The sequence below is a fragment of the Passer domesticus genome, chromosome Z, assembly GCF_036417665.1.
Source record: "Passer domesticus isolate bPasDom1 chromosome Z, bPasDom1.hap1, whole genome shotgun sequence".
Taxonomy (NCBI): domain Eukaryota; kingdom Metazoa; phylum Chordata; class Aves; order Passeriformes; family Passeridae; genus Passer; species Passer domesticus.
This window is the reverse complement of record NC_087512.1, coordinates 39,897,369-40,041,547: the sequence shown is the minus strand read 5'-3', so window position 1 is coordinate 40,041,547 and position 144,179 is coordinate 39,897,369. Positions and strand designations below refer to the sequence as shown.

Here is a 144,179-nt window from a genome sequence, read left to right as displayed (position 1 = left end):
AAAAGAAAAATATTGTGACTTTCATTTTCATATAATTTCAAACTGTTGATTCATGGTAATTTCACAAACTTACAAGGTGCAATCCGTTATAATTTGATTTTTGGAACTGGCAAAACCCATAATTTGTTTCTCACACTGCTGTTGTCTAGTCCTCAGAAATATTAGTCCTAAGTACCCCCTAACTAATAATTTTTAAAAAAATCACATAGAGTCTTTTTTGCTGATATTAAGCATTTGTTCTCAAGGCAGCTTTCAAGCTGGGTACTGAATGCCACCTCCTACCTGTGTCAAGCGAGCAATAGAAGCTATAGGTGAAAAAGTGGTGTATTGGTGTGTTAATACATGTGCAACGCTGAATTAACCAGTGTTAACCAATGTAGTGAGTGCTTGCAAAAGGAAAAAAACCAACAAAACAACCAAAACCCCAAACAAACAAAAACCCAACCCCCTTAAACAAACAACAACAACAAAACCTAACCCAAAACAAAACTCCAAACAAAACCCCCAGTATCTTGCATTAGCCAGCCATTTCATGCTGAAGTGCTGTAAAGGAGAAATGTTATAATGACACTCCAAGTGCCACTATCTTTCAAGGTCATACATGGAATACAAAGTTTAAGAGTGAATGGTGACAGGTTACAGATCGACTAATTTGGGTTTATTAAACCAACCACAGATAATCCAGACAGGATATTCAAGGGACAACAGAATCTAGTAACTAATTACAGCATGGATGTCCTGCTTGCACAGCAGAAATTGGCCAATTCAGAATATATATTTATTTATCAGCCATGCATCATGGCCATGTGATTTTCTCAGTAACAGGAAACAGATTAATAGATTGTTATGTTCTCATCTCCCTTATAAAAATTCACCAGAGAAGTAGATGTAGAATGACAATGCGTCTTTATGGTTCAGCCAGTAATAGGTTACATATGTGGAAAGACAAACTGCTTTTATTTTCATGACTATGATTAAAATAATGTGATGCTCAAAAAAGACATTTAATAAACAAACATTCTAGTGTATGGCTGTGACAGTGAGACTTAAAGCCTACCTGTCTTTCCAGAAGGCTCAGCACATTTTTGCCTCTATCTCCATGGCTGCTGGAAAGGGTCCTGTTCAACCTGCCCTGCAGGATGTCACCTACAGAAGAAGATGATCTGTCTACAGGTGTGCTTCCAGCATCAGTGCAGGAGTGAGCTGAGCTCCCAGTGTCCAACCTCAGCTACCTCGCCAGTTGGCCCAGAGAACCTTGCATGAACACATTCCAGTGTTGAAAGGGATCTTTCTTTTTCATAATGATGTGACATGTAACCTCAATGTCCATCCTCATCGCAGGACTGCACTTAGGACAGTGTCACAGAGGCAAAAGCAGCAGGAAACTGTCAGTGAGCACATTAACTCCGGTCTGTGAGACATCACACACTGTCATAGCAGGCAACTCAAGATTCTCTGGAGCAAGGCAGTCTAACCTTTCCATGCTCTCAAACCAGTTAGGAAGATTTCAGAGCAATGGGTATAAAATGCACATAGAACAGAGGAAGGGGGCAAGAGACCTGAGAACAAGAGATTAACTGATTAGAAAAATATCAGAAGAAGAGACTCACATGCGAATTGCCAAAGGAATTGAATATTAAAAAAAAAAAAAAGATGTTAAGGGATTGGTTTTTAAAAATGGAAAATGTTTCAATTTCAAACCATGCTGGAAAGCACGATCATATGGGATGAGAGAGCAACAGTGGCACTCAAATATTTTCTTAAGAAATGGACATTCATACTCACTCTGTGCTATATCAAAATAACATTTCTGTATATCAGCTTAGTTCACAAGTGCTTTTGAAAGGGGATCATTGTTTGTCCTTTCCAAAGCCATTTTTAGCTGAAGCCATCATTGCTGACTCTCCCTAGTGACACATAGTACACTGGATGCTCATAAGCAGAGTATAATATCCCTTTTCTGGCAATGAAGGGGGCATTGGCCCCTCAATATTGCCCAAAGACGGAGAAAGTAAGGACTACGTCCTGACCACATAACTTCAATATTTATCCATCCTTGAATTAAACATTCAAGTATAACATGTTAAAAATAAAATGTTCAAGATCTTGCTCATAAATACTTTATTTATGGCTTTGAAAATATAAGTTGGAATGTCAAACTGAAATATGTCCTGCATTTACAATCATAAATCATACAGTACCATAAATTTACTGGGCATTTTACAAATGCAGATATTTTCCCTGTCCCAAAAAATTTAGGCCTAAATCAGGCATGACAAACAGAAGGCATGGCAGAGGACAATTGTTCAGAGACAGATATGGTGAGAAAAGGGTAAACATTGTCTGAAGAGATGGGTAAAAAGAGACCAGAGAGTGAATGTGAAGTAAAGGTCTCCTTTCAGGTGCAGGAGGGTTTTGATTCCCAGTGAAGAGGAAAATACTTCTCTGGAGGTCTTCATTTACATGTTACTGATAAGTTCTCTCTCAGAGTTTTGAAAGTTTGATTGAAACTTTTTTATGGTTTTTTGATGGTTAATAGATTATTCTTCTAAGTAGACTTCCAGAAGGACACTGAATTTACAAGTGACAGCTTTTGGTATAGTAACAAAGTTAAAAAGCTCAGACAGGGGTGGCAAAGGGCTTTGCTTTGCTTTCTCAACTGGGAGAGCCTGTGCCAAGCACTGAGAGGAGTCCTGACCATGGTGCAGAGCTGATTTCACAGGAGGTACGGAGAGAGTCAACAGCATGTGTACAAATCTGGCTACACAGGAACCTGGATGGTGGCAGCCTTCCAAATCTGATTCATGGCAATTTCTGGCTAGCAGAAGATGAGGGCTGATAGCACTGGGCAGTGTGGGTGTGCTGTAGGCTGGGACCTAGCCCTGTAGACCTCAATGGACCTGCAGAGGGCTGCACTTCTGTGGGCCCCTTCTCCACCACGGAGTAGAGGGGCCTTTCAGTGAGGCAGCAGATAAAGTTGGCAGTGGGAATAAGCACTCTGACCTCAGAAATGTGAACAATAAGTACTTTAGAGCTCAAGGCTGAACAAACTTTATGTGAAATGTTTTGAAGTAATTTCTTCCCAAATATCAGCTAAAAGCACAAGGAACTATATGCCTTGTCTTTGTTGGTCTTTTCACCCTGTGCAATTACACATCAATTCCCTTTTCTTGGTAGGCTGGAGCTGGTAAAAAGTCAGAGCTATTACTCCATAACACAGCAGCCATGTTATAACTAAGGTAGCTCATGCGAGACATCGACCGACTGCAGCACCAACTGCAGTTGCATCGAGGCAGGAGGCTGCTGTGGACTCCTGAAACCCTCATGCAGCGCCTGTGGGAGCTCTGCAGCCCTCAAAGATCACAGCTGATGGTGAGGCATGGTTCACCATAGGACATGAAATTACTCTAGACACCCATATTTAAGCAGCTGAATTTCTCATACGTTGTCAAACACCAAAGCAAAAAGAGGGTTTAAACAAAAAAACGCTATAACCCAAGGAACTGGAATGATACTTTACTTCAGCCATTGTTCCTGACTACAATGAAGCACTGACAAATCTAGATGAATTCTCAAGCTACAAAATGTCCTGTGTATCTTCTAGCAGCTAAAGTTGCTGAACCTTTTGAACCTTGTGCCAGTTATCCCTACCTCAGCTTTAACCTCATTGTGTTGGTCATTGGCAATATATTGAGTAGTTGAGTGATGAGAGAAAGTCTGACCCTTGGTGGTCTGATGTGTCTCAGAGGTGCTGGGCAGACATGGAACAGGACACATGATAAGACGTGTAAAGCACTCTGGCAATTGATAAGTTTTGTCAATAGAGAAATCTTTGCCTCTTCTGTTGGACCGCATGTCATAGGCTGCCAGCTAGGTCCAAGCTCCCCAGCATGGCTTCTTCCCTGGAGGACAGCTGTTCACTGCTGTCAGTGTGTACTTGCTTGCAGCACTTGACCCTCCTGATGGTAAGGCACAGCCATTGTTCCTGCTGGGCTGATAAAATGTCCCAGATTGAAATATGCATGTAAAGGGTTCTATGCTTGTTGGTGGATACATACAAATGCAAACAGTTTACTTCTATGGAGAAAGACACATCGGACAATTTGTTCAGATGCACAGATTTCAGTGATACCTTTTGACCTTTTGTGTGAGATCACAGCCACTTTTAGCAAATACCCCTTTAAAAAAAACCATCAAGTTTGCAATTAGCAGCACAAACATGAGCTTCAATTGCAGATCCAGGCTACTTTCCCTTTTCTTCATCAACATGCAGTTGATAAGATCACTGTTATCCTGATTTACTATCTTAATCTGTTACAGAGACTCAGCTAAAAGCTATTTCAATTGTTTATCCCCATCTTCACCCTTTCTGTTTAGTTCTAACCAAAGGTTAGGACAGATGCATTGATCTTTCACTACTCTCTGCTAGGAGCGCAAAATATCTGATTTGCTAAAAGTCAGGAAGCCAAAGCATTATGGCCCCACAAATATGAGTTTGCATAGTTTTCTAATTGCTGGATCCAGGTGCTGGTTCCCAAAGAGATGCACCAAGGTGCTCCTGAGCTAATCAAGAAAGAACTATGCTTTACAGGAAATTCTCATAATGAATTGTACAACAAAATTTGCTGTTCCAGAGATTTTTCAAAATGTAACAGCTACAAAAGCTTTGTTTTACCTGTGGCAATGTTGGTGCTACCTACAACAAGTCTAATACTGGTTGTATGGAGGAACAGGCAGAATAGAAAAGACCCCTGCTCCCTTGATAAAATGAAGGGCTGAAGCAGATGTCTGATCAGCCAGCAGTACCACAGAAACTGCCTAGAAATCATTAGTTTGGTTTTGCAAACTGAAGAAATAAATTAATACAAAACCTGATAATATTCTAAATCCTGATTATAGATTTGAATATATGGACTTAGCACAAGAGTGGTGGATGAGGCTGTCAGAACAGCTCTTGACCTCCTACAGATGGGAGCAAAGACACTGCTTCCATTAGGTCACAGCTGCAGCATAACTGCCCACTTAGATAAGTTAAAAATATCCAGTTTGTCAGTAAGAGAAAACTTTACAGGAATAAGTTGGCTTCCACAAATTCATCAGGAAGTGTTTGAAATACACAGCTTCTTTTCTCCACTTTGGTTAACCTTCAGTTGCTCAGACTGTGACAAAGTTTATGTAACACTGTAATCTACGTGGAGAAAATGTTAAATAGTTATATAATATGAACATTATGCATAATATACACTAATTTAATTTTCAAAGTTCCACAAAACTATAACATGAATATTGAAACATTTTTAAAAATATTACCACAGTAATCAAACCCCGTCAGACTTTTGTTTAATGGGAACATGTTAGCATTTTATTCTGTTTTGGAATAAGCTTTGTCTGAAACCATTGGAATTTCCTTTAGAACAGAAATCCTAGTTACCAACCATTTTTGTTCCCATTGTTCCTGCATCCCAGATCCCAGCACCCAGAGGCTAAACTTCTTTTCCAGTGTATGTCCTTGTTCCACCTCCCCATGCTCACAAGTCCTGCTATGTAGGGTCTCACAGGCTCTCATTTTGAGAAAGAGCCTCTGCAGACAGCATGGGCCCACAGCCCACTCTTTGGAGAGCAATTGTATTGTGTTAGGTTCCTGTGCCTTTTTTTTTTTTAATGGTCTCTTGCAGCACAAACATTAACCATCTAGAACCATTTATCCCAAGGAGAGTCCCTGTGGACCACATTAGAATGTCCAGAATACTGGACAGGGGAGTTGATGAGTTGGTTAATGAGGGAAAAATAAATCATGCTCAGTCCTTGTGTTCCTCAGGATCTTTTTCTTGCATAAAAACTACTGGCCAGGTGGACACAATGGGTGATAGCAACACTAGATAGAAATCAGAAATAGTTGCACTTAAATTAAGCTCAATAACAAATGAAAAATTCAGACCCAGTCTTTCTGTTCTCATCCATATCCCCAGGCACAATGTGAAAAAGCTTATTTTTGCCCTGATACAAATACCAAAAAACCACAAACAAACAAACAAACAAACAAACAAACAGAACCCCCAATAATTGTAAAATTTGAGTAAAATTAAATCAGGTTCTATAAACAAAACACCCAAGGAGATTAATCAAAGTTAGCCCTGCTAAGATAATGGGGGTCAGTGGTTAAAGACAGATGGTTCTACAGATGCTGTAGCAAGACACCCATATTGATTCCATTACAAGCACAGGTGGAAAGATGCCAACTTCCCAACTGCAGCTGGAGCAAATGATGGTAAATCTATCTGATTCTTCCCTAGGCAGCCACAGCACTGACCAGCAGCTTGGCATTTACACCTTCTGCTACCAGCTTTCTCAGATCAGAGTGCTACTGCTTTCACTGCTGACAGCAGTCCTCCAGTTTCAGAGAGGGATCACTACAATTTAAAAAAGTTTCCTTAAAGCTTACAATGGCGGAGACATCACAAAACATTTGGCTTTTGATGTGAAGCAGTGTAAATGCTGTAATCATATTTACAGGACATGATTGATAACATGCTGCACATGAACTCCTTCCTTTAAACTTTCCCATAAAACACATTCATCTGCCACTTCCCAATCTCAACTACCAAGGTATTGAAGTGAAAGAAGAAAAATGAATAGGTTCAAGCGGGACACACAGGCCCTAAATGACTGTTTAGGGACAGAAGATGAAAGTTCAGCTCCAAATTTCAGTTTGATGAATTATTATATTCTTTTTGGAAAAGTCTCTGTAAAATTGAGGTTTTGGAGGGTTTTTTTCTTTGTAAGTCTCACTGAACAAACTAGACTCACACCCATATAAGATTAATATGAGATCCTAATGAATACAAAGCCCAAGAGCAAGTGTTCACTTGATTACCAGTTAAACTAATTCTTTTTTTTAGCAGTGTGATTTCATTGATACAGAAGGCTACTCCTGAGCTCCACTGCTGTGCAGGGATCTATGGGAGATGCTGTGGAGAATGCTGTGGAGAAGGCTACAGAGTTCTTGAACTGCTTTGCTTCCTGACAATACTGTCCTATTAGCTGCAAATCACAGAAAATCACCTGAAGTCACTGCTAGGTTATAGACAGCTCTGTTGGCAGGGAATCGAGGAGAACTCTGTTACTATTCTGTCTCTGGGGCTGGGAGGTGATAATCACAGGCTAATCACAATGCAGCCGGGAGTAGCCCTGTTAGATACTAAACATTTCCACCACAGATGTAGGCACCAAAGCCTTGGTCCAGGGAGGGACCATTTTACAACAAAGTCAATCACTTATCTTGATTGAAACTCCCCTTCAACACCACACAGGCAAAGTCTGACTCTTGCAGAAGATACGAATTTGACCAACAGGAAACACATAAAATTTTTGTAACTGGAGTGTGATGGAAAAATTAAAACAACAGTAAAAATGCAATTTTGTCATAGTGAAGGAAGAACATGATAAATAAAGTCAGATGGAATGCAACATTTGTATTGCATTAGAATTTCACAGGATTCTGAGATTAAAGCAACCAAGTAGCACATACTAGAAAACTCCAGATGCAAAAGAAACAAATTCACTTTTCATTTGAGAGATGTATTATTTTACTATAGCATGTTTGAATGTGCAGCCAATAATGTCTAAAATACGCTGTAAACCTTTAGGCAAATGATAGAGAACGTTAAATCATCCCCCCAAAATCTGGCATGTGGTAAAGTTGTGCTGCACTCATTTAAGATTACTTTGTGTAGCACATGGACATCCCATCCTGCAGATGTTCAGATAACAAATGTTTTCAAAACACTTTGAAGATGAGACACATAAATACAAGGCTTCATTATTAGATATTAGGAAGAGAAATAAAAATAAATACAGTTTGTACTAAAGAACATCTGAAGGTTTTTTTACAAGACACAACACAGATCTTTTCAAAGCAGTGATTTATTTTTTCACATTACTTCTTTTCATTAGCAGTGTTCACAAATTAATTTGAAAATTTCTGTTTCATTCAATCTAGCAAGTGTCAAATATTTTTGCCAAAAAAAGACCCAACTACTCAGAGAGTGTAAAAAAGCTTATAAAAAACTAGTAGATGGAAAAGTCCCTTCAGTGACTAGCAGCACTGATTAGATCCAGAGCCCCAATAAAAATGGATTGCCAGTATACACCCTTACCTTAAACCATCTCAAATACCACACAAAGGAAGGGAGACAAAGGAGCAATGAAAGTCATACATTCAACATTTCAGTTTCAAACAGTTGTGTAAAAATATGTGGAAGATGCAAATCCTGAAAAGCCCAGCCATGCCCTGGTCTAATGTTTCACCCAAGGACACCATATTTGGTTTCTACTAACTAGATAAAGAACAGGTACAAAAACAACCATAACAACAAAAAACAATGTATAGAATCTCAAATATAGCACATGCATGAGCTGGATATTTGTTAGCTTCATTACAAATTAATCTATTTTCTATGTAATCAATGAGAAATGTCCTAGTGACTTTGCTTTGGCTGTGAGAGCAGCACACTGCAAAATTCCTTTGTTTTATGGAGAGACATTTGGAAGAGGGTCTCACACCCTAAGGCTTATATGGCCAAGTGTGATCTTTCAGCCATGTCTCTACAGTATACATAAATGTATACTGTATCTAGACAGCCTCTTATTTTTTGCCATGATGATTATATGTAATGAAAATTTTGATAGATATAACTTCAAGAAGGGAAATTCCAATAAGGTCATAATGGTGTTTTTGAAGTAAGAAATATACTGAAAGGTAGTAATTAAAATTTTATGAGGTTTCCTTTACTGGTAGAAGACAAAAACCTGTAGTATTTGATAGACCTAAAGTGAGACACAAGGTAAATTTAAATACCACCAACATGAAAAAAAGGAGAATGCAAGTCACACTGGACTGGGAAAAGAATGTACTGTCCTGTGCTTTGTATGAGGCAATTTTTGTGAATACTAATATTATCAGAGAAATCTCTTCACTGAAACACCGGACAGGACATCCTCAGAAAGAAGGATAGTGCAGGGAGTAAGGAAGTGGAACCAAAACAGATGCCAAATAATTGTCAGCTGGATCACAGGATCACAGAATAAGCTGTGTTGGAAGGGACCCACAAGGATCATTGAGCCCAGCTCCTGGCCCTGCACAGCACCATCCCCAAGGGTCACACCATGTGCGCAACAGTATTGTCCGAACTCTTCTTGAGCTCTGTCAGGCTGATGACCTCACTTCTCTGGGAGCCTGTTCCAGTGCCCAACCACCTCTGGATGAAAAACCTTTTTCCATAAAAGACCACTCACAGAAGTGAGAACCAGAGCAGGTAAGGACAGGACAATACTATGGGATGCAAAGACCTGGATTTTCTTTTTAATTCTGGAGGGAGGGTGGGTATGTTGTGGGCAAACAAATACTTTTTCCTCTGATTCAGACATAAAAGATATCATGATGTAAAAAACCACAAGCAGTTTTCTAATAAAAGAAAAGTATAGAAATATAAGGAATATTTTAGAAAACTCAGATTAGAGTTAGGATAACAAGGAAGATGAAAAGAAAAGCTATTAGGGATGCATTATTTCATACGTGTGGTGCACACATATAGGGCAAAAAATCCACAATGAAGTCACAGATTCAATTCTTTAAAATTAAGAATACCAGAATTTGGGGTCACTTGTTTATGTACCTTAGGGTACAGCTTGGACTACTAGTCACCACTGTGTCCCATTTCCAGTGTTCAGCATGTCTCCTGCATAATTCATACACAACTTTGAAGACATAAGCGCTGAGTTTCTTGCATGTGTCTCTGTTTTCCTTGCATTATGATACTTGAGTGCTTCACAGACTGCATTTGTACCAAACCTATGAAGTGAGGGACTACTATAATAACATGGAAATTGAAGCACAGCAGATTAATGTCCAAGAGGATCAGAGTCTAAAGTGGATGTCTAAAGTGAGGTCCTAGATTTTTTTTTTCTCCACTTTTTGGAATTAGCAGGAAGTCTACATTTTCCAGATGACCCTTCCATTGACTTTCACAGCTCTTGCGAGTGCCCCACGCTTCTGCAGAAAGCAATAAGCTGCTAAATTCTTGACAGTATGATGCACAAAAATGGTGTTAAGAGAGAGAGAATTCAGTTGACAGAATTTTATCATCTGACTCTCCCTGAGTCAGAAAACATCTTCCAATTTCCTCAAAGGGCTAAAACAAAGTCTTCCATTAATAACTCCAGCCCCTTGTGTATTGCATTCAGTGTGCTGAACTAGCCCACTCAGATGATTGCCAGAAAAAGTCTCCAAGAAAAACTGAAAGTAGCAGTTTTCTCCTAATACTCCAACAAGCTTCTTGCCTTTCTTGAAAAATTTCTAAAATCTCAATGAGGAAAAAGTATCCAGTCATGAAAGATGTACTCCATGATAGACTTCCCATTGGAAATGCTATTTGGCAATTTCAAACACAAGCAAGGCAGTGGTACAGAGTCTGGAAAATACAAAGCCATTATGGATTCCTGTACTTCTGTTTTCCAAAAACAAAACAACCAAAAGTTTACTGGTTTACTGGAAGAGTCACTTCTTTTGGTTTTGACACTGATGAATAAAAACAACTGATGGGATGGCTCTACACATACCTTGTGTTCTAGATTCAGCAAAATAACATGGAAATATTGGTTGGCTTTCAAATACTAAGATTTGCTGATTATAATGAACATCTGAAGGCTATTTATGCACATATTGTTCTGGCTGACCTTCGTATAGACTATACATTTGTACGCTGTATAAAGCACAGTGAAGGTTGTTTAACATACTGTAGTATGCTTAATGACCAAATTAAGAACAAATAAATTCAATGGTTGTGAAAGAAGTTAATGGTCCCTTCTGGTTTTAAACTCTTATGAATCTATAAGAAGATACTAAAAAAGTTACAGGGGTATTTTCCCTCCTAGTTTTATATGAGTATTTGGTTATATCTTTCAGAGAGTTCTGATTCAGCAGCTTCCCATGAACTTGATGTTGCTTGAAGCATAGAAGACCCACAACTCATGGCAACACCCACCTGAAAAAACATTAACTACTCTAACTTGCTTTCAGCTAAAGAATGCTATGAGTAATTGTTCCAGTATATGAGTCAATCCTTTTGCCATAACTGTTTAGACTGTGTGGGACTGTATTAGATCTCACTCCATCATATCAGACTATGACACAAAATAATTGTTGCCAGTTCCTTGTCACCACTGCTACTTCCTTCTTTCACTGGCAAACAACCAACTCTTGTAACTTGACTGATAGCTTGAAATTATTATCCTAATAGCTGGTACCATAGATGACCACATTTTTCTGTCATTCTCATAAGACCTTCACACATACTCCTGGAGCAAGGTTTAGAAATTAGTTATTTGCAATACAAGAAAATAATTTCCTACCCAGCAGCCATTAATAACCGCTAAGTTCCTCTGTCAAGCACTGTGACATTTTGCTGATGTGGAAGACTGAAATGAAAGGAGTGGAAGGACCTTCCTGCACATGGCATGAATTGAATCCATGTGGATAAACCTACAATGGGTTTTTCAGACTTCCCAGAAGTTTTGATCTAACACTGACACAAATGAAACTGAAGCTCCATTTGTATTTAGGCAGGAATATTTTCACCCTCCTTCTTTCTGTGTCCTTAGGCACTTTGGCCATATTCACTAACACTACACGGCTGCTAGAGCCTCCATATTCAAGAGCATAATGAGTCATTCAGACCAAAGCTTGAGTGAGGCAAGGTGGTAAGATTCAGCACATAATACAAATTTCATTGTAAGCTGCCTGGATATTCTGCACTTCTGCAGATCAAATGAATATTCTTTTTCTGCGCTCTGCCAAAGAACTCAACACTCCTGTACTTCACAAGACAGACTTTTAGTCAGACCATTAGACAGACTTTAGTCAGCTTTTTACAACTACATGAGAACTTCACCGTAATAACATCCAAGAGAAAGTGAGGGATTTCTTCTGTTTAAGTTGCTCATAGCATCTAGATCTTTTGCATATTCACCCCTCTAGGTCATCCTTCACAGTCTTGCCGTGAAGCTAGAGGAAGCATGGAGGTTATAGTAAGCTCTGTTTTAACTCTCATTTAACATGTTGATTACTGTTATGTCACACAGCAACTGCAGAATCGCAACATTTTCAACCTGTTCTGTGTTGTTTTCTGTAATCTCATGAATCCAGAAGACCCTGGCATTTTATGTCTGAAAGGCTAACACAGACCTGTGTATTTTTCAAATATGTTTAAATTTCCAGCATTTTCTTCAAGGTTTGTTCAAACCAATAAACATTTACATTTGAGGCTGTTTCCCACAGCAAAAGGACAGAGTTCTGAATGTGATCTTTGTGCTTTCTCTTTGACTCCAGTAATTTGCTGCATAGATGATATGCCACTGTTGCAGTTCCTCACCTGTAGTTATCATCACCATTAATCCAGTAATTTCTAGTACACATTTTAGGGCCACATCAGCCAATCACTGTTTTATGGTCGTCTCCTTTCTTATACCACACACTAACCAAGGCTACAAAACATTGAAACTCTGCAGCTCTACATAGCTCTTGACATACTTAATTGGATCAAACAGCCAGAATTTCCTTTGTTTCTTTTGTTCTCCATTTGGAAACACATTTTTACTAATAGCACATGTGAACTACACAGATTCACCCTAGACTTTGACAGTAGTTCTTACTTAATACAAAGCCATATGAAGATCAGATTTATAACGACTAACTAGTCTCAACTAGCTTCTCAAGTGACATAGAGCAACCATCAGTACTTATTCAGATAATTTTACAACTTTCCACCAAACATTTATCTGTCACTCCAGTACACTGCACTCTTTTGACATATTAGCTTCCTGTATACATTGAAGAGTATATGTAAATTTTGATAACTAACTCAGTGTTGAACTTTGATGACAGAGCTGCAGACCAACAACTCTGAGAAGGAATTAGAAGAAATCTTCCTAGAAAAGAGAGGTACACTGGTGTAGAATATTTTGGTTTTCCACACAAGGCTGCAAGGCAAAATTAGTTGTAGATTACAGCTGTAAATCTTGATTATTACAGAATTTTGCTTCCTTCAGTATTTTATTAGAATATGGCAAGAAGTAAATCCCATGACAGGTACATATCCTACCAGAGTAAGGCCACAAAGGCCTTACTCAACATTTTTCTGCTAGTAATATTTGCCATACATGTTTTAATGGTGCAAAGGACTTTTTGAGGGAAACTGGTCAACACCTATGTTAGCCTAAGCATTAAAATAGCTTTTGACATCAGGATAATCTGTAGACAATGTTCTACACGGAAAGTTTCCGATAGTCACCTCAAAGAGAAAAGAAGTTAACAGAAATATATCCTTCAATTATAATATCACTAGACACAGATGAGTTAAAAACTACTTTGCATTGGGGTCCAGAAAGCCAACCTCACTCCAAGTGGACAACTGCCAATAAGCTCATAATGGCAACATCCCGAGGAGACAAGAAACACTTCAGGTGGGGAGAGTGGCCATAGTGACTGGAGGCAAAGGGCTAGGACAGAGCTGAGGACCTGAAGGATGTATGCTGTTGGATAAAGGGTATAAATTACTTTGAAACAGTAACTCAGGTCTTCACATAGATGCACAAAGATGCCTATTATCCTCTCTAGTTACAGAGAGGTACACTTTAAGCATTAAGAACATATGAACTTAATGTTAACAACATTTTCTGAAAGTAGTTATTGCTTACAGACCATTATCTGCTCTCTGCAGTAAATTTTCACCTTTTCTGTTTAATGGGCTTTTTCCAGATTTAATACACATCCTGCAAACCATGAAAATATAGTCTGGGGATGAGTTGGAGAATACAGAAAATCCTTACACACTGTAAAGAAACATAAAAAGCCAGGGAAGACCTACTGGCTTTTGGGAATTTCAAAGTCATGATCTCATTTTTTTTACAATGCAGTCATTATTTCAGTAAATGTGACAGGATTAATGAGAAAATTCTTAGCATTTAAGAGATTTAAAATTATGGATAAATCTTATGCACAAAATGCTGTCTTGACTTTTCTGCATTTTTCTCTCTCACTTGCCTTTGGCACATTTTCCTCAGAGCTTCTCACTTCAGTGGCTGAGCGGTGTTTATTACCAGGATCTTCTACCCTTATTTATTCAAGCAGAAGAAACATACCTTACATGTATTGCCCAGAGAGAAGGAAAATCATGGAGGTTAAAAGAGAAAGTGTTTCCAAAGAGCTACAAAGTCTCATTACTTAAAGGCTTTGCCAAATGGGAAAGAACTACCTGGCAAGAAGATTGAAGAGCAGGCAGTATTGCTTAAAATCCCGTGGTTACTGCTTCAGCCTGTATAAATTACCCCTCTAGGGGCCAGCAGAGTATCAAAAACCAATTACCATGAACTAGACCATAATACTACTGTAGACCCAAATCTTGCCCAAACTATTAACATTTAAAACTTCTTCCAGCTGTCCAAGGACTGCCTTTTGCAATGAGACTGAACTGTCCTGCAATTACAGTAGCCATGTAAAAAAGCATTACATAGCATTACAGATCTAGATTCCTTAATATTAGAGAGTGCTCATGAAAACAGATCTATTGCCTTCATTCATATAGGGAAGATCTCATTTACGCAGTGTGTTTGAGATGAGAGGATACTTAGAAGAATCAGTGCTTATTGTGGTCAGAGACAGGAATGGGACTCTAACATACTCCAGCACTGATTTGCTGTCTCTGAACTTTCTGTCTTAGTTTCACCATCTGAGAAACAGATATTATAACACTTTAAATGCAAAGCTGACCTGGGAGAAACACCTTCTGTCTCACAGAAGTAAGCAACAGGAACATTAATTACTGCAATCAATTACATGGAAAAGCCTCAATGAAAAGCGTAGCGGGAACAAAAAAGAGAGAGAGATTTGCCAAATGAAACAGGTATATGCATGCCTTAGTACTTTGTTCTAATGAGTGCACTGATCTAATGCTTTCACTTAAAGTGGGTTTTACTCTAAGACCTGTTCCTGCAGCCCTCACACAGTCACATTCCCACAGAAGTCTGCTTGAGGAAAGCCTCAAGATTTGACTTTGTGTGCTTTCTCTTGTGCCAGGAAATACTATCCTTTTAATTAGCAGGTCCATTTCTTTGATAACTGTTTAAGTGGCTTCACTGCAATTTCATCTCTTTAGTTGTCATCCAGCACCTGGGAGGTAAGGAAAAAGGAAACAAGCACTGAATTTTTCCATAATTTCTGCTGAGGGATATTTCTGAGACACTGTACTTTTGTGGGTGGGCGGATGGATGAATAGACAGACGGAAAAGGGAGTTTCCTTTATGGGATTCCAATAATTGGTATGTGGTTTACATTCCATTCATCTGAAGGACTCTTATTTTAATCAGAAACAGGCTCAGGCTACTAAACTACCTCCAGTGTTCAAAACATATCCATGCTTTCAGCTGGCGACTTTTCTCACATGCATCTTTTCTTTGACACCCACAGGCCCCAAAGAGTAATGTGGTCATTTACCACCAAGAACTCAGCGTCAGGTCCTGTAATAGGGGTTGGTTCAGAGTCTTTTTCCAGACAGAGAGAGGTTTTCTGATTGCTAACTTCACAAGCAGAAGCTCTTTAAAGTATGGTATTTGAAACTGGCATAGATTCCTCTAAGCTGGTTTTGGGTTTGGTGGGTTTATTTCCTAGGCTCATCCAGCTCTGGGAAAGCCTTGTCTGGACAGTGTTGTTGAAGTCTGGCAGCACAGCTTGGTCTTAGTACCAGATGCTAATGCAGACAACTGCTGAGAAAAGCCCAATATTCAGCAGCTGGACACACTGGTGTGCTTTAAGCACAAAGGAATGAAGGACTAACACCTCGTCCAGAACAAGTCAGACTAAATAAACAACAATACAACAATTTTCAGCTTTGGGGCTGGTGAAAATGTGAAAATATTCAGCATAAATTTCTGTCATTCAAGGGCAGGGAAAACATAAAATTACTTGCATTAAATTAGTATTTTATTATTCAAATCTCTCTGAACTTTTTGTTATAGATCCCTGGTACACCCTAAACATTTCTTCAAATGCCACCTTCCCCCATCAGCTAACTTGTTTCACTGTCCAGATTTATTTACCCTTAATCTTCATTATGGATGCCCTAACAAATTTCTTTGTAGGGTCTATATTGTCTAACCTGTCCAGAGAGTAACTGCACATGCTTTAGGGATTTTCATGCCATTCATCCTTGAATGTGGTCCATGCCACAACTCCCTCCAGTGCCTACTGTTCATCAGATCTGTCAAAAAGCACAGCAGGAAATCTCCTGCAGGCAGATCACACATTGCACAATCTAAGAAAGGAAGAACAGTTTCACAGCTAAGGTCTATGTCAACCTGGGTCCATCACACAGTTTTTCCACAAGCACTTTGCATTTCTTGTGCTTCACTTTCCCTGTGGGGAGAAGAAAATGAGGCACACAGGCAAATACGCCATCAAAGGGAAGGGTAAGCCTGTCCTCTCTTTCCCACACTGAAGATGTGATGGAAATGACCTGTGGCAGTAGCCTGTGAGTACAGACATGAGCTACACAGTCACCAGTTCTTTCTGGATCCATGCATCCAGAAAAGACAACACGCAATATGGTTTGGCAATTCATTTGTCTTTGGCCCACACTAGTCAAGTAAGGGTTGCTAATGTCACAAAGGAAACAAAACCTTCAAATACCTCTTGCCTATGATTCAACAGTCTCTTGGCAACATTCATTTCTCTACTGTTTATACAGAGCATGAGACCCTTGACCCCTAATTTAACATTGGTACTGGGAGTGAGACGTATTTGAAGTTGCATTCTGGGCTGCAATGGTTTCTGCAAAACCCCCTATCCACAACCCGATGATTTCCTCTCATGCCACAAGGAAGCAGGAACCTCACTCCTTGGGCCAAGGCCTCTAGCCATGCACTCTGCTAGACCTCTGAGAGGTGTGGACCCAGGCCATGCTACTCAGGGCAAGGAGACCATTGTTGCATATCTGTCACAGGATGCTTTCATCAAATAATGTTACCACATTTTGCCCTGCCTAGGCTTCACAGATCCTGATCTCTCAGGATACAATATTTCTATCTGAGAGTCACTTTAAAAGAGATTATTTTCTTTTGATTTAGTTCAGAGCTATAATGAAATTAATCTTTAAATACATGGATCTGGCAATTGCAGAGCTAGCTACACTACTTGTTTGGAGCCAATATATCAAGATTAGAGATATTCTGATCACTGAATACTGGATTGAAAACAGGATTTGGAGTACTCAACCACATTCTAGCCAAACAATTTCAAATTGAATGAATAGTAATATTTTGTTTGTTTGTTGTAATTTCTTTCTGCCATGAAACGAACCATCATTTATTTTGGATACTGAGATTTATTACAGAGCTAAAATTTGCTACAATAATGCTTTGTTGCTAGACATTTGCAGTATTCCAGGGTAGAGCCATTTATGTACTTTGGACAGCAAACCAGCTTGATACAAGGACTCTTTAGATTAATTTTTCTGGGGCTTACAATAATAATTTTACACCAGTTTTGATTAAAGGAAGGTGAAATGCTGAATAAACTGTGACCAGCAGACCACAGGGGACTGTTAGAGACACAGGCAGTTCATTTAATCATTCCCTAGTGTTCTTCCTGGACTGATCAGACAGTACCTTCACACACCAGGAACTATAATGCTGCCTTTAAAGTTAATTAATGTATGACTCCTTAAACTTATATGGTTTTTTCCCTTCCTTCTCTTCCCTTGGCTGGCCACAACTGTTCAAGTGTTGCTATCGGTTATTCTGCTTAAGAATTAAAAAATGCTTAACTAAATAGGCTAGCTTATTTGCTTTTGCTGATAGTAGCAGTCCGCCCACAGAGCCCTTTCAAATCTCTTCAGTGTTTTGGAAACTGGATAAGGGACTTATTCAGTGACGTGCAAGTTTGTCTGAGCCAGGAATGAAGCGTGCATTTCATGAAATGAGAAATAACCTCAGACCACACACACAGTGTAATTTCTGAACTCCAGCTTGGGCTCTCTTCCCCTCGTCCCTGTGCACACATACACACATCCCTGCTAAAAAACCAATGATGACTGACATCCCTAAATCCTTTAAGCATTCTTTTACAGCTAAGAGCAGAGGGAGGTTTTCAGAGCTTAGGTGGCTCATTATTAGTAACACACTGATGAAAAAAATGGATTACTACAGTATGTGCACACCATGCCAAAGAGAAATAGCAAAAAGCCTGTGCCATCTAAATACTTTCAAGAGGAGAAACTGCTGATGCAAACATATTAAAGCTATTTTTATGGCATAGGAAGATGAGAAGTCCTTCCCACAATTTTCCTAGAGACTAATGTTGGTTCTGTCACTACTTGTTTAGTTAAGCTAAAATCACTGAGTGTTTCAAATATTATTTCACATTATAATTATAAAAAGAAGTAAACCAGGAAGATATGTTTATTGCATATTAAAAACTCACACTCTTTCCTCTCCTAGGCAGAGGAACTACACTGTATGCCTGTTGGGAACAAAATACACACAGAAGAGGCAAAGGGCAAACTTTTCCACAGCTGTTACTCCACAGCTTCAATATCCTCTCCTAAACTTAATTCTTCACAGCCTTACACCAAATGAACACACTTAAACAATGAGACAGCAGGCTGCTCCTGCCCAGTTCTCCTTAAATATTTCCTTTATGCTGGACTAAAAGAAGTACCTTTATTGTCTTCAGCAGGTAAGGAGCTCTTCTGCATAACAACTGTAGCACAACCACTGTTGAAATGCCCCTGCAAAGTTTAAATAGGACAAGCAAAGGTGTTTACAGACTGACTCCTGTGCCTTTTCTATTGCCTTGTACCTGATCAGTAATACCATCAGACAACGGGAGCCACTGATACTATCTGCTTATGCATATAAATGTGCATCTATACTCATACCATACACACTGGTGATACTTCCACCAATGAAGTTTGTATAACACTTTCTGTTACAGGACCCTAATTCTGTTGTTCATGACTTTGTCAAACTAAGTGCTCAAGCTGAAATTCTTTCTGCTGCATGTCTCCATCAGGCTAAATTTTTTCTCATAAGTTTCAACTAAAACAGCTGTTCTGAAGAGGGGACTAAAGGGGGTCAATCTCACTTTCCCTCATGTTTTTTCTATAGCCATTTCACTGAGAATCTGTTTTGTTTGTCTATTTGGGGAGAGATAGTGTGGGTGGCAAGAGGGGTTACCTTACTGCAAGCAATCATGCCCAGTAATAGTCTTCTAAAAACATGCCAAATTTTGGCCAGGTCCTAAACAATGTGGTTTACCCATGCTTCATACAAATCTTCTAGAGAGAAGCAACATTTTTTGTGAACACTCTACTAAAACAGATTACTACCTTGCCTCATACTCTTCCTCCATCACCAGACTAAATGCATGTCCTTCCCACAGATGAACTGAGTAACTCTACAATTACAAAAGGATTTATGGAGCATTTCACGTCTTTTCATACAATTTATGGTACTGGCCCCCAGAAGCTGCTGTGGCACCAGAACTGAGAGCTGAGAAATCCTACCTGTTGTTCCATCAATACTCATTGATGGTGCCCATGCAGGACACTGAGGAAGCTCATTAGCTTGGAAACAAGACAAAGAGCTTGGGCTAACAAAAAAACAAACAGAAAGCAGAGCAGACTTCAAGAGACAGATGCAACACAGGCAGGGCATAGTGATCCATTGTGTTAAATACACAAACACTCTCTCCAGACTGTAGAATAGAACAAGATTTCACAGATGCCTGCACTCTTTTGTTTTCAACCAGTTTCTGTGACATCCACATCCTTTCTTCCCGTAACTGGCTAGTGCCGGGGTTGGCTGTTACTTGTCTCTGCCCCAGCACGGGAAAAGGTGGTTCTGGGCAGGCCGCGCTTTCAAAGAAGGAGTCTGGACTCTTGCTTTTTGGTCTTCAGTTGTGTTTATTGTTTCTTATCTACAGAGTTTTTCTGTCTGTCCAGCTGAGGTCTGATCAGCAAGACAGCCAAGGGCACTCTCTCCTGCCCACGGGGCGGTTGTCTCTTTTATAGTGAAAACTACGTATTAGATATTTACCTTCAATTTCCAATACTTTTTGCCCTTGTTGGCAAGTGCACCTTCACTATGAACCAATCCACACATGCCAACATCATCCTGAACATGGATGCCAAGGAGAAGAAAGAAGAAGGACAGGGCACGCCCAAATCCCTCCATCTTGGGACTCCCGACCCCCATGTACAGAATTCCAAACCTCCCTGTACAACATATAAAACCTCCCTGTACAGTGCATTATAATTTAAGTTTTACCTAGTGAATATCATCCCCTCACCATTCAAACCTGAAATTCTCTCATTTCCTCACATTCAGGTGTCATTTCTTTAGAAGGATCAAAGTCAAGCCACCAGGCACTTTTGGCAACATTCCAGGACCTCTGAGCCCCCCAAGGGTTGTCTCGGTAGCTCTGGACATCCGGAGTGATGTACTGAGTTCCCACAGCTACTCTACAAAAGAGACTGTAATCTAGTGTTATCAGCAACTCCAATTGGTCAAGTAATTGGAACTGTGATTCCAAATTTTCATAATGATCCATGCTGGAATAAATCATTTTTGAGTGAAGGATTACCCTTCTATTCACAGTTTTGTTTGAAAGTTTTCAAAAATCACCTTTTCAGAACGGTGCAAGAAATAATAAAGTTACAAAAACACTCAGAAGCTAGAAAACAACAGCATTACAACTCCTCATGCATCCTGTTGGAGTCTTCTACTGTACACTTAGCAATACTAACTTTTCACAGAGACATCACCCCCCCCTCTCTGCAGATCACATTTGCAAAGAGATCCCTTTAGGACTTACAGTTTTTCCCCTCTTTCTCAGCACAAAGCCAAGGATGAAGAAATCCCAGGATGCATGACAGATCAGCTGCAGCCTCTGCAGCTGTGAAGCACAGCTGCACTGTGGGTACCATCTCAGTGCATCCAAACCAAGCTACTGGGTAGTTATAATCTCTTCTAGTTAGTTCCCAGTTCACTCCTTAAAAACCAAAAGATAAAGCCAGGCACAGATCAGAGACTTCCAATCTGTTATGCTATAATCTCACAAGGTTAAAAATGAAAGTCCTCTGCTGCCAGGAAGAACAGATTCACTGAGGCTTCCCAGAGGTTTTGAATACCTGCTTCTCATTCCTGAAGGAATAAAACAACAAAACATAAGTTTTGCTTCAGAAGTAAAAAGTGACATGGCTTAAAGCACAGCAACTCAATTACAGAGGGTTTTATTGCTCACTCTGGGCCTTAAACACAATAACTTCTAAAATGTTGAGATTTTGATGGTGAGGCAAGTTTTCAGAGACATCATCCTACTACCAGACGACAAGGTTACAAATGTCTCCTCTCAAGACAGAAGCAAAGACTTGAGATGAAAAACTGTAACCACGCTCAACCTACCATCACAGACTAAACACCTAACCATGCAGAGTAAGCTCTGAAAAAAGGGCCTAAACCTTTCTTTTTCTAGGGTAGGGGTCGCAGTTTTGACACTGGACATCAGGGTCTCCAGATGCAAACAAGTTCCGTGTCTTTGGCTTTTTTCAGTCACTGGCATTCATGAACATCAATGCATAGAATGCTTAAGCCAAAAGATAAATGAAAACCTTTAAAAAACTCCTACCACTTTAAACAGCTTTTCTCATTACTAAAGAGGATGATTAAATTATTAAATATTAAATTCTTATTTTAACTTTTTCATTACGTAAGCAATAGTAAGTCAAACTTTACACTTTTAAGTGACATCCTACCACTTCTATTTCTTTTAGTGAAGTGAAATTTACAAAGATAATTCCTTAATATATTCAGAAATGTTTCAAGATAAATACTACAGTTTAGACCAAGCTAAAAATAGACTGCACAGTCTAAGAATGAAGTAAGAGACTGCACATTCTCTTCTGTGCAGTTTACAAAGAATCAGAGAGATGAATGGCACTGAATTCAGGTATTTCTGATGTTATAAATTTTCACTGGTTTCTCATCTGCCTAAGGTTTGACATAGAAGACTATCAAATAGCAAATTACCCAGTTACAATTTGAAAGAACCATGCAATTCTAAACCACTAAATTATTCTATGTTCCCAAGGTTCAAACAGCAGTATGCCAAATATTAAGATAAAATACCTAATATTTCTTTAGCCTCAGGCATAAAATACTTATTTCATAATCTTAGTTTCTTGAACTCTATGCTAGAATTTTATTATATTGTATAATTCTAATTTATATATACATAGGTATGTATACTAAATAATATACAGTACATAAGTAAGTACATATATATTAAATATATATCATCTACCTCTAATGATTAGGGCACATAGTAATGTACAGAAAATATCCATTACAAAGAACACAGGTTCTTTTTTTTTCTAAATAGTGCAGAGTGACTGCATCAGAAGCAGAACAGGACGTCAGTATTTTACTAATGAGGAGATATTCCTCAATACTCCCTCCAAGTGTGAGACTCTTAAATTAGAATTAGCATATTGTAATTACAGCAATATATATAACCACAACTACAAAACAGTGAGGGCAGAGAGGTAAGATAAGCATAAATGCCTCTAGTTATGATATTACAGTATACATATATTGAGGGACCAAGCCAAGCTAATCTTTGAGTCTGCTGTGGAGGGGAAGAGACAAAAGCACAAAAGAGATGTTTTAAGAGAACAGCCTCCTCAGGGGTAATTAAATTTCATTTCCAATCAGACCACAGTATGAATGTTTTTTTTGCTGCAGAATTATGTATCCGAACAAGCAGAAACTGTCACAGAAGTTCCATCATAGTCTGAATCATGGAGAGGCAAGTGCTGATGACAGTTGTGAGCAATTACCTCAAGCAATATAAACAAACATATGGTATTTGCTTTTAAAGTACGTAGCATAGAATGATTTTCAGGATGATACAGTAGATCATGCTTACTTGAGCATTCACATGATGGAAACAATTCAATACAAAGGGGAATAAAACCTCTCTAGTATAAACAGCTCTGTTGAACAAAAAACAGATTCACTCTGAGGTTAGCTGATATTTGTTTAGCATCCCAGATATCCCCACTGATAAGTCACTGTCTTCACCGGGTACAGTGTTAAGGACTGAGAATGCTGCTATTAAATATACAAATAATATTCAGCCATAGTGACATGCTCCAATGTAGCGAATTGTAACATAATTAAACTGTCTCTGCATATTTTCAGAAAACAATGCTTTACTGCAACTGGGCCTGCTTATGCTCCAGCTTGTGCAAGTTGTGTGTGCAGTCTCAATTCAGTCATACTGTGTGTTGACACAGACAGTAGATCAGGTTCTGACCACTCAATTCCATGCTCTCAGCTCTCGAAAACCTCAGAGAACTAGAACAATCTGTCCTCAAGTATCATGCATATACGTCATGCTTACATTCAATTACATCTTTTGTTTCAAAGCACAGTCTTCACTTGGTCATTGAAAAGGAAATTCAGCTTTTGATGCCAACAAGACAAAGGCTGGTATGCCACGCAAACAAATCTGAAGTCCTCCTAAATCATCTGTTTAGATACATTTTCTTCCTCTTTCAGAATTAGCTGCCAGAATTACACACTTGTCCTTGTGAGATACAGACTCACAAGGACACTGCTATGATCCACATATGATCTACAGGACAAGAGGTATGTCTCTTAAATGCTCTGAATCACTGCCTACCTCTCTCATCTGCAATCCAGACATCCAGTTTCAACAGCAGAATTTGCATCTCCTTAGCCACCCCTGGCCAATTATCTACTTTTCAGGTACCCTCATAAGGAGGGTAGATTCTGACATGTTATCTACCTAAGTGGTCATTACCCTTTTTTTATAGAACGGACCAAGTCAAGATGTACTGAATCGGGGAATGCACAAACACAAGGAGAGAATATTTGTAACAGTATTACATCATTTGCTGCATAAGCTGGAAGGTATGCAGTGAGATACGCAGGACACTGCAGGAATAGAAAAATACATAACAGCAAAGGCAGTTAAATGCTTCCTTGGAAGAACAAAATCTGCAGTTAAGATATCTAAGGAAGTAACTTAAGTAATTTTTTCTTACATAGTAACTGTATTATCACCCTTGAATTACCCTGTGATACTCTGATTATGTTATTACTATTCACCCTTTCCTCTTTGTAATGCTGTTTTTTACCCCCTGTACTGAAGCCATGGCACTGGCATCAGTCTGCCTTCTGGTGCTCAGTCATGACCTGCTAAAGCTAAGCAAATGTATCCTTTCAAACTGTCTGAATATGTTGACAAATGTTTGCATCCACAGCCTGACCTTCTCAAACATATTACCTGAAATTTTCCAGTCTCCCTCCCCAGATCAAATACGGAACCACAGTACCACACAGCTACTGTCAAATACAGCTCTAAGTATAGCCTCAGTTGCAAAACAACTTACGATCCAAACTACACTGCAAATCAGACTCAGAACACACAGCGTCTTTAACTGGGTCTAGTAAGGTTGTTGTTGGGACAGCTGCATTTGTTAGTATAGTCAGGGCCAATTTTTTTACTATTTCACTGGCAACCTAGTTTTCTTTCCAGTCAAAGAATTCCTAATTGAAGGCAATACTGGAAGTACTGGTACCAAATGCAAGGTCAGGGACCCACAGCCAAACCAAAATATTTTACTGACAGATCCCTAGGGCACTAAGTTGGAATATTTTTGGCTTAGGTGATATTTCCTTGTAAAATACATCAGATTTGCAGAGTGACATAAATCTTACCTCAAGACATGTTCCCATAGCTCAATTCAATTGCATATAACAAATAGATTTCCACAAATATACTGTCAGTATTTGGCATACACGTGAATGAAACATGCACATTTATGGAAGTTTTGATTTATGCATATCATCACCTTGTAAGAGAAACATAATCTCCTGATTACTTCAGGAAAATCACAACAGCTTTGTACTTGGTCATCAATAGAAATTTTACCTACCCCAATCAGATTTTGCTCTATCTAGCATCTACTGATTCACACCATGACCAACAAACATGGTGCTATGGTGAAGCCTTCCTTCAGTACACCAGTATCAGCTGAAATGAAACAAGGTTATCTAGCCCCTTCTGGCCCTTAGGTGGAGATTATCAATCCCTCCTTCTGGCCTAAAACAAGGACAGTTTTATCCATGCAATTTTAGCATATACTTTTCTCTCCTACTTCTGATTATGTCAAATACTGGCTCTACACAACCTATTAACTCCCTACAGGGGCTCTTTCTCTATTATCTGTTGGTGCAATTTAAGCCACTTACCTCCTCTTTTTGCTGTAGACACAATGGGGTTATTCCCTTCCTGTTCTTTAACGTATTTGATGACGACAGTTTTTATTCCACCAAACTTTCTAACCTAAGAAGCAGTTTGCCTCTCTAAGCATAAGAACACTACCTGTAAAGAAAATCAATACTGATGCCATGAACAAAAGGCCTTAATTTATCTCATATTTATTAACATCAATGAGGGTGTAGATATTACCTAGCTGAGGCTGACTTTCTTTAGCTGTACATTATTCCAATGTACCAATGTGTAAGAGCGTACAGCTTCTCCTTTTACTTTCTTAGTTCATACTTCTTGAAAAGCTATTCCAACTGACCATTATACCGTTTGGTATAATAAAGTGGTAACAGCATAGACTCAGAGTAAGAAAAGTTAGGGAACACATTAATCTTACTTATGTTAGCTACCTGTAAAACCCAAAGCTTTTATTACTTAACATTTATATTAAATACACAGCTCCCGGTTTCAGGTAGTTAAGTCAGATTTCACAATCAGGATTTCAGATGGTTTCCACTTATAATATGTGCACAATGGTTACCACAAAGACAGAGTATAGTCTACAACACCTTCCCATGATCTAAAGTAGAAGCTGCCCCAGATCAAATTTAAGCTTATTTTCCAGTGGACAGTCTTCCAGACCACAAAAACTACCACAATTGACAGACTGCTGCTGTGCAGGTTCAGTGTCCAGGGTTTCAAAATTTTGTAACATTTACCCTTCACATAAAACAATTTATACAGTATATTGAATGTAAACCTGTACACTAATGCTTACAAAAATCAAAAATTAGGGTTAAGGTTTCCAGAGCAACATGAAACTCTGGTATCTTCTAGTTATGTGTTACAAGGTACTCTTCACATGGTCCCGTAGCACTGAAAAATATGACATACTACTTGGCAAATGAGATATGACACTGAGTATCTTACATCCTTCCAATCTGTGCAGTATAGTTTTCATCTGAAGTTCTATTACTTCCAGTATTCTACATGTAAGATGATAACCTGTCAAAATGTTGAAATTCCTTACCACGTATACACTGTACTGCGCATTTCCAACACATATACTGTGCTGCATATTCCCTGACAAAGACATGACAGAAGTCTACAGGAAAAGGGAAATGAAAGTGTAATGAGATGAAATTTGACACCTAACATGACTTAATGAGAAAGATCAAATAAAAAAACTTGGTGGTTCTTTACATCAACCAAGCTGAGAAACTCACTTATATAGGATACTGTGAAGATTTCAAAGGTCCACAGCTTCAGAGACTGAGCAAAATCACAGAGGATGGGAATCCATCAAAAGCTACTAGACATTAAGACATCATCCCTTTCTCAGGAAGTCCTCCAGTCTCCAGCACTTCAGAAAATATATGCAGTATCATTGTCAAATCCTGTTATCTCTAAATTGTGTTGAGATGACTGCTGATGTCCAAATTTTACTAAAGGGAAAAAATTACTTAGTACTTCTGTTGAGCCTAGGAATATAATCAGAATTAAAGAAAGTATAGTGCACTCAAAAATTCTAAAAAATTTTAATATAAAATCATTATATACCACAGGTTACAACATACAGTACATATGCATGACTATGCACATATGTACTATACACTGCATATGAAATTGCATACATATTCACTTGTAAATAACTACAAGTAAATAATTACTTGTATAATGTAATACTGTATCACTATAAATATAAAATCATCATTTTACCTTTAATTTCATGGAATTACCATATTTTGTGGCAAAACGCTGTCAAAGTTCAAATAAAACAGTTATAGTGCAAGTTGCATAGAAAACTTTCATCTTACTACACTACAATATTTAGCAGTGATGGTTCATCTCAATCATCTGCACTGTATTTTTTCCACAAAAAAGTTTCATTTCTTTTCCAAAGAGAACTTTCACACACTTCTCTCTCTTCTGTCACCGTGGAATGAGGGGCTCTTTCACAAAGCTTCTCTATGACTGCTATATCTGTGAGCTTTCTGAGGCTGTCCTCATTCTGTTCATTCAGCATATCCCAGAAATCTTTTGGTCTCCCCTTTGATTTTTCTGCTTGTCCTAAAGAGAATCTCCTTGGTGATCCTGCAGACCCAGTTCCATCATTTCTGAAGATTTCATTGAGAATAGAGGTATCTCCAAGTAAGTCCACAAAAGAATTTTTTTTGCAAATCTGAGCTTTTCTGTCTCCATTTTCTGACTGAGACATGGATCTTTGCTTTGGCATCTGCGTTTCTTCTGAATCTTGCTGTCCTTCACAAGCTTTGACAGGCAGCACCTCAATTATTTCTGATTTACTGCTTAATGAACCAGATGCCATAAAATCCTTGAATGCCAGACTGTTTCTTTTTTGGATATGTTGAGCAGCAATAGCGGGTGCTTGTTTATATTTTGCATCAACAAACATATCTTGCAAGTAGGAGTCCTTGTGAAGCTGTTCTGCTTCTCCTTTATGGCCCTCCTGAGTCTGTGTTTCTGTAGCTCCACTCAGAAGTAGTCCTTTAGCTGATGATGGTCTAGACTCAGATCTTCCAAAATTAACAATGGATTTTCTTTTTCTGGAGCGTGTTGTACCTAGCTGACTTTCCTCACAGTTATGTGAAGCTTCTGCTGGTATTTCAAGTGAGAAGAAAGACTCCATCTCTGGATGCTTGGAAACATAGAATTCCTTCAACATTTTCTGCCTGGTTTCTGATGTAGCTTTTACAATGTGTTCTGCAAGGTCCTTCACTGATCCCATATTAAAGTGAGATACCATTTGCTCAAATTGTCTCCTGTAATTATCAAGAAGGAAATATGTGTTATGCTGACACCCTTAACACGGGGGTGGGGAAAATGGGGAGAAATAGTTGTTCCAAGTCCTTTAAAAGAAGACTTGCTAAACAAAAACTGGATAAATGCATGCGCAGGAGACACTGTCCACATCATCCTACCCAGTGAATTATGGAATATTTGTTTCTGCTAAAAAGCCAAGTTCTAATTGAAATCGATCACTCTACTTGAGTGATCAACAATCCCAAGTTGGAGAAAAGATACGAAACATGTCGCCTTTCCTGTTATGAGGGCTCTGAAAGGCAGTAAGATTTAACCCTGTTTGCCTCAAATACCACTTGACTGGATAGCTCCAATCACTTGAGTGTGGTGACTGCAGGCACCTTCCCACTCTGCCCTACAACTACAACAAACTGAGGCATGTAATCATCCTCATTCACTTTGTGGCACATCCACATGTACTACAAAGTCTAACTGCATGCCAGGTGCTAACAAACAACCTGCTCAATGCTCAGGAGTGAATTGTTTCAGCTTTTTGCTGGATATGGCTTTAGGATCTTGGAATAACAGCCTTAGTCACTTCACTGCCTTTGAAAATTTTACCTCAATAGGTTTTTCATAACTAATTACAATTTTGAACATTTTTAGAATGAAAGATTCTCCTTTACCTGCATAATAAATATTTATAATTTTCAGTGTCTATAATAGTAAAAAAACCTGACAATTATTGGCACTTTGACAGTAACAGTACGGATAACTGAAGCCAGCTAGCAGATATGACAGCTTCTGAATGCTTACAGGTATTACCTAGATACCAACTTTCATATAGTAATTTACTTGTCTCAAGGCAAATTGAAAATATATACCAAACACCTGTTCTCTGTAGGTTTGCTTAGCTAGCTACAGCTTTCCACTTTCTATTTCCACAAACCACCGGGCTATTTTTATGGAATTTCTATCTACATAACAATGGAAATTAATATTCATATTAATAACAGCAATCATTTGGGAAAACAGAAAACAAGGAAACAAAAAATTATTATCCCTCCAAAAACAACGGGGGGGTGGGGGGGGGAAGCATTAAAAGAGATACTGAAAAATACTGAGCCCCATGCTAAAAAAGAAATATGAAGCCCATTTTTTTAAACAGCCATTCAATGCAAGTGATGAGATCTGGGCAAAATCAGTAGGCAGTCAGAAGCTAACGTTATAAAATGCCTCCCTTCTATACAGTTCAAACAGTGTTTTGCAGTAGCCCATGATGCACGTAATATGAACACTCATAGTGATGACATCTACAGAGTTATGTAATATATGACCACTGAATCAACACATTCAAGTAATTTGTGGATTCAATTAATTTTATTAATCAATTACAGTACTCATGGAGTAGTGTGAGTCAAAGTTTCCCATTAATTCCACTCTTGCCATAGAAAATAACAATACTGCCTGAGCAGGGTTGAAACAAAGACAAATGCAACTATTCAAAAAGTTTGTTTCAACCTTAGAATTTTACTTCCAACTCACCAAAACAGTCTCACCTGCGTATTCCTTTGGGTGTCCTTCCAATCAAGAATGTGGCTGAACCTACTCTGTGTACTTTTTTGCTTCTCTGGGTCACAGGATGTGTAACATACAGATGATGCTTACTGTTCTTCAACATTTCTTGCCTTTCCTTAACAAATTTCTTCTCTGAAGTATTGTCTTCTGGAACTTCATAATTTTTCTAATAAAAGGAGACATTGAAGTCATTAGAACAGCCATGCCTCTGATGTAACAATGCACCCAACAGAACCCAATTCTGCCCCTTGTAACTAGCATTACTAGACTGAACACTAGGATTGGGATTTAGAGCTGAAATGCAGATTCCCTGCTCAGTCACAAAATTCCAGGGACATTGAAGGGAAGTCTTGGTTCTCTGATATCTTGCAAAAATATGATCCTATTTAAACCTGAGTTATGTTTCTGAAATTCTCAAAAATTCTCACCAAAATTTCCCCTTTGCCAAAACACAGCTGCTTAGTGATATCCTCAGTCTCCCTACAAGCACTGCTTTAGAGATTAAATCACAAATTGCATTCACACCTTGTTATCTGCTGTTCAAAGTCTGGTTTCAGATCTACACTGTTTCTTCTCAATGTTTTTCTATGCGATCCATGTCCATTTCTTTTATTTTCATGGGCTGTTCACAATGTTCTTGAGCTTTAGGATCTTACATGTGTTCTCACTCCACTACTTTGGTAACTAAACTCAAACTAGCATATAGAGAGAGATGTTAATATTACAGAACCTACAGGCATACATTTTCACTGTAAGACAAATGTACAGCTCCAAAGACCAAAATTTTACTTCACATTATGTTACTCCACACAACACTGAAATCCCACCTCAATTAAGATAAAAACCCTATTCTCCCAACAATAGTATAACTAGTAACAAAACTAAAAATTAGTAGATGTTATCTACAGCATAACTATTCTACAGTTCTCTTGCTGGTTCTGTATACATTTGTTAACTTTTTTACTTGGAAAATGTACTGTCAGAGAAGAAAGCAACCATAGTTTAAAAAAAATTATTTTGATGGATTTTTTGCATGAAAAATACTTACAGTATTCTGACCTCACTATGATAAGACAGCCCATTTTTCACTCTGTTAGGAAACCAGGGCTGTATAATTTAATTCAAGAAAGTATAACTTGAATTGAATACAAGACAAACCATGTAAATGCCTGTCTTTAAGTTATGTTAAATCCCCATAAATGTGCATCAATCTACCTCTCACTAAACAAGACTGAAGTATATAAGGCAGTAATACTTTGGTTAACACATCTGTTCAAACACAGAAGATTTTTAATATCTTTGGGAAAAAAGCCAAATGTTGTAAACACACTGAAAGTCGTAAAATTGCTTGTCTTTGCAAAGAACCACATTTAGTGTTAGAAGTATTACTAATTGCATATAAATGCACAAAAGGCAATATTTAGTTCTGGAAGCATAAAATTTTAGGAACATTGCACCACCCAAAATAACATAATCAAAATACCACCAAATACATACAACGAGCATGTCTTCTTCTACTTAAATAAGTTGTTTAAAGGTGGGGTTTTTTTTAACTCATGGCAGAAAAAGTTACTCTAAAAAAAAAGTTATTGCAAGAACTGCAGGAGCGAATTCCAGTGAAAGTCTGCAGCCATTGTGAGTTACTCCCGAAAAACTTGCCAGCTCCCTAGAGCAAAGGCAATTGGTTACATGATACCCAGTAAGGCTGAAACACAACAACTTACTGCTGAACAGGCAAACGTTTCAGAAAGCCTAACACCGAGCTCCTAAATCCAGGAACTTCTTTAAAAAAAAAATAAACATTTTTAAAATAAACCTAAAACACATAGGTTTTTTTACTTGTCTCCATGTTTGTTAATGGTGAAATCTGATGTTTATTACTCTGAATGACACAATGTGTGACAGGGTCTATGTATAAGCAAGATTTGAAAAATGAGATGAAAATATTCTATCCTTCTATTAGCATTACTATCAAAAAGTGAAAGCTTCAGTCAATATTGCAGTACTGTCAATATTCTACACTATTTTGCTTTCTTTTGAATTTGACTTCCTGTATTGCCCTCCTAAATTCGTTCATCTCATGGCCAGTATCTTTTCAATTATCTTTCAATATTTGCCCTCTGAATCACTGACCTCATAATGAACATTTCAACAGCTTTCTGTATTTTTCTGTTCCTCAAGCCCTTTCATTGACAAATTACTGTGTCTACACTCCTCGCTTTTACATGAAAGGTCATGTATAGTGCTGGTCATGTTCACACAAATTATCAAGCTTATCACATGTGTAAGACAATCTCACAAAGCAAGACCGAAATCAAGACAACTTGATTCAACTAGAAGCCTCTGACTCTTGCTCTTCTACAGACACTAGCACATTTAATCTGTTTCTACTATTGAATGTAGAAACTCTGTATGACATTCAATATGTCATATTTGGATACTGTATGATGGAATAATAAAGGAAACAAAAATCCTTCTCCACGCTGAATGTTAAAAGAATACTGACAGAGAAAATGACAGCAATCAGGGAAGTACTTACTAAATATTTAAATACATTAAACACAATATGCCTTTGCAGTGTATGTTATAAAATTTCTATGGATCAAAGTGGAAAATTTCACCTAAACTTGACCAATACTTGTTTGTCATCTGACAAATTATGTTTGCCTATATTGAATTATCTGTAACACCATTATATATTTCTGTTTTCACAAACGTGAGGGGGAGGGACACGAGATGCAGCAAAATAATTACACGGACATCAATGATAAAATATTTTGATTGAATTACTGAATGCACTATTTTTACTACTTTATTAAACTTTGTGCACTTCCATTATGTCAGGAAAACCTTCACAGAAAGTTCAAAAGAAATGCACACTTTATTTACTTTCAAAGGCATATATATGAGACAAAGACCACGCAAGTGGTTTAGTAGAAGGCAGTGGTTTTTAATTGAAAAAACAAAATGAGAAAAAGATAAACTCCAGAAATATCCAACTAAACGCAATGACGTTAATGAAAGTACAATAAAATGAAATTATGAAGTGCTACTGTGAACTACAGAAAAACCTACAAATCTGTAGTCAGTCCTTCCTGTCTTATCCTTGTTTTCTTCTCCTATTCCCCCTTGATCTACTGCACTTAAGACACTTTTTATATATTGCAATGGGAAAGAAGATTAAGTAGTTGTTCAGAAAATGGTTTCTAAAGTATTCAAAAAACCCAGGGATTCTTACTACAACGGTAAAATACTTTGAAGAAAGCATATATTGACCCTTTTCATGTTCCATTAGTCTATCATTGTTTTGATCCCTTCTTCTTCTTAGTTATGTAATTCTCTTATTCTTGAAATTATATATCAAGTTTTGGATACCAATAATAAGTTTTTGATTCCCTTAAATTATATACTACCTAATGCAGCAAACAAGAGTGTAGCAAAAATGCTAGACTATCTGCACATTAAGTGTCACACAACCCAGTTAAGGGTAACACTCTTCAAGAAGCATGAACACAGGCATCAAACAAAAAATTTAAGTGCTACAATGCAGCAGTAATACCTATTTCAAGTTTCCATCTTGAATCTACAGCTCTTGGACCTGTTAGCTCTGTATGGCAATCTGTCTCCCGCTGCCTAATTACAGCAGTTATTTAAAAACAGTATGCACCTACCAAATCAAGTTCTGGTAAAAAATTTCAGTATCTGTCCTTCTGTCCTTCTTGTAACATGAATAAAGAGGCAGCTCTATACTCTGGAGCAATGAATGCTAGTCCATGTATAAGCATCATCTGACAGGACTGAGATAATTGGCACCTTAAGTAAATTCCTTTTCTTTAGTCCCTTCAAGCAAGGCAAAGGACAACAATGTTTCACTTTTTAAAATACAGCAAGATGAAAAGGCATGGTAGAGTAAGTGGGCAGAAGCCGGGAGTAAAATCAAGTACAGAAAAAAAGAGAAACAGAGATACTTGTTTTTTAAACTGTCTCATGTCTGTGGAAATTTGTTAAGAAATCTGACTTGGAGGACAATGAACATCCTTCAGAAGCCTGAAGCTGAAAATGTTTGCATCATTATTCTTTAGCCACAGTTGTACCATGTTCAAGTACCTTCCCCTCTTTTAGTGCCTTACTACCCAAAGTATCCCTGCAGTAACTATTTTGCCAGATACTGACTTCCAGTAATCAATAAACCCTCTGACTTGCCCCCAGTGTTATAAGACTTTTCTCCTTAGGTGTGCATGAAACCACTGCTGCCAGATATCTGGGATACTTATCACTGCAGCTTCATTATTTACATTTCTATAATAAACAAGAATAGCCTTCTAAAATGTCTAGTTGCAGTCACCAAAAAACAGAAAAGAAACAGTACATTCAGTATGACCAACCTCTTCAAATACATCTTATGACAAATAACAAACCATTATGCCATATCTTAATTTACATTTTCCCACTTCCCTTAAAACTTGGGAAAACACATGACTTTCCCAATACATTGTGAGTTTAAGTTGGTTTTGGATAATTGCTATTAATTTGATGATTTGATACTGCATTCCAGTGACTCTATCTACACAAACTACAATTCTAAATTATTTCAACTAATCTGCTTTCCCTCTGCAGTTCTTCTTTCTGGTTTTTTGGTCTGGTTTGGAGGTTTTTGTTGGTTTGGGGTTTTTTCCCCCTGGCAGTTTTTCTGATTATATGTATATATATATGTATGTGTGTGTGTGTATATATACACACACACACACACACACATATATAATATATTAATAATTAATACAGATCATTTTATATGCTTTTATTGAACATATGCTATTGCTACATATTATTTTTATTTCACCAAGGTCTCTCTGCTGTCAGGACATACACAAAGTACCAAGAAATGTTTGATACCTGACTGTCCATTCTTGGTCTTTTTTCTTTCTCTCTTCTACACAGGCTGATAGATTAGTCTGATTTGGAAGGGACCTTTTAAAGCCAATCTAGTACATGTACATGTCATACAAGAATTTCTTCCTAAATTATTCTGTATGTCAAGGAAGATAAATTATAATAGTGTCTACACAAAATTTCATGCAGTTTCTTTAAAAACTGATGTCCACATGGTGAAGACAAAAAATACAATTACCAAAAAAAATAGGATCTACTTTCACATGATTGTTAAATAAACTAGAATTACTTTTCTAATTGCCAAGGACACACTACTAAACCAACTGTACTTCAGAGATTTACAGTGAGTTATAAATTCCAATTTGAAATGAGCCTGAATCTTACAATATTTCAGAATTATTTTTGATGTGGGCATAAGTTTTTCCTTTGAATTTAGCTTTATTAATAGAAAAGCAGTCTCTGAATGAATGCATCTGCTGTTCTAACAAAATAAGGTTGTAGAATGAGAATTACAAGTAATGTATAGTCAACAGTCAATACCTTAATTGTCTTAGAAAATGAAGCTAACCTACCTTGAAATTTCAGAACACTTTAGGATAACTATATTTATATCAAGCTTTCTGAGTTAAACAAAGTATGCTGGCTATGATTACAAGTGTATCTAATATTTGAATGTATCCCAGCAGACCAACAGCAGAAATATTTTTCAAGTTCTAAAAATTGTTAAGATTTATTAAAGATCCAAATTACTCCTCCAAAATATTTTGCCAGCACCAACACATCAGAAGAATTAAAGCGGATAAAATTACACAAATTTTAGAGTAATACTCGGTGATTTCCCCACGTATGTCACATGTAGATTTAGTGCATAAACAAACGGAGACAAGGACATTCCATAAACTCTAATCTTTTACTTGGTACCAGAGAATTGACTACTCTATCAATTGAGAACAGATTGCGTCCTCTCTATTGCACATTTACTTGAGTCTGTTTCTTCTACAAACAGGTAACAGAGCAAGAATTTCTCATTAGGACCAATCTTAGTTAAGTTTTTGAAACTTTACCTAAAGTAACTCATATAAGACATATTACTGTCTTTCTTCAAAAAGGTGACCTTGAATCAATATAGTTATTACTGTTGAGAACGGGAGTACATGCTCAGCCAGTCTCAGAATTCAAAGCCTAAGGTAATTGCTTATTCCAGCAGAAGCTGTGGACTTGTACCCATCTTCCTTCACCCTCTTATCCTTCCATCAAAGAGGAGCAAAACCAAAGGCCATGCACATACATCATAATGAAAACTCCACTACAAGCTTCAAAGAATGCCACCTATTAACTCACTACATTATAAAAACACAACCAAAAGAAGAATAGTGGAATGGTTAATTCCACTGCAAACTGAACCAGTAAACTCAATAAAGCAGCATTACAGGCCAATCATTTGGGAACCATTACTTTAAAGCTGAATATTTCCCATCCTAGAAGAGCAAGGACAAAGCTATGTTATCTCTCAAAAGCCTACTTTTTGTAAACAACTATCTAAACTTGTTGAATCTGAAAGCTGTGCAAACACACTGCAATCAGAGTTCCTACAACTGATAGAAAGTCTTTGTTTAAATAATCTACAAAATGTCAGTGTAATACAAATAAGATAAAGTAGAGTTCTTAATGACACAACTTTTGTATTTACAGTATTCTCAAGAGTACTTAAATCTGCATTGGAGATACAAAGGGCATGTTTTTTCCTAGGCTGACAGCATGCTTAGTTTTCTCATTTACACCACATTGCAATAACATAAAGAGGGGTTTACCATTAATCCAGGTTTTACTACAAAGCATCTCGTTATTTCTCTGTCAAACACCAGCAATAGTGCCAAATGTCTGTCATCCAATTCAGGGGATTAAGTCTTCCTTTATAGTGCAATTCTTGTACAAATTTATAAAAATACAGATAAAGTTTCTTAGAGCTGGTCACAGTCTATATTTTGGCCTGAATTCATGCTGCAGAGGTTGAATATGACAGCTGGCAGGAAGCTGAGGGGAGAATACATCCTCCCCCTTTTCAGTCACCACATTTCTGTTGCCATAGTGATTAATCCTCAATTGAATGGCTGTCTTTGTACACTTCTTTTCAGTAAAACTTTAAGTAAACTTAAGTTGAAAACATGCAGTTGACAGAAAAAAAGACTTTACATATTTAACAGGTATAGTACAAGTTCTTGTGACTAATACTTTTCCATATATTAATAAGTGCAAACTCACTCTAACATGGGGTATCATCAGTTTTTCAAATTAGTTAGTATGTCCTGTTCCCATCTTCTGTCTTTATTGTCCAAAGACTTCCCCATGCTCACACAGCCCCCCTCTCCACACCCTGGGTTGCTACTGAAGAAATACTACACAAATTCAGCTGTATAACAACTAGAGAAAGCTATACCAGACTTCCATACTGTGCAAAACATTTAACATAAGCTGGTTTTGCCCAATTAACACAAAAATTAATTAGGAAATTCATTATGAAATGCAGTCATTTAATTAAAAAAAGACTAGAAACATTAGAAGAAGATATTTAAATCTTGCCCCTGGGAGGTTTCTCTTTCTTATGGTAGTTTCACAAACAAGAAGTTTCAGTGCAAGTTACCACAAACACAAGGACATAAAAAGCTCCTGCACTGAAATTAGGTTGCTTTGGAACCCGGAGACCACTAAGAAAATAAAACCTCTAAAAATACTTAGTAGATGACTAGGGCCTTACAGAGTTTGTTAATACTTCCTTTCTTTCCTCAAAATTAATGTCAGCATAATTTTGAGCAAAGTATCACATTAATTACTCAAGACTTTTCTTTCTCTCTGAAAGGCTGAAATAAATGTAGATCTGTTCTGAAAATTACAGTCTGCCTTTGCAAGTACACCATGTACAATCTACAAGTTCGTTTCACACGTTTGCTTTAAGAAGCTTTTGTTTTCCATTATTCTTTCTGTGGTTACACAAGATAGTTATTTTTGGTTTTCATCTATGTTCTTAACATATAGTGATGTGATAATAGAAAGCAATCTTCAATTTGTTTAATGAAAACACAATGTTTAAGAAGCCTATTTGCAAGACCTGAATTTCAAGACTTGAAGTTCAACTCAAGTGCAGAACAGAGTGCTCAATGCCATCAAATCAGGCTAAACCGAACAAAATAATCCCAGAAAAAAAAAGTTATTTATTCCAGTAGATTAACTTGCAATATAATCTTCCTCCTTCACACTTGTATATAATAGACTGGAAAAGCCCTCCTATGAATAATCTTCAGTGAAGCAGCACATCAAGTGTGTTTTGTTGTCATACTGAGAGCTGTTCTTCTTCTCTTCAGTAATCTTTTCTGGAGTGGCCATGTGTAACAATGAACAATATGAATTTCCTCCCTCAAGGTGTTTACTATAGCCACCCTGCATCATGGCATCACAAACAGAAATGAAACTCATGTTTTAACACTCATGACTTCTTAGCAAAGATTATGAGTAGCATGAGATCCTGAACTGCACAGAGACACACCTATCTATTTTCTGTGACACTTAGGTTCTGGGACATGCAAGCAAATGTAACCATAAAGGAAGATGAAATGTACTATTAACCCATTATACAGTGAAATCCATATCTCCAATTTTTTTTCAGAAACAGCTGTCTGCCACACTTCTGCATTGAACAGAAATTCCTGGCTTTGTTTTGATTACTGAGGCTCTAAACACCTCCTGGTATTGACACATCAGTTCCTTCTGCATAAGAAGCACTATCAGAAACATCAACTCTTTGAGGGAAAATTGTCATACTCTTCTATGCTTCATCAAAAGAAGTGTGGCCACAGGTCAAGGCAGGCAATCCTGTCCCTCTGCTCTTAGTGCAGAGAAAAGCCAAAAAAATGAGTGGAGGGATGGAACACCTCTCCTATCAGGAAAGGCTGAGAGATTGCAGTTATTTAGCCAGGAGAAGACTCTGGAGAGAACTTACCTTGACACTTCAGTACTTAACAGGGGTCTGTAATAAAGATGGAAGAAGACTTTTAACAGTTCCTGGCTTTGATCTAGATGACACATAAGGAAGAAGGCTTTTTGACAGTGAAGATGGTAAGATACCGGAGGTTGTCCAGAGTGGATGCCCCCATCCCATTCAAGGTCAGGTTGGATATAGCTCTAAGCAATCTGTTCTAATTGAAGATGTCCCTGCTAACTGCAGGGAGTTTGAACTAGATGAACTTTAAGGGTCATACTCTACAGGTCTTACGTATTTTCTTCTCAAAATCTACAGCAATTGTATACTGACAGTGGCGGGCCAGGGTCAGAATACAGATAATCTTCAAACAATAGATAATTAATTCAAATAATGGATATTAGTACTACAATATTTTTTATTATAATTCTAATTCTAAGCACTCTACATTTAAAATATATCATGCCACATCTGTAAAAAAACACCAGTTAATCTTAGTCTTTAAAGTACTTTGCACATCATACTCGCAAAACAAACTATAAATGAATCTCCACTGCTATGACTATGAAAACTCATTCTGTAACAACTTCTTCACTGAGAACACTGCTTCAACTCATCTAACACCTAGAGCATCTTCTTCTATTTTTATGCAATCCCATGGACTTCTGTGATACAAGGAACAAGTTCCAAAATGGATCACGTGATAAAATACCTTTCCACATATGTTCATTACTACTATTGTCATACACAGACTTTCTTTTATTCACGTGCTGGACAGGATTTATTTTGACTGATGATATTCAATCAAATTATGGTTTATTCTATTGCTTGTACAATTAATGCATAGTTTACATTGTTACATTTATTACTTCTTAATTTTATCTCACCTTTCACAGTTGCTAAGTTATGAGAGAGGTATCATGATGTCTTGTTTTTGTTTCTTGATGGTATACTTTTATATTCTGGTTGCCACTACCAAACTGTGTTTTTCAGAACTTACAGAAATACAGACCAAACAAGCATTCAGTACTACAAATGTGAACATTCTAGCTAAACTAGTCAGTTGGCAAAATGCCTTTAAAAACCATATATAGACAATATGACAACACTCCCCCATCAGCTCTGGGGAAAGAAGTGTAAAAGGTTCTGCAGTCTTGAATCCAGGACTGTTATGGAACCTGGAGAACAAAGACAGCAAGAAAAAAAAATAGTAGTGAGATCTATTTCTCATAAAAAGAACTGAAGTTTTGTACCAGTTTGCTGGTAAATGGCAATAGCAGATTAAAATAATATGTTCTACGTGCAGAAAAGGTAGCTAGGATGCACAAATACCAAGTCAGGTAAAATTAAGGACAGACTGGTAATAGGCATCTTAGTGGATTAAAAAATAAAGTTAATTGAAGCACACTAGTGCCAACTGTGCAGATTTAACACTGGCCTTCTAAACTCAAGGAAAGAAAATATCACCAAGGTGAAATCTGAGGTAAGAAAAAGTGTTCAAGTCTTACACTTTTTTTATAACCTATTTAAATACAAGCTTGTTAGTTCAAGTCTTACACGTTTTTTATAACCAATTTAAATACAAGCTTGTTAGTTACTTATGTTCTTAGGATGTTCTACATACCTTCAGATATTTTCTGAGGGAACAAGACTTGCTGCCTCCTATCCCTTCTAACTTGGCTCTCAAGGATCTTCTTCCCATGCCACCTCTCTCACTTTCAAAGAGACCTCACAGGTTTTGCAGCCTGCTCCAGCTTTAAGCAGTTACTACAACTTAAGAAAGCACATTAGTCTCCATGACTCAACAATAAATGAAGCACTAATAAACCAAATTTATACTTTTAGCTACTACAGGTAGACAACCAGGAAGAAGACATTGTTTTATAGTGCTTTCTAGCAACTTATTTTTTTCTGTTACTTGTACTCACATAATTTCCATAAATTGGCTACTGAAACTAAAGATCTTAACCTAGGTTCTAAAAGTTCCAGAGAAGTACTGAATCCAAAATGGCTAGCAATAGCAGGAAGTCAACATGTCAATGTTCTTGCAAGGGGTTTTCTTTATTAATTGCTTTAGCTTATTATAACATTGCTTATTATCCCTGTCATTCCAGATTTCTATGTAAGCATGAAACAGAAGTGTCACTCTTCCATCAAGATTTGTAGGATTATCTATTTCTCAATCTACAACTCATCCATTTCAACAGAATACTGACAGTTTTTCAAAATTCTTGAACCCCTTTCACAGAGATATAAGTCGTTGCTTGGAAAATGTATTTAAAATTTGTTACGCCAGAGAAGTATTATTACAGACTGATTACTGAGTGAAATTGTAAAGCAGGAAGACAGAGCTGGCACAGGTAAAATGAACACAAGGGGCACAAATGAGCACAAAGGACTTTTTGCTCTTGAGCAGAAGACCTGTCTGTGAAACGAAAATAACCTTTCTTGATTGCTTCTACTTCAAAATAAAACAATTTGATTAGCTATGCTAAGAAGGGACATAAATATTATCAGAGCATAAATATTATTCTTGAGGATGTCTTCATGGTGCTATCACATAAAGCTTCAGCCTAAATACACTGTAATAAAGCTTCTAATTAAGAATCTAATATCACTGATACCCACAGCCAACAGAAAGGGCTACACAACAGTTTCTGAGAAACTACGACACTTGAAATCTATATTACTAAGGAATTTCAAAATTTCTGACAAAACTCTGTTTTTTCTTCAATAACTATCAGTTTCCAATTAACATTCCAATATTCAAAACTGTAATTTTATTTACTTAAAACAATTATGGAAATTTAAATGACTCAGCTGTATTTTTAATATTACACATGATGCTACTTTAATCTACTGAAAAACATTTTTATTAAGTATCATTATTTATGATAAAACAGGTAGATGCTCAGACAGTGAATGTCCTAACTTCAACTGATGGCAAATAAGTGAAAAATTACCAGCAAAGCCCAATGGCCAGAAACACAACCGTGACCATGTTTTTCCACAAAAGTCCTTCTAAGGAAATACAAAGTAACGAAGAAAGAAAAACAGTAGCAGTAAAATTCTAAGTAGAGAACCTTTCAAAGTTGTCTAGGAAGCTCACTTGTAATCAGACCACAAAAAGGTCAAAATGCCACCTCTAAGAATAGGCAGTCATCTATATTTTATTTCTACATTAGTGCCTTTACATAAATGAATAACAGGAAGTGAAAAAAGAGGCAGCCTTCTCCATAATTTTGATGTTCTCCTTCCTACTTAGATCTCCAAGAGAAGTGATAGTACTGTTGCTTCCCAGTGAAAAGTGCATACCTTAAAAAAACTGACTAGTTAATCGAGGTAAGTTAATTTGCAATACTTGTACTCACATAACTCTACATAATAAGTTCTAAGTTACATGAACACCACAAACTAGTTTTGAACAGAGGTGGATCAACAGACATTTAGTCAAAATACTGTCTTCAAAGTTTTCTTTCATTTTTATTTGGTTTTAATAATGTTGTCAGCCTTTGCCAATTAATAAGTACCTTCCTACCATACTCTTGAGTATTTTTGACCAACTTTTCTGCTAATGAGGAGCATTCTAATGCAAATGTGTTACAATTGAAAAGGCCTTACTTTTACTGATTCTCCTGGTTTGATCTTCCCAGTATAAAAATTCTTGGCAACTCTACTAATGGCTTAATTAAATACAGTACAACAACAGCACTGGAAGAAACTCTTCTAGCCACTACGGATGTTCAACACCCCAGAACAACACAGCTGTATATCTGCAATTTCTGTAAGGATAGCTGTGAAAACTAAGCTGCACATTCATAAAAGACTTATTCTGTGCTTATTTTATCTTAAAAATCACTCTAGGAAATTGCAAATGTTTATTACAAAGCAAGCAACCAAATACCTAAATAATCAGAGCAGATGAAAAACACTGTGCAGTAAGAATAAAAAATATGAAAGATGTACATGAATTTATTCCAAATTTGTGTGTATTTTAATTAAACAAGCTACAGAGCCAACAAAAACCATTAAACATATCCATTGCTGCAAATAAGAACTCCCAGTAAACTCTACTTCTATGTTTAAGACATTAAACATGGACAGTTTGACTTAACTATAGCAACTGCATATGCTCACCTCCCCACGAGAGTCTGCAAACTGATATATGTTCAAACTCCTATGCTACAGGGTGTCCAGAATGTACCGTGGCAACTGGATTTTTGTTAACTGGATCCAGAACAAACTGAAGATTTTTCAAGGCTCAAATGAGAAAAACATGGCACAGAATTTGATTTCAAAAACCCTATCTTTAATCTTAACATTTCTCCCACAGAAAAAATCCCACAGAGGGTGCTGTGCTGTTTAATTCCCAGCTCTTTCAAAGCTGGCTAATGTAAAAGCCACCCCAAGAAAACAAAGTAATTTATTAGACTTCCAACTGAGCATTCTCTTACTCCCATCCTCAGTGTCTTTGATCATTCATGGTGGCCAGTAACAGAAAAACAAGTTTTTTAGAGCTTTTTAAGATGAAAAATGAGGATAAAGAAAAGTTAAAATGACATTTCCAAAAATATCTCTTTACCTTGGCACTACAGACAGCTACATTAGCAGGGAGCTGGGAAAACTGCTTCAACTCAAATACATCGTGCACCGCCCATCGGCTCAAGTGATTTTCAGCCTTGCTGGATCCAACCACATTCTGATTTGAATGAATATATGCCACTTCTTGAACGCCATCTGATACATTATGAGAAAAATACAAGGATGTTGGTTATTCCAAAACTCTAAAGGTACAGATTTGCATTGAAGGATACTGTAATTTAAAAAAAAAAATACATTGAAGCTGTAAAATTTGTTACTATTTCACTCAGCACCAAGTTTCTCAGTTCTATGAAATTAACAATAATCATTAAACTTATTTGGATTTATCCAGATAGTTTAACACTACTGCAATTTCAGTGTGGTTATTTTCCGATGGACAAAGAAGTTTCAAAGCATCTATGGCTTAATAGCTGCAACCATCAGTGCTTAAAATAAAATCTTTAGGAATCAAGTCTTCCACATGGTGTTTAAAACCCCCACACCACTTTTTTTTCTGTACATTTTATTTAATAGCCCTGTCAAGACTCATAAGATTTTACAGTGCAAATATTTAGTTTCTGAATTTTTAATAACTCTTCGATCTCAGCATATTTCAAAAGATAGAAATAGTTTAACCAACAATTACAAAGCAGCCTGTCACCCCATTAGACAAAAAATAAGACTAATAAAGAGAAAGATACAGAAAGATGTTTCTGAATAATAACTTTGCAGAACATTTACTACATCTTAAAACAAAAAAGGCAAAAAAATGTACTACATCTTAAAATGTACTACATCTTAAAACAAAAAAAGAACTTAAAATCTGCTGACAATGGTAAATTATACATATGTTATTACTTTCATTGAAATAAAATGGAACAAATTAACTTAATAGTTACCTAAATATTTGTCCATGGATTCTGTTATTTTCACTTGATGCTCAAATACAGTTTTACTTGCACAAGTTCTATGCATAGCATAATTGCTAGACTTCATTTCTGCAACAGAGGTATCTTGAATAGGACACACCATTTTAGACCCACACTGAACTCTGCTGCTCTGCTGTTTTCTCCTATAGCTTTTCTTCCTGCCAGGAATCTTCTCAACTGGAAAGTTATCTTCAGAGGAAGAGAATTCATCTATATTTTGAGAACCACTTTCCTTTCCTTTTCTATAGAGCATCTTTGCTTGTGGTAGAGATTTCTTCCGCTTTGGAAAACTCAGAAATCCTAGCTTTCTTGATTCAGAATTATAGGGAACTTCAATATCATCAGACTCATCACTTATGTCACTCGTTCCTTTCAAATCTATGTCATTCTTGACATCTTCAAAAGACATGGTGAAATTAGTCTCAGTACTGTGGAATCCAAATTGTCTACTGTTTTCCTTAAATACACACCCATCTTTTTCTTTTGCTAACTCTTCACAATTCTCAGATGTTGACCTATGTATTTCAACTTCTTTAGTAAGCACTGGTTGGTGGCATACTTGACCTTGGGTGGGAAAGATGACATCATCATCTGCTTCAGAACTACTTTCAGTTTCCATGACTGTGTCACATTGCTTTAAAATGCTTTGATCCTCATTTTTACTTTCTTCTTCCTCCTCAGAGCCTGATAAACCAAGCCACTCTGTACTATGCATACCTTGTTTATCACTTCCATTTGGAGACTGAACAACTTTCCCATGCTCCCAAACACGCACACTGGTTTGACATTTCTGAAAACCACCATGCTTGCTATCTACATTTTTTCTTATAGTGTGATCATCAGAACTTGAATGATGAGAATCATAATTGTGATCCCCTTCTTTGGTAGTCTCAATTTCTCTCTGCAACAACTTAGAGAATCCACATTGCATTAAGGAAAGCTGTTCTTTTGTTACCATGAAACTATTTTTATTGCATGGCTTTCTTCTGACAGATTTTTTCACAGAACACTCCAGAATATCATCATCACTCAAATCATCCCAAAAATCAGTTTCTTCTCTTTTTAATTGTGCCTGAATGCTTTGGGGCTCTCCATCTTCTTGACAGTCTGGTTGTTCATACTAAAAAAAAGAAAATACTGTGAAGTTATGTAACATTTATAGTATACACAACATGCTTAATTCCAAAGCAGTGTAAAAAAAGTGGATTTTCACTGTTACTCAAGCAAAAAATACACAAAATAATATTATAAAATGCAAAATAATTCATAATGAGAAATTACTGAAGTCTCTGGCAGAATATTTTTAGCAGAAAAACACTGAAAATAACCAATAGTATTATGTACTTGAGACAATATATGCTGTACACCGCTAAAACTCCTTATGCCTTCCCAACCCACATCCATATTTTTTAAGTTTATACTAATCTCATTGCTACTTTTCATCTTTCAAGAGTGCTTTGGAAGGTCACTTCATTATTCAAACCTTAATATTATGTGTAATGACATTCACAACAAAAATAAATCTCAGTTCTGTGGTTTACTTCCTGTTATATGAGTGCTAAAATTCATCGAGGCCTGCTGTAATCAAACAAAATTATGCCCGGCAATCTTTAAACGTTTTTTAGATGAAAGTCCAGAACACCGCTCCGAAACTGCATACTACTGAGGCAAGAATTATGACCGTCTGTAAATGGAAATCAGATCAATACATACCAAAATGCTGTACTCAGAGACATTTTAAAATTAATATATTAATCCTGATATAATTCTGCTCATCAAAAAGCATTTAACATAAGCTTAAAAAGTTGCTGTTTGTCAGCAAGTCATACGTGAGATCATGACCATCCAGTTATGAGACTGAGATCAATGTAAAGGCACATTAAATACTGACACATACTCATAGAAATCTCCAGCAGGCGTAAGAGACAGTGGCTAATTTATAATATAATTCAGTGCAATCTAACCTAATGATTAACTTTACTCAAAGTACCTAAACATTGCATTCAGTCAAAACATTCCTACAAACACAATGCTCCTATTAAAACTGGCCTTTGCTGGAAAAAATGGAAAAAAAAAATCTTATCCCAGAAGGAAACCATTAGATAATTACATACATTAAAAATAAAAAAGACAGTATTGAACAGACCACTGGTTTGGTGGGAATCAGGTCTTCTATAGTTCCACAAAACCTGAAGCTTTCAGTCATCTAAACCCCCTGAACTCCTTTCCACAATTCCCTAAACAAAATCTTCTTAACAACATGGTAAAAGTATTATCACCCTAATCATATATTGCCCACATTTGCCACTGCAATATGGGGAACTAGAGGCCTGTCATGCTCTGGTGTACAGTCCACAAAGACATCTCACCTTTTCTGAGCTGCATGAATGATTCTCTTCCTTCAGCCATGTAGTTGCTGTCATGACTCCTGCTTCTACCCGTCCTTCCCTCTAAGACAGTCAAACATGTTAACATAAACAGATACAGTTTTTATTACACACAAAGACAAGCACAGGAAAAAGAAGTTTCCTTCTTTTTTTCAGAAGTGTAAGCACCAGAAGTAGAATCAGCAAGGTCCAGAGTAAATTCTTAGCAGAGGAAAAATAACAAAATAAAGGGAATGATGGAAAGAAAAAGAAACATGGAATAAAGCTGCAGTAAATATGAAGATGTAACCTAGCTGCAGCAAACTTTTTTTAACATCCCAAAAAGTACTCTGAAGAGGTTAATGTGATCATAAAAAATATTTTTATTATAAGAATTCTGACTTAAAAGGTCAGTATGAGTTACTGATGAATAAAAGGTATCTGTGCACAAAGCTGCATGAAAGTATGAAAAAAAGTTATGTAGTTTTTATTTTAAAAAAAGTAAATACGAGGAAATTTATGAAAATTATAAACCAAGCTTTTACCATTCTTAGATTCAAAGAAATTTATCTGGTCTATATCAGAATGAGAAATTAGCATGCCTATTTCATTTAAGTCATTGCACAGACAAGTATTGATTAAGTTTCATCATTCTGTTTTATAGTGTTTCCATTCAAAACAATGACCAAAAGTCTCATGAAGAAAGGAAAAATGTAAAACTAATATCCAAAAGTGAAAGGGTAGTACTTCATACCTCCAGTATGTCTTTGGTAAGACAGGACCCATGAGTCCTAAGTTTGAAAAGGTTATGAATACCAAAAAGCTCTCCTTGATGTTCCTTTGATCCTTGCACTGCCTCGAAATACCGCCTGGCATTTTCAGTTCCAATCACTGCACAGTGAAGTTGCTAAAACAGAACAACACAAGAGATTTCAGAAGTGTTTGCAACAACAACACGTCAGAATTTCCTGGCACCCAGATTATATACACAGCTTTAGCTGGAACAAGCAGAAATTCCTAAGCAAGGATATTTTGTTTTAGTTTCCCTGGCAGATGTTGGTATAATAGATTGTGGTATAATATGAACCTGCTTGGCTTAACTGAATTTAAAAAAACTAGAACATTTGAAGACTTCTACTGCATTGTTGCCTATTATCAGACAGCTATCATACATGTTACTGGCATTCCTCTGTATCTTGACAGCCCAGCTTCCAATATACTAAATTATTAGCATTTTTTTCACCTTCCTTTGCACTGTATATTTACTTGCTAAGGGAAAGCAATCCAAGGATAGCTGAAAAAACCCCAACACTCAGACTTACAATTACTCTTGTTTATTACTACTTATTCGACTTGAAAAATACAAGTTTATTGGAAAAAAAAGAAAAAAAGAAAAAAATTTATACATCCTTTCAAGACTTATACAAGCTTTTTGGAAAACCAAACAGACAATATCCAGGTCTTTTTCTAGGAGATCATCAACTTCTCTTCTATAGCATCAGCAAGATTTCTCCTTTACTTTCTCCAGACTTTCATGAGAAAAAGCTGCGTGAATTAGATTGCTGCAAAGACTTCCTATAACTATCACACTTGTACTTCATAAGCCTTCAAATAAAAACAGTTCTCTGTATAACCTGAATAATGTACACTGCATAATTAAACTGTCAATAGTTACAGAAAAACACTTGAGTAGAAATATAATTCTGTTCCATTCTTTAACAGCTGCTAAATGATACACCTTGGCTTAGTACATTAAGATAACATCATATACCATAAACACAAGGTAAACTACAATTTTACTACAGGCTAGATTAGCTTTCAGTCCCTGAAACTGCTGGGAAGAGCTCCCCATTTAAACAGTTTGTGAGCTTTACCTGTTTATAAACTTGTCTCAAGTACATCATCTCTTCCACAGTTCCCAAGGATATCAATCTAAACACTTTAACAGCTCTGTGTTGGCCAATTCTATAAGCTCTGCAAGGACATGGCACATTAAAAACATTTGAAGAAATGAGAGCTCTTAGGGGTAGTAATAAACAGTGAACAAACTAAATATATAAGAGCATTCTAATAAAACATAACTATTCAAAATCATGCATATTTTGACTGCCTTGTTTTCCTTACTTTTCTAAATTTTCCTCAGTAATTGATTTCCTTTTCCTTTACCTTTAATATTTTATATTTCTCTCCAGGCCTATCCAGTTTAAAAAGCTTTCTCCTCATTTTATATCACAAGAACTGTCACCTACCTCTCCACAAAACAAAGCCACTCTGTCTATCTCAGGTTTGTTGGTTTTGTTTTCCTTTTGTGTCTCCATCTACTTTTGCTCAAAGTATACTCCTATTTCCATTACACAGGAATTAACTCATGGATTACTTGGAGCAGTTGGTTCTTTCTTAACTTCATAAATTACTTTACAAGATACAGCATCATAAAAACAGCTAATGAACTGGAAGTGTTCTATTCAGAAGTCTCAGAATTTATCGTTTAATAGATTATATTACACAAAATTCACAGGAGGCTAAAACAATTCACAGTAACGTGATATTAGAAAAATTCTTTAAAGATAGTCCCCAACACATCTTTCTGATATATTTCTCTAGAAGAGGTGCAAATAAACACATCCTAGAAATCAGAAAGACCCTTAAAACAGGATTACGTAATTGCATGAGATAACAGAAACAAGTGTATTTCTGATCATGAAAATATATAACTATATATATATGTAATATATATAAATCTACCGAATTTTAAATATTCTTTTATAGTTTTCTAGTATTCTTTTTAAGTTTTTAATATTCTTTACTTCAGTTACTACAAGGTCTGCCTTGGATTCCTAGGGAAATATCCTACATTCAAAAAAGTCATTGAAGAAAAATCTGCATTACTGGAAATACTCCAACACCATAATATCAGAGACAGATACTAAGTATCACAGATAGTGCTAAAAAGACACTAATCTCCACAATGGTGAAGCAGAAGAGAACATAAAGAGCCCCTGTCTTTTGGGTTTGGGAATTCAAAACACCATTTGAACTAAGGTCAACTACAACGTATTCTTCATGAAGAACAAATGAAAAATGCCAACTACACACATATATTCTAGATATCACAAAAAATTATAGTGACCACAAGGAGTTTTTTGTTGAGTTTTTGTTTGGCCCACTGCTGAAAAAAAAAAAGGAAAATATATTGTAAAATTTAGGTTAAAATAATCACATCAAAGCTAAAAACAAATTTAGCTGGACTTTTCCTGTTGTCTTGTGGATTAATCAGACGATGTAAAAAACTTCTTACCTGAGGGAAAAAAATTAGCTGGACAATCAGATTACAGAATCAATGTAAGAGTGCAACATGGATCAAGTTATGTATTTTGAGAGTGTACCTGTCAATTGCTTGAAGATCATTTGCTGGATTCCATGTAGGATCAAACAGTATAACAACATTGGCACCAACAAAATTAAGACCCAGTCCACCAGCCCTGAAAACATGAAAAAGAAAAACCAAAACTATATGATAGTAAGAAAAGAACTGCAACTAGATTGCTCTGTATTAGGTCCATACTTGCCTACCCTTCCCCAACTTAAAAAAAAAAAAGAACACATGCAGGATACTGAAACAGTGCAGGACAGCTTTGTATTACTGTTGTACTAACAACGACCAAGTACTCAAATAACCATAACCACTGTCATTAATTTCCCATTAAATCCTGCACAGGGCAACACCACCAAATACTATAATGAAATTCATAACCAGTTTTATGCCAGTTAACATTATGTATTTGTACAGTAATTTATTTAGCTGTTAAAAACACAGTTGGCCACACAGCTGCATATGAGCAACATTTGTACCAGCCATTAAAAGGAAAAATGTCACAGTCAGAAATTTGTCTGCTCTGTGGGTTAGGAGTCACAGGGGTACCACCTGCATCATCTTACAACACTCAGCAGCTGTAGAGTGTTTTCAGGTAAAACCTGCAAGCCAGAGAAGAAATTGAGCACACATCTAAGCTGATACAGCTAACTACTGAACCCTGCAAAACTGCTCAGTTACTCAGAGTTTAGCATGTGCATAGATGAATGATTTGATAGGAGCAAAAGTGAGGAAAGCAAATATTGAAAGTTTTTTTTGACTGGCTCAACCAACTATCATACAAAAGATACAAGTTCTCAGACAAGCACAAGCTAAATACTATTATTAAATAAACCATTAAAACAATTATTCACATTAGCATAGGCATCACTAATTCCAAGTGCGCTATTTTTCTGAAAGAGGTACGCAAAATTAAAAAAGCCAATTCCATTTAATTTATCAAGCACCTGGTGTAACAGATTACTTTAAATTTTGCTTGCTGAAGCAGATAAGAAATACGAGAAAGGTAAAGTTTTCAAGTGTAAGAGTGAATGGAGTCAGAAACCAAAAACTTATGGAGCCCCACCACTTTTTGGTTTTCATGGAATCCATATCAATGTAAATGCAGCTGTGGCCTTTCACTTTAAATATGGTGTAGCTTTGGGTTAGTTATATGTGGAAAGGGAGGGGATATAGAAACTTGCCAATATTAATGGATGTTTCCAGAGAACTTGCATTCTCAAACTGTGAGCTACTGAATAACAATATTTGGGTTGGGTTTTTCTTTCAGAATACATTAGGGTATTTTTCAAATTTAGTGTGTTTCTTTTTAATGAAAAAAACTTTTTAGTAAGAGTTCAGCCTCTCCTGTTTCCAAACCAGCCCTGCAGTTGGACTGAAACATAAGTCAAGATGTAAAACCAACTGTCTATAAAAATTAACAGAACAGGATATCTAGCTTTATACTGATTTTACCTTTCAGTGTTTTTAGGTATGCCCGAAAAATTCAGTTAGTCCAAAACAGAAAAGAATGGTTCCTATATCCTTCATATATAGAACAAATGCGAAGTTTGTGTGTTGTGAGTTATGTACTCCATTTTACCTTTCATTTTAACTAGCAGTTAGTCACTATCGCAATTTAGTGATATTGCATACTAATGCAAATTAGTATGATATGGCTTAAATAAAGAGTTTTGTTAAAAAGGACAGTTTACAGATCATCTTACTTAAAACTGCACAACTTAGTAGCTCAAAAGGTGCAGAACAATACTACATTATGAAAGGTTCTATGAAAGTTTTGATTATGTAATTCTGTTTATCAAGATAGGTTTTCCATAGTTTCTGTGCTCTTTGTTTCAGAGGGATATTTGTGGCTGAAAGTTCTTTGGATGTTATCATACGCACTGTAAAAGTTGCTCAAAACATTGCTGTGAAAGAATTAAAGCTAAATGAAGCCCTGTAAAAGTAAAAAGTAACTAACAGCAGTCTGGTAATGGACAGTAGTAGAGAATGCTGCAGGTAGAATGGAAGTGGACATGTAACCTTACATGATAAAAACTACCTACAAATTTCTCTAGACACTTCTCTTTAAATAAAAAGAAAGCTGAGAAGCAGAAATGGATTTTCATTAACAATTCTGACAGAACTAACCTAGAGAAAGACTAGCACAAAAAATCCAGAAACAGTGATTTAAAGGCAGGCATACTTGCTGCTTTTATTTATTCCAGCAAACTAGGACAGAACAGAACTGTACTGACTTCGGTATTGTACATATACAGTTTCTCTTCTTTTGGCACCACCTCTTTCCAGCACCACTGGAACTGAAAGCTTTTACATTTACTATCAAGTTACAGCAACTCTAGCACTTATTTTATTGTTACTAAGCATGCCTAAAAATCCTCTTCTCTTTTTCTAAATAATAACATATTTTCCCAGCAACACCAGTGCAAGACTGAAGTATTCTCAAACAGGTATTACTTCACGAGACTTAGAAGTTCCAACAGGTATATAGCTATTTTTCCCTAGTGCTCAACCTGAAATTCATGATCTAATGGTTTGATGAAATGTACAAGCTCTGAAGAAATCAATTACACTTTCTCTCAACACCTATAAAATATATTTACCCATAAAGCTGTATTAGTCACAGCTGTCAATAAAAGCATTAGGGATAGCCATGTGACTGTGCTTGGTACCAATATTAACCTCAAGGCTTGAGGTCAAATCTACAGTTAGACAAACTTTTTTTTTTAAATTATTTTCTTTTTTAAGGTCCAATTTCTCAAAAAATTTCACTGATCAGTTAAAACCAGGATTTTCAAATCTAAATGTGATCTTTGGCAGAAACAGCATTTTGAAAAAAATAGGAATATTAAATACAAACACTGCAAATTTAATAGTGAAAGTTATCATCAGTACTGCACTGTAATTCTCCAATTAGTGTTTTATGTTTTGTAAGTTGCATATTAATTGTTGCAATGAACATAATGGCAGTCTCAAGATTACTATGCAGAGAATTCATCCTTTGCAGAATGCACTTACGCATCCAAAAGATCATGCAAGTACTTTCAGTGAAAATCAACATTTGGTTCTCTGAGCAATGAGACCTTCACAACACCAGAAACTTTGCAAGAAAGTACAGACAGAAGAGTATGAACCAATTCTGTCAATGTACTCTGCAATGAAAAATACAGAATATACTCTAAAGCCCATTATTATTTTATATCTGCCTGAAATCTGAGTGAGAGAAAAGATCAATCTCTTGTACGGCAGAAATAGGATAAATCGCTTTTTAATTTCCGAAGGATTACAAATGTAAAGATGCTTCCATTACTGTGCATCAAGCAAGAAAAAAGATCACTTCCTGTTATCTGTAATAAACTAGGCAAACCACTGCACCCTCTGTTTTGCTTACAACACAATCTTATACTGACTGTAATTCCATTATGGTTTGTTCCTTTCAGTTGTTTCATAAGATAAGTAAAACTACAAACAACAGAATCAAGCCTATTCTGCAGCACCATCAGCAGGAGAAGGCTCACTAGTCTCTACACGCAAGCTCTCAAAACAGAGACAAGAAAGTCCACCTCTGTTTAGTTAACCTTCATTTTTATTTTGATTTAAATTAATGAAAGAGAACTTACATGTCCATGATTACAGTACTAACTGAAGCAAAAATTAGTCCTTCATAATGCTACAGATTCTGAAATTTCCCTCTGTCTTCAGTGACAAGGGGAAGAAGACGATGGCATATTTCAGTTGACAGAGATTACAAGCCAATGTACATGACCAGCGTCACAAATCTCTTCAATGACTAGTATCACGAATCTCTTCACAACCCTATACAAAAGCACCAGAGTATTTGAAGACTGCTCTGACATTCACTTGCAACAGCCTTTAAGATGACGTCTGCTCTAGTTATACAGAGATAGCTTGGATCCTCCTAACTCCAACATATCTACTTCCAGTAAAAACCACAGTGAGCATATACTCATATTTCATTAAGTTTCACTGAGTTGTCCCCTCTGGGTAGGAGGCAAAAGGAGAAAAGCTTCTCTTTGCTCCTTTGCTGCCCTTCCCCAGTAAAAAATTTCATCCAAGATGAAGAAAGGAAGAAACCTGAATAAAGCAAATAAACAGTCATTGTAGTAACAATAATTTTAGTTGAACGTAATAATCTATTTCAAAACAATCTGCTATCCATCATAAATTGATAAGCAAATCTGATAGGTAAGTGCATTTTAAAAAGACAATAAAAGATCTTGTTGAAATATTTTAAATAGACATGCTAGCTAATTAATGTGAATAATAAATTGCAGTAATAGTGAGAGAATTTTTCAGTTCAATATGGCACTTCATGTTCACACTCATTTGCTAGTTAGTTCTACTAGTGTAAAAGAAAAAAATTAGTCTGTCTACAATAAAATGAAAAGCCTTTTGTAGATAATGACATAATCATAATTTTTTTTAACAGTAGTGTTTAAAACTGCTTCTTCAATCCTACAACTTTAAACTTGGATCCAGAACACCCACTTCTTTCTGATCTTAGAAATCCTCATGAAGCAGGAAGGGGGGAGGGAAAAGGTGTCTATATATTTTAAGAAGCATCAGACCAAAGCAGTAAGTCTATACTTACTCTCACCTTCTCAAAAAGTAATCCCTCACAAGATCAGCAAGAAAAATGCAGAGTAACTGATTTACTAACACTAGAGAGACATATTGAAGCAAACTACAAGTAAAATTTTCTTACATTGTAGATACAAGACATAAGTTAATTTCCTGAAGGCTGTTGAACTCTCTTACAATTCTGATCCTATCTTCTGATTTTGTATTTCCATCAAGTCTTCGGTAATCTAGCCCAGATGCCATGCAGTACTGTTCTAGCACATCTAGCAACTAAGTGGAAAAATGAAGAAAAAAAGGAAAATAAAAGTTAAGTACTTAATAGTATCTTTTAAATTAAACATTATCACAGGGACCATGTTTATCAAATATTTTTAGTACATCACTTTGGTGTACTAAAAATATTTTATATTTGATGCCACTTTGGTATCAACATTTGTGACTCTCTTTAGCCGTGATTCTACAGCACCCATGGTGATTAATATTGGTGTACTGTGTTCTGATTCCATGACTCCACCCTGGCTGCCTGTTTCATCGCTACTATCACTCAATCCAACCCAATCAGCAGGCAATCCATTTAAGCAGCTACCTCCCATCTTAGCAAGCTGCTATTACTTGAAATACAGTAAATGAGCATTACAGCCAGCACAGAGTGCACAGAGTTCAGGAGTGAAAGACACTGCAGTAACCAGCAGTCAGTCTGGTACTAGACACCATAAAACACAACCTAAGACACATGAGTACTCTGCTACTGCATCTAAATGTTAAACTTGGATTCTTCCTTAAAGTAAAAAAAAAAAAGAAAAAAAAAGGAAAAAAAGAGGTATTTAAGACTCCTGAACTACCATTCAAATTACTATTTTAAAAAATACTTTTTAGTGTTATCATTACAAATATTTAAATAAAAGCCCCAATACAATAGAGAGCGTTATTTCAGGAAACACATTGCTCCCTAATAAGGAAACCAAGGAGCAAGTACCTTAAAAGTAAAATGTACATGTAAGTCTTGCTCCAATTAGAGAGTTTTAACTTCAAATCAACTAGTGTAGCAAGAATTGAAGTTTCATTGCTGCTGCTGATGAAAAGTCAGCAGAATGAGGAAACTTAACTTTCAGTGATAACACAAAGGTTTTATGGTAGGGCAGTCATACTGAGCTATGACAGTGCTCTAACCCAAGACATACCAGCTGAACTTAGCTATCGGCACCTGAAGTAATACAACTATTTCAAAAAGCTCTAGGGACAGCAGAAGAGTGCTACACTTGTTTTGCTGTGACCATTTTTATCATGAGGTAACATAAGGTTTCAATATGCTTGTGGAGTACGGCACACTGTTCTCATAATTACTCCTAACAGCAGAAGCAATAGCGAAATGTGATTGACAAGGTGTCAACTTGCAGATTCACGCTTCAGAACTTACTGCTGCAGTTAACTGATAAAAATCACATGGAGCTCACCTTTGTGGAAAAGGAGAAAAGAAGAACTTTATCCTTATTTTTTTGGAAGTGATTTAAAAGCTGTTGAAGGACCTGTAAAAAAGCACAGCAGAAAAATCAATACATTTTTATCTAAAATGTAAATTTTTAATCTAAATTTTTATCAGCTCATCTTACACACACTTAACTCACATTTTCAATCTTCAAACAGGCTACACTGAAATTTACTTATTTGCAAAGCCAAGCAGAGCCAGAACAAAATAATTACTAACATAATAAATGGGTCAAGGGCAATGGAGATGCTGGAACTTTGCATTTTTCAATGATCTACATAGAAATCCTACTGTGAAAAGGTCATCAGACCACTAAGAGGTAGATTCAGAAGTCACTGCACCAAAAAGTTACTTATGTCACACACTAGCTCAGATTCTGAGTTTTTTCATTTAAAAAATGCACACATTCATCTTGAAAATTCCAAGGTCTGTTTAAACTTTCTGTCTTGCATCTGAGTTCACAGCTTCTTGGAACTTGTCTTCTTAAAATAATCAGTGAGATGTATGCCCCTCCCCGTTCCCACTCTCATCTGTTGCTCTGTTTACAGTAGAATCCAGCTTCCCAGACTCTGCACAGACCTTGAAATGCCAATAATCCGCCCACACACAACGTTCTTCTGGTGGGGAAGCAAATAACCCAGAGCCTTGTGTATAATAGTGATACTGTTATTTTCAAAAGAACCATGTCCACATCTGGCAATGGCAGCTCCAGAGCACTGTGCTGAAGCCATACACAATGGGAAATGAGGAATTTTCTGTACCATGGCTGTAGCTTTTTTCTACTGGGCAATAAATATTTTTGAAATTGTATTTGTTCGCTGATAAGTAGATAAACTATTAAGAATTTTTTTCACCACAAGCCTAACAGATCTTTGACAATCAAATAATGATGAATGTTTGTATTAATGTTACAATTCTGGACAATATCTAGAACATAAAAAAGGTCAATTATGAGTTCCTTAGTAAATGTTAGCCAGCTTGTTACAAGTGAAAATAAGGTATAAATGACAGAGTTTTTGGTCTCATTTCATTGTACATGAACATATAAACTAGGATTTATTTTACTGGGGGAAAAAATACACAACAGGCCCTTTAGCAGGAGCTATACTACTCACATTTGCATTTTATTTAGCCACATTAAGAAAAGAAACAGAAGTTACATTCTTTTAAACGAGAAGGAATTGGCTTCTGTGTTATTGTTGCTATTATTAAAGTAGAGGTCAAATAGTGAATTTCCTATAGGAGAATACAAAAATAAATCCACGCAATTCGCTTAAATGAAATGGATCAATTTCATCCCCATTGGGAATTTAAGTATTCTGGAGTACAAAACAACTCTAACAGGGAAAAGTAATGGAAGTTTTTGCATCAAAGAGAAGTGAATTCTACACGTGATCACCAGAATATTATCCTGTATGTTTTTAGCCCAAAACATACTTTACCATACTCAAGCAGAAGTCACCTGTTCTTTGCATGAGTCCACATGGATTTAAACATACATCTCCCCATTGCTACACATCGTGAGTTAGCTGTATGTGATGATTTTACCTCTTGCTCTTGAGAACTTTTTTCTATAGTGATGTTCAAGCTAGCCTACAGTATTTTTTAAGCCTTCAAAGCCAGCCCTGCTTGGGTCAGTGTTATTTTAATAGTAGAGGTTACCATTTCTTGCCAAGTGCTCCAGTAGACTTGCATTTTCCTACTGAATGATGATATCCCAAGCAAAAATAATCAATACAACAATTATTCCTAAGAGATTTGTATTAAGAACAGTATTCCAAATGCCACAAATGGCATTTCTCTCTGTGGAAATGTATGCAGTTAAAAAAAATTTCCAAAAAGTATTTCAACTGCCCAGGCATTTAATAACCCTTTGGACCTAGAAAGAGTGTACCTTATAGAGTCTCTCTGAGACACAATTTTAATAAAACTGTAGCAATAATCAAACAAGGTAGTCTGCAGGATTGCAAAGCTATCCTCCCTCATCTTCTTTTCCAAACAGTCCCTTATACTTCTGTGTGGACAGTCTGAAATCATTGCATTCCAAAAGCAATGAACTATTTGTCCTTAAACTTTGCAGGTCCCCAATATTTTACAACATCATGACAGAAAAACAGTGGTTTCCAAACAAAGCAGGATACTCCTTTCACTCAGTTCTCTTATACTGAACTACTTCTACTTAAAAATCTAAGCATGAAATTTACCTTGTAACAAAACATGTCAGCAAAGCTTGCAAACCATACCTTCTGCAGTACAAGAGAAAAGGAGGGGATAATTTCACAAAAAAAAGCTGAAGCTTTTAATCACTGCATATTACCCACCTCCCACTGTAACACAGATATATTAGTGTTCTTGTTATACCGTATGAGGTACACCATCAATGATTATACATGTTGTACATTTGGACTGTAGGGCTTATTTTTTCCAGGCTCTTGTAATCCAAAATTTAGAACAGAAAACTTGGGGTGACGTGTTAATGCTACAGCTTGCAAAATACAGAGAGATGACTCACAACAACAGGTACCACACAAACACTACATATAGGCCACTCTCTAACCTTTGCGTACAAGCAAATCTAGTTTTACTGGTGGAAGTAATTCATATCCCGTAACAGGGAAACATAATGTTTCCCTGTGTGTTTTATCTCTGTTTGGTTGGAGAACAGATAGGCTGAGCAGACAGAACCTTTTCAATTCTGCAAAACACTTACAGCTGCTTAGCTAATAAACTTTATTTAAAAAAAAATCACAGCCTTTCCCCCTTCCCTGAATAACTTTTTAAAAAATGCCACAAACTATTCCTTTGCAACTATGCTTATCTATAAAAGAATAATCACCTGTACCAAAATTTCTGTGTTGTCTCTAGTGGATTTTAAGTTAAAAGATAAAGTAATGCTTATTCAGTCTACACTACCAGATTAAAGTTACAAAAGAATGCCACTTAGTTTCTAGAATTTATTTATTAAATGAATTATGAATTTATTTATTTAGGAAATACAAACTACTACAGTGCAACAATGTTATTAAAAACATTTTACTATCATTTGTCTCAGTTATTTCCAAATAAACATGTTAAAAATTTATAAAGCCATTTCCAAGCTCTAGTACCAGTAGACTCCTCTGTGATTACTTTCTTATGGTACAACAACTTTCTAAATTATATAATTCCTAAATGACTTTGCTTTCACAGTGTAAAATATAAAATCATCACAGATAGCTTTCATTCTATAATTTATTAAAAAAAAGGCAACTCACTACACCAAAAAGGTATGAACCAGTTTTTGGCACCATGAAGTTAAAATTAACAGACCCAAAACCCAGCTTGTTTTCAATGATAGCTACACAACCCATTATCTTCCTTCCAGGCACAAAGATCATCAAATCATACAACAGTTTGGGTAAAAGATAATTTCATTTCAAACCATGCCACCATGGGCAGGCATGCCACCTACTAGATTCCAAGTCCCTTCCTAGCTGACCTTGAATACTTCCAGGGGCAGGGCATACATAGCTTCTACAGGCAACCTGCTCCAGTGCCTCGCTACCCTCACAGTGAAGAATTTCTTTCTTTCTAGTATCCAAACTAAACTTACTCTCCTTCATTTCGAAGCTGTTATCCCTTGTCCTATCACTGTAAAAAGTCCCCCTCCAGATTTCCTTCATCAGTGAAAGGTGGCAATAAGATTCCTCAAGAGCCTCCTCTTCTCCAGACTCAGCAACTTCAATTCCCTCAGCCTTTGCTCAGAGAAGAGGTGTTCCACCCATCTAATAATCTTCATGGCCCCTCTGGACTTGTTCCAACATATCCATATACTTTTGTACTGAGAAAGTTGAATACAGTACACTGCATGAGTGGAGCAGAAGACGAAAATCACCTCTCTTGCCCTGCCGGCCACACCTCCTTTGATGCATTCCAGGACACCTCTGGCTTTCTGGGCTGTACAGAATAACCCTTTGGCCACACCTGCACCACTTCAGGCACCATCCCCTCACAGCTACTGCACAAAATTAACTCTGGCCAGGGTCAGGACCGCATTTTACCATAACCTCATTTCAGATAGTTGTACAGAGTAATAAGGAGGCTCAGGGGAGACCTTTTTTCCAGGCTAAACACATCTCAGCTCTCTCAGCTGTTTCTCATAAGCCTGACACTTCAGACCCTTCACCAGCTCCTTCATCCTTCTCTGAACATGCTCCAGCAGCATCTCAGTGTCCTTCTTGCCCAGAGGGGCCCAGAACTGAATACAGTGCTCAAGGTGTGGCCTCACTAATGCCAAACACAGAAGAAGAATCACCTCCCTGATCCTGCTGGACACAAAATCTGATACAAGCCACTGGCCTTCCTGGCAACTGGGGCAAACTGCTGGCTCATGTCCAGCCGCTGCTGACCAGCACCTCCAGGTCCTTTCTCACCTGGCAGCTTTCCAGCCACTCTGCCTGTGGTATTGGAGGGGGCTGTTGTGGCCAAATGCAGGACCTGGCATCGCCTCTTGATGAAACTCATACCATTGGTCTCAGCCTACTGATTCTTCTGCAGAGCCTTCTTAACCTCCAGCAGACCAACAATCACACCCATCTTGAGTTTACAAACCTAGTGAGGGTACACTTGATCCCCTCATCCAGATCATCAGTAAAGATGTTGAACAGGACTGGCCTCAAAACTGAACCCTAGGAGACACCACTGGTGACTGGATGTCAACTGGATGTGACACCACCCATCACCATTCTCTGGGTTCAGCTACCCAGTCAGTTTTTAATCTGGCAAAGGGTGTACAAGTCCAAGCCATGGGCTGCAAGCTTTTCCAGGAGAATGCAATGGGAAAAAAATAAATATAATAAAATAATAACAAAAATGTAAAATAGTAACGTGAATAACGTCATGGTAAAATAATCAGTAACAGAACTGCTTCTTAAGAAATTCTTCAACTCCTGAAGATGATGGATTTAGTTGTTAAAGCTATGTATTAGTTTAAGAGCTAAATTCACCTTCTCAAAATAATCAATTGTATACAACAAAGTTAGTATGTAGGCATTTCATACATATGTATTAACAATAAAGGAAGATATTGCTTGCATAACAGCCATTCCTGCTACAGCAACACAGTCCTCCCACTGCCACCAGTCCCAAGAAGAAAATGTTCATATCCAGGTTTACGGAGAGCCAAAATTCTGCACAGCTTCTAACCCTCCCAGCTTCTCTCAGCTCCAGAGTACTACTAGAAATAGTATGGTTTTCTTTTTAATTAGTTATGTTAGACATACTTTCCATTTACATTAAACAACATCATAATAATCTACACTATAGGTCATCTCATCATCTTTAGTTCCTCTCTGAAACCAGAGAAAGACCGTTTCCGACACGAGGGGTTTCGCAGATTCATTCTAGACACATTTATTTTGGTCATCTTCAGCACGACTACTATTATTTTCATCTAATGTCCTAAGGGTTTGAGAAATCAGTAAGCACTCAGTACATTTTCACCAGTTCCATGCTATTCATGATTGTGTAGGTCCCACTCACATTTATGCTAAGACATTCTTTATAGTCTGGAAGGTCCCAGCCTAGCTGGCTGCTTCTGATACAGTTACTAATCATGCTTGTGGCCCTTCTCTGAACTGTCCTCTGAACATTTTCAAAGTCTAACATCTGCTTTTTGAGAGGAGAGATTGGAACTACACACAAAATTGAAGCTGTGCACAAACCATTAAGCCCATAATGATTGTATTTTGCTTCCTTTTCTTCGCCAAATATTTCTGACTGTCACCAGAATCCATGGTTTCATGAAACAATAGTTCTGTTGACTATAAGGGTCATTTCCATGCCCACTATCAAACAGGTGAAGCTAAAATATCAGAAAATTTTAGCATCATTCTTATCCAGTCTTTGCCCAGATAAATACTGATCCATGACAGGAGATTCCTGCTGCTGTATGATGAACAATAAACAGAATAATTAAAACCCCCAAACTATTATGTGTATATTTTCTTATATCCATATAATATAAGAAATTGGCCAATTCTAGGCCAATTCTATTACTATAAATAAAATTTATTTTTCTTCTAAGGAAGGGATTTACCTTCATTTTTCCACTGTATTTTGGATCTGAAATAGTTTCAAAGGCTGCATCTTTGCTTAACTGCACAAAATCTGGAAAACTGGAAAATACCTGGCTGCAAACTCGTTTGATATGTGCTTCCTGGAAGAAAAGCAGAAAGATTGAACAGGTGTTAAAAATCAGATCTATATTAAGCCATGCAAGGAGTTAAACAGATTGAAACATGATCTGCCGAAGTATCTCAAGCAGAGTTATGTGGTTTTTAATTTAGTTCACTACAAAACTGCTGGATTAAACATATCCTGTGTGTTTTGCTTTGCTTCATTTGAAAACAAAAGAGATTCTTAATCTGAAATCATGGATCGTAATCAGAATTTCTCCTCCTGACCAGAATCACCAGTTTCAAAAAATTCTCTTGCCTTGACGTTTGCATTACGCACGGGTTGTGCACCAACATTTCTCTTGACTCTCTTGGGTAACAGGCCAGTATGGGAATTACATATTGTTCCACAACAAAAACTGTACAGGAAATGGACTTAAGGTGTTCAAAAGCCACATAAAGCTCCATTGGTAAATTTAGCTCCAAACTTAAAACACGACCTTACACTTTAAGTCCACTTTGCTCCAGAGAGAAAGAAAAGATCACACCTCTCACCTACAAATAGCACACATAAGGACCTTCAATACTCAAGGTAAGAAACACTACAAAGTATTCGTTTCTTTAGCAGATGTTGGTAAAATTAATAATTATGCAGGACGCAGAAGACTGTAAGTCACAAAATAATTGTATTCTGTTATTTCAGAGGTTATTTAAATATCAGATGTTATTACAACAAAAACTACACATGCAATACATAAAAAAGCCCACTATCTGGGTATATGCTGTGTGTAATGTGCTGGACACTAAAAGTAACATTTATGAAAAAGCAAAACTGCTTTAATGGAACAAGCTCGCAAAATTAAGTAGGACATTGTGATTTCTCTTCCTTGATAGATTCTAAGAAAAAGTTGCAATGTCCCTAAATCCCTTTCCTCATTCCTGGATCTTAAGGCTCACAAACAAGCATTACTGAAACTGCCATTTGTGGGTCTGCTGCTTGCCATAGTAACAAGATAAGCTGATACTGATCTCTCATTGAGCAATTTCTTCTAAAACATGTTTCTCATTATTTAAAGAAACTCAGCTCTTAACATAAAGTACTAGAGAAAAGAAACCATTCCAATTATCTATTATTTATTTGCACAAAGACATTACTCTTCATAAATGTAACAAAAATAGCACTTAGAAATTATTAAAAATTACTCTCCTAACCTCTTTGATGTTTTATAACCCTTACTTTCAGATATGAATCAACTAAATGAACATGTTGTTTTGTATAACATATTTATAAGGTATGCATTCTATATGACTGAATGGAAAAAGAATTTTACAAAATATCTTAATTGCAGTTAGTTAAGACTCATAAGGAGACCAGCAGCAATTTTCATTCAAGAGTTTTCATCCTATACATTTTCCAAAAGTCCATTTTCTAGATACTTCTGAAACTAACCTGCAGCTTGCTAGTGTTGTCTGTCTGCAGCAGTGCAGCATGATTTGCAACCTTTTGTAGGATCATTAGGTAACTGAAGCGCAATGACTTAATCGTTTCACCATGTGCATTTACCTACAAAAAAAAACCCAGTTTATGCAAATAAATACTACTGAAAGTAAGTAATAATCTCAAATAAATACTATTCTTATGAGGTTTAATGCATTAACAATTCTTAATACTATAACTGATTTTGAAGAGATGAATACTGTATTTCTGATAAAAATGAATCAAGTTTTGTTTTTCCTTCATCTTTGTCACCCTATTAATAGAAACACCTTGTCAACAAGAAAAAAACCCTACAGCTCTGCTCATTACTTGCTAAACATTTCAGGCAGTAACTTCTAAAGACAACCCATGGAGATAATCAAGAATTCTTCAGTAAACAAGAAGATGGTAACTTTATAAACAATTAAATCAAGCAAGAGCAGTTTGAATGACTTCTTACCTTTCAAATGTTAACTTTACTTTTCTCTCCAGCAAAAGCCTATAAAGTTTTACAAACATCTCAAATAGCATAATTCAAGCTTCAGACACTCTACAGTGCAACACCAACTGTGCAACAGCATCAGCTATCTTCCTAGTTATGGCTGGCTGGCTTGATCAATATTTGTTTTCCTTTGCCTTCTCAAGTTACTATATTTCACAGTTAACTTTGGAATAAAAGAGCTCATAAGAGCACTCAACTATCTGCAGGCCTGCCTACTGCCCTTCTGTGAATCAAGTCCACCAGCATTTCTTTTTTTTCTACAAAACATCACTAGAAACAAAAGCCTGCAAAGAGGGCTAGTATCCATGGAATATTAAACAAAATTAATAAGGGGATTGGTCGTAAAGAAAGATGGAGAGGACTGAAGAAGCTACATCATTTGAAAAAAAAACCTCTACACAAGCATCAGAGCAGGCCAGAGAGATAAAAGGGAGAAAGAAGCATGTAACATACACTTCTAAATGTTTAAAAGGTGTGCTTAATCTGAGCCTCCTGACTGAGGTAAGGAAAACAAATTCAAAACTAGACTGATCAAGGTTTAAAGAAGTCCAGAGAAGATTAAAGAAATCTGCGAAAGTGTTACTTATGGATAAAGTTCGGCTTGTGCTCTGCAGCTGCTGTTACAGTTCTCCCCTCATGAAGCAAGTCAAAGTGAACAGCACAGAAAGGTATGACTGCAGTTAGAACACAACCAACTACCCGGGCAACCTGCTAGGTTCAGCATGCTTCCCGTTCGCAGCTCCTGCACAGACCGCCTGAGGCACCCGGGAGCAGCATGGCTGACACATACTGAACATCTCAGTGCAGTACCCTTGCCAGTATCAACTAAATCAGAGGTGAATTTATTAGTAAAAGATCCAGAATTTACTGCATAGGGAACAATCACCTGCTCAGGGCATGCAAAGCAGCTTTGCAGTAACCCCAAAGTGCTTAACTTTATCATGCTGGTGATGCAGCTCCCCATGTTTCCAGCTGGGATATCCCAAACAGATGAGCTAAACTAGGCAAACATTTCAATCAGCTCTTCATCAGCAGAGAGTCTTTTGAGAAATTCAGAAGACTATGCAGTAAAATTCAAACAGTGCCAAGCTCTTACTTTGTAACAACAGTTCTTCCTCTTCCTTCCACTGCTGCAGGTACAGGGCTCTCCTGCTCTCAACACTAAGGTAACATCATCTGTCTCTAGCACAGCCTGGTACACAGCTTTCTGGAATTCAGTGAGGGAACAAAACACCATCTGCCAAAGAGAAAACACAACAAACACTATCATGTGCATCATACAATGAAAGGCAAAAGACCACTGCATCAAAAAACACAAATGACAGATTACTCAAAACAGAAATTAATTCTACACTTGCTCAAATAGTTACAGGAAATTATTCTACCACCAAATAAAAAAAAAAAGTGGATCTTGACACCAAAAGAGCATGAAACTTTAGCAAAAATGTATGCATACTTATTTTATTCCACCCCAAAAATCTACAAATATTAATATCATTCTACAAGAACCTGCCATTACTTTGCTCAAAACCTTCAAACACTGCTTTTGTGAAGGAATAGGAGGAGGGAGGAAAAGTGAGAGAAGTAAACGCATAATGTTAATTACAAATTCCTCTCTGTTTTGCAAGGTGCTTAATTTGCCCATTCTTTCCCCTTTTTAGGCATTAGCTGTTGTAGGGCACTATCGTAAGCAGGACAAACAGAATAAACAATGAGAAGGCAAGGATCTACAAAGTGCTATGGCAAAAACTCTGATCCGTCTTCTGAAAGACCATGGGTGGCATCTCCATGACATCTTTAGTCTTAAGCAGCAGGAGACAGAAATCCCAAGATCATTCCTTAACCTACACTATCCACATAGCAGCAGCACCATGCTGAGCTATAATAATACAGCAGTAACTTGAACATATACTCACATTAACAAGATAATGAAAAGAGTAAAACCTGCTAGATTCAGAAAGGAAACTGACTCATGTTTGTGTTAATCTGTCCTTCAGAAGACTGCCTAGATGACATTATTATAAACTAAGGATGAAGAAAAAACACCAAATTTTGAAAATAAAATCAGATGCAAACTTACATATTTGTCAACTCAGAATAAAAGATTTAACAGAACTCTTAGCTATACCTTTATTTAGATAATATAAAGTATTATTACTTCATGTAATATTTACAATTGCATCAGATGAACAGGATCACAGGCCTATCACAGAATCAGTTTGCCTGAGATTTTTCTTTTCTTTTGGGATGGGAGGGAGTTAAAAGCATACTGTTCTATACACAAAGTGTCAAGATGCAAATTCAGAAGTTCGGCATAGAATTTCAAGACATTTAAATACATTGCTTTGGGCTTGCAGAGATAAGGACAAAAACATACATAAAACAGATGTGTAAATCACTAGTCAGAAGACTAGCTGAGCATTTTCATGCTTGATTACTCCATTTCAATGTGCAATCATAGTAATTATGTGAACAAAGCACACTACTTCAAGTGCACTTTTTCCAAGACTATGGATTCTTCTTAAGTTAAAAAGATGAAGAGAGAACCAAACTACAGACATGATGCAAGAGAGAAAATACAACAAGAAAACAAAAAGAAGAGATACATTCATTAGCATTCTATTTGAAATGTGAAGGCATTCTTACTCTGTCTTCCTTTTTTGGCAACTGATCACTGATAAGCGCTTTGGTACGTCTCAGAAACCAGCCAGACATTATTCTTGCTAGCTTCACCATGGCCTTACGACCTGTTGCTAGCTCTCTTTTAGTTGCAGTGTGCCTCTGGCCATGCTCCACTGGATCAGAAAATTTCTTCTTGAAATGTCCTCTGCTACCTAGAAGTCCTGGTACAGCCCTATTAAAAAACAAAAGGGGATGGGGGATTGATTCACTGATTTAAAGCATACCATAAATTTTTTTTCTGACCAACAGCAAGATCTCTTAAAGCAGCAGTCACTAGAGAAACTACTGAAAATTTTAAATACAAATAGAAACATATATTATTTTAAGACATGCCATTTTTCCTTTGTTTTCTGTGATTCTCAAATGCTAAGACATACCCCTCAGGAAAAGGGTTCCAATCTCTTTTCAAAAGAAAAAGTTTAGCAGAACAACAGAAATCACAATTATATAGAAGCTCTAAACTACAAGGCTGCTAGTGTTAAGGAGCCTAAACTGGAAGCTAAGCAGTCATGTTTTCAATTTTTACTGGTTTTATGAAATCAGAATATACAATTAACAGATATTACAATTAACTAAATAAAATCTCGAGAAACCAAATAGTAGAAAGAATTCAGTAACTGTTGGCAGCATTACACATTGGAACAATTTACTAAGAACACCAGCATAGTTTTAATGCACCAGATGCAACACTAAGCTTAGAATATTCTTCCTGCTATTTCTGTTCTATATATCCTTATATTTAAAGTATATTTGCTTTGTTCTTCCTCTGCAAAGCATTCCCAGGAGATTTAGATCTGTAACTATGGTCAGTTGCACCTCTACTTGACCATTAAAAGTTTTTCAGAACAAGACTAACTTTTCAAATACGTGCACTTGTGTATTTTGGAAAAAAAAAAAGCAAAATATTATTATTTTCATCCTCCAAGTAGGTCAGAATGACCTGCGCATACTGGACAGAGCAAAGGCACTATCTTGGTCAAGGTTGTGTAATGATTTCCTATCTACTGGGTGAAGGACAGAAGAAAAAAAGAGTGTCCCTACAGGAAAAGGAAAAAAAAACCAAAAAAGCAAAAGAAAGAAATAAAAAAAGGGTAATATGGTAAAATTTTGACTACTTCCCAAATTCCCCAAAGAAGCCAGCTGGGATGAACGCCAAATGTATTAAGCAACTGTAAAATACCTCCCCAGTAAGTTACATTCTCAAAAAAAAGCAGGTGTTTTGAAGTTGAGGGTTGTATTTTGTTGTTGTTTTTTTATAACACAGATGGATCCATACCATCCAGTCCTGCCCCAACCCCACTGCACAGTCAACACACAGAAGTGCTTAAAAACATAAAAAATAATATTTTATTTACCAGTCCATAACACACCAAAGTTCCTTCATATTGTTTTGAAGAATGGTTCCAGTAAGACCTATGCGAACACTGCATTTTAATGACTTCATGGTTTGAGTTATTTGAGCCTTTGGATTCTTGATTCTATGTGCTTCATCCACTATCACAGCAGACCACTCTATACTGCAGATCAAAAAAAGATTTCATTAATTGACTTCTCCCATCACCCCACATACATACAAAAAGTGAAGTGAGCCACACAAATAGCTGTGACTGTATTATAACACATTATTACTTTTTGATTTCCCTGTTTTTTTATATTATATCACTTCACTTCCCTATACGGTTTCTTTAGTAAATTCCGTTAACATAGTTGAACATAATGGCTAAACTACATCATCAAATAAATGAGCTACTGTTACCTGTATCAAATGCTTTCTGTGAACAAAGAAGCTTTCAATCCGTGGACCAATGAATCCAGCATATCTCACTAAAATTGACTCCACTCATAATTAAGATTTATAAAAAATAAGTAAGTCTCTGAAGGTAAACTATGCTTAACATAGGTATGCTTCATTTTACCAACAAAAATTATCCAAGGCAAGCACCAGTGAACTGAAAACATTTTAATCTGCACAGTTTTCTACAATGAGGTATCACTCAAGAATACACATACAATACCAATATAGCAGAGGAATTTTAATTTTTTGGGATTGTGATGACAAGGAATGTAGCTATAAGCAATGACCAAAAGATATTTTGCAGTCAGTTCAAGAAAAAAACTTAGGAGTAGAATGACCTGTATACTGAGATAATAATAAAGTCTTAAAGTTCCTAGGAAGAGATTTACTACCTCTATGATTCACTTTATATACATTAATATTTCAGAACACAACCATATCCAAATTGATATGCTGCAAAAAGCTGAAACAGACATATTTAGAGATGTTTAGTAGAAAGCATGTCTCCTGAGCAAGCTGCATTTAGTTCATTAATGAAGGCTGATCTTGTGGCATTTTTGCTAATCACTAAATACATTCATTCATATTCAAGTTCCTATATTCCCAAAATATGCTAAAAATTGGAGTTTCTTGTAAGTCTAACAGATGCTCATATCCTAGCTCCTGTCAATTAAATCTCTTATACTGATTTACATGCACAAATGAGCATATTTATTCTTATTCCTGACAGCTAATTACTTAAGAGCAGCTTTTGAGGCCAATCCATTACTGTAGTGAAGCAAGAGTCAAAGCTTCTTCTGGTGTTGAGATCACAGGCCCATCCAGTCACATCCTCTGCAGAAACAGTTTGATAATCTGCGCACTGAAGAAATGTATTTGCAGGCAGTCACACATTAGATCTGCTCCACACAGGCACCTATTCCCTGACCACAGTCTATTCCATGATCAAGCATGAGAAGTTCCTCAGAAAGAACACATATAGTGATAACAACTTTTCTATCTGTACTTCTCTACTCTCTGTACTTCAGACCTGAGCACAGAAATTAAGATGTGATTCTCTTGATGATGGATCTCCAGGCAGCTAAGGTACTCTCTGGGGCCTGGACCTTTCCCGACACCTGAAATGCCAAGATCTGCAGATCCACTTATATCAGCTGCTGAGGGCAGGCTGCTACCGCCAGCCATTGACACAATTCGTACCCTACTTCCAAAATAACATAGGGGAAAAGGACCTTTAGGATTGGATGACAAATGTGTGGTTTTAAATCTCAAAGCTTTTAAGGTTCAATAATCTCATCAAGCTGGTGAAAAGAGCAAATAACAAGGAAAATACTTTTTTGAGCATTTGCTAAAAATTCCAGGTGATTGTTCTCCTTACACTGACAGACAGAAATACCCTCTATATATCTTCTAGAAGCCATCAGGTTTCAGGCAGGAAATTCCTCTATCTTTCAGAGAACATTTCATAACTCTGTTACCAACAAAGACTGGCTTTACGAGAACTATTCAAGCACTTACTGCTACCAAGTGTCCCCATTACAAAGACAGTTGTATTGAGTTCGGCTGAGATGGATAATTTTCCCACAGCAGCTCTCACTGGTCTGTGGGTAGTAGGAAAGGTGTTTTTAACACACCAGTGCTTTGGCTACTGCTGAGCAGTGCTGGCAGAGCATCAGCACTGTCTCTCAACATTCCCCCCACATCAGTAGACTGGGAATAGGTAAGATCCTGGGAGGAACAAAATTTGGCCAGTTGACACAAACCCACCAAAGGGATAACTGATCTTACAGCTCAGATATAAAGCTAAGGAAAGGAGGAAGAATGGGGCATTTGCTATTTATGATGTTTGCCTTCCAGAGCAACTGCTACGTGTGTGAAAGCACCATCTCCTGGGAAGTGGCTCAACACTTCTGGGAAGCAGAAAATAAATCTTTTCTTCTCTTTGTTTGTGCATACATAAACTTTTGCTTTTGCTTTAGTAAACTGCCTTATCTCAACTAAAGACGTGCTAATTTCTCTTCCCTGTCCAGCTGGGAAGGGACTGATAGAGTGGCTTGGTGAGAACCTGGTGTCCAGCCAAGGTCAACCCACCAGAACTGGACAGGTTAAATTGAGTAGTACACGATAAATTCAATAGTACAGGGATTCTTCTCTGCCGCACGTGAGTCAATGGATTTAACAGCACATATGTTGTATAGAAAAAAGTCCTTGAAGAGAACAATGCACAATTAGACAGTTAAAATTCAGTGTGTACAAAAACATATTAAAACTATTACCTGTTAAATTCATCCAAATACAGGCGAAGTATCTCATAAGTTGTAAGAGCAACTTCAAATTTCCCTTGCTTGATGCGACTCATGTCATCATCTTTTTTGCTGCCATGTAAGACAGAGACTTTAAAGTATCCCCATGTGTCCAACTCATCCTTCCAGTTATAAAGCACTGAAAGAGGGGCCACTATGAGGAAAATCTGAAAGCAGATATATATTATAGTATCACTAGAAAAACCACAACACAGCAATTTCTCAATAACAGAAGTCAAGATCTTGACTATTTTACTGGTCTGAGCAGTCTCACTGTTTAATTCTGCCATTTCAAAGGATATATGGAAAATATCTAAAGTTAATATAAATTCAAAAGTAATCAGTTTACCCTGAGTATGTATATAATACAGCAGAAAAATACTGTCATACAAAAATTAAATACTAAAAGCACTACTTACTTAAATTATACTTTTAACAAATGCAGTAAGATGTGAAACACTATCATTTTGCATTGTCATAGCATCTGTATACCATAAAATGTTTTACAAATGGAAAAAAATAAAAGGATTAAGAGGGTAAGCAGCTTCCTCAAATCTATTTAGTCAAGTCATCATGTGACTTGAAAACAGATAGTCCTGAAAAGAGTTAAAAAAATTAGGACAGCTCATACAATTCACTTGGTATGACAGGATAATAAAATCAAAGAGGTACAAAGTGACCTTGGGACATTTTCAGTCCAACTTTATAGTCAAAGCAGTGGCAACACTGACTTCAAACCCAGGCTTAGCCAACTGAAGTCTTCAAAACAGTATAAGGATGGATGGGGTCTACAACCTCTCTGTGACCTCTTTCAACATTAAATGTCCTCAAAGCGACATTCTTCCCTCACGCATAGTCAGAGTCAGAACCTTTCCTGTTTCTTTGCACAAAAAGTGCCATCCCTTTACCAGTTCCTCTGTATTTCCTGAGGAACATATATCCATTATTTACACAGCTACAGTCATAGCTGGCTGTATGACTGTCATATGCCAGTCAAATTCTCTTAGTATTGCAGCAAAATAAAAATAACAATGGAAAATAGAAATCACATGATTTCTGTAATGGATAAAATTAAAACAATCTTCAGATTTATCTTATTCACACAAAACTTTTACATGTATCTTTTATTTGCTGTCACTATATTCCATTACCTATATTATCAGACTTACTTCTAACACAACAGTCAATCAAGAAAACACAGGACATCACAAGGATATTAGCAATACTTTCCAAACATATGGATTCGTCTTAATTAAATAAATACCCTGTTATTACAGGCACACATGCTTTTTTTACTTTAAAAATATCATCACACAACACTAATTTTCTACTCACTGACATGGGCTTTTCAATGTACTCTAGTCACAAATCTAACCCAGACACCTCCAAATATTTTCCATTAGTGCAGATGAACAGTAGAAAGAGATTAGACAGTAAAAACTAGAGAGACCACTATGGCAGTCTGGAAAACTGAAGGCTTCTCAAACACTACTACTACGAAAGGCATGAAATCCTACTTCAGCAGCTGAATTTTAAAAATTAATGTACGTAAACTCCTAGAACAAACAAACAAATCCAAGTACTGCCTTTCATCAAAATCTTTAAGCCAGTATCACTAAAAGTTGTACCTTCCTGGGGTTACAATCTGAGCCCTTTTTCATTGTCCGCAGTAAAAACTCCGGCATATTATTTTCAATATCCTCACGTGTTCCCTTTTTGTGCAACACTGCAGCCAAAAATGAAATGACCTTGAAAAAGAAAACAATTATCAGTGACTATGTACAATAAGAAATTGAATGAATTCCACAAAAAATAAACATTTAGGACAAAATCCTGGATAGGACTCTGGAAGGTGGTTTGATTTGGTGGGGGGGGGGAGATATTTTTTCTAGGGGGTGCAGGGAGGGGGTGTTTATTGGCTTTAAATAAATCTGGTTTTAAAATGGGACCCTCCCTCCCTTGGATTTCCAAGAACTCCTTGAACTAATAAGAGCAATTAATTGCTCTATCTCACTTTTATTCTTTAAGTGGAAATGTCACAAAAATACACAGGAGAGTATGAACGAGTCAGAAAAAAAAATGGATGAGGCTTGTCTTGCAACACTGCTCCTTTTCAGGGTACTTGAATTTCAGATGAGAAAACAGAAGGAACAGATATCCTCTAACTATCCTCTCAATGTTATTTCAGCAAAAGGAAGAAGAGGCTTATCCTACAGGTTTGTTTTTTACTAATACATCTTTTTCTGTATGTTTCATTCCTTCAAATTCCTGTTGTTGACATCAAAACAATTTTTCTTCTTTTGTGCTATATTCTCTCATCTGCCTCAAACCAGTCAAGGTAATTAAAAGAACACATTTATTACAATACACCACAGCAAGGACAAACATCCCAGCACAAGCTATTCCAAACTGCTCCTATCATAATCCAAAACAGGAAGAAGGCAGAGAAAGATCGGTCGAGAACATGCAAATTCAAAATGTGCTTTGGATAAATGGTATCCAAGGACTAAGTAGCAGCAAGGATCAGTTGCATCATTAGAGAGGTGCCCTTCTTTTGAAATCCCAACAGACCGCTTCTACTCAGAGCAGCTAGCTCCAGCCACTTCCTTTTTGCAGCTGCTACACAGTTGCTCATAGCAGGACAGAGGTAAAGCTACCAACTGCTGATGTCCAAAAAAAGAACTTACTCCCTCTAATTATGGAGAGAAAGAGCTAGCCAAGAGAGCAGAGTGCAGAAAAAATACCTCCCTGAAAAGAGTAGTTGGATGGACAGAGGAGAGAAGAAATCTATCATAGGTAGGGCCACAGAGCGAAAGAAAGATATGTAGAATAAAAGTAACCCAAACATTTTTATACATAATATCTCATAAACTGAGGTTGAGATGAACTGCCAGTTTGTGCATGTTGTTTAACTAATCACTTTTACTTTTAAATCCTTTGAAAATTAGAATCAAATTCAACTGAACAATAAACCTCTATGTCTTTTCCACATTCTCTATTCTTGGTAGAATTTGCATCACAAATTTCTAAGAGTAGATAAGGCAGTGAAACAGCAACTCATAATCAAAAAACTTTGGCTCTTATAGATAAAGCAAGAAGCAACCTAAATGCCTTGATAGTAAACTAGTTTACTGTAACCACACTAAGGAACAACATTATTTTATTTGCCTTCACCTAAACTTCAACTTGATATGAAGGAACCATATGGTTGAGATATTTAAAGCAAAAATCAGTTCAGAAATACAAAGAACATTAAAATTCAAAGGATTTCTAGAAAAGTTTTTATCTCATGAACCATCCTATAATTCAAAAACAGTAAGCTTCAGCCAACTGACAATCATGAGATAACTTTTTTCTATGACTATATAAGTTATTCAATGAAGTTTTTAGATTTATTTTCTCATATGTACTAACCTTTTCTAAACAAGTGAATTCTACCACTTTACTTCATACCCACTGAACTACCCTTCCCAAGCTGAACTTGAACACAAACACTGGGTTTAATAAAAAATACACAAGATCACAGAATCATAAAACAGTAAGGGTTGGAAGGAACCTTAAAGATCACCTAGTTCCAATCTCTGCCAAAGGCAATGATGCCATTCATTAGACCATATTGCTCAGGCCCCCATCCAACCTGGTTTGAACACAAAGGTTACTGGAAGGTTGTAATGAGTCCTCCAAGAGCCTTCTCTTCTCTGGGCAGAAATGCCCCAAATCTCTCCACCTGTCTTCATAGGAGAGGTGCTCAATCCCTTGGAACATGTAGTGGCTTCCTCTGGACCTACTCTAACTAGTCCATATCCTTCCTGTGCTAGGAACCCTAGAGTTGCACTGCTCCAGGTGGGGTCTCAGAAGAGTGGAGCAGAGGGGAAGAACCACCTCCCTTGACCTGTTGGACATGCTGCTTTGGATGCACCCCCAGGCTGCAAGCACACACTGCTGGCTCATATCCAGCTCTTTACCCACAAGAATCTCCGAGTCCCCCTTCTCAAGGCTGCTCTCTACAACTTCTCCCCATTTCTTCTCATGTCTGGGAGTGCCCTAGCCCAGGTTCAGTGCCTTGCAGTTGGACTTGTTGAGCTTCATAAGGTTCTCATGTGCCCCATTCTCAAGCTTGTCCAGGTCCCTTTGGATGGAATCCCAGTCTTCTGTTGTGTCAACTGCACTGCTCAGATTTGTGTCATTTGAAAACTTGAGATTGCACTCGATCCCACTGTCCGTGTCACTGAAGTAAACATTGCAGAGCAGTGGTCTCAAAACAGAGCCTGAGGGACATGACTCATCACCAGCCTCCACCTCAGCACAGAGGCATTGACCACAACTCTCTGGCTGCCAGCCAACTCTTTATCCATTGAACTGTCCATCCATCACATCCACCCCTCTCCAGTTTGGAGTTAACGATGTCATGTAGAACCATATCAAAGGCCCTACAAGAAGCAGAGACATCTGTCCATCTTCCCATATTGACCATTACCATAATTACATCATATAAGTTCACCAGACTGGTCAGGCACAAGTAGATCAGTCTCCTCATCCTTTCTTTTCTGACCTACGTACCTACGGAATCCCTTCTTGTTATTCTTCACATATGATACTCTTCACATAAGACATTCTTTGAAATCTCTTTCTTCTAAAAACTGGACACAGATTAAAAGAAATGGCCATCAGATGTGAATTCCACATAGGAACACACTGTCATTGTGATAAATGTGCCTAGAGAATCAGCTCTGAGATTCAAAAATGCAAGATGCAATCAAGACAACTAAATTTAGTTTTTGCACCCAAAGTTTACTATTATCTTTCATAGATGGATAGATACACAGACAGATAGATAGATACTTCTTACTACATGAAATCAGATTATTAGCAGTTCTGAGTAGAAACAGTCTTCTGTAACTACTGAGTTCTTCAACTACCACGGACAAGAAACATGGCCACACTTAAAATGAAGCATCTGTTAACAGAGCATCATCAGCTATTTATACAAATCCATGATACACCTCTAAATGCTCTATGCAGGTTTTTGACAGTTTAGTTTACCCACTCCTCTTGTTAAGTTTGCTACAGGACAACACTTTTTTGTGCTGAAAGGCATCTGTCAACATTCTCCTAAATGGAAAGACAATAGATACCACAGGTAATACCTGTCATTGTATAAACTTGCATTGGACACATGGAGCAAGACAAAAGAGAGTGAGAAAAAGACTAGCTCGCACAGAACTCAAACCACCCACTTTAAATTAGACACACTATAGAGAATTTCCACACATAAAATCACCCTAATTATAGAAAAGTGAGGAGACAGTGAGGAAGTAAAAAATCAGTAATTTAGGTCACACAGATTCAAAGCATAATGACAAAAATCCAGCTACACGTTATCCTCTCATCAATCAAGCTTCATTACGAAAAGAGGGATGGAAGTAGCATGGAATACGAAAGCACTATTTCCAGAGATGGGAGTGAAAGTGTCAGCTCTTTTGCATTCCCAGAACAGTGAAACTATTTGTTTACAGGAAAAAAAGAAAAAGGTATTTTAAAAGCAAGAGTCAGATAAGGGTGTCAAGTTATTTTAGTGTACTCCAGTGCAAACTGCTTTCATGATAGGCAGGTAGCAATCCTCAAAGTAAATTTAACCCACCAACATTTTAACTATCATAATTACTCATGCTTATACTAAAAGGAGTCACATCCCAATTTTATGGCCTGTAAGGAATGAGTCTTAAATCAGCAACGCACTTCTGGCTCTGAGTGCTGTCCTGGACATCATGTCCTGCTCAACCATCTCTGCAAGAGCAGAGGGAGGTCTAAACTTCATATATACAATGCTTTTCAAAAAAGATTTACAGATCCCAGAAAATACTATATTCTCCCACTGTAACAAACAAAAAGAATACCTGTATTGTCTTTCCAAGGCCCATATCATCTCCAAGAATACACCCTCTTTTATTAGCATAGTGTCTATACAGAAACTGGGCTCCTTCCCTTTGATAATCACGCAGGTATCTGTTAATTGTATACGGGATAAAATCACCATTGTCCGATAATTTAAAAGCAACTCCAGGAGATGGAAGATTTTTGTCAGGAAAATATGGCTTTTCCAGATCACCCTCATCAAATATTATGCTTTTCCAGGGTCCTCTACTGTCTTTGACTTTACAAAGTTTTGTTATTAGTATTTTCCTTTCTTCAGACTCCAAGAATGATACAACAGCAAATGATTTTCCATTCTTGTCCGTTTCAAGAGAAGTTATTGTTCCTTCATGAAGTTTTCCATTTTCAAAACAAGGGGCAAGGCATTTCTCCCCAATACGCCAATGATCTACTGAAAAGAAAACCAAAACCACACGTAGTGATAAACTGGCCTGATAGACAAAGTATTTAACTTCTTCACTATTCAAGCAATGGATAAAAATTTAGTTTACAGAATGCATACAACTACATACAAACACTTTATTGAAGGTAGAATCAAAATAGCAGTTACTGTTTACAGCAAGACATAAAATTATAGTTGCTCTAACACCACTATTTGAGAAATAACAGAAGGTGTATAGAAAAAAAAAGCAAAATACAGATTCCAATGCATTAAGTTAACACAGTGGCTTCACAGATGCAAACACAGCAGTATATATCAAAGTGGAAAGACCCCACATCACACTGGCAATGAAAAATAATACAAAATACCTCTACTAAAAAAAAAACCAACAAAGTCTTCACTCTTCACAGTAAAAAAACCTCACAAATAATGGCTGCACACAAAGTTTTCCAAATCTGAACTCGGAGAAAAAGGGATGTTCTTTTCAAGTTTGCAGAAACAATTTCTAATCTTCCCCTGCTCAGTCATCCCAAAACAAAGGGATACATGATTCATTTCAGAACCTTTATTGTTTCTTATCTATTATCAATTACTGTGAGATGCACCTTTTTTATAGGAAGGAGTGATCCAGGGAGAATCTTCCACCAGAGCAAGTATTCATTATTCTGTGAGCAGTGGTGGTATATATTCCTGGACACATGAACCCAGACACTTTTCAGAGGTAAGGAAAAAAGCTCTGAAGGCAAGAAACTCCACCTTCACCTATTTTAATGTCTCTGTGTAAAAACTGCAAGAAGACTGGTTCTCCTCACCAAGTTCTGAGCACCTGGAAGCATATGCTTAAGGACTGATGTTCATAATATATTAGTTAAATCAATGATAACCATAATTCATTTACTAAATTGATTTAATTTACATGCATAATGTATTTAATTCACATACATAATAACATACACTTAGAGAAAACAAAAGCAGCCATTTAGCCAAGCCCACTATTCTGCAGCCAGCATTGGCCCTAAGCTGATGTGCAGGTAACAATAAAAACAGTACAAGCCTTATTCCAAAATTATTTGGCCTCTACTCTTTTAGTTACAGAGATTTCATAAGCCACAGGTGGTTTGTTTGTTTAGTAAATATCAGCAGACTGCTCTCTTTCAAGTAACTCCACTCACCCTTCAATGCATGCAGATTTCCAGATTTTGGTTACTTCTGACTAAAAATATTGTGGGTCTGCTCTAGATAGATGTCATACTTTTTGCCTGACATGGACTTCGATCCAAAGACCTAAACTGATGGCCCACTAGGTCTCATACTAACAAGGTCATAAACCCAAGCCTCCCCATTCGGTTCACCATTTTGCAGATCTCTTTAATAAAGGCCCCATCATCCTTACTTGGTGTTCAGCCCCACACCCCGTGACCTGCTACATAAGCTGCTCCAAGACCCTCAGCCACTCCCTCAGATCTTCTCAAAGACTTGAAGCTCAAATGTACCTTCCTGAGGCAAAGGGTGAAGTACAGGCTGTCTATTCAACAAATCATACATAAATAATCCATAAAGTTCATGGCATTTGTACACATCTCTCATCTCAACGCAAAAAGATGAGTAAATTAACTTCTTTCTGCAACTTCATAAGAACAGGAACCAAAATTGAAAAACTGAAACCAGCTATATACAGCACACTGTCATATACACAAATCAAAGTTAAAATAGCAGAACACTTCTGTAATTCCTTTTTTTCTACAGTAGTGAAGGGACATGCAACATTTTCAGAAACTCACAAGTTAAAACCATTATTTAAAATGACAGTTTTTGTTTTTAACTAAGTTTTATTTGAGGCTAAGGAGTTGCATATGGGTCCTCACAACTAGAGTTCAGGTGCAAGTTGGAATAAATTACACTGGGCAATTGTACTAGTGTTACTAAACTCCAAACTTAGTGAGAAGCACGGAACAGAATGAGAAAAAGGCTGAGGCATAAAATGCTATTAAGAACACCATTGCTGCAAAAGGCTAGAAAATAATGCTATTAAAGCCAAAGCATGAACTGCTTAGTTTAACTAGCCTGATTCACCAAGTTCTGACTTTTGAATTAGAACCATAATTCATTTGGAACAGTCTTTAAAAACAAAGAAAATTATCTCACATAGCTTCCTAGAATGGATATAGTACACTTGCCACTAATGATGAAAACTGGCATTTAAGATGCTTACCTGTACTTACGCCTTTTACTACAGGTGGAAAAAAATGTGCTACTGCCAACATCAACTGCACTAAAGCATGGTGATAATGGCCTCCTGTCACACACTAGTTCCTTTCGACCGCTACTCCTCTATGAAATTATGTCGAATGCTTTCTAACTAGTGAGGGTTGACCACTTAATTTAGAGTGAAAGGTTTCGTTTCCCTCTCGGTTTTTTTGGGTTTTATTTTTTTACTTTTATTTTACGCTCTAACAAATTACTGTAAAAACAGAATTCGAGGATATTGTAGAGGAGGAAGACGCTTACCTGGGACACCATCACCACCCATTTTAACTTTTGGCCGTGCAAAGCCCGACGGTGCCCGCGGGCGGAGGCACCGGGGGCGGACGGGCGCCGGCAGGCTGGGGACTCACCGCCGCCCCTCCGCCGGGCGGGTCACGGCGGTGCGGGCGCCGAGGGAGCCCCCGGGGCGCCTCGGGCCCCGCGCCAGTGCCCGCTCCGGCAGCGCCCCGGGCCCCGCGGCCGTGCCCGCTCCGGCCGTGCCCGCTCCGGCAGCGCCCCGGGCCCCTCGGCCTGGCCCCGCCCCGCCTGGCGCCGGCAGCGGCCGCGCCGGTATCGCGAGATGTGCGTTGCCGCGGCGCTCTGTGCTCAGCGGCGCCGGCGGGAAGTATCGCGAGATGTCGCTGCGGCCGGGCTGCGCGGTGGTGCTGCGGGCAGTGCCGGCCTCCTCAGGAGGAGGGAGGGTTCTTGGAGCTCTTGGAGCTCTTGGAGATCCAGCACAGGGCTGGGGGACAGGTGAGGGGCCTTGAGGGCGTTTCTTTTGTGAGGGCAGGCTGAGGGAGCTGGGCCTGTTCAATGCCGAGAAGAGATGACTGACAGGGGACTGTATCAATGTGTATAAATACCTGAAGGGAAGGCGTCAGAGGATGGAACCAGGTGGTGCCGAGCAATAGGACAGGAGGCAATGGGCACAAACTGATGCACAGGACTTCCACCTTAACATGAGGAAGAACTCCTTTGCTGTGGGCAGGTGAGCAGGTTGTCCAGAGAGGTTGTGGGGTCTCCTTCACTGGAGATATTCAAGAACTGACTGGACACATCCATGTGGAATGTGCACAAGGATAACCCTGCTTGAACAGGGAAGTTCCCTGTGTTCCCTGTGGTCTCATCTAACTTTATCTGTTCTGTGATTCTGGACAGCAGGGGGAAAGAGATCTAAAGTTATTCTCTGTAAAAAAAAAACAAACGGAGAGGTGAGGAAGCAGGGCCAAGAGCTGATGCAATGGAAGGGACAGCTGGCACAGTACAGAGCAGCCGGCTGCACAGAGATGATGGATGCTGGGAGCCAAGGAGCTGACATTTGGGAAGAAGAAAAATCAAGAGAGTCCCACTTGTTTCCACCTCCATCCGTGAAAACCACACTTACTTTTAGGAGAGCTGAACTGGACACAGTTACGTTTTGCAGATTGTGAAGGTAGTCAGTACTCATTACTCTGTTCTTTCCGAAAAAAAAAAATTGGGCCCCACCAAGAAATCTATTCAGATTGACTCATATCTCAGTAGCAATGCAGTGCAGTATTACTAAAAGGTATGGCTTCCCAGATCCTTGCTGTTACTTTGACAAAATGCTTTCACATGCATTTAATTGTGCTATACTAATTTCACTTCTGAAAGTTAAACACATATATGTAAGGAGCGTGTAAGATCTGTTTTTAAATCAGCTTTGATTTTTACTGCAGAAGACAACAAATTTGGGGTTATTTCTCCATTCCTTTTAATTATCTTTCAGCTTATATAATTTTGGTGAATTTTTAGAAGGGATTGAACATTCACAGTAAAAAACCTGTATTCTTTTGGCATATGCCACAAAATTCTGTACAATGAAGATGGATAATTAGACTACCTAATCAAAATTCTGCATCCTACAGTGTTTTCAGAATCAAGGCAAGGCAGTAGATATGGGTCTTCATGCTGTTTCTGCTTGCAAAAAATGTGCAAAAGGCTGCCTGTTTGCTGTAAGAGTAATATAGACTTGTGCAGCTGAGAGCAGCATTAAGTTGCTTCTTTAAGTTGTCTGCTATCGGGCAGAATTTTGTTCTAAAAGAGGTTAATGAAAGATGGGTTGTGGTTGCTCAGCCAGTTAAACTAGACTGACAGGAAAACAGCAAGCATGAAAGCACTATGTTTGTGCTATGTAAGAAAGTTCAGCTATGAGCTACATGATTATTGAGCACCACATACACTGCAGGACATTGCTCAGCAATAGAAAATAATATACTACCAATGTTGCATTATTCTTAAAAAGTGTGTAGTCATGCACTCATTCGAAAGGCAGATGAAAGGAACTCTGCCAACCACGAAAATATCCTAAAATTGAAAGGAGTGGCATGCCAGATTTTAAAATTCTCACTGAAGAAACACATGTAAACTGTACAAGACCTCAGGTACCTAACAGACCTTGATCCTGCGAGCGTCTTTGAAAAAGGAGCAAGAATATGGCTTCTGATTCTCAGGAAGCTTTTAAAATGTATCATGTTGCAAGATAAATGTGTGTTTATTCTACAAAGTTGCATTTGATTCTTATAAAACTGTGCTTAATAAAGACTCTGATGTAGGCTTGAGCTGCTGTTTTACAGTGACAAATTTGATATTCTGACTTCACAATATAAAAAATGAGAAACGTTAAATTCTTTCTTAAGCACTTAAATTTCTCTGAATAAAAAAGACAGAAAAATTCTGCATTAAAAAAAAGTGGCAAAAAATTGCAAAATTCTGCGCTTCAAGGATCCATTGTGCTTCTATGTCAGTGATAAGACCGCAGTGGCTTAGCTGGAAACAGAATTTCACCTGGAAATCCTGATGAAGTCATTAGGATGAGTCTCCCTTACATTTAGGGACAGTTGAAGTTTTTCCATTTAGGAGGGAGAACAAAGAGAGGAAAAGTACCCTTAACAGGAACAGTTGGTTGGCTGTGTGCCAACAGGTAGTTTTCTTTTTACCTTTAAAGTTTCTCTTGCCAGCTACGAGTGGTTTCTGTATCTTTACTTCACTTTGAAGAAGAAGCTGGAAATCAAGCTGTCCCACTGAGATTAGGACTTCTTTCATGCAGTACCTTGTTTGGACTGGGCCCATAATGAAAATGTTTTCCAAGGCCAGAGAATAGCTTTTAAAGTTTTTGGAATATGTAAGTCCTTTCTGGAATCTTTCTAGCACAAGTTAGAAGTTATTTTCTGGGATGTCAAAAATATCTCACATCATGTTTCTTCAGGAAAAGATTTGTAAAAGATTTCATTTTGAAAAGCTGTTGCAGTTACTGAAAAGTTGAATATATCCAAACTCCATATTAAAATTTGAACTCTCTTCACATCTGCCTTAGTTTAGATTTCATAAGAGAAGTGTTAGATTCAGATAACAACCAGAGTGAATACCATAATGGGGATAAGCACTTTTTAAATATGTGCTATATCCCTGAAAGCATTTCACATGTAACATTGTGGCCTTCCTGTTCACTCTTCTTTGACAGAGAGAGGAGACAAATTAACTGATGTGCATCTGAAAAGGGCAGCTTAGTTACATTTACAGCATCCTCCACATCAGTAGGTCTGAAAACAAAGCAAGACTGATTCTCAGATACACTCAACATTTGAGTGGCTAGCTAAAATCCACAGAAAGTACAGGCACCTAGAATTCTTTTAAATGTCGGTTTTTTAATTCTATATTAGGAGAAAGACGAGGTGGTTCAATTAATTGGCATTAGTGAGTCATGACAGCATTAAAAGTGCCACAAAGAGGAACTTCACGATATGATATTCACCAAATTAATATATTGGAAATCCTTTTGTATCTTCAACAGTTTATTTGCTACAGTTTTTTTAGACATTACCCATCAACAGTATTCAAGAAGCTCTCAAAATTCTTTATGTAAATGAGCCTGACTGGGTGCTCTGAATCACATCCATACAGAGCAAAGAGAAGGCATTAGAGCCCTGGTGTGCAGCTGCAGGGCCACAGTTCCTCCTTGGGATCACAGAGATGTGGAAGGATAGCTCACACAGCTGAATGCAGATGTGTGCAGAGAAAGGACAGGTCAGGACTGTAGGGAGCAGGTTCGGCCTTTTATCTCAGACAGCAGCAGGGATATGTGGAGCTCTGCCTGGTCTGTAGAGACCATGAGATGTTGGAGTCCAGGATCTTGAGAGAAGGGAACAAGGCAAATCTAGCAGTAGGATCAAGCAGTACATGTTATTTATCTTGATTTCAGCAATGCCTTCACTGTTTTCTCCTGCGGCATCCTCAATATGCAGGCTGATGAAAAATGGACTATGTAGATGAGCAGTGAGGTGATTGAAAGCAGGCTGATCTTGTGCACTTAAACAAGTGTCATCAGCAGCACAAAGTCCAGCTGCAGTCTCATTACTAGTGGATTATTTTGGAGTATGATACTGAGGCTAGTACTGGCCATTAATGACTTGGTGGTGGGACAGAGTGCATCCTCAGCAAGCTAACAGATGATACTCTGTCGGGGAGAGTGGTTAACAACCCAAATATTTGTGGTCCCATGCAAGGGGGGCAGTGACGTGCTAGAAAATGGGTAGATAGTAATCTCATTAAATTCAACAAAGCCACGCACCAGCAGTCAAATAACACTGTGCAGCACTATAGACTGGAGGTTGACTGGTTGGAAAGCAGCTTTGCAAAAAAGGGCTTAAGGGTCCTGGTGGACATCAAATTGTCCATGAACCAGCAGTGCATCCAACCGCATGGAAAGCCAACAGTGTCTTGGGCTATGTCAGGGAGAGCACTGCTCAGCAGCCCAAGGGCGGTGAGCTTTCTGCTCTGTTCAGCCCAGGTTAGACCACATCTGAAGTGCTGTCTACAGTTCATAGCTCCCCACAACAAGAAAGACATGAAGATAGTGGAGAAAATTCAAGGCTTAATGAAGTTTAATTGATTGTAGTTGGAATTGTTTAGCCTTGAGAAAAGTCTTGGGAGATCTTGTCTGTGCACAAACACTTGATGAGAGGGTATTAAGAGGGATGCATTGCTCAATGGTCCCCACAGCAAGAGGCAACAGGTGCAAACTGAAACAGGAAATTCCATTTAAAGATAAGGAAAAGCTTTTCAGCTGTGGGAGTGGCCAAACACTGCCACAGTTTGCTGAGATAGGTAGAATCCACATCCTTGAAGAGGATCAAACTCATCTGGACACAAGCCTGAGCAACCTGCTTGAGGTGACCCTACCTGGCGTCCATAGTTGGGCTAGATGTTCTTTAGGGCCTTCCATCCATGGTCATTCTGTGAGTGAGGAATTGTGTAGGTTAAACTGAGTTTGGGCTAACTGCTTGTGCTATTATTTAGAAATTAAGAGCTGTAGATACCAGGCTGATTGTTCAGACAGAATCCAGCTTGTCCTGTTGCCCAGTGCTGTAAGATACAGCACCATTTCTCATCTACTTCTTTGTATATTTTTCATCCTATCTTCTGGTTATTCTTAATAACTTCAAGATGTTCAAGTCATTTCTGTCTTTTGTACCCTCAATTGTAAAATAAAAGCCTGAAAATGCTAACTAAGGTTGTTTGGAAATGCTGCACACTTAAACATGGGCACAACCCATAAAAAGATAACACCTTGAAAGTTTGACTTAGTGAGTCAGATATTCCTTGTATTGTTAACTCATTTTCCCTCAAATTATACTCTGGCTAGTGCTAAATCTTACTAACTCTTAGAAGCCAGGGTAGTATAATTCTTATAACTGCTACAAAGTTGTCTTTTAAAGTTTTCTGCCAGATTATGTGCTGCTCAACTGGAATAAACCTGAGAGACTGCTTCCACAAGTGTTACGAAGTATTGATTCATTTCCTTTGAGTGTCTGGCTAAAGGGTGACTTGAGGAAAATGTCAAGTTTTGTTCTTAAATAAATATTGTATATAAATGGATCATGTCAGCAACACTCCGATTTCATGATTGCCTGGAGTGGGAACTGGATAATGAGACTTGTCAACTCCACTGGATTTGTAGCAGGTATTTGTATAGAGCAGTTTTGAATGTTTCAGAAAAATCTGTGAAACATTTGAAAGGCTAGTGGACCAGTCTTAGTTATTCTCTGGGTATGGTTAAATGAAATCAGCATAATTGTTCTGCAGAGAATCTTTTATTACATGTTACACATTTCACTTTACAAATAAAAATTATTTTAGAAAGGGAATCTTTCCATCAGGACTAGTAGTTATAGAAATACTTTATGTTTAATTACAATTGAGTTTAGTTCCTGTAATCTCTTTTTTCCTTGAGGAAAAAATAAAAAGTGCTTGCTTCCTCAGGTTAAATTTCACTATTTTTTGAGGTCTGATTGACAGTAAAGCATGAAGGGGTGATTTAAAAGCAGTGCACACAGAAAGAAAACAAAAAAAGTAAATGGTAGGGGTCAGGTAGGGCGACATGGCAAATTATTCTCAAGAGATAACAAAATCTTCATTTAAATCTCCTAAGAAGAGGCATCTTTCATAACTAAAATCATAAACCTGTAATACACAGCCCTTGTAAGCAGCTATCTGACTCAATCATAAGGTCAAACCTACCAAAATATCTCTAACAAAATAAAAGTATAGGAAATGTGAATGCCCGCTGTAAATTGCTAGGCTGCTGTGAGGATCCAGAAATAAAGAAAAACTGTATAGTGATTTTCTTAAAGATAAAACTTGTTTTCCTCTCTGACCTGTTTTAAGCAGTTTATATCATTAATTTTGCGAACCGTAACCTGATGTGTTACACTTTTGAGGAAACGAGCAGAGACATACATGCAGTACTCACAAAAAAGCATATTAGGAAACAGCTCTGGAGCTCCATTAAGTATAGGATTCCTGTTTAAACACAAAAAAAAAATTATATGTCAATACTGTGAGTAGAATCTGGTGCTTTTTACAAGTTATTTCCTGTGTTTCTTCTTTGCACTGTCTATATGTCTAGCAAAGTAGGGTAGCTTGATGAATTGGCAGTTTTTAGGGGAATATTCTAGCTGTGTACAAATATGCTAGCGATGTAAACTAGAGACAGGCTAAACTGGGGTCTTGTCAAACAATTCAACAGTCAGCTCCCCTAAAACATGTAAGAATGCTGGGGTTTTGTGTGGAAGGCAGGGATATTTTTACTGCATCCCTGAGGGTATTTTTCTCTAACTCTGAAGTCATTTAACCTCTTTTAGTAGGGGAATCAGACTGCTGGTGGTGCCAGAAACCACAAATGTCTGAGACCAGTATGTCAGAGATTATTTCTGCTGAATCAGCTCTCAATATAACAAATGTATTGTCAGTAACCTAAGCACATTTTATAATAAAATGGTAACTACACTGCAAAGTATATCTTTGATTTCGACAAATGTTGAGCCTCTGTTCAACGATTTGCAAAAGTAAATGTGTTACAAAAGTATGAAACCTTTTGTGACACAGGCAAAAGATTATAATACAAGTAAGCTGTGGTAGATTTTTTTCAAGTATTTGTTCATAAATAAAATGGAAGATAAAGCAGGAGAAATACCATGATATGATTTCTAAAGCATCAAAGGACTTACCAAGCCAGCTACCTTAAAAGTTACTTTAACTGGAATTAATCAAGAGCAATACATTCTATATTAAAAATTAAGTTGCCATACACACTTTTTAATTCATAGATGTTTTTCTTTTTCCCTGGTCCATGAGGGACTTCTCACAACATTCAAGATTATTGCCAGTCCAGACCTTACCAGCCTTTCTTCAAATTTGGCTGTCTGTTGTGATTGAACCTGGGGGCTGGTTCTCTCCATGTGGGTCTTTGGGTAGAATGAACTAGTAACTGACTACCTAGGCTAAATATAAAAAGTGGTCCATTGACTTTGACCAAAAAGGGATGTGGTAAAACTCCAGACCTGCAGTCATAGGTTTAATGAACTGGGAAAAAAAGTAGCAGAAAAAATGTTCCCAAGAACCACTTACTCATTGCATGTCTTTTTTCTTCTCTTTCTTAAAGAAAATATCAACCTAGCTTTGTATTTGCAGCTGTGAGGGAATAATTCTGGTTTTTGTTATCATGAATTCTTTGATATTTATCATCTAAATACTATGACTACGGAGGCATAAAAATAAATGGAGTAGCAGTTGTCACCGTAGATACTGTGTCAAAGAAGTCACCTTCTAAACCAGATAGTTGAGGTTACATTTCATCTACATGATATAAAAAATATTTGAATTCAGTTACATTCATGTAAATGTTTTCTTAGAATATTTTAGGCAAACTGTAGGAAGATTAAAATATCTCAATTAGTATGTGGCTGTGTTCATTTCGCTTGTGTGCATATAATGTTTATGTAACTACTACAAACTATTACAGGCAAGTAAGTTTTCTACAGAGTATGGGGTGTTAATTTACAACACAAAATTTGTATAAATATACCAAAGAAAGAAGTGTTCAAACTTTTGCTTAATGTAAATTTTTGGATCATTACCATCCTTTCACAACAAAGACGGAACATCAGATTCTTTTAGCTGAGTGATGCTCCAATTGTTTTCTAAACAGAATGAGATTAGTCAGTACTTATTTGTAGAACAAATTAGACCCTCAGTTATTATGCCATCTCAGAAAGAAAACAGAATCCAGAAAGAATTTCACCTTGTTTCTAAGAAGCCATGTCATCTTGATTGCTTAAAAAAAAAAAAAAAAAGAAGGCAAGCTACTATTAACTCTTGTAGGGTAATAGGTTGTTTTGACAATGATGTCATTATGCAGATTTATGGATGTATCTTTCAGCTTCACTCAAGTTCTAATTTACCTCAATAACTCCCAAGGCTTGAGAATTCAAAGGCTGCTGGAACCATTTATGTATTGCCCCTTATCCTCAAGGACATTACAGCAATTACAAAGTAACTTCCAAACACATTTATTTAAACTGCATATCCCACCTTGGAAAGAATAATCTACAACATTTACACATTTACATATACACAGAACCTTTAAATATGCAACAGATGTTTCATTTTTTGAAAAGCTCTTGCATTCATTGACAGGCCTTTGGCTAAACTGATGAATTAATTTGTTCAGGACAGATTTCATAAGTCCTCTAATAATTCATACCCTTACACATCTTGACTTGATTTCTGAGGTCTACAGCATGTGTTTTAAATGTTTTAACCTTTACTACTTTAATCAGGTAACATTTATTTCAGGGCTGGATGATGATCGGTCATTGAAAGATACAGTTGACTAGGAAATAAAATTCAATTTGTCAGTTAAACGAACCTCTGCATCTGAAATAAGAAATAATCACTCTGTATTACTGGATCTCTGAAGTGCTTAGTGGTTTTGATGTCACTCTCGCTTTCAAGAATATATGGTACTGGATTGCTAAGTATAGTTGGATGAAGTGCTCATATGCACAAACTACAGTTGCCATGGTTATTTATAACCAGTGTCTCAGGGTGATTTTAATGTAAGCCTTTAGCTCTAAAATGAGCTTTATTTCTATAATTTTAAGCCATTTTTCTTTAATACTTTGAGGCTAGATACCAATTTAAACAACAAAATCAGTCTGGAAAACAAATTTTGCCTAAGCTGTTTGCTTTGCAGACATTTTCAGCTTTGTTGCTGCCTCTAATGTAATGTACAAAATTATGTAAAATTGGGGGGGGGTTTATTGGTGTGTCTGATCAAATGCAATAAAATGTTCAAGTAAAAGTGCATAAAAAAAGCTTTTGTCTTCCATTGCTAGACATAACAGCCACCCACACAATAAAACATATCTTTTCTTAGTACACTGGGTCATTAAAAGGTCCAGAAATCTAAAATCACTCGGTTATTATAAGAATATATTCTATTCAGAATATTTTTATTTCAGTTGAAAACCATAAACAGTACAAATGGCCACATTTTGCCATTCATCTTCAATGATGTTGACTCATAAATTGAGGTTTTGGGTATTGAAGTCTGAGTACATCAGTGTTGACTGAATATTTCTAGTCCCCATCTGTAGGAATGTGCAGAATTATGACTGTTACAACTGTATTTCAGATACTGATATTAATTCTGTAATATTTGATACCTTTTTACTCTTATGAATTTCTAAAAAACTTGTGTTATATCAAGTACATTCTTGGACTTGTGAAAGAAGTTCAGGATTAGACAATACATAACAGATCTGCCAGTCTTTCAGCCAATTCTTTCAATTCTTTCAGCCTTCCAAAACAAACTGAATACTGCTTAAAATGCATCTAACTGATTTACATTTATTTGAAACAGGTTTGCAAATAAAATTTCTTAATCTGGGCTAGTTATGTATATTTGCTTTTTAAAGCTCTAATGTAAAATGCTGTTAAGGCAGTGGGACTACATTACATAGGTGACAAAAATAGTTGAAAAATGAAAATTCTGCTTTCCATCATGTGTTTATTAATTTTCCAATATATTCTGGAAACAGCAGAGTTTAAAAAGTTTATTTTTTATTCTTGATGTGTACACCAGTTTCCTTCTTGACAATTTCTTTGTGTGCCATAAAAACCTCAGCCATGAGCTAAGAAGCTAACTAGAGAAAGTCAAGCAAAATGTGTATTGCCTTCTGTGTGCCTTTTCTTTGACAATGACACTTTTATTGACCTCTTTACCCAGAAGACAGGTTTTATTAAATTTTAGAAATATAGTATAACAAGAGATTTTTTTAAAGAAATAGATAATCAGACATTTTATTTTTGGATATTTTTAAAGCTTGATTGAACAAAATGCTAAGCTTCTAAACTGAAATTAAGTTTCTAGCTTGAAATTAGGTTTCAGGCTTGAAATTAGGTTTTGATCTTGAAATCCCTCAAGCTCTTCTGTTGAAATTCTAATGTGAAATTTGTCCTGTTTTTAGCAAGAAGGTGAATGTGCAATCACACAAAACTTCTTCTGACAAGACTTGTCAAAGATTCTCCTCCTTTTTTTTGAAATTGGTTTAAAATTTAAGAATTACAAGAGGAGACTAGTAGATAATATAATCACATCTGGTTTGCTGAGTTACTTGAAAGATTGCAATATGTATGATACAATATCCAGTAAAAGATCCAAAGTACAGAGTGTACATAGTTAAATAACAATTCATCCTGTGAACCACCATGCAGTGCTCATTGGATATTTCAGAATTCATTGTTATCAGAATTCTTTAAATTATACATTCTGTAGAAGACTGTCAAAATCTCCTGGTTTACAATTTGTTAAATACGTCACATTTAACAATCTGATCTGTAAGAAATTATTATATCTGAGGAATGAATTGCTTTAATCTTGTTCACTAGATGGAGTTTTCTTCAGGATAAATGCAGATGACCATATTCTCAGGGATCAGGATTGATATTAATGTGCTATTCAGATTGCAGTCAGAAAGCAAACAGATCTCATTCCTTTGAGTTGCTCACTAGAAACAAACCAAGCCACTGCAGAAAAGGCTAGATGCATTTTCAAATTGTTGTCACTGTAGCTTGCAAATGCAAAACAAACTACAGTATGTTATAGAAACAGCAGTGTGATAACATACTAGTGCAAAACATTTGACAAGGATAAACCTGTATCTGAAGAACAAATATACCATAAACTGTGTGAAGTTGTTGCTAATTAATTTTCTTCAAATATTTTACTTAACAGTAAGAATACTTTCTGTCACAGCATCTCTGCTACCTAATCAGTAACATATTGTGGCATATACAGAGGACAGCAAAGTATTCCACAGCTAAGCAATCAAACATGAGGAGGCTGAGTGACTTGCCACAGAGCAAAAAAGAATTCTTACAGTATTCAGAGAAAAAGCGTCCTTTGATTTTTAGTTTCGCATTTCTACGCTATAGATCTGCACTGCTAAACTCAAATTCTGAGGTTTTACCGGCAGTATGTTATTTTTTACTTTAAAAAAAAAGTAGTAAAGTCGCCTCCAGATTTAGCTGCAAAAATACAAAATATACAAATCTGCAGTGAAACAGCATTGTTCATGCAAGAAAACAATCTTATATAAACACAGAAGTAATTCTTGTACATCAACTAAAATGGATGAGGCCATTTTTTTCAGGGTAGCCAGAAAATACTATATTGTTCCATGCTTGACTTCACTCTCTACTGAAGTCCAAGCAGACAGTGCCCAAAGTCCTTCTCATCCACCAAATGAGCCACTTTGTCTTAGAAGGGAGATCATGTTGGTCAAGCAGGATCTGCCTCTCATAAACCCTTGCTGGCTAAGCCTGGTACCCTTGCTGTCCTGCATGTGCCATGTGATGGTACTCCAGAAAATCTGCTCCATGACCTTCCCCAGCAGCAAGATGAAGCTGACGGGCGTGCAGTGCCCTCTGTGCTTCTCCCAGCATTTATTGTAGTTGGGCTAACTTCAAACAAAATTCAAATGCTTAAGGTGCAGGAACTAAATTTGAAAAGTGTTTTCCAATCACATTGCAAACCTGTATCTTACAAAAGTTTTTTCTAACCTTTGAGTAATATAAACAATTTCAGTGCATTTGGATGAAGACAGAGATCTTACTTTGGGGTTTGTTTGGGTTTTTTACTTTATCTTCCCTCTCACTTGTTTTCCTTCTGAAACAAGAAACACAAGAAATCACTTTCTAGTACTGGAAACCACAAGGCTGATGGATATATACCTATGTATATTTAATGACTCACAAAATTATTTATGTCCAAACATCCTACAGATGGAGCTATAATGCAGTTTGTAAGGGCCTGATTATTTTTACAGAAAGGAAAGGGGTGGCATCTTCACAGATGGGCTTCTTGTTTAGATGCCTTGTATTGTGTTTCCAATTAACTTGTCTTTTCTAGAGTATTTTTCAGAAAAGGTTAATTTAAAAGGTACTGATCTGCTAGGTTGAGTTTTATACAAAACCCCCCCAAAGTTCTGAGATTAAAGAGCTTCATTTTCTAACTGTTTAATGCTAATGGATTTAGTTTATTCCTTCTTTAAATCCTTTCTTCAACATGGCGGTTAATATAGAAAGGAAAAATAATGAAGATGATATTTGAAGAAAACAATGTTTTCTTGCTGTATCGTTCTACTCTCATTGCATGCTTTTTGCCATTTTGCCTTTGCTGTTATCTACTGTAATGTAGACTTTTGAATCAAAGCTGCTTCCTCCATGTGTGGGGTTACATGGATAACAGTCTTCAGCCTTAGTTTTAGAAAAAGGATGAATTGCTGCAATTTGATTTTTCACGGGGTTGTCCAGGGAGTTAGAGAGATATCTTAAACTGTGTCTTTCAGACTCTTCAGACACTTTCTTCCAAAGCATTCTTGTTTTCGGATCTTCCATTCTGCCACGTAAGTAGCAGATAGAGAGTAAGAGCCTTGTCTGGCACCATGGACAGAGGCTCCTTATGAAATGGCTGGAGTAGTGGACAATATTTTCCTGACAAATAGTTGTCATAGGTGGAACTAAAATATTTAAAATATTTAAAATATTTAATTAAGTTAACAGAATTAACTGCATTAGCAGATTTTGAGTGTGGATAATTCTTCACTCAAAATTGGACAAAACTAACAATACCTTTTCTCTGAAATATCTGCAGTTTGAGAGATTTTGGAACTGAGTGGAGGCAGAAAGATTTGACAGTTGTATTCCATTCCATATAGTCCGAGGGTAATAGCAGAGGCCATGATGAATCGATGGTCTAATCTTATAGCATACACTTCCAGGCTGCTCTTTACTAGTGGTCTTTTTCCCTCCAAAATACATCTTTGCTCCCTGCAGTATTTTCCTTTGCTTGTATCTAAGAAATACATAAAGCTCTAGCCCTATGAGAATACAATTCAGCAACAAGAACTGTGGCATGTGGGGGCTTCTGTTTCTATTTTCATCATGAGAAATAGACTGAAGATGGAAGACATTTTCTGTCTGTGAAGGGTATTATGCTTCAAACATAGCTTTTGGAATTTCAGCACTGCATTCTGATTAGCCATTCTGACTGATCAGAAAAATGAGAATGAGGGGGCTCTGTGGTGTGTGCATACTAAAATTATTCTTGTCATTTATTTAATGTTCAAGAGGTTGTCACATATTTATAGCTCCAGGCTCCTTGCTGATACACTGGCACTTCTTGGTCTTGTACAGACCTACATCAGCCACACTGGAAGTCTTAGCAAGTGGATTCTCAAGACTAGGTTGAGATGAGGTGTTCCTCAGGCTTCAAACAAAGCACTTATCCTGACACAGTGCTGTATGCCAAACGTTTTTGCCTAAGAAGGTAGGCTCCTTTTGCTTAGTGTTGGCTTTTATTAGCAAGTAGCCTTTTTTTGGTTTATTCATCATATGCAAAATACAAGCAGAAAAATCCTCTGCCAGAGGCCCTGGGAGTCTATTTTAGGAGACTGGTAATTTTGCCTAAAACGTAAGGGCCGAGGACAGATTTAGGCTTGGAGAGGATATTCTTGCTGGTTAAGATTATAGGCAAGGGGCTCCCAGAATACCAGGGAGAATAATTTCTGATGGAGTTTATGGTCCATAGTCGCAGTAATGTTAGGCTGCATTTCCTATATTTTGTTTTATATTTTGTTAATGCTTGTCTTGCTGCAAAAGATTATCTATTTGTGACCCATATCTATTCATCTGGAACCCTTCAAAGAATGAAAATGCTCCTTGTCTGGTAAGGTATATCTCCAAAGTGTCCAGTGTGACTAACAGTAACAAAAATTATTTTCAGTGGGTCATATATGAACCAGTTGGGTGTATTGACCTATTAGTTTTGTGCTGATGGAACGAAACTCAGAAATATTATGGAATGTGGAAATTATTTTCTTTGCAAAATAAGCTCTTCAATAAGTGAATCATAAAAATCTAAGTCCCAAGTGGTCATTGATTGAGAGATTCAACTCATAGTTAGTACTTTGTATAATGATGACTTTGGAAAACCTCTATTACTAAGAAGAAAAACCTTGTTTCATATATTCCATTCTATTCATCATGAGTAAAGCCAGCTTTTCTTTTTAGAATACACTTGTGGCCAGCACCAGTGAGATTTCTCTGACAGATGTTATCAAAAGTATGAATCAAAGACAATTTACTGATAAGAAGAAAATGAAATTTTGCTTCTTGAAAGGCAGATTGTGTCAAAAATGCAGCCTTTCCTATTTAAATGATGCTAAATTTTTTTCCTCCAGTGGAATCCTCCTAATGCAAAACTTTCAAAAATTGGTCTCTCAGCTAGACTGAAAGCTACCCTGAAAAGAAGGTTTGTGATGCAACTGAGATGCTGTCTTTAGAGTTCCATGTATTTAAGGAATTAAGGAATACTCTTTTTTTTTTTTTTTCTTTTATAGAAATTATTGAATATGACAAAAGAAACACACTCTCTGCCATTCCTTCCCCTGGCTGCCTGAGGCATTGTCATTTATCATTTCAGAGTTGTACCTTTCAAGCTCATAGGAAGGCCCCACAATTCATACCTGAATACCTTCAGGAAATGCATTAATGACTGTAAGCAGTCATTAGCAGCAGATTGCATGTGGCTTCTGTGTATTTTGTACCCTTCCTCTTGCTTTGTCTGGGGACAAGGGCTACAGCCTTCATCAGGATCCAGACGGTGCTATGTGAGTAGTCTCTTATGGGCACTCCTTGTAAAGTCTGCACTATGTATAAAATAAATTGAAAGGTTAGTGCTCTGTAAAAGCACACTGCCACAAAAGCAAAGTCAGAATACAGTGCAGGATGTGCTATGCCATATTCAGCTCCAAAGATTAATTAGTTCCTTGCTTGCTGACGCCTCTAAAACCTAGCACATCCTTTATCCCGGCAGTCTACTGAAGAATTTGTTCACTCATCATCTAGACAGAATTCAAATTACTTCCATAGTAATTTATCTATTTTACCACAGTCTAACTATTACTTTAGTCAACTCTAATACTGTAGTTTTTTGTGTCTCAGTTTGTGTCTTGTTCCCTAAAGTATTATGATCTAACAACCTTGTCTCTATGTATATGAGTCCTGGAGTAGAAGACTTGAAGTTGATCTGTGGTATTAAAATACAAAATTAAAAGCAGCCTGAGGAGGTCTGGTAATTGATAACATTTTTTATCAGCATTGTTCCTCTTCCTTACAGTTTTGTTAGTAACTGAGAAGGATTTTATCTGAAGTTTATTGGAAGTCCTAAGGCTGTGTTCTACTAATCTCACTTAGGCATGTTTTCTTGTTGAACCCTAGATCTGAAACGTATACACAGTGCTGCCTTGGCTGTAGAAGTTTAAAAAGGTATTCATTCAGGAATTTCAAATCAAGATTTGTATTCTGATTTAAAATTCAGTCATATAGTTTATTTCTGAATCAGATAACCCATCTTTTATATCGAGTCCCACATAGCCTCCAGAATAATCCAACTCGGCAGCCAAAAGAAATCACTCTACACTTGCTTGATATTCAACACCAACACCTGGGAGGGCAGCCTAGGTGTCGAGTGAGGAAATGGCAACACCCCATTTAGCTAGACTTCACCATCTGATCTTATGTCTCTTTTCTGCTTCTTGTCAAGCAAGTTCCTGGTTTTGGTTTGAAATATGTGCTCCTTTTCCTTAATAAACAACTCTGACTTGTGAGGTGGAATGCTGAAGCACAAGCCTAGGTTCAACAAGAAAGCCTTCCTACCTTCAGTGCGTTAACATAGAGAGCATCCAAGCACAAGAAGATAAGGAGAAAAGGCTTGAAAGCAGTCTCTCAATGGATCCATACCACATTAGTCTTGTAAAAAATACTAAACAAAGCTTGAAAATGGGCAGAAAGGAAAAGTGGGAGCTAAAAAAACTTTATCTGGAACAAGAGGTATGTGCAGGGAAAGTTTGCTCAGATATGAGTGTTCCCTCTATCTTATTCTGCTTTTAAGTCTGATAAAGAAATAAAAGAAAGATATTTTTGTATTAACCATATTTTAAACAGCAACCTGCAATGGAAGGGGGGAAAAAATTGATACTTGTATAATTCAAGTCTGGTATCCTTTTTCAATTTTTTTAGGTAAATCTCCTGCTATTGGCAGGGCTATAATTTTAATTACAGCATGATCTTCTGATATTTTCTTCAGGAGTATCTTGCACATTTAAAATATTTACTGTTTTCAGACTGTCATCAAAAACTTTGACAGTTTTTTTAATAGTAACTGAACATGCTGAAATATAGTCTCCTTGAAAAGATGTGGGGTTTCTTTCTCTGAAAAACTGACACAGAATTTTAATAATCATAGGATAAAATCACTGGATTATTTTTCCATAAATATTTTGTGAATGCATTTATTATCTGTGGAAACAAAATTTACATTGATTTTATATAACGTATGTTAAACATACATACAAACTTACGTACACCTTAATATGTACACCTTAATATGAATGATGCTCTTAAATATAGGATAACATTGTCAAAAGCACTGCTGTGGACTCCAAAGACTATGGCTTAAAAGCCATTTATATTTAACTCCAGTACCAATAGATTTAAAATATCATTTTTTATCCCTACTTACTCATTAATTCTGGAGAAGAGTTTGATTCAGTTACATTATATTAATTTGTGGAATAATCCTATCACGTATATGCTGCAAAGATGGCACTGTTAGTCACAGAAAGCTTAGGAGGTTGAAGACAAAATCTGCTTCCAGAAAGGATGCACAAGTGATAAAAAAAAGCATAAACTTGGGTTGTTTTGACATACCAGTTTTCAGGACCTCTCCTTGAAACACAGAAGATAGAAACTACTTCTGAGAAATCCATTCAATACAATGTATGAACATCAGATCCAGAAAGCAGATTTTATATGTCTGTTCTAACCTTTTTCTTGGTTGTGCTTAGAACTTTGTTGCATAACTGTATAGGTCAGGAAGCCCATATTGCATCCAGCTAATTAAATTGAGTAAAATATTCAGAAATTATAAGATAACTAGATCGTCTTGACTGGATTTTGGTCAGAAAACCATGGTAGCCATGACAACTTTTGCAAAAGTAAATGTGATAGGGCCTTTATTATAGCTGGTCTTAGTGTCCTGTGTCAGTCTCATTTGAAAAGTGGTGTCTGCAATGGCACAATACTAGCAGTATAGACACAGGATGTTGTCAATCTTAATTGTAATAGGGAATGGTTCAAGTACTGGTGAGGAGCTGCTTTAATCTGTACAAAACCGTTCTTTGGCTAAGAATACCCCAAGCACATAATTAATTTTAAAAGTCTGTTTGGAATTTTTAAAATTATTTTTAATATGGATTCACAGACTATTTTAAGAAAAAAGCTGTTCTGTAATCAGAACTGATTTGTGATACACAATTACATCACATATAGGAAGCAGTCAACCAGAACTAGAGGGTCATTATTTAAACCTCTGTCCATGTTCTGTATTATTTGAAAGATGTGTGTGTTGTATGGAAGTAGGGTAACTTGGCAAAACTGTCAAATAGTTATGTTTCTGACTTCTCAGATCTTGCTCTGACAATTTCAGTATTTCTTGCTAATGTACCTGTCATCACTGAGTTGTCCACCAATCAGACAAGCATGTGAGGCATTTAGCTGCGTTTAAGAATCAACAGTGACATAATCATATGATCTGCAATGGAGGCAGCACAGCCAATATATAGTAAGTCTTTCATCAAGCAGCAAAATAAACAAATAAAAGATCTATACAATGAAGGGGCTTTTATTTTCTTTTTTTCCCCCAATATACATATTAAATTGGATATGGAGTACTAACAACCTAAAGCACTGCTTTACGCAATAAACATTGATAGTAAAACGAACTTTGAGGGCAAATCAGTGCAGCAGTGTTGACAAATGCCAACAAGTGGACCTCACTGGGTATGAAATTTTATTCTGCCAGAGTCTGGCATATAGATACAGTTTCCTTCACCACTTTTTTGTATCAGTTCTAATTTATGGTAGGATTGGAACAACAACCACAGTATCAGGAAAATCTTTCTAAACTGTTGCCTTGGAACCCATTTTCTTATCTATTAGAGCTTTCTTGTCTATATCCCAGCTAACACCAATTTGGTCTAATTACTGCCACAAATTTATCTTTGTCCTTTCCTTGGTAAAATGGAATATTTGGAATGCCTGTACCTCCATCCTTTCTTGCACATTCCTCCAATATATTTGTATATATGGTAGATATAGACACTTAAAGGTGCTTTTAGAAATTATTTGCTTCAAAATGTGTGGGAGCAGACCATATATGATTACACAGTCTTCATTTTAATCTCTGGTAGAAACATCTTTCTCTTGTAGAAAAAACTATATCTGATCTTTATTTCTCTTGAGCTGGGCATTCCAAGTTTCAGACAATTCTAGCAGGATTTGTCAGAATTACATGAGACACATGGCCACAATTGACATTGGACCAGCTTAAACCAATACTGAGCTTCTTTGGAAATTCAAAGTGAGAAGCCTAGCCCTGGGGTTTGGTTTTGCTTGGTTTCAGGTTTTTTTGCTTTGAGAATGGGAGGAAAAAGTGGGGTTTTTAATCTGGTACTGTGATTGCAAAAGCACTGGCTGAGTGCCAGAAACTGAGCAAGATTGCTTCCAGTGGAAAGGTTGATAGGAGATGATTACTTGTTTAGGTGCCAAAAACCAGCTTAGGCTTGCCTAAACCTGGGCAGGATAGAGGCATTGGTAGAGTCTATATGCAATGAAGAGTCTAATGCAAGTCTGCCTCTAAAAGTGGTGGAAGAATGTTTAGGGCTATTTTGGACTCAGAGTATCTAAGAAGGGACAGGCCCTTATGATCCTGTAAGAGATACAGGATCATAAGTGCCTGTATCTCTTACAGGGTAAGAGGGCTGACAGGTCAAGAAGAAAAAGGCTTTCACAGTGACCTGCCAAGAGCTGAGAGTACAAAAAAAACCATTTGCAATCTGTCAGAACCCAGGACGTCCCCCTCATGGTCCTGGATGATCCAAGCCCCAGCCAAGGGGCTTTGAAGCCCTGGCAGGGGCGTTGGAGACCCTGGCATGCAGCCAAAGACTCCTGTGGCTTTGAGTTCGACCCATGGAACAAATTACCACCTGTGTATGAAGAATTAAAGGTCACAAAAGTTTAGATAACATAGCAGTAGTTGTCACAGGGTGAAAGGTGGAATTTTGAAGAATTTGACTATGGGGGTCTAGGAGACAAGATGGAGGGATTTGGTCATTGTCCTGTCCTTCTTCCTAGCCTCCATCTCCTTGGTGATGGTGGCACTTTGGGATTGGTGTAGAGTAGAAAGCCACTGCCTAACACAGGTGATAGGTGTTGGAACATAACTGTAAATATTGAATAGTATTTTATATATTTCATCGTATAAAAGACAACACCAGCCCTGTGGGCGGGGAGTGTGCATCAGACTGACCTGCAGGACAGATCTCAGCAGGCCAGACAGAAAATATTTTAGATAAAAAATAATAAACAGCCTTGATAATGTGAGCCAAAGACTCCTGATCTCTTCGACAGCTGGGTTGGGGAAAAAGAGACTTTTTAACACTCCTCGGGATCATCTCAACCAGAGGGAATCCCGAGAGCAATCTTCATAGACACTTTAGAGTGCTGTGCATACATATCCCAGCTGTGGGTGGTGACATTTAATGAGAAGAATCATCAAGACACTGATTTCATTTTTCTTTTCACTATGTAGTTGTAATAAATACAGAAGGCATCTAAAAACTTGGATAAAGAAATTTGCCATGTATGTCCTGTATATGCTATGTATGCAACCATATACTCAAATACACATTCCCAAATTCATTATTCTTTAAAAACTATAGATTTTTAAATTTTTTGATTGTCCAACAAGAAGGGCAAAATACTCATCTCTGACTGTTAGCACTAAAATCTTTCCCATCTATTAAAAACAATAGTAAATACACAGATAGTTTTTCAAAAACTTTACAGAAGTAAAATTATCTGCTGTTAACTGAATGTACAGTGGAAATATTTACCCTTTATATTGATCAAGATTGATGACTTGTCCTGAGCTTTCAGTTTAATTTTTAAGTGTTTAATAATTATTAAATGTAGTGTTGCAGTGATGTTCCTAGTGGATAATGTTATAATAGAGTACCACACAGTCCTTATCCTCGTGGCAGATCTCCTGCCACTATGTGAATTCTATATTTCACCTGCATTGGTGAGTAATGTTACTGGCTTGAATTTGCTACCATTACCCTTGTTCTGCCTTTCTCCCAGGCAGTGGTGCCTGATCCCTGGTGCGGGGAAGTGGACAACTGTCTCTAAGTGCTCAACACTTCAAGAGGGTTATATTGCCTAAAAAACCCTTATGTCTCCACAGTAGGAGAAGGAAGATTTTGAGAGTAAAGGCCATTTGAAACTGAGCTGCAGTTTCAAAAATGTCAAGGTGAAGCACTGGAAAATGTTGTGGGTACCCCATAAGTGGAAGTGTTTAAGGCCAGGTTGAATGGAGCTCTGAGCAACCTGGTCTAGTGGAAGATGTCCCTGTCTCTGATGGGGGTGGGTAGGGACTGTATGATCTTCTCTTTAAGGTTCCTTCCAACTTAAACCATTGTATGATTCTATGCTCTGACACAGCCAGACACTGCAATTTGATCCACTTTGCATACAAAAGTGGCAGGGAAGTCAATCTTAGTCACATAGTTAATATTTGAAGTAAAGCCAAAAGCATATCTAAAAAATGTAAATGCATGGGTAATGATTTCTAAAAATAAGATACATGTTGGATGGTAATTTAGACTCCCAGCATGATGTCTTATGATTATTTTTAGTATTTATACAAAAATTAGTTGGCCATCTTGAACAAGTTTTAATAATGTCAGAAACATAAACCATGCCTAATGAAAAATGAAGAAGATATGTGCTATAAAAATATTAAGATCTGGTAAAAAGCAAGGCATCTTATGTACTGTATATAAAATATAGTGTGTGTTTTAAGCAGCAATAAAAATGCAAGTCATATTTTTAAACTAAATTTACTTATCCTTTTTCTGTGATTGGTACTTACTTTGTTTACAGAGTGGATATGAAAGATAGAAGAAAGGAATATTAAATGACCATGCATACATGAAATATGTGCATTTTAAAAGTTGAATCTTTAATTACAAGAAGTATGATCTAGATTTTTAACATGGAGAGGATAAGATATTTTTAATTTTGACTTTGCTGCTAAGTAGTGATAAGACCATAGTGAAACAAATGTTTATATAAGTCCATTGGAGACAACATGAACTATTTAGTGGTGCCAGGACTTTTTAAAATAAGTCTTCTCAATCCTTGCTACAAATTCCTGAGGAGGTAACAGGAATTATGTGAATTATTACTAAATTATTGTTTGAGATTACCATCATTCTATTAGATACTGATCTAAATATCTGTTAATACTAAATAAGGCACTCAAGCCTTCCTTTTCATATCAACAAAGGGTTCTTAGTTCCAAATTATATGCCTAAAATGAAATTATCTGGGAATGTCTCTAAGAGAAGGTCACCTTTACTTCATTCAGTTTATCTGTCTCCAAAGGGAGGCAATTATACTGATCTGCATTATCACTGTGAAACTAAATATTACAAGTTGATTTTTTTGTACTTCTAAAGTGGGCTGAAGTCTTTTGACGTAAGATATTATTATTCTATTAAAATCATGCTTAGTCACCTTCAGTTTATACAAATAAAAATTTTAACCTGGAAATCAATATTCAACTTTATTTCATTAACATGAAAGGTTTTTACACAGTTCCAAACTACTGGACATCTGTTCCTTTATTGCTGATGAAGGAGAGCTTATAACTGATGACAGTTCAAATTGCAAGGATTTAAAATAAGTCTGACATTGGTTTCTGCTATGGTGATAGGTTTTTCTGTCACAGACAATGTAAAGGTCACGCTAGGCTTTCTTTATTAGCTCCTTTTGTATTAAACATTGTTCAAAAAAACAAAGGTCAAGTTAACTTTAACTTCATACAAAAGAAACTTAGCCTTGTTAGAAAATCTCTTAACTGAACATCCAATTCTATTTTGAAGATATTTTCCACATTACAAGTTAAATGGGGCTAGATGTATTCTACTAAATATTCAACACATCATTAAAATATTGGAATGTTACTTGAGAAATACAAAATTTTGGTTAATTGAGGCCTGAATAAATTTTACAACATGTGGTCATGTCTACAGTAGATAGATTTTTTAAAAATAATTTCATTTTTGCATGATAAAAGATGAAAGGAGAAAGAAGGAATCTGTGATAAACACCATGAAAACATAAAAGAATGTGATTCAAGTAATACATTTGAGATCATTCAAATTAAAAGTTTAATTTCAGTCTTGAAAGACTTCTTTCTTGTTCTCTTTTATTCAGACATGATTGAAAGGATTAATGCATGCGATTTTATATTTGTGACATGAAGTCATGTTTCTAATGCTGAGGAATTTTATCCTCCCCCCTTTTTGATGTATGGAAAAGCTGCAAACTGCTGGTTCAATACAAATAATATCAGTATAGAGTCTTAGATACCTCAGGCTACTGAAGGAGCAGGCTAAGGACTGGGTTGGGCTGTCCAGAAATGGAGTGTGACTAGGATGTCTAACAGTGGTGTTAGACAGTGCGATGCCAGCAGAGTTGTCACGAAACACAGTCACAACCCCTCCGCAGTGATTAATTGCCCCCTCTGGCACAGGAAGAGTTGCTAATATCTGGAAGTGTAAATTACATCTCCCTGTGGTAGCTTGTCTAAATCTGAACCTTTAATTGTAATTAAATGATGAATATATTCCCTTAATTTTTGTTTTGTTTTGCTGAATTCAGGTCTGATAAAAGCGACAGGTTAATTGCACTGAGGAATTAAGTCATTGCAGGTCATAGAATCATAGGACAACTTGGCTTGGAAGGGACCATAATGATCATCTGGTTCCAATCCTCCCTGCTGCAGGACTCCTTTCACTGAACCAGGTTGCTCAGAGTGCCATTGAACCTGGGCTTGAGCACTTCCGGATATCCAAAAGGCATTTATTTAACCTTTTTTAATCCATGTCTTATCTAAAAAATGTTTCAGCTAGCTCTAAAGGGCACAGTTTAATAACAGCGGAAGAGTCTTTCCCTTCTACCTGCATTCAGCTATCTGTACCACACCTTGAAGGGCTGGTTATTTGTGTAATACAGCTGGATGGAAGCCACTTGGTCGTGTCTGTTCTCCCTAGGACAAGCACTTCAGAACAGTCAGTCGGATGTTCACATGAATATCTCCCTCGAAGATTCACAGGATTTTCCTGTTCTTAAAAAGAGAGAGAAAAATCTCAGATTGTTTACAAAAATGAATTGAAATTACGAGTAAGTATTGTTGAGGGCACAAGGAGCTAGGCTTGCAAGCCACAGAAGGTGCAGATGTAAATGCAGATTGACCTCTTAGTAGTAGCCCAAACAAGGGGCCAGGTGAATTGCCAATATTTGGGATAACAAAGGGCACGAAGATGAGTGACACCAGCCAGGTGAATGGACACTGAAAGACACAGCAGGAGCCTGGCACTGCCGAACTTTACCATAACAAAGGAGATGAAGCCCTTTGTTGAAGGGCTGGTGAAGTGACACCAGCCAGTGAGGTGGATAAAGGTGGGGACAGGAGCCGATGCGGCAGAACAGTGAGACTTGAGCTTGGTTGGACTGTGAGAGTACAAAGGCCCAGAGGGTCCTTTTCTGTGGGTTGTCCTCGGAGGTACCAGCTGTTTCTGTGTTACTGCGCTGTGAATAAATGGCTTTGTGGAATGAGACGTCTGAGACTGCCATAGAAAACCTGGTCTGATTTTGTGAGAATGGGGTGTGCAGGGAGTCATGCGGGCTCCTGTCAGGTCACTGGAGCTGCCTGCTCTGAAGGGGCTGCAATCTCAGCAGTGACAGTCTGTGGTGGTGGGACTGCAACTGAGTGGCTCCTGGATGGTCAGGAAATCTCTTTGATGTATAGCCCTGTTGGTAGGGCTTTACTTGTACCAATAGTTGTGAGTGGTATGGCAGAAAAATAATTTCTACAGCAACTGGTAGTTTAAGTTGCATTCCCCCAAAATCTTGAGAAAAGTCTGGCAAAAACCTGGTGGCCTCCTCCAGGGCCCTCTCTGGAACAAGAATACTGCATGCAGGCCAGACTTACTCATTGAGGATCATGAAAGGAAACTACCATAGTTTAATTGCTAGACTTTAACTTCTTATTGTACCTTCTGAGGGTTTCTCTGCTACATAACCTAAGTACAGCAGGAGACTAAGGACATGCAAGTGGATAAATCATTATTTAGAAATTGTTGCAGAGCATCCTCTGGTCTACTAACATTACTCTACAGAGGTTATCTTTAACAAGGAGAACACTTTTACATGCTAGGATAAACAAGAGAACATCTAACATACTGTACCAGGGCTGATTAATAAAGTGATAGTTGTTTATCTGCGTCTGTTTTATTCCACGTGTGTAATGTGAAGAAGGAGCTTTCTGCAGTGAGGTGGGGATCTTGGTCACAAAAAGTAACATTGCTACCAAGCAAATGCTTTGTATAATACAGAGTTCTAGCTCACCACCCAAAGTTTAGAGAAGTGACAAAGGATCAAATCTTTTACGACCAGACATTTCTGCTGATGTGTATTTTCCATCTTATCTACTCCATTTTTTTAAGCAAGTTGTTTTTTTTGGACTAGGAGTAGCAAATTCCTACAATTTTATAGCCATGTGACATTGTTGTCATTGCTTTTAGCACAGGAAATGGTACATCTGTTAGTATGGAGACCAAAAGTACTCTCCCATGAGTCACTAAAAATCATCTGCCAAAACTAATTAAACTGACGCCAAATACGACAAGTCAGTTTAAGACCAGTAACAATTTATAGTACACTGACTTAGCGGGAAAAGGTAGAATGTGGAGACGAATTTAATGGGAGGTGAGGCTAAAGATCTGAAGAGGTAAAGATCGCTTATTTGATTTTTTTTTTCAATAATTCACCTATCTATGTTGGACTAGTCAAAAACATTTTTTCAGCTCATTTGTTTTGCAGTTTTATTCATTTATCATTAAATTACAGTTAACAAGAGAACTGTTCAGACTATTTGAACTCACATTTTAAATTTCTCAATGAAATTTTAAATAGTATTCTAAGATGAGAACTGGTTTAAAAGAAAAGTTAATATATCCTTTTATGGAAAGTTTGCTAGAATTTCATAGGACTATCATGAGAATCTCCTAGGGAGATGTTTTGATCTTGGATTTCTAAAGGAAATTCAGAATGAAATACAAGACCTTTTAAGTGTTAACCAAAAGAATAAATTGAGAAGAGCAATGTAAGTTTTGATAATAAAGACTGTAGAAATGGTCTCTTTATGCATTAGGTGTTTTTACCCACAGCATTACATGTCTAGCTAAGGCCTGTGGTTTGATTTTAGCTTTAGAAGTGCATACATACAATGCATCAAAAAAGCTGAAATATCAATAATTATCAATCTGTTTTCCATAAGGAGTCATACATAGTACTTAGAGGAATTAGTTCTTTTGAACTAATTGTATTAGTTCGCTATTAGTATTAGTTCACTACTAATTGTATTAGTATCACTATTGTATACATAGACTTTCTGAATTATTTTTCATTTCTATAGGAAATATAATTATTAAAGTGCAAGCATAAGAAAACAGTAAAATTATTTGATATAGGTGAGCCATTAAATTTGTTTTTCTTTTAAAAGATATTATTGTATGGTTGCAGGGTTTGGACCATAATGCAGACAACAAGGGACACAAGGAGGAGAGATGGCTTATCTAGAGAAAAGACCAAGGCTCTATCACCCTTGGTGATTTAGTTGACTAAAGACCCGCCAGAGAAACTATCTTGCTTCATTTGCTACCCTGCCTTGTATCAATAGAATGTGGAGAATTGAGCCCCTGCTTTTGTCTTATAATGCATTTGTCTCCAATGTTTGTCTTACCTTCCAAAATTTCTGTTGACAGTGATATGAACATGCTATGGCATGCTTTCTTTTCTCAGTCTCCTGTGACAAACATTAATTTTAGTAATATTTTTATCTCAATTCAGCCCAATTGTCTACTACAAACAATCAGAAATCTCTTTACTAATAAGTACATTGCTTCATTCTTTTGACACTTCAGTGATTCCTGATCTTTATTCCAGAATAACTGTGTGTCCTCAGCCTTTGTGTTCACACTGCTTTGTCTGCTAAATTAATTTGAATGGGTCCAAAAGTTCCTATGAACCAGTTTCTTCCACCTTTCCAGATTAAAACCAGTGTAGTACATCTTCCTGGTTTCATATCTGTGAGCTTGTACTTTCCACTCAAATGAGGATTTTGTGATATCCAAAAAAGCTATTTTCAGAAAAAGTATTTCCTCTCATCACCATTGCTATGTGCTGTTGAAGCATCTTCAACATTAATCATGATAAATTTCTGGCAGAAGTAGTTGTCATTTGCATGTGTGTCTCTAGCAACTTGTTTAATACTGAGTTTTCTGTAACTTTTCACCCTGTTGCAGAACTGTCCTCCACACAGATTTCCTGTTTATGAAGTGAACATCTTCTGATAATTTAGCATATTTAGTGTTCCCAAATTAATATCTAATCCCATTATGTGGGAGGAAGTATGTCATACTACTTCCATTAACTAAATTGAAACATCTGTGGCCCAAAGTTCCCTGGCATGGACTTAATGATCAAAATCTCTATAATCCTTTTGGTGGTTCATGATTTTTCTCTGATAGAAGCCCCTGGTTCTAACATCTCCTGTATGGATTACTACAGTTGTTTTAACCTGGAATAAATTATGACATTCATTTAAGAGATACGGTGAGCTCAAAATATAGAAATTTTTCCATTACATACAAGCTACTTAGAAGTCCACAGGAATAATGCTGTAGACATAATTGTTCATATTCACATTAAGTTTACCATATGAAGATTAGAAATTTTAACATTAGCTTCTAGCATTAGTTTCTGAAGTTATTCTTGTTCCTTTTATTAATGTCATAACTTGATGATGCATTATACCTTGTTTGTAAAGGCATTCTAAGCACACTGATTTTTAGGACCATGATATACAGATCATTCATTCCCTGAATTTCTCCCAAAAGTGTGATAAATAAGTTTGGCTTTTATAGCAATGGGAGTCTCTCTCATAAGGAAAGGGTAATCATGCCTACTGCATTTTACCTTTAAATAAAATAACCTATAGGGAAAGAGGATAGGGAAAATAACTACAGATGCTGAAGCTCTGATACCCACTGTTGCAAAAATAGTATTTTTTGTTCAAGGATAAAATATACTGTAGTAAGAGACAAAGTTATTTAAATAAGGAAATGCAATATTTTAAGAAAAAATAAAAGTGTTTGTACTCTAAGAGGAAATGGAGAAGTATTATTCTAGTCTGACATTGAGAGCTCTAGATTTATGTTTTTCTTATAAATAGAAGAGAACCACAAGATTTCCTTACAATTCTGTGTAAAATGTCTATAGCAGACTAACTGTAGAAGACTGTCTTATCAACCACACCATATTTATAGCCTTTACAAAGTCAAAAGTCATGGCAGTCAAACAAATTCCCAATGACTGGAATTTTTTTTTAAACATTGGAAATATCTTATTTATTTTTAAAAAGGGAAGAAAGGAGGACCCTGTGAGCTATTGGCCAGTCATCCTTGCCTCAGTGCCCAGTGGTGCATAAAATGAAGCAGATTTTCCTGGAAGTTTTGTCAAGGCATATGGATGAAAGGTGAAGGGGTGGAAGAGGCTTGCAACATGGGTTCATAGGGAAAATCATGCCTGACTGATCCAGTGCCCTTTTAGGATGGAATAACTACATTGGTGGATAAGGGAAAAACCATGGTTTTATTTTGACTTCTCTGTAAAAACTACACAACACTGTCACTAAGTTGGAGAGATCTGAATTTGATGAAGGGACTATTTAATGGCTAGGAGACTGGCCGGCCATATGTGAAGAGTTACAATCAGTAGCTCAATGCCCAAATAGTGATTAGTAACAAGTGATATCCCTCAGAGGTCATTATTTGGCTCCTCAATACCTTTATTTATTACATAGGCGGTGGAATTAAGAGCACTCTCAGCAAGTTTACAAATGACAGCAAGTTGTGTCATGTAGGCCTGCCATGAGTGAAGGGATGCTGTCCAGAGGGACCTTGACAGGCTTAAAGGTTGTGTAAAAGTAAACCTTACGAAGTTCAACAAGGCAAAGTGCAAGGTTCTGAAACTGGGCCAATGCAACCCCTGCTATTGATAAAGACTGAGAGTTGAATGGATTGAGAGCAGACCTGTGGAGAAGAATTTAGGGTATTGGTAGATGAAAAATTGCATATGACCCGGCAATGTGAGCTTGTAGCCCAGAAAGCCAAACGTGTCCTGGGCTGCGTCCAAAGCAGCGTGGGCGGCAGGGCCAGGGAGGGGATTCTGCCCCTCTGCTCTGCTCTGGTCAGACCCCACCTGGAGCACTGCAGTCAGTACTCAGGTCTCCAGCTGTGGATCTTCAGGTGGAGGAAGACATGGACGGGTTGGAGGGGATCCAGAGGAAGATTGTGAGAGGGGTGGAGCATGCCTGCTATGCAGACAGGCTGAGAGAGTTGGAGGTTGTTCAGCCTTGAGAAAAGAAGTTTCCAGGGAGAGCTTACTATGGCTTTTCAATACATCAAGGGGGTTTATAAGCAAGACAAGGGACTTGTACCAATAGAACAAGGGGCAATGGATTTACACCAAAAGATGATAGATTTAGATTGGACATAAAAAAGTAATTTTTTACTTTAAGGGTGGGGAGACAGATTGCTCAGGGAATCAGTGGTTGCCCCACCTTTGGCAATGTTCAACATCAGTTTGGATCAGACTCTGAGCAGGCTGTCCTGGTTGAGGTGTTGGAACTACATGAGCTGTGAAGGCCCCTCCCAACTCAAACTATTCTGTAACTCTGTTTCTAAACAGATGTATAGCATAATACAGCAAGTAATTTTATGTGTTAAGGCCTCAGTTAAGTAATTAATGCTTTGCTACTGATTTTACACAACATACAGCAGAAATCAATTAGTATCAAAAAACAGGAGTACATGATGGTTTTTAGAAGTGAGAACTTTTATTAAGGAGAAAAACAGTACCTTATGGAATGATGGGCAGCCCAAATGATTTTGTAAATATATGAAAGGCTTTTTAAATGTTTTGTCAAAATCATAACCCTTTCAACACAAGAATTATAAACTAAAGACTCCAACCATGACTAGAGTCAGAGGAAAAATTAACAGTCTCTTTGAAAAGCAAGATGCTTCTATTTGTAATTCTTCACTAGCCATAAATCAATATTTACTCATTATACCTAGATAAAGCTTTATAGGGTTTATATACATTGATACTTCAAATGTATACTCCTTGCTATGAAACATAAACACACATTGATATAGCTTAGCCTGTTATACCTGCAAAACCAGAGAAATTTCACTGACTTCATCGAAGTTTTATAGTACTATATCTTACATATATAAATACAGGTTTTGGCTAATTTGAATGTATTTTTCAAATTAAAAACTAATTCTATCTGTGTTAGAAGCCGTGGAGGCCTGTGTATAATGCTTTTCTCTTTCTTTCAAATCAAAACCTACTAAATAAAATACTATAAAAATACTTTTTAAAAATTGTTTTCAAAAGGAGAAGATGTTTTCTTGCTATCAGCTTTGCAAAAAAAAATCCTCAAAGAATACGCTGAAGTGAATTAAATCTCCAGTGAATTCTGCTTTGTTATAAGAAGAAAACAAAAAAATTACAAAACACTTACCAATTTTTAAAATAAGGTTATAATTTAGCAGAACAAAACCAAAGCTTTTGGTATTGTATTTCTTTATTTGCTTTGGCACTGGCATAATTTTTCAATTGTGTGTTGAATACTCAGTTTTGCCCAATCTATATTTCTTGCTTGTTCAGTTGTGGTTGTAGAACAAGACATATCTTGAAAACAGGCTTTGGATGAAGTTTACTAATAAATACAACTGTCTGTGAAAACCAGCTATCAGGCAGACATTAATCTGATCTATTTGCTCTTCCATGTCATGCTTGAAATAAATACAAAAACAGAAGTTCAGGGCTTTTTTGCTCCAGTTGCTTTGTTTCCTCTAGTCCAGAAGTTTAAAGATTCTGAAGTCCTTTATTATGAAAAAAAAACCAACACTCAAAAGAATCGAAAAAGTGTAGGGACTTCTACAACTGTGGTGTTACTGTGTCCTGAAGAGAGAGGTCTAATTCTACATCTTGTTCCATAAAGTTGTATTTAATTCACCAAATGAAAAGACTGAAGTTCCTCAGACCCTTCTAAACAGACCTTCTGACTGACATTTTTCTTGAACTTTTTTCAGTTATGCTTAAATGTTAAAACTCTTGTGCTTTCCTTGGCAGGGATAACGAAGGGGGTGTAGATTCATAAAATGGAAAAGAGAGGTTTAATGGAGTTTTCTTTGCAGAACAGTGAGATCAGAGAAATCAGCCATATGTTTAATATGCTTGTTAAATTCTGCAGTGCATCATGAGGAACTGCCCTTGCAAATGTCTGAAATCCTTAAATGTTACCTTGTTTTTGTTGCTGTGATTATGGGAAGTATCTTTTATACTGTGGGAGACATTCAGACTCCCCATTTTCCCTCCAGGAAAAGCATTTTTAAGGTACAATCATGTAGGCTAGACAGGAGCAAATTTTTAAGGTACAATCATGTAGGCTAGACAGGAGCAAAAGCCACACACAAGTCCTTTTAAAAGCTGTTTTCTCCTCACAGAATCTTTTTGTTTTTAAGAATAAAACAAATAAAACAAAATCTCAATTGAAAACAGAAGTTAGAAGCCTCCCTGCTTTGACCAGCCAGAGGAGAGAAGGGAGAAAAATACATCCATTTTCCAAAGCTCCCTACCTCCATTTTCTAATAAAAGCTCAGCTACAGAAGAGCCAGATTGCAGACTTTTCCATGCCACGTTTTGTTCTCTGATGTGATGCTAATTGATAAGTCATTACATAATTAGAAAAAGCTCTGGTGGGTTAGAAACTACCAGAAAAAAAGATAAGGAACACCTCAATCTGAGTGTTTTTTTGAGGAGTGAGCAGGGCTAAAGATTAGCCAGTTGATTACTCAAGGAATATTTGGTGACACATTTCTGAAGTGTCAAGCCTCTCAAAGAGGCTTTAAATCCTACCATTGTGCCTAGGTCTAAGCTGCAGTACAAATGCAGGTCTGTGAAGGAAAAATCTAATTCTAAAGAGACTGCAGTCATCAGAGAGCAGGGACTTTCCACAACACAGAGAAAGAGGTTTGGATAATCAAAGCCATGAGAAGATGCAGACTTGTTCTGGAGGTCAAGGAAGAGAATAAATGAAAGCACGCAAAACACTAAGAACTGAGGAAGCTTGAGGGTTACACTGAAAGTTACTGGTGTTTCTATAATGAGATATTTTGCACAGTAACCTGACTGTCCATATATTGCTATAAAGTACCTTGTTAATGTGCTGGTATGTTAGTGTTAGAATTTGCCAAGAAAATCTGTCTCTATGTTTCATTACTTAGGAACCCAATAGGGTATATTTTCCAAGTACATTATTTCAGCAATATAGTTGCAAAGATCTATCCGATACTAGGATTGTGACACCCAAAAATATGCCTTGCTTCTACTGCAAGCTTAAGCCAACATGATATAAAACATTCCGTAAGCATTTTCAGGAGAAAACAACTCTGATACTAGTAGAGTGTGTAGAATACTTACTGCAACATTTAGTCACTTGTGCATCTACCTGTAAACTTGCTGAGCAAGGTATATACAGAGTCAAGAACACAAACGAGCAAAAGCAGAACTGAGATGTACTAGGGAGCTGGGATTATTCAAGGAAGAGAGATTTGCTAAAGATTCTGAGTTCAGATTTTCTAATGCAACAGACTTCGTTAAGCCCAATTGTGATGAAGAATTATTGAAATAAAGCTGAATACTTTTTAAATAGCCCTCCATTTTGCTCTGCCTGTAAATTGAAGTGAGATAGATGTAAACATATCCAGCTGAAAACAAAATTGTTTTCTTCTAGTTCACAACTTTAGTTAGATGATTCATAGGAAATCTCCTGTAATTTTTAGTTCAGAAAAAAAATTTCTCTATTCTGTAGTATTTATTAAAGCAAATCTAATTTTGGAATCCTAATGTTTAATTGTATTGGCTGAAAATAGTACATTAGCACATGTAAGATGTAGTGTGCAGCAGTTCAAATCCTAAATTCCAACCCAGAAACTAGAAAAAATCCAGTGTTTTGAAAAAGTTTCAAAATTAAGATATAAAGTTTATATAGACATTACAAGTGAAAACACTCTATGTTATGACCCTGTAGACCTGAAAGTTGAGGCAGCATTCTGGAAAAGGGCTCTAATGATGTAGTGCAACTTGAAATTTGCCTTATTATATAAGCACAAACCAACCAGCATGTTTTTGTTGGGTTTTTGTTTAGCACCTTGGGTTTTACATACTTGCAAGCAAAGTAAGCAAATATTTGATAACTAAAACAGTAGAGTTTTGAAGGACAATCAAAACAGGATTCATTTATATATTACTGAGTGTGCAGAAATGTGACAAAGCTCAAAGAGGAGATTACCAATTAAGATTAACAAGGCCAGTGACAGACATTTGACATCACAGCCAGTGTCAAATGTATCAGGAAGCCTGCTTCCCATGAAACAGTGATGCTGAGACAACTGATGACAAAAGTATTTTTTTACACAAATGATGTTGTTGGAAAGTGTTGGCCTGAATTGGGGCATTCCTTTTTGTTCTGCACTGGGATGGAAACATTGAAGATGAATTTAAAACTGAGCTACGGCTCATTATATAGTGACTTCATACAGAGACCTTTTGTTTAGCATCAGAGACAAAGTGAGCATGCCAGCCAGGGAGTATAACTGCCTGCGTCTGTCTGTGTATGAAAGACTATTGAGTCTCCTCTGAGGCTACAGCTGAGAGAGAGTCACGTGTGAAATCGTGTGGAACACCACCAGTGCGAATGAATATACCACACAAGATTCTGCCAAGCTAAGGCATGCTATGCTCAGTTTATTCTCAAAGTCATACTGAAATTAAAATGCTCATGAAACATTTATTTCAAAACACTCCTTCTGCCTTGTTGTTTTCCATGCTTTCCCTTCTCTTTTCCTAGTTTTTTCGTTCATGGGAAGCACAGGAGAGAGGAGGTGTAATGATTATTGTTCCTGAGTTGTATTAATAAACACAGGAACTTCTCATTAAAACATCAGTGCTTTTCAAATCTTACTGCAGAACAGATACTAGAACTTCTGTTCTTCCAAAAAGTGACCTCTGTGGACAGAGAAAATTATTATTAACAGATATTAAATGCAAGAGTTTACATTTTTCACTGTTGAGCTCATGCCATGGCTCCCAACCTCAAACTTGCCTAATTCCTGTGTCATGTTTGGGTTCTCCTCTGGATGGCACTGGATGAGTGCCATCTTCCTCCACTCCCCAGGTCAACAGCAAATGCTTTTACCTGTACATGTATTGATGATTTTTTAATCAACTAAAATAAATAATGAATTTTATCCTCAGAATGGATTTCCTGAATGGCTTTATTTTAGTCAAGAATTTTCCCTTTAAGCTTAACTCACTGTGTTTTCCTATTTAGTTAATGTTTTCCACACCTTCCAGTTCTTCTGCTAATCATATATAACTTAATTTCTGATACACCAGCATAAAAGTATCTTCTTCTGTGAATCCATGAATCTGATTTATTAAATCTACCATGTTTTGTACATTGGATATAATGTTTTTCTCATTAAGAAATAAATACTGAGTTAATGTGTCATGGACTAAGTCTAAATTAATGCTAGTTAAGCTGGATAGTTCAAAATGCAAACAACTGTGTCTGCTTATTGGTTTGCAAAGCCCTTCTCTTCTGAAGTGCTTACATGTAGACTGAACAGCGAAAGTGGTCTCACAGATGACAGGGCTGCTAAATACTTGTGGTGAAAATAAAGTTTGCATACAGGTTCTCACCAGTATCACAACCAAAATCATGTGGATTAAACTTCAATATGTGGACATTGACCCTAACCAAAAAAAAAAGACACAACAAACCTGCTAAATGAGCAGAGATGAATCTGTTTAAATGGCAAGTGAGAACATGAGAGGACTATAGAACAACTTTAAATTTTAAAAGTGAAATAGATCTAAGTTTGGCTTAGGCCAAAAATACTTATTTATTAAAATACTTATTTTTGCTGTGTAGTATGGTGAACAGAATGCTCAGTATGGCCCCTCTCCCACTGGCTCCTCTAAAAGCTGAACCAGAATGCTCACTTCAATTAAATTTCCTACTGGTTTAATGAATTTGACTCACCTGTGCTAATTTTTATGTCCATTTTAGGTTCTGCTTCTGTTAATTTTCTTAACTGAATTTGTAGTCTCTAAAATTGCAACCTCTAAAAAAATAATGTGCTTTCCTACTGAAAATCAGGCATATCTGGCATAGATCTATTACCAGCTTTTTCCTAAGAAACATGTTCCATGTTAGTAATTATTAATTTCAAGAATTAATCAAATTTTAGAACATTTTAATAGATTTCTTTGCAACAGAAGTATAACTTGTATATAGACCTACTGCTAATTGTTAATTTTTTTCTCAGGGATACTGTTGTCCTGACTGTTAAGAGGTACTAGTCCAGTCATTAGAACCTTGACACTTACCTCCACTATGCAGAAATGACACAAATCACCTTAAGGTGTAAGAAATCCTCCAGAAAGGTCTTCAGAAAAGCTGGAAGGCAAAATGTTTTCCAGTTCCCTACCTATGATTAACCAGCAGTTACAACTAGCCTTCTGAGTACCCTGCTGTATTAGGAAACTGCTTCCCATGGCTGTTTCCTTGTCTTTTAGCAACATCTGACATCCATTTAAATAAAACAAGCCAATTTCCTATGTAACTTAAGTAGAAATTGCAGCAAGAAATACAACCTCTTGCTGAATTTCCTCTTGATTTCTTTGAAATTAACTGCTGTACAAGTTGAATCTTAATAAAGAAGACAATTACTACACCTTTGATGCTGATGCTGTTCCAAGCATAGCCCAAGAGAACTCCTCTTGGGCTCTAACAAACATCTTATAAGGGCATAAGATTTATGAAGAAAGGAGAGCATATTCCTGTGCCACGAGTGTCTGTCTATTGTCAGAGAAAGCAAACAAGGGTACAAAGAAACACAAGCTTTTCTTTCTGATGATATTGTTCTTGGTAGTGGCGGTGCCTTTTTACTCTGGGAAATTAAAATATTAATGTTTTGATAAACAAACAGAGGAATTAAGTTCTCTTTTCAGATCTGTCTCTTTCTGCATATGTTTCTTTATATACTCTTGGTAAGAAGACCAGAGACAACAGAATTCTAAACTTGTTTTTTTCCCAGGTTTTGAAACTTTCATTAACAATTCAGCTACAAGTATTAGTTGGCCTCTTCTAAATTACAACAAGACCAAATAAGTACTTGTCTTAGACTTTCTGCTAAAAAAGTCTTGATATTTTTAAAATTACAGTATATCTTTGAAATGTTTTGCTAGTTTTGTAGTATTAAAAACTATCACAATTTTTTTTTTCAAATAATGTGTTGTATTGGTTAAGCCAGGCAAAAATTTATAAATCATTAACATTATGGAAGAAAAGTCAAAATACTTGTTAAGAATTATTTTAAAGTTTTGGTCAGTACTTTAGTTATCTAGAAAAACAACAGATCTGTCATTTTCTGATATCTAATTGAAAAACACACATCAGATGAGTTTTGTTTGTACTCATGCCTTTTGGGAAAGTGCATGTGGAGAAGAAAAAAGCACTTCTGAAGATGTTTCTGACCTCTTCAGTTGAAAATAGAGATGAAACTAGAGAAGTCTGGAGTATTAGTAGAAATAGTAATTAAGTGAACTGTCAGAGTCCGAGCATGACGGTTCTTTCCTTAACAGATCAGATCTGCAGTAATACTTGGAGTAAAGATCCCTTGGAATAGTAATCATTCTCCGAAAAGTTTAGCGGAGAACACAAGATCCGTGTATAATGTGCTGATTCAAGACAAATTAGCATGACACGAGCTCTGGCAATTCAGTGCTCTCTAAAGCATGTTGCTGCTATCTGATAGATTAAATAATACTTATATTTTTTTCTATGAAGCAGGTGCAGCCGTGTTTTTCTCAATGACCAATTCCAGATTCACCAAAACCAGGACCTCCTATTACGTGTCTCTTCTAGATGGAAGAGTTAAATTTTTCATTTAAATAAATGCATTCTGTGGCCATTTGAACCCAGTCAGCGGCTAAGGTAAACTAAACTAAGATAAAGCTAAGGGTAACTAAGCTAAACTAAATTAAGCTAAGCTAAGTGAATCTAAGGTTTGGTTAGTTTTGGTCAGCTCTCCTGATTCCACCCCATTCCCACTTCTTGACCACCCTTGGGCTACTGCTGGGAGGAAGGACAGAGGGACTTCCATCTCAGTTTTAATGGTGATAATACCAGTAGAGAGTGTTCTGTGGGGAGAAATCTGCTGCCCAAGCTATGCTGTGAATTGTATCATATTGCTTGGCTTAAACAGCAAAGGTAAGCCTCTATTATGATTATAAACCTGTAGTATAAATACAGGTGAGTTTTATCTGCTCAATAATCAGCACCACTTTTACACATTGCAAAAACTACAGGTTAATCTGAGAGATTATTCCATACTTTCATTTCCTTTGCACAATATTACATTTTTCTACTCAAATACACAAATGGGGCTCTGAGACATGTATTCACCTTGTCTTTTTTAAATGCTGATTTTTTTTTTGTGTACTTTCAGATATAAAAGAATATAGAACTGAAGCTAAGTGTAATAAAATTTCAGATGGCAACACCACTATGTCAGCTAGATTTTCATGATTACATTGTTTACATCAGTGACTGGGAAGTAATTACTTGGGTGCATTTCCATCATAATTTCCCAAACAGTAAGCAATATTTGACCTGCCAAAGACAAGACTAAAAAAACAGTCAGTCCAGCCTGCTTCTTCATATGCCTGTGAGAAGCATTCCTCTCACAGGCATGCTTCACTGATTCTCTGTGATAAAATTTTCTTGTTCTTTGTAAGTGGAAAACGATTGTCTGAAATAAAGACGCTAAGTGTCATGAGTCTGAAGGTACACAGGCAAAGACCAATATAAATGTAGATTATTAAGTTAAAAAATAAAGAGAAAAGGGGAAGTCTGGGATCCATTGAGGCATACAGTGAAAGGACCTAGGCTTCCGCCCAAAACACTGATGAGATTTCATCATCGGTTATTGTGGTCTCCTACATATCTATATTGTATCTGCAGGTGAAATACTGGTATCAGTTCCCTGGACAGTTGTGCATCGTCACTCTTTCAAACCCATTTTTCCTCACTCACAAAAGTTAAGTGCTATGTGCAGAGCTTGACATAGTCATAAAATATGATGAGCACCCAGCTGTGGAAAGAGGAAGAACTTGTGGTTCCTGGCCATGTGCTTAATCATTTCAAAGCAGCTTTGAGGTGGGGAACATAAATACATGAAAAGAATCTGAGCAATCTGCCTTCCTAAAATGGAAGCAATATAGGCTAGTGGAAAGCCATTAGACCAGCAAGATTCTCAAATCCTTGTGAAAGTCATTTATCTTCCCTCTACCACAGTTTCTTTAACAGAAAAATGGGGATAAAACACTCCTATTTTTTTTAAATAAAGAAATTAAAAGAAAGGCAGTGTTTGAATATTAAGTATTGTGCTCTGCAGCAAACAGTACTTAGTTTTTTGGACTACTCACAATAAAGTGAATAGCAACTATCTCAGATTTCAAGACCGAAAAATCTAATTTTCATTATGTTAGCAGTGAAGTGGAATCATTACTTTGCCAATGAACTTCATATGCAAGTAACATTTTTATTAAATTTTTAAAAATTAGAGTATTTACCCAAGGCTTTACAGTGAGGTATAAAACTGCTTGCACTGATAGTTAAATGAACTCAGTAGATTCCTAGCAGCAAGCATGCATGAGAAGGAAAGTAACTAAACAAATCACTTCCAAGTTTTATAGCAATCATATCATGAGGGTGGCTATTAGTTTGTTATGGTTTTATTCCATGTCTTTCTTAGTTGTTTAGAAGAAACAGTTTAAAAAATTTATAGAAAAATACAGTGTTTTCCTGGCCCTTGGAGTAGAGCTCCTATGTCACTCTCCAAGAAGTTCAAGCTTGAAGCCTATGAGGAATGAGGCTTAAATCAATTACAGTGCTGGGAAAGCGTAGCACAAGAGAGGGAGATGAAGTAGATGGAGTAGGAGCAAGAGTGCAGGAAGGAGGGATATGCTGGAAAAGCAGCTTTCTGAGCCTTGGTACAGCAGGGAGGGAGCTTGAAGCAGTTGCTCTACAAGACATAGAGCAGTAATGAATGTGCTTCCAATGCCTTGTTGTCCCTTCTCAGCTCTGCCTTATCTGCTTGATAACATGAGGAGACGTCTAGCTGCTGCTCAGACTGCGTGTACATAAAAGAAATTATGGGAAAATAACTATTTTAATTCTGCTTCGTTGCAGCAGGGAGATGTTTTCTAGCCAGACAGAGGGTGGTTTTGAGAGCCTTAAGGGTAAATGGCACTTGGTATTCACACAGGCCACACACATGGATCGTGCACGCATATGCACACAAACACTTGCAAAAACAAATCCTTTGCACAGGCTGTCTTGGCAAACATCCTAAAAATCTGCACTTCACCCACAGAGCCAGAGAAAGCTTTAGGATTAGGGCCTTTATGATTACTGTTCAGGCAGCTTCACAGACATCAAAAAGCTTGTCATGGAAAACTGAGAAAAAGATGCAACAAAATGGAGAGCACAAGCTTTACATTAGAAATAAACACACAAATTGCTTGCTGAATATGCAAGAAAATGTTCCTAGGACATGTGGATTTCCAGGCTGAAGACAAGAGGGATAGATATCTGCCTATTTCAGTTTTTCCATGCAGATGTAATAATGGTGTGTGTCATCATGTGTCATTAGCACTCTCTTGCAGGCCTTAGGCTCAGCATGCCTTTGTCTGTGCATGTGTGTGTGTGTGTGTGTGTGTGTGTGTGTGTGTGTGTGTGTGTGTGTGTGCTGTAACTAGATAAATGAAGTAAAGAGAACAGCCTACAGTTATGTCAGTAGTGTATGAGGAAAGTAAAATCAACTCCAAGAGGGAAAGGCACTCAGTATTTCAAGGGCTTGTGTGAGAGCTCAGTCACTTTTACCCATAAAATTATATTTTGCTTTTGTCTCTTGTGATCAAATGCTTTACCAGAGTTTCCTGAAATAAGAGTCACAAGAAAGCAGTATCCTGCAATCCTCTTCTCATGAAAACAGAAGAGGATTATCTTCTGTGTGTACCTCTGTGTGTACCATTTCTTTGCTCTCTTGTAGTTTTGAGCCTTTTACTGCATGCTCCAAAGTCAGCACTAAGAGAAAAACAGTAAGGAAGTTGTCAAAAAATGCTTTTTATTTTCCAGAGTGTTCTTCTGGAGAGACCACACGCAACTCCAGCATGGAGGAATTCCATGCCTGAAGCAGAGAGCCCTTTCTGAGCTCAGCAGCCCACAGCATCACTGGAGACCACGTGTCAGAACACTTGGCACAGTGACATCAGCCTGATTTTCCCATCTTCCAAAGGTGGAAAAGCACTATTTGTTATTCAAGATGGGTTTGTTGCAACCAATAAGCAGAGGATATTAGTAACAGTAGGATGCTAATCTTGTTTCCATATCTCAGTTCAATGCCACAACTTTTTGAGGATGAGGTCACTATTTTACCCTTGATTGTTATTTAATTTATAAAAATCCATATCACACTTTAAACAAAAGTTTTACTGTAGAAATTTTTCTAAGGTAAGAAATTTCAGGATGCTATCATCTTATTTCAGTGATTTTCTGCTGATGATGCTACAGAATGAATTGAAAACTATATGGCAAGTTGGTCGCCAAGTTAGGGTTCACTGCCCAACTCCCATGCTCTTGATAAGCTGGGCATTAATGATGTTTCCTGCCTCCAGAGGCTAGGGAGCCTTCTGATGAAGGGAAAGTGATCAGAAGTTTAAAACAGATCCTAGGAGAGCAAAGAGTAAGTAATGCTGTACCTATTTGGGGAAATGGTTGAATTCGGAGTAAATCTCCAAGTCTGAGTGTCTCCTGATGAAAGAAAAAAATATCACAAACAGGGGGGAAGACTATAGTTTAGGTGGATGGTTGCACTAAGTGGATAGGATACTACTTCTCTTCAAGATGAAGAAGCAACAACAATGAACAATGTGGAACTCAAAAACTATTCACAATCAGTTCACAGCTGTATTCTGGCTATCAAGGGCAAAATACATTTCCACTATCTTTGCCCTCTGCTGCAGGTAAAGGAAGAATCAGTCTTACAAAAATCCATTAATAATATGTTTTATGTGTAAATAGATGTGCCATTACTCAAATAATACACATCTAGAAAAGTAAAAGAAAAATCAATCAAATTAAAATTCCTGAAAGTAGTAATAGAAAGGTATGTACTCAGTGTACGTATGATATATGTACAGAACATTTTTGCCTTATGACAGAGACAAGCCTTTTAAAATTATTACCAACACAGAATTAACATTAGAGACCAGACAAGAGAACATTAGAGAATACACAAGAAGATGGCACTGTGCATCAAATGTCATTATTTCTCATGAGGAGCCAGTCACATGTTTTTAAAGCAGCGGTTTGTAATGCCCATTCTGAAAGGCCACAGAGAGCTGTCTGCTCAGCCATGCTGAGTAATGTATTAGCAGTAATAACCAGCATTCTGCCTGATTGGATGACCAGAGAACTTTGATCTTGCAAATGATGTACTGTAGGTGGTTCCCAACCACCTAAAGAAAAACAGAAAAACATATAAATAGTTCATTTTCTTTAAAGCTCATGATGTCTGTAGTCTTTCCAAACAAAATTAATACCCTGAGAATCCATAAGGTGCTGCTCCATTATTTGGTATCCCTTCTGACTGAATCCAGTGGAGTCACCTCTTGAATGGAACTCACATGAGAGTTAAGTAGTGAGATATGAGTAAGGATTGGATACAATGCCAATATAGTGTCCAAATATTAAATATTGTTATTATATTATATATAATATAATAATATAATATTATATTATAATATAATATTATATTATTATATTATATATAATATAAACATTATATTCCAAAAGAAATATAAAATATTATATTTCTTTTGGAATATAATATTTATATTATATATAATATAATATAAATATTATATTCCAAAAGAAAGTTTCCTTTCTTTAAATTGGTAGGTCTTGATGTTCCCTTTGTTTTATAAGTGATACACTGCAGTTAATGGCAGTGCAAGTCTTTCCACCTAGATTTCACTTTGCTGAGATGCATCCTAGGAAAGACTGAGAGAGGAATTGTGTGATAGTATCCATCCTCTGCAACAATGTCTACATAGTTTTGCGTAATGGAAAACTTCCTGTAATCATTAATCCCTCTTTAACCAAATGCACAATTGTTCCCATCACATAATGAGTTTCAATGACGGCTATCCTGGCCTGAATTTGATATGTCTCTGTCTATTTTCAATTGTAGAGATAGAGGTTCAGTGTTGGAACCCAGGGCACAGGGAATGTTTCTCTGCCTGTCCTGAGAAGTCCTGGTCCCCATGAGAGCACTGCTTTTAACCTTTGTCCATGGAGAAATCTTCCAAGACTTTGGGATGAATTGGAATCTACAAGTGTGTGAAATAGATAGTATAGTTTATGATAGGGTGAAAAACGTAGAGTTTTGGGTTTTCAGTATGGAGGTCTGGCCATCCAAGATATATTTGTCCTGTTTTGGACTTGGGTTTGGGTTTTCCTCCTTTCTTTAGCTGTTACTGCACACTCTAATGAGAAATTAAGTTGTTTGAGAAGTAGGACTCTGCCTGACTGCTTAACAAAAAAGTGCAAAATTTTGCTTTCACTTCAGAAACTTCTTTTGGTTTCCAAGCTCACTTCCATGTGATTCTTGTCAGGTTATATTGAAATCCATGTGGGTTTACCTCCTGCTGCTTGAGTGCTCTTGAAGCAGAATTCCCAAGATTCATGAAAGCCTCAGAGGGTATATTCACTTTAAATGTTTGATAGTGAATATCCAAAATTATTGCAATTAAACAGGGGAGGTTAGAAGCAGGAGAAACTCCTTTCCTAGCATTTGACAGGGAAGCAGATGAATAGGGTAGTATGATGGAAAAAGCTTCTTGTTTAGTAAAAGATATAGTAAATGCCAAATTTGTTGATTATTTAGAAATTACACAATGATGCATTGCATTCTGGTGATTACAGAATTCATGACAAAATTAGATAAAAAGTTCAGAACAGAGTCATCCTTTAGAGAAAGTATAAAATTTCCTCCTTAATAAGTACCTAGTTTCAGCCAGGACAGAGTTCATTTTTTACAATAGCTGGGAGGATGCATGGCCAACACTACTGTTAGAACACTAGCTCATGTAGGAGTAAGGGAATCTTAGTGGGAGTAAGGGACTTAGTTGGTGGGTATTGTCTCGTTTTACATTAAATAATTCCTTTGCCTTATACCTTTTGTTATTGTTACTAACATTGTTGCTGTTACAGTCGCTGTTTCTTATCTGATTGTTGCTCCCAGTAAATTGTTCTTATGTCAACCTGTAATTTTCAGCTTTGTGCCTCCAAAGGAAGGGGAAAGGAAGAGATGGGGATTGAGCAAGGGTGTCTGTAGAAGGAGACTAGGGACATTGTATTGGAAAGTACTATCCCCAAACCATGACAGTAAGGGTCATGGGTCATGAAATGAGGTCATGGGAAGAAGTGGAAAGAGGGGAGAGACAACGGATAGAAGAAAACAGAACAACACTCCAAGTTCAGGTAGAACATGAACTTGAGGAAAAATAAAAACTTGACCAACCATTATTTTTACTTGACTACTATTATTTTAAAGTTCTGCCTTGAAGGTTCTGATACTTTCAGGTTTCTTCAAAATGCATTGTCTGGTGCAACTAAATGTGTTCTGTTAGAAACATAGGAAATATTTGCAATAAAAGTAACAGTCTTCAGCAATTTTCACACTTCATTTCAAACTTGCAAATGAGCCTATCTTGCCAAAAACATTGTTTTATTTTGTCAGTGTTTTAAAAAGGGGTTTCGCTAATGGAAAAATGCATCCTTTCCAGGAAAACTATAGTTCATTTGAACAGAAAGTACTGCTGAAATGAAAAAAGTTAGCATAGCACAACAGCTTTAGCTGGGAGAATTAGTTAGAGCCTCCTGTAATCTCTGCAGGCACAAAGTCTCAAACTTTCCTTCCTTAGCTAATTAGCACAAAAAAGAAGCTTTCCATACTGAAAAGCAGTATTACTACACTTGCAAAACAATCTAACTTACAGAATTGCTGCAATGGATTAAATCCAAGTCTACCTAGCCCCACAGAGAGTCTAGAAAAGCATCTGGTATGTTTATGGTGAGGATAGCATGACTTCCTATCATGCATTAGCCAGCCTCCAGTACCCAGTGTTCGAGATGTTTATATCTCAAGCATCTAAGTTCCAGAACTTGGAGAAGTGGAGAAAGTCAGTACTTCTTACTAGGTCTGTGTATGATAGTTTTGTGTATGTCCCCATTACTCATGTCATTATATCCTTCTTCACATCTCTTCACTACGGTAATAATGTCATCAACATCTGTGTTTCTTTTCCCCTATCTTCACCCTACCCCATTCCTCATGTTGCAAACTGAAGAATAATTTTTACTCATCTTTTCCTGTATGAGCTTTATTTCCTGATTCTTTTATAGTGTTCTTCATCACCATTCTCTGCTTTTTTTCCTTTTTCTGCAATAGTTTTAAAAAGAGAGTAGTACCAAAACTGCCCAAAATTGTCAAATATGGATACAGAATATTCCACAGCACAACGTTTCTTATATCATATGGATAATGATCTGAGAGCAAAACTTGAGAATTTAATTTTTAATTAAATTTCCAAGCAATCATCCCAAATAAGTGCACTGTTCAAAGACTGCAGTGCTCTACCAGTGAGTGACTTATTGGTAAAAATTAATACCAATATTCATGTTCTGCCAAGTGAATGAAAAATAAGTTATCATAAGTGATAAGCCAGAACAGTAAGGAATACTTTCAGTGCTAATTTAAGCTGAGTCTGGATGTCCACAGAGCTGTACAGCTACAAATTAATGATTTTAAAAGATTTCAATGTAAGAATAGTTTTATCACATGTAAGAATATGACTTTGGAGGGGCTAAAATTCCAAAAACAATGCAGCAACTAATTTATGGAAAATTTTTCAACAATCTTTTTACCAGTTGTAATTGTAAGGCTCTATATATATAATATTAGACTTTCTCTATTTTTAAAAATATACACTTAATGATAGTAATGAAAGTCCATTACAGGCAAGGATTCACAACCCTGATAATTTACACCCAAAGTAATAAGTAGCCAGCACATATGAATACAATTTCAAAAATAAGGCGTCTGAGACCAAACTAAAATTCTGTCAGATTTGTCTTGAATGGTAAATATAAACTGAGTCAACTTAAAACTGGGTATGAAAATATTTCATTTCTCCTCTCTCTTGGAAATCAGTCAGTTCTGAACTTTGGGCTTAAGTATGGATTGAAGTCAGAGGAAATAGGAATGGATTGAGGTCAGAGGAAATAAAGCTGAAATTCACAACATATTCAACATGTTCCTAATGAATGCTTCATTTACATCATACCAAATATCAAGTTATAGAAGACAATTTTTGTACAAGTCAGCAGTGATAGAGGACCTACTACTAAAATAATTTCTAAAGCAAGTGCTCTTAAAGAATCATGTAAGAAATGTATAGCTGTACTTAGATCTGGACATAGTTTCCTCCTTACAATCACCTGGGTCATATATAAAATATGTTTTCCACTCAGATTTAGTCTATTTAAATTAAGAGTGAGGCAAAGGTTACCTTTTTTTTAAGATTAATTTTATTGACTCCCATAGGGATAGAGATATCAGCGTTTCCATACTAACTCAACGTCTCTGAAGGCTGTGAAACGACTGAATGTGGTAGGCACTCTTCTTTTTTTTTTTTTCTAAATGAAACCAAGCTTTCACACTTAAGCAGCAGACAGGGGTAAAGATGAAGCAGAAAGGCAGGGGAAAGATAACCTTATCTTTGACAGGATCAGTTAAACAAGAAATATCACCTCTTTGATCGTCCTAACACACATATCTCCTATCCCAAAACAGCAACTGTGGCATCCTGTAACCTGAAACCGATACTTTAAAGAAGTTTAGTGCCATTTAAATTGTAGTCTGCTACACAAATAACTTGCAGTGAAATGTTTATCAGCTCTCTGACGTAGCTGCTTCCATTTATAGCTTATAAACTGTTTTTTACTGGTTCCTTCACGTCTGATAACGTGGCTTGAGAACAGGTGGTGAAAATGTTAGGCAATTCTGAGAGCCTCTGTTTGTGTGTGTGTGGTCTCTTGCAAAGCCACTGACCACATACGAAGGCATTGTAAAAATCCCAAAGTTACATTATCAGCCTCTGTAGCTGAGTACTGCCCTAGATGGACTCTGTTTGCAGGTGGGGTCTTTCTGGACTGTAAATAGTTTTGCTGAAGGGTTGAAAGTTCAGAATTATCAAAACCTAAGTTTAAGAAGAAATTTCTCTCAATGCAACTCACAAAACAGTTTTAAATCTCCCATGTGTAACCAGTGTGGCTGAGCAACTGTTCAGTGATACAGTGTAAAGCTGTTTTCTTATCGAGGATCAGAATGTGATTCCTGCCAAGGCAGGAATTGCATGTTACCATTGTACCTTTAGAGGTTTCGCAGCAAATCCTGCTGGGTTAAGTTGGCTTTTCAGAGATGTATCAGCATGAGTCGCTTAGTTTTCTTAGCAAGGAGGGATAAAACCCTTCTGTAGTTTCATCATATAAATATTCTAGAGAAGATTCTTTGCAAGTTCCTATTACTCAGTTAAAAATATCCACCTTTAGAGACATAGTACTGTCTGATTCTGGATTCAGATTTTTATTTTAGCAAAACAAGAATAAAATGTTGTGATTAGCGATCCAACCAAGAAAGAATTAAACTGATGGTAAAACCTTGCAAATTATTTCTGACATTTATAAAACTTTTTAGTCTAAATAAAGGGGTTTTCTAATTTGAAATAATTTCGAAGTCCAATGCTGTTGTTGATAGGGACTTCATTGTCTTGGACAGTGTAGGGGTGTCAGACTGTTTCTCTCTAGTGGGGATAGTCTAGTTCAGAGGGTTTTCCAGTTTTTCCCTGCATTTGGATGTAATGGGTGACATTCACCATTATACAAACAAAAAAAATGGCTTCAAATATTTGCCATAGAGCTACAACAGGAATGCATATCTTGGATTTCAGCAGCCATTAAAATAACCCTTGTAGAATTGAAAGGAGCAAAGTAATATAGAGGATATTCTACAGATGGTGCGGTCTTGTATTACCCCTTCCATCATTATGCTCCCTCTCAACACAGCTGTATTTATCCAGGTCCCCTTCCCAATTACTGTTCAAGAAAAAGAGTGTGCACTATAGTAAAATATTTTAAGTACCGTGTGCTGTCTTCTGTCTACAATGCATATACTTCCAAGAGGAGTTCAACAACAGATCTATGCATTTCATTTTAACAAAATGTTTTCAGTATTACTGACTGAGCTGGGCAAAGAAGAGTAAATCTGTACAGAAAAAGTGCATGAACCATAATAATTTTGAAAGAAGCATGCATCAGAAAGGCTGGCTATACAGCCTTCATGGAATTCCTTTGTGCTTCAGTTAAATACAGTATACCTTAAAGTCATTGTACTCAAATTCCTAAAGACCTAAAGTTTTCTTTTTGGTATTTTTCTTTCTTGCAATTTTTGTTTCAAATAGTCCTGAAAGTTAGTCAGTGTAGGACAATAAATATGGTTTTGTGTTCCTGTTGATAACTTCTAAAATTCCAGGCAAGAAGTGATGCCTGCTGCTCACACTTAAATATTATAGAATTACTGCCAATATCAGTTTCTTGCTGTTTGGCCATGAAATCATTTTTGACAAGCTAACTCTTTCTGCAAAAATCTTTTTTTTCTTCATCTGTATGTCAGTATATTCTTCTACTTGTCTGAATTTACAAAAACATATGTACAAATAAAGAGACAGGTTTTAAATGGACTATGGTTGTGTAGTGCACAAAAGATTTTACAATTTACACTGTTCTGACACTTCCAGTATGAGCTTATATTAGAATTCTAGCTTGCCTTTTCAAAATAAATTGAAAATAAAGCATTTTTTCATTTTCATATTGTTACTGACATAAATATGCTATTCTTTTTCATTTCCATGTCAAAAGAACCTATCAAAAATACTTTGAAATTGTAAAATCACATGTTCAGAAATTAGTAAGTAGCAGAATTAAAGTGGTCTGACAAGTTTGTTCACTCTGGGACTCTTTTGAAAAGATTTTATGAAAACATTCATTTATTTTTCCACTAGATCATCAACTTTAGCAGTGAACACAACAGCTATTATTCAGGGAATGCAACACCTAGTGATTTCAGATGTGTACTTTTCATTTCTATTTTCCCTTATATGCATGCTGGAAAAGTTTTTTGTTTTTTAAGCTTTTAAGTTTTTAAGTTTTTTTGGTTTTTTAGTTTTAAGCTTTTGTTAGGAAATTGCTGTCTGCATTGAATACCAAAATGGGGAAATTCAGTTCATGTGATTATTTTATCAGTGTCAGGAAATTACTGAATACAGAGAATTATAACAGAAGCATTAGGCTGCTTCCACGGATTGCGCTGTTAATACAGAGGAATGGTGTGTTCTTAAAGGATCAAATTCATTAATACAAAATAAGACAACTGACACAATGAACTATGGTGACTTTGCAGTGCAGGTTGTACTTGTGGAGTATCCCCATGGCAACTGACACTGAGAACTTGTACTAGTTTGGGAAAGTAGAGGAAAAAAGTAGAGACAAAGGTGGTCTAACTCAGGTGTCTTTTCCTCTCTGCTGCTGGGCTGTAGTCTCCAGGTACTTGCAGAAAACAAGGGAAAACAGATTTTCAAAGGTTTGAATGTTAAATGAGGGGGCCTACCTAAGGGTTCCTGGCAACAGGACTGAAGGTGATACATGGAAACACTACCACTTGTCTTCCCAGTAACTTTCCTCATAGCTTTCTTGTTTACTTTGATACCCAGTTCAGGAGAAGTTGAAATATATACCAGTGTTTATATTGACATATGCACTTATCTACTCTGATTTCCAATTTTTGAAATTTTCACTGCTATTCTGCAGAACTTGTGAAGTCAATGGTTATTAACCACTTATTAAACATAAATTTTCCACAGACATCTTAGCTAATACTGAAACCTAGCCAAGTAAGATGGATCCTCAATACAAACTAAAACAGACAAGAGACAGTACTTTCAGCAAAGTTACAGCATTAACATAGGAAGTAAATTCTCATTGAAATATTTTGCTTGCTTTTTACCTTTCAGGCACTGGGCTATATTTAGGCTAAGTTTTCAAACGTTCTTTGAAATTATGGGCAGTGTAATTTATAAATTAAACAGAGGATCATCACACATTTGTAAAGGATTTGTGATAAAAAAAGCACCATCCTTTACAGTGAATCTTGCAGTGCAGTGCAAATGTTCTTTAAGCTCAGCTGTCACTCCTCACATTGTAGCTATGTGGTTGTAAAAATTGCTTCCAAGTCTCCATGAGTGTGCATGTGTTTAGGAACTAAGAACTGCTGAAGTACATATGGAAAACAAACAAATTGAGATGTGTTTGATATAAAACAGGTTTTTCAGTGCCAGTGAGAGCATTAGAGTTTTAACTTTCCTAAAAAAGGAGCCTCTTTGGTGAGAGAAACAGGACTAAACCAACAAACTGGAAAAACATAACCCTTTCCTGCAGTAAAGAAACTGAACTTCATTTTCCTTTTCCATCTAAAGGGCCTGAGTCAAGGGATGAGCAGCAGGGTGTTTGATGCATCATACTGCATAATTAGTCAGGTTTGTCCTAAAATCTGTGTTGGTATTAGCTGTCCCCTGTAGAAAATGGTGGTGTGGAACTGGTTCCTGTGGATCAGAAGATTAGTATAAAAATTATGTATGGAGTTCAGAAAACGACAGTGATATGTAAGAGGAAGGAAGAGGTTGTTAGGTATTTGAGAGGGTTTTTCCCCTTTTTTTTCTTTTTGAGTTAATTCTGATATCTGCTTCAGAACATGCTTGGGAAACAAAGTCTAGCCATAGTTTACATAGCTCTATAAATAATGCCAGCTGTAGAACCATTCACACAACATTGACAGCAATGGATAAAAATACATAAAAACTCAATTTCTCAAACATTGCCTTTTAAGTAAATCAATGAGCATAAGTCCTCTGAAACATCAACTGAGTTGAAATATAAATGTTTATAAAATATGAGGCTCCCAAGCAGATGGGCTAAGGGCGGCTTGGTAGTTTGCATGTAAAAGTAAAATTTCTCAAGTGGCCACTGTTTGAAATCCTTTTACATTTAACCTGTAATCTGGCAATAGAACAAGTAGGGTTTGTAGATCTGCCAACCTATCAATACTTCACATGAGCTTAATGGGAATTGCAAGGCTTCACCAGCTATGAAAACCAAAATCAAATGCCATTCATTAACTTGCCCAGAAATATTTAAGAATTGTATTTCTTTTGCCATAACGTAGTAGAGTTGTCACTGATAATAAATTTTGTTAAACTTTGTTTTCTATTCTATCAAGGGAAAAAAAGAGAACAGTCCTTCTGAAATTTGAACTGCTTGTACTGACAGTAAGCAATGCCTGGAGAATGTTTGTATTCTTTATTATTCATGTGTAGTTTAAAGTCGTATGCTATTATGAAAAATTATACACACAAACATTTTTTCATTGTTTGGTGGGTTTTCCCCACACACAATCCACTGTTTTCTAAGGACTGTAAGGTGTAATTTATGCTACTTTAGAGGAAAATCCGTGTGTTCAGCTAGTTGGCAGTCTTGTTTGCTCTGCTACTTCGTTACAGTGGAACAGAGTTTGCCGGTATGGCAGTGGTGATTCTATTGCTCTCCACTAAAATACTTTGGAGTTAATCAGCAATGTAAGAATATAAATTAGTCAACAAGATACATTTACAGGATTTACACATAATCAGGCTCAAAAAACAGATTTGCTTTTGTACAGCAGCTTGGGATTCTGTCAGACTTTACAAGAGGACAGACATATGCTAAAGGATCAAGGCTGCAATGCCTCCTTGTCTCCCACATCATTAAAGACAAAAAAATCAGCAACAGAATTCAGTTTGAGAGTATATTTACATAAAAATAAATATTTTATGCCCAGTTTTGCAACGCATTCCTTCAGCCTTACTAGGGTCTTCTATTCATAACATACTCCTCTAACAGATGGATAAAATTAAACGTAAATCTTATAGTTTTTAAAATCTTTATAAAGATTTTTTTTCAAAAATCAGAGAAAATTGTAAGTTATTGATGAAACACATAGTTCTAGTCTTCAATAAAGTATCTCTCATTGCATGGGTTGTGATATAACACAGCAGTTAAACATTTGCCTTCTAATTTGGTATCTTATTTACATAAGGCTGCTTTTCTCAAATATTTATCCTATGCTGATACAAATGATTATTACAAAAGGGATGCCACCATGAAAGGCATGTATCATGTGCAAGGAGAGTTTAAGATGCAGTTTCTGCAGTTTTAGAAAATAAAACCTGTATGGTCATCCCCATTCTCTGCATTATTTCAGTCCTGCCTTCCTGGCCACCTAAACACTCACCAGAAATGCAAGTGAAGCAGCTTTTGTTTCCAATGAATGACAATTTCATTTGCATGAATTTGCAGAAGTTTTATGTTTAGCCTGCTAATGGATAGGATTATGGAGTTCTTTTTTTAATTCTTGGGCCTGTCAAAAGATTACATATATGGAGAGTTTTTTCTAGTTTCTTACCAATCCAATGTGCTTCATGCCTGTGTAAGGTTCATTTTTTTTCATGTAGAGATAGTTACAAAAGAAACAACAACTAAAGTCTTGCTTAAATTAAAGTTTGCGACTCTAGAGTTTATTGGAAACTGAATGCTAAGTCATTCCTACACGCTAAGCAAGTCTCATGACCAGTAGCTCAGCAGAGGATAATAATATAATAGCAGAGGATGAGAAGTTTGTTCTCCCTTTTTCAAAATAAAAAACCCCAAAAATTTTCACATTGGACAAAAAGATAAAGTAGATTTTCACAAGATTTTTAGGTGTTTTCCAAAAAAATTAAGTGAATCAAAGCAGATATGTGTAAAATAGCCAGGAAGATATAGATAGAGACAAGATTTAAGTCCTCCATCTGAATCAGGCAGGTTTTCTGCACTGTAGATGAATATCCTTGAACATTTTTCTCCAGTAATATAACATGTTACTCTGTGTGACTTGAAACACTTTATTTCCCCCCCCCCATTACTGGCATACATTTGAAACTTTCATGTTCTGTAGGTTTTTTAAGTCTAAACAGCCCACCTGAAAACATCTGACTAGTTCTAATGAATGCATTTTTTCTCTGAAGTTTTCAATCTCTTGATTTATGTCCAGTAATCTCAGTATTTTTGGTGTCCTTTCACTAGGTATCCTGTTCATGTTAAAGGATCCTGTGGATAAGTTACAAGACTTTTACCCCTATGCGCCAATCATTTCAACTGGTTTTTAGTCAAATTGAAAACATAGTTATAGTCAGCATTAAAATTGCTCTAATTTGTCTTAAGGCTGTATGTGAACAAGCCCTCTCATAGTTAGCACAAAGTTACTGTTTCACCAATCTTCTGTTTTATCCTAAAATTTGTTTTAACACACTTGCTTTTAAGAACTGTGGAAGTACTAAAGGGTCATTAGGCAATTGAATTAAGGGGTCTTATCATTCAATTCATTAACTTCTGGAGAGGGAGGCTGTATCTTCTGTTTATATTCAAGGAAATGAATGTCAAAGATTGCAATGTGTGTGGTGTAAATAAGAAAGGCCACCAGTGTAGAACTTCCATTTTTGTGATGAGAACATATAAGTCAGTTGCTTCTGTTCCAGAGGTGATATTTTACTTAGACATCTGCTCTGTTTGCAGAAAGAAGGCAAAACATCTTTTGTTACTGATTTGCAGACTGAGAGGGTTTGGACATCAATTAAATGTAAGCCTTATGAAAGTCCTTCTATAAACCTTCATGTTTTACTGATAGACTGAGCAGTTCTTTGTTAAAATAAAATTTACATGAGACACAGAAGAAGTAAAGCAAATAGAGGATGTAAGTTTTCATGCAAATAATTGCATTACATCCCTGGAGCACTTTGCTGCTTATCATTAATTTTCTTAGGCCGTAATTTTATGATTAAAACTTTGCCATGGGGAATTATAACATGCTCTCTAAAGTATAAGCCATAGAAGAAAGCAATTTTTGTGTATGTTCACTGAGGGAAAAAATATTGCGAGTCTGGCTGCTCAGAGTAGCCAAGGGTGATGGAATTTTATAGGAAATAATTTAAGGGATTTTGCATGATCCATTCTTCTTGAAGTCTTCAAAACAAGGTCCTTATTCTTTGCAACAACTTTTGAATTAATAAAAGCAAGGCAAGAGTTGAATATTGGGATTTTTATTACAATTATGTGGCTCAAATAACTGGCAATAAAGACAAAAACGTTATGTTTAGTTATTATGTATTTACCTTACACCATCATCATGAAAATAATCTATAAAGATTCTTTATGTAAAATTTATTTTAATCTCTGGACTTACATTTAGTAGCTAAATTGTCATGATTTACAAGGATGTGGTAGATGCTTGTGTTCATTTGAACACAGACTTTGTAAAAGTCCAAAAATGAGCAGTCATCCAATACATGCAAGAAACAGTTCATTAAAATACTTGAGTTTCAGCTCTTTGCTGCACCAGTCATCATGAGAATAAAAGCAACAGTTCTGATTTTTTTTTTCTGTGCTGCAAGTATACTCTCTGAACCTGTGCTTAACTCCACTATCAGTATCAGGACCACAAGTACTTTATTAGCAATTGCTTAACCAGTATGTTCTCCATGTCCCTGTTACTAATTCTGTTTTTAAAACTGAGATCAGCTTGTCTCTTTCATTCCTTGGATCTTTGAACAATGACTCTAATGTACTATGAAAATACAATTTTTATTCTAGTATCACCATTACAATTGAAAGGCTGCAACATAATCCAGACTCAAGCTCTTTAAAATTTCCTTCTTTGCAGTTGATGTAATTCTTTATGTTGTTATGATACACAAAAAAAATCTCTGACACTACAGAAAATACAGGTAGATGAAACTATTTGTAAAAGACTTTTTAAGTCCCGGATATTTTATTCTACTCATCTATTCATATTTCCTAATTTAAACAGTTCAGTTGAGGGAGGAAATACTAAACACAGAGAGAAGGTCTCAAAAAAAAACAAAAAACAAAAAACAAAACAAAACAAAACAAAAAAAAAACAACCAAAAAAAAAAAAAAAAACAACCCCAAATTTGACTTTACAAAAGGACAATGTGCTAGGAAAAAAAAAGTAATGACGGGAACAATGACTTCTGATGCCTTAATGCATGCCCCACTTGGTATTTTTAATGCAACTTAATAAGAAATTGAAACATGTATAGTTTTATGCTATGATGAACCTATAGAAATACAGTTGTGAGAGGTAATTAGTAATACTTACTGGTAAGCAATCTGACCTAAACAAAGACAGCTATAAATGGCCTGCTGCAGTAAACTCACAACTATATGTTTAAAATAGATGATGTGTTTGTCATCTTTAAAAGTGATGCATATTACTTCATAAAACCAAAAAATCTCAGCAGGTCATGCACAACAAGCATATGGAAAACACTTGCAATGTCCTTTTGAGGCATTTTGTAAACATTCTTCAAAAAGGAGAGGAGCAGAAAAATATTTTTGTTTTCTTTAAAGAGTAAAACTATTGGTACTAGATAGAAAAAATAAGTAATTATTACATGGATAAAATTAATATTCTTCTGTTCATAGAGCTATCATACACACTTCCCCTTGAGAAATTCTTGCTTATGGGAAAACAAAGTTACCTGAATTTCTTCTGCAAAACAGCAAGCAAACTGAAGTGTTTGCATTGCCCATAAAATATGTGGTGAATTTAAGTGGATTTTCAGAAATTCTCAAGAATTTTACAGGTCTGTTCTACAATCCTATACAATATATGTAAGTGGATAAATCACCCTTTTTTCCCTATGCAACAATAACATGTTAATTAAGGAGTAAGTACATACAGAGAGCATTAATATTAATGGCATTGCAAGTGGCAGAATATTCCACTGTGAAGTTGTTTTTCAATGTTGCAAGGATAAATAGTTTAAGTTGTGATCTAAGTTTAATATGGAAATAACTGAGAAAGAATTGGCAGATAATGTTTTAAGACATTTTGCATATTTTCCTATTTCCACTCAAAAGTGCTCAACTGAGTCTGAATTTGAGCTTTAAATGTCAAAGTAGTTTCGTAGTTGATGGTGCAATGAATGGACAGTTCATGAGCTAGTTTTGTAAAGCTTTAACACTGGCTTTTAATTTCTTGAACCAAACCAAAAGAGATTAAATGTTGTGTTTCTATTTCCAGCTTTTTTAAGTGGGTTAGGGGCCTTCTCCTTTGGAGCCGTTTCTATTTACTCTCTGTTATTACTGCAGCACGAATACTGCTGAGGATTGGGTTCCACTGGCATTCAAGTTCACAGTCCACATTGTGGTTGCTTGAAACTCTTTCTTTCCTTCAAGGATTATTTTTATTTAATTGCTAAAAGCCCACAAACTAACCATTTCAAAGGAAGAGATCTTTCTAATATAGAACAGTAAATTTCCCCATAAAAATGGAGTAAAAACAGCCTTATGTGTCCATAAGAACCTGAGAACCGTTTAGGACCAAAGTAACTCACAGGCTTCACACTGCAGTGTTTTGCTTTCTTCATGCAGAGGAAAGGAAAAAAGGTGCCATGGAAAAGAATTACAGAGTTACTGGGTCTCTGTACATTTACAAAGTGGAGGGAAAGGCAATTTACCTAGAAAGACCCAGAAATGTCTAGAATTAAAGCACAACAGATCCTGGACACACCTAATACAGTACAACTTTATGTTTTACTCAAGAGTGAACTGTGTCTTACACAGTCAGCTAGAGAAAATTAAATTAGTTAGTACCTGATGGAAAAAAAGCATTAGAGACTGTCTTTCAGGCTCAGCAGTGTCTACAGAGAGGGCAAAGTTCCCCTGTCTGAATTATTTCAAATCCAGACAGTGAAGTGCTGTTTTACCAGCAGGACTGGTTTGCTGTGAACACAAGGACCAACATGCCATGAGCCGCAAAGTCACCAGCTGTTTGCTTCTGCATTTAAAAGGTTGGGGAAGCTTTCAAAACACTATGAGTCCTGCCTTTCTACTCTGGCCTCAGGGATTCTAGTGGCAATTCTGCCTACTTCACAGAATGTCATCCGTGGGATAAGATGACTGAGTCCAGTGTTGACATACATGGGCTAAAATAAACATAACTGTGGCACTTAATATTTCCATTTAAATTTAAGTGAATATTTTTGTTATGATGCTCATTTCCAAAACAATAAAGAAACTGTTGGAATATTTGGAGGGTTGATTCTGAAGTTAGTGTTTGCACATTTAAAAAATTTGTGTGTTCATTCTGTAAAGAAAGTTGTTATAGCTCATCATTACCTCTCATTGGGCAGCACGTCTCACTCTTTTGAATCTTTTGAGTGAGACCAGCATTTTTGTAGGTCTCACTACAGCTAATTTGTACTTAGCCAGGCAGAGCATTTTATACACTCCAGTTCCCAAACTACCCAAGAAATATCATGAAGAGGGGAAAATTAAAAGCATGAGCCACAAGGTAGGAGTTTCCATATATTGTCTTTGTGAATGTACATTGATCTCAAATATTGATGTCTGAGATGTTCCTTTCAGGTCTGATGCAAAAACTAAGTGTCCTGTGAACTGAAAAATGAGGGTCCAAAGAAAAAATGTTAAACAGCTCTCAATGGATATGGATGGCGGTTTTTAATTCTATGGAGGCAGGAGAGAATATTAATGTTGTCTGTATTGAAATAATTACGAATAAAAGGTGTTATTATAGTTGGTCTTAAATGCAGCAATTCTAGCTTGAGTCTGCATTATTTCTGCAAGGCACTGTAGTTGGAGTCCTGCCACTGGGAAATCTCCCAGCAGTTTGTATGGCTACTGTTTTACTTTGCTTGGCTCAAAAGAAAGGAAAAAAAGCTGTGTGGAAAAATCATGGATCGTAGGAGGAATTGCAGTGCCTCTGCAAACTCATGAAGTGCGGGGCCAGGTAATTATCTAGAAAGGCTGAGAAACATCAGCCAGTAAAGCAGAGCAGCTGCTGACATGCCTATGCAGGAGCTGTGCTGTACACACCACCAAGATACATGGTGGTTGACTGTCACCTGGGGGAATAGGACACTTAGTTCCATGTCTATAGAGTGTACAAGAGCCTCTGGTTGCTGGTGGTTGCCACATGCAATATCACAAAGAAGTCACTTGCTATGTGCAAGGTTTTCCAGGCACTCCAGATCTATAGGGTAACACACATCTGAGAATGTGAGTGACTTTGTATGGGCTTGTACGTGTTTGGTTTAGCAGGTCCCCGGTCAGAAGACCTGTGGTAGTTAAATGTCACAAAGTGGATGGATTCTTATCATGAAACTAAAAAAGGGGGAGGTAGACATTTGAAACCAAAACTTCAAAGCAGTTTCTCAGACTTTAAGACCATTTTAATTACAGGTCCTATTCAGATAAACATCCTGACTATCCTCATAGTCAGGATAAATTGCTTTCATGCTTACTATACTTTTTATAGTAAAATTATTAAAATTACTTAATAGACAGCTAAATTTTAATAGGTTCAGTTTGAACTGGTTATCAAAGACCACAGCTAGATTTATGTCTCTGTGGTGTCTAAGGTTTTAGAACATTTCTTTGTTGTAATCTCTAGCTACTATTATGTATTTCAGGTTTCTTAATTCCACTGTGCATTTGTAAGGTGTAGGGCCAGATGTTACAGACATAATCATGGACCTCATATGCAGACACAAGGAGCCTGCAATGCCAATGTACATGATTTAGTTTTTGAAACAAGATCAAGCTTTTATATAAATATAGGAGTAGATGGAGGAATATAAAAGAGAGACTTTTCCCATATCCCTTTTAGTAAACCTTTATAGAGAACACCACATGTTCATGGTATAATTCAAGTGTTTGGTATCTGCTTTTAGCAGAATATGTTGAAAATGTGTCTCACCCTTATTAGACAAAGAGTTTATTCCAAGAAAAGTGCACTTATAAACTGTCACTCTCTAGCAGAGATGACAGTGATGTCAGACATCACCCACAAGCTCAAATCAACCTACTTCCCAAAAACATGTCTGCAGAAGATGGGAGATTTTTTTTTCCATTTAGCACCACATAACACCTGCTGACCTGATCAGCTTTCCAAAATGGGAAATGCTTATTGGTTAGCAGCAGCTAAAAGTAATTAAGAGCTGATGAACATGGGTTTTCCATAGGAAGTAGTGTCAACAAAAGCCTGCACTGCTGGTATGATGTTCCTCCAGTTTGAAGAAGACTACTGCAGAAGGATTTTGTATTTAAGAAACATACCCTCCTGTATAAGAAAAAAAGGAAGGGAATTTCTCACAACTCTTTTCTTTTTGTTTGCCCAAATAGCCTTTGGTTTCTACAGAGATAAGATTAAGTAATATATTTGTTTCCATTTTTCTTTTTTATTGCTTTTACTATATTTTCAAAGACTATGAAGACTACTTGTACATATTCGAATCTTAAAAAAAAAAAAATTACTTTGAAGACACCAATGTTTTTCTCCCCCTTTCAAAATGTTTGCATGAAAAAACAAAGCAAAACCAGCCCACAAATGACTCAGCACTCTTACAAATCTTCTTAGTACAGCAAATCTCCCACCAGATTTAGTGGGATGTCATTGTGTGGTTTGCTTTGGATTAATTTAAAAGGGATAGTGCAGGCAAATCATAAGCAAAGTAGATTTCCGAAGAACATCTTGCCTGATGTAGTCAAGGTTCATCATAGTTGTGCATGCAACAGAATACACAACAGTTTTGCCAGCCTGTGGGAAGAGTAAACACCTTCTCACACTGAGGTTTGTAACAGTGTCAGATACTTAATATGTCAACACATTAACCACTGCAATGCCCAATTTTTAAGTACCTTAAGTACCTGCTCTGGAACACACTGTCCTAGCTTTGGGTGTCTGGGTTTCCTAAAGCCATGCCTAAAATAAGAGAGAAAGATGTCTAATCATTGGACCAGCAATAGCCAACATGCTGCACAGAAAAGGGGACCTTGCATCGTATTCTGCTAAAGATGCTCCAGTGTCAGGTAGGACAATTAAACAAGACTTGAAGCCAAGGATGCAGCAAACAGAATTTCTCTGTCTTTTTGTAGCATAGGAGATGTATTTTTATGCTGTTCCAAACTGCAAAGTTTCTCTAACCCAGGAACTGAGGGTGATGAAGATAAATGCAGGAAACCATCAAGAGATATAACACCAGCACACCTGTCCTCTGTAAAAGAGGGTGTGTCATGTAAACTGTTTGCTTCAGCTTAGTCTTGAAAGAAATGAAACTGTCACATAAACTGAAGGAAAAGTCATAAAGGAAAAATCTCTGCAGAGTAATAAAATGTATCAGTGACTTCATAAAACATAAAATCTTGGTTTTTTTCCCTAAATGTTTAGAATCTTACATGAAGGAAGAGGTAGTGAAATTGATACAGATGCTGAAGGAGACCTGAAGGTACTAGGATGCCCTTTTTCTGAAAAGTCCATGAGAAATTGATTGTAAAACAACCTGTTGACTTGTACAAAGCCAACTCAAAAAATATTAAATTCTTGATTTACTAATCCTAATTCCTGTAATGATATCTAATTGCATATGAACAGCAAGAATTTGACACACTATCTTTTGATTTGAGAGGAAAGAGAGGTCTTTTTAGGACTCAATAACACCATAAATATTGTCTCACATGTACGCCGAATCTACAACAGAACTTTGTCCATGTTAATGACCAAAACCCTGAGCATCTCAGGTGGTTTTTAGTGTAAGAGAACTCAATTCTCAGAAAGCTTAAGCATAACCAGTGAGAAGTTAAAAATCCCATGCAATAGGAGAGAATTTGTGTAGGAATGAAAGTAATGGGTAAGATCTGTGTACAGGTAGTAAAAAGAAATTAGTTTGTGCTTGACAGTAGGTGCTGGATTCTGTTTTCCATGCTTTCAGCTCTAGGTAAAATGTGTTGTAATAATTCATTTAGCTCTCCTTCTATTAGGAGGCATTTATGAGCCTCAGTCATCACAACTTTGAAAACAGAAGTTTTTTCCCTCTTTGGGTTTTCTTTCTTCCTGTCAGCTGTAGAAAGTCTTGACCCATTTGCTGGTTCCTTTCTTTAGTGTTGGCTAGTGTTGTTTCTGTGTTTTCCATGCCCACAGGGAACAGCTGCTGTGGTCTGCACTGTGAGATATTGAGAAAACCTACTATATCCTTTCAAAGAGAAAAAATTTGCATGATTTTTTTCTAAAATTTGGTGATTTTGTAACTGTGAATTTGTTTTTTTAGGATTATCAAAATAAGATTTTCTTCTCTCAGATCCTTAGAAGAGGATCTTTCATTTGAAAACTTTACTTTGTCAGCCTCAGCCATGTTGTAGAACAAAGTTTGCTAGATAGTCAAGGCATGCCATTTTTTCATGTAAATTAAGACCAAGGGACCTGAAAAAACCTTGAATTAAGAGGACTGTTGCACTTGAGCTGAAGGATTAACAAAATTGAGTCGACTTCAATAAAATCTTGGTTTCAGTGGTCTTATTTTGAATATTGTTAATGAGATTATACAAAAGCTTATCAATAAAAGAATAATGTTTGTCACGTATATTTAGATCATACTGTCATACCTCTGAACACATGCAGGTCATGCATATTCAGATAAAAAATTCTGAGGAAATTGTTAGGTTTTTCTTGTATATAATGCACTATGTAACTCACAGCTATTTGTGCATTCTTGAAGATTGCCATACTTTTTGAATTAATTTTTGCTTCATTGCATCAAACTGTTTGTTCATGCAAAATAAACTACATTTCTAAGCTGTTTCTTTCTAAGCTGATGCTTCCTAAGTAATCACTTACCCCCACAAAAGCCAGAGCCTAGGAAAAATGTAAAGAACGGATCTGGAAGTGGTGGCCTAAAGTTTGGTAATCAACTAATAAAGAGCATAATTTTACTGGCAGCAACTTTACTGTCTTGTGGCTGATGGTAGCTACCTCAATAGTCATTTAGTCAGCCTGTAAAGGAATATGTTGTCTTTTCCTATAATACTGCCTGCTACCCAGCACCTCCTATGCCTCCTCCTGATGAAGTTGCTTGAATATGTTTTCTGAATACAATTTCTCTACTGAAAACATCACGTTTTGGTATCACCTATTCATAGCTCCCAAAGACTGTGACAAGTTTGTTCACAATGGTGTATTTCCATGGAGGTTGAACATTTGTTAATTTACTATACTTATGCAGACTTTTAATTGTTGTCAGAGGTTTTTCCTGTACTAACAATACTAAAAGCTCTGTTTTGTGTTCACAAGTTTAAAGAAGGAGACAACAGTGGTTTAACATTGCCTAATTATTTCAGTCTTCATGTCTTAGTCTGTATTGTCCAGTCCATTATCAATCTCTTCTGTCCATATATCTTGCCCAAATTTTTCAACTGATTTTTAAGAAGGCTGTGGCAAGATGTACAAAATCTACTACCACATAATAGAAATCCTTCCTTCCTTCCTTCCTTCCTTCCTTCCTTCCTTCCTTCCTTCCTTCCTTCCTTCCTTCCTTCCTTCCTTCCTTCCTTCCTTCCTTCCTTCCTTCCTTCCTTCCTTCCTTCCTTCCTTCCTTCCTTCCTTCCTTCCTTCCTTCCTTCCTTCCTTCCTCCCTTCCTCCCTTCCTCCCTCCCTCCCTCCCTCCCTCCCTCCCTCCCTCCCTCCCTCCCTCCCTCCCTCCCTCCCTCCCTCCCTCCCTCCCTCCCTCCCTCCCTCCCTCCCTCCCTCCCTCCCTCCCTCCCTCCCTCCCTCCCTCCCTCCCTCCCTCCCTCCCTCCCTCCCTTCCTTCCTTCCTCCCTTCCTTCCTTCCTTCCTTCCTTCCTTCCTTCCTTCCTTCCTTCCTTCCTTCCTTCCTTCCTTCCTTCCTTCCTTCCTTCCTTCCTTCCTTCCTTCCTTCCTTCCTTCCTTCCTTCCTTCCTTCCTTCCTTCCTTCCTTCCTTCCTTCCTTCCTTCCTTCCTTCCTTCCTTCCTTCCTTCCTTCCTTCCTTCCTTCCTTCCTTCCTTCCTTCCTTCCTTCCTTCCTTCCTTCCTTCCTTCCTTCCTTCCTTCCTTCCTTCCTTCCTTCCTTCCTTCCTTCCTTCCTCCCTCCCTCCCTCCCTCCCTCCCTCCCTCCCTCATTATTTTTTTAAAGTCTACTCCCTTTTTGTCCAGTTTCTTTGGTCTCTCATTATGCACATTATATTAGAAAAAATTCTCCATAAAAGTAATATACCAACATTCTCAGTCAGCTCTTGAAGTGTCCACTTTCATGGTGATAAGAACCAGGACAGCCAGAGAAGCCCTGATATTTTATAGTCGGCTGTTTAAAGTACAGAATGTCTTCATGTCTCTATTGTGTGACAAACATAAAACAGTAATAGGCCTCACTTCTGAAAGCAATGTTAATTAAAAAAATATTTGTACTATTATTTTATTTGCTAATAAAAAGGAATATGGAAAACTTGAGCCATTTGAAACACTTCTGTATAAAAATAAACCTTGAGAGTGGACCTAAACCTTCTCACTAATATAAGCACTTAATTGTTTGCCTTCACACATTTTTAATAAGGATCTTCATGATAATCTGAGAAAAAAAAAAAAGAAAAAAAAACCAAACTAAGAAACCTATGACATCAGAATTTCTCTGAAATAACTAAGGGGTCAAAAAGGAATTTTTAACTGGAAATGTTCTTCTAAGGTGTGAAGTTTTTTCTCATAAATAATATAAATCTCATTCTTTGAAAATACCTACTCATGAACCACAAGTAAAACATAGTCAGAGATGGGTTTGAATAGCAAACAATGAAGTTCTAAATCTGAAGGAAGGTAAAGAAAAAAAAACGAAAAACAGACAAGATGCATCTACTCAAAAATTATACTCAAGAAATTTCATTTTTCAGAAAAGCCGCGTTTTCATGAGGACAAAAAAAAAATGTTCATGCAAGTAGTATTCTAATACCACTGCTGTTTACAGTGGTAAAGCAACTTTATGGTATGGATAAAGTTTCTCTGACTTTATGACTTAAACTGTCTTCCACGTTTAGCATCTTCATTACTAGTAATAACATAAACCAAATTCAAACAAAAAAATTAGCATCTTAGAACAGGAGGTTTTGGGGTTTTTTAGAAAGGACCTTTAAGATGTTCTAGCTCTAACACCTCTACCATGGGCAGAGACTCTTTATACCAGATTACTCAGAGCCACTTTTGGCCCAGTCTTGAACATCTCCAGGAATGGAGACTCCACAACCTCTCTGGACAAACTGTTCCAGTGACTCACCACAGTGACAGTAAAGAATTTCTTTATAATATCCAATCTAAATTCACCATCTTTCAGTTTGAGGCCATTACCCCTTGTTCTATCACTACATGCCTTTGTGAAATGTCCCTCCCCAGCCTTCTTGCAGACCACTTTTTGGTACTGAAAGGCCAAAACAAGGTTATTCTCTGTGTTGAATAACCCAGTCTTATGACTTCATAAGTCCTCTGATCATCCCTGTGTCCTCCTATGGAATAGGTCCTGCAGGTCAAAAGCCTTCCTGTTCTGGAGACCCTGGAGCTGGATACAGTACTCCAAATAGAATAGAGAATAGTGGGGGAGAGCAGAGGGAAAGAATCACTTCCCTTTGCCTGCTGGCCACTCCTTTTGATGCAGCTCAGGATGTAGTGGTCCTTCTGGGCTTCTGGGCTGCAACTTGCTGGGTCATGTCAACATTCTTGTAAACCAACACCTCTAAGTCTTTCTCTGCATATCTGCTCTCAATTCATTCACGGCCCAGCCGGTATTTGTGCTTGGGATTGCCCTGATACAAGGCCTGCACTTGGCTTTGTTGAACTTCATGAGATTTACACAGGCCCACCTCTCAAGCCTACCAAGGTCCCTCTGGATGGCACTGCTCCCTGCAGCGTGACTGGATCGCACAGCTCGGTGCTGTCAGCGACCTTGCCGAGGCTGCACCCAACCCATCACCTGTGTCACTGACAAAGACACCAAACAGCGATAGTCCCGGTACCCACCCTTGAGGAGACCACTCATCACTGCCCTCCACTCTCATGAGGATGTCATGTGGGACAATCCCCAGTGCTTTGCTCAAGGCCAGACAAATTTTATTTGTTTCTCTTCCCTACTCACTTACTCTGTAACAGCATCATAGGCAGCCATCAAATTTGTCATGCATGATTTGCCCTTAGTGCAGACATGTTGGCTGTAACCATGTGTCTTCACACGGTTTCCAGGGTTTGAATTCTGCTTTGTCACTGCAAACTTGCTCAGGGATCATTGCTCCATAATCTTGACATTGACCATAATC

General features: G+C 37.0%; 2 protein-coding genes and 1 long non-coding RNA gene across 4 annotated transcripts; 1 reads left to right on the top strand and 2 right to left on the bottom strand.

The window, feature by feature from the left end:
• Nucleotides 1–26,929: 26,929 nt before the first annotated feature.
• LOC135291517 (DNA excision repair protein ERCC-6-like 2) lies at nucleotides 26,930–47,379 on the bottom strand. The gene is made up of 6 exons (XM_064405778.1): nucleotides 47,243–47,379; nucleotides 46,492–46,587; nucleotides 44,093–45,242; nucleotides 43,195–43,349; nucleotides 29,731–29,915; nucleotides 26,930–28,191 (listed from the first exon to the last, which is right to left on the bottom strand). Exons 2-6 carry the CDS (start codon nucleotides 46,543–46,545, stop codon nucleotides 27,258–27,260), a joined length of 2,478 nt encoding a protein of 825 aa, XP_064261848.1. The 5' UTR covers nucleotides 46,546–46,587; nucleotides 47,243–47,379; the 3' UTR covers nucleotides 26,930–27,257.
• On the bottom strand, nucleotides 47,237–79,546 carry ERCC6L2 (ERCC excision repair 6 like 2). 2 transcript variants are annotated; one of them, XM_064405779.1, is made up of 14 exons: nucleotides 79,392–79,527; nucleotides 76,761–77,188; nucleotides 72,492–72,611; nucleotides 70,837–71,030; nucleotides 68,121–68,282; nucleotides 66,730–66,937; nucleotides 65,180–65,320; nucleotides 63,555–63,668; nucleotides 62,026–62,145; nucleotides 55,918–55,989; nucleotides 54,588–54,733; nucleotides 49,875–49,970; nucleotides 48,363–48,462; nucleotides 47,237–47,395 (listed from the first exon to the last, which is right to left on the bottom strand). In XM_064405779.1, exons 1-14 carry the CDS (start codon nucleotides 79,441–79,443, stop codon nucleotides 47,237–47,239), a joined length of 2,112 nt encoding a protein of 703 aa, XP_064261849.1. In that variant the 5' UTR covers nucleotides 79,444–79,527. The 2 variants fall into 2 exon arrangements, with proteins under 2 accessions (XP_064261849.1, XP_064261850.1); XM_064405780.1 differs by lacking the exons at nucleotides 47,237–47,395; nucleotides 48,363–48,462; nucleotides 49,875–49,970 and adding an exon at nucleotides 51,631–53,956 and having other exon boundaries at nucleotides 79,392–79,546.
• A 587-nt stretch (nucleotides 79,547–80,133) lies between these two features.
• On the top strand, nucleotides 80,134–121,395 carry LOC135290576 (uncharacterized). The gene is made up of 3 exons (XR_010353342.1): nucleotides 80,134–80,411; nucleotides 116,529–116,675; nucleotides 119,883–121,395. It is a non-coding gene; the product is annotated as an uncharacterized LOC135290576 (long non-coding RNA).
• The last annotated feature ends 22,784 nt before the right edge of the window (nucleotides 121,396–144,179 follow it).

Coding starts and splice junctions, on each gene's coding strand:
- LOC135291517 (XM_064405778.1), bottom strand. CDS start 46,545: ATGACAGCAACTACATGGCTGAAGGAAGAGAATCATTCATGCAGCTCA. Junction 45,243..46,491: donor ATTCATGCAGCTCAGAAAAG/GTGAGATGTCTT, acceptor TCTTTTTTTTAG/TATGAACAACCAGACTGTCA. Junction 43,350..44,092: donor ATCCATGGACAAATATTTAG/GTAACTATTAAG, acceptor ATAATGTATCAG/ATGGCGTTCAAGAAGTGGCA.
- ERCC6L2 (XM_064405779.1), bottom strand. CDS start 79,443: ATGTTGGCAGTAGCACATTTTTTTCCACCTGTAGTAAAAGGCGTAAGT. Junction 77,189..79,391: donor AGTAAAAGGCGTAAGTACAG/GTAAGCATCTTA, acceptor TTTTCTTTTCAG/TAGATCATTGGCGTATTGGG. Junction 66,938..68,120: donor CTTTGGTGTGTTATGGACTG/GTAAATAAAATA, acceptor GTTTTTTAATAG/GGCTGTACCAGGACTTCTAG.